Source organism: Acomys minous, assembly GCF_964271855.1.
Source record: "Acomys minous genome assembly, chromosome: 11".
Lineage (NCBI taxonomy): Eukaryota > Metazoa > Chordata > Mammalia > Rodentia > Muridae > Acomys > Acomys minous.
The window spans coordinates 116445345-116579586 of record NC_140492.1 but is presented as its reverse complement, the minus strand read 5'-3'; the positions used below and the strand labels follow the sequence as shown (position 1 = coordinate 116579586).

Genomic DNA, 134242 nt, shown 5'->3' with positions numbered 1-134242 from the left:
AGGTCCTGAGTTCAATTCCCAGCAACCATATGGTGGCTCACAACCATCTATAATGTGATCTGATGCCTTCTTCTGGCCTGCAGGTGTACATGCAGGCAAAACACTGTATACATAATAAATAAATATTTTTTTAAAAAAGAGGAAAAATAAATGCTTTTATTATTGGATTGAACCCTCCCCAGAATTCTGAGTTTATCCCTGTGACTTTAGGAGGCCTTAATGTTTTTCTAATTTTCATCTACAGAATCATTTCAAATAGGGCCAAAACTTCCTTAATAACCTTTTTAAAAAATTAACTGTGAGAACATGCCTACACGTAAATCAACAAGAAAATACAGTTTTATTTAGAATAATCATGAATAAAGGATTTGTGCTCTTGATTAGTATTATACAAGGGTTTAGTTTAAAAATTGGATGGAGATGATGCTCTTAGCATTTAAAGATTTTAATTTTAATATAGGCAGGGGTCCCTTCTCAGTCACTTATTTTTGTTTGGCTATCAGGGAATACATATAAGCTCCTTGTAGCAGAGAGGTTAACTCAGACATCCTTGGGTACCTCCTTACCTGCTACTGAGTAATTTTAGCTCCATGCATGTGGACTTAGGGGTAAGATGAATGAATTTAATTTGTAATTTGCAAACCAGCATTTATTGGGAGGGGGTTATTATGTGACTGATACTGATTTAATAAGTCTTATCATCTTATACAGTCCTCATACCCTGTGGGGTAGACATCCTAATGTGCCCACTTTACAGAAAATATGCCAGGACATTACAGTGACTCAGATCCTTCTGAGGACGGTTACAATGCTGGACTCCCAGGTACTGGGACTCCCAGGTACTGCACAGCAGAAAGAAGCCACACAAAACAATAAGAGTGCCATGTGGGGCTCACCGGAGATCACTACAAAAGCTCCTCCTCTTATTGATTGGTGGCAAAAAAAAAAAAAAAAAAAAAAGAGTGTAGAACGGCTCAAAGAGGATGGAAAATGTGTCCACCATCAGAAGAGGACCTGCCGCTAAGTAGGACAAAGACACGTTTCCTCTAACTCATCTTAGATGGTGTTCCCCAGGAACACTTCATAAAGCGTTACGTTACATTTACGTTACAGTTCAAAATAATAGAAAAATTACAGTTATGAAATAGCAGCAAAAGGATTTTATAGTTGGGGGTCACCACAACATGAGGAACTGTGGTTCGGTTTATTTTTTGTTTGTTTGCTTGTTTGGGAGGAGTTTGTTTTTCTTTTGTTTGGTTTTCCAAGGCAGGGTTTCTCCCAGTAGTCGAGGCCATCCTGGAACTCAGAGGTAGGTCGGCCTCTGCCTCCTGTGTGCTGGGATCAAGGGCGTGCGGCACCACCTGCTGGTGGCAGGAGGAACTGTATCAAAGGGTTGAACACTTGAAGAAAGTTGAGAACCACTGTTCTAGGTTCTAGCACAGTTCTGGATCCACCTGATCTTCAAGCCATAGTGGTATTAATTATCAATAGACTCACCTTTCCTTGAGTCATCATTATAGTGACAATAATGGAGACTAATTTTTTTTTTCAAAACTGACTTCAGGGAACTAGAGAGAGCACCTTGCAAGTCCAGCTAATGAGAAAAATGTCATAATTATGAAGGAGGAAAAATTTGCAAGGCACATACCCAACAAAAGACACGTACTAGAAAATATGAAAAGCTGACAGAACCCAACTATTTAAAAAATCCAGTTAGGGAATGGACATATCACACTTATAAAACAAAACAAAACAAAAAGATCTGCATGAATAGATAATTCACCGATGCAAATATACAGAGAGCATTTAAGCTCATGAAAAGTTGTCATCATAATTAACCACTAGTTACTGAAAACTAAAAGTGACGTCTCATTACCCACTTACCAAAAAGCTAAAAGGAGAAAACTTCCACCTATATTTCAGAGGAAGGCTGTGTGCGGCAGGGTCTGTATGTGAGCAGAACGTGAGAGGGTGATTTTGAAGCTGCAAGTGTGAAACCAATATAACAGAGATGCCAGGAAGTTGGAGATGCCAAAAATGTAGAATATTTAATAAGAAAAGCAGCAGGAAAGAAGCACAGTCAACACCCCTCAACCCCCCCCCCCAAATAATGCACTGCTCGAAAGATGGCTGAGTGGTTAAGGGTACTTGCTATGCACTCAGAAGAACAGAAGGATGGAAGGAATTCCTCTGACTGCAGCGCTGTGAGTGTGGAGGGTGGTGGGGCTAGCTGCTGGCCTGAACAAAAACTGTGAGCTCTAGGTTCAGGGAGAGATACTGCGTTAAAGAAACGAGGCGGAAAATGATGGGGTACTCAGTGCCTTCCCCTGGCCTCTACACACACACACACACACACACACACACACACACACACTACCTCCCATATACAAAAGACTGGGTAGGCTAGAGGGACGAGACTGCCCAAGCACTTTAGCGCTTAGATCATGCCGGAGACGGCCCCATGAGACTCAGTACTAACCCTTCAGCGTCTGTTTTTACTGTGGTCCCATTTTCTATTCTACAGCTCTATACTTTTTTGAGTGGGAACATTTACTCTGGATTAATGCGATGCTTATTTTACAAGGAGATTCGGCTAAAGTTTCATCTTGCGTCTTTAAATTTGGGCTTCTGAACAATGTTGGAACTGATGAGGCTCGGGGCTCTTGGAAGTGAGTTTAAAACATTTTGCATTCATAGGGAATGCGCTTCTGCGGTGGGGACAGGAATGCGATTGGATGATTTTAGTTATCGGCCCCCCCACCCCCTCCACACACACAGCGGAATGAAGCCTTGGTCCCCAGCTGGAGGGAACTATTTTGGAAGAGAGTGGAACTTAGAATATGGCTCAGCTACAGGAACTGGGCCATTTGAGGACAGATTTTGGGGATGTCATCTTGCTCTTGCTCCTTCCTATAACCCCTCTTTTGCTTCCTGGTTGACATAAGCTGACCAGATTTTTTGTTTTGTTTTGTTTGTTTGCTTTTTTGAGATAGGGTTAGGGTTAGGCTGTGTAGCCCTGGCTGTCCTGTACTCACTCTGTAGACCAGGCTGGCCTTGAACTCACAACGATCCCCCTGCCTCTGCCTCCCGAGTGCTGGGATTACAGGCGTGGGCCACCACCGCCCAGCTCTTGACCAGCTCTTCTTTGCCATCGTTCCTCCATGATATCTCTGACTTGCTATGGATGTTAACTCAATGAAGCCGGCAGGCCGTGAACTCGGACAACTCAGAAACTGAGGCAAAGTAAACCTTTCCTCCTTTAAATTGTTTCTCAGGTGATTTGTCACTGTGATTCTATTGTGCTTTTTCCCTAACACAAACAAACTGTGCTTTTTCTTGCTGCATTATTCGCAGCTAAATCAATTTACCACAGCAACTTGAATGCCACTATCCATGAATGGAGGCATCATTAAGGAAGAGAAGAATCAGCGGGTGCATTTGCTCCCTCGGGTCTCATCTGTGTAAATTGTCTTTCTTTCCTGGTCTCTTGGGCCCGCTGTGGAATGTAACGTCAGCCAGTCAACACCAGCGACTTCGGGATCAGGGGAGAGTCAAGAACGCTGCCTGAGATCGCTTCAGGAGCACTGATTTAATGCCGATCTCTTTTCTTACCAGTATTGCAAACTCCATGAGATTAAAAGTCTGTTTATTCGCCTGTTATTCACTCAGCAGATATTGCTGCACGGCTGCTTGGGGCGAGACATAATCCCAGGAACTAATCACATGCATATGAGATTGAGAAGGCGTGATCGATAGGTGTGAGACCTCTGAGAACGAGGCTGGGAGACCTATTTGATGTTGGTTATAGAAATCCATATAGAACAGTATGGTGGCTACCAAGGCAATAGTAGTTCACTGGTGGGGAGAAGGGCAAATTCAGGGGATTCTCAATGAGGAACTGCCGGATTGTGCCTTATGCGCTACTGAGAGGTCATAGATGAGGATAACTTCCAAGATTCTGGATTGGTGCCCCAGCCAAAACTGGAATATCAGAAGGGCGTAGGTTCAGGAACATGGGGACTTTTTATCCCGTTTGGACATTGCATTTGACACCAGAAATGTCCAAGCAGAATTGTTCAGTGAGCAGTTAAATGTAAGTGTTAGGGCTTGGAGGGCCACTGTGCGGGTTGGGGACTTGATGGCTACAGTCGCAAGAACAAATGAGATTACCCGACACGATGAAGGCAGGAGAAGAAAGGACATCAAATTTAAGGGCTGGGTCTTTGTATTTATCTATTTTATGTATGAATGCTCTATCTGCATGTATGCCTGCATGACAGAAGAGGGTGTCAGATCCCAGTATAGATGGTTGTGAGCCACCATGTTGGTTGCGGGAATTGAACTCAGGACCTCTAGGAAGAATTGACAGCGCTCTTATCTGTTGCGCCATCTCTCCAGCCCCAAGTTTTGCTTTCCTTGTTTACATAGAAGGTAATGAGAAGGTTAAAGAAAAGGGCTCCAAGAGTGTCAGTTGTTGCAGAGATGTCAAGTGACAGGGTTATAGAGTCCATGAATGTGACGCTTGCCCATGACAGAACACTCCAGTGCCTACATTGGAGGTTTTTTTTTTTTTACCTGAATTCATTAAGCAATGGAATAAGAAACTACCTTTGATAATCTGTTGCACACACAATTTTACTATGTTTAAATTTGCATATTGAGAGAACTTAACAGCAACAGTTATGACTAACCTTTATGTACTTATATACCACTTACGTTTCAAGTAGATACTTTGCATGGATTACATCTCTCACTTAATAGTCAAAATGACCCTATAAAATAGGTACTATAGCCCATATATATTTTCCCACATATATTTGATATGTGTGTGTGTGTGTGTGTGTGTCAGATTTAAGAGCTTAGTGAAGCTATTAAATTATACATTCCATCTATTTGCTTATATATGTATATACATATGGAATGAGTGTAATTGAGTATGAAATGTTTCTTTATGGGCTCGTGTGTTTGAATACTTGGTCCTCAGCTGGTGCCTAGCTGGTGGACATTGGCTCCTAGGGGTGACCTAGAGGGTTATGTCCAGCCCCACTTCCGGTCCAAGTACTCTTGCCTGGTCGCTGAGTTCTGTGTCTCCCTCTGCCACACGATCCACGGCCTTGAACACTGCTATACCTTCCCTGCCATGGTGGGTTGTCCTCTCTCTGAACAGGAACCCGAATATATGTTCTTCCTCTTCTAAATTGCTTCTGCCAGGTACTTAGTCACCATGATGAGGAAATTAAATAAACACTGTGGCTTGGGGATATTAACTCGCTCAGAATCCGTAGTTAGCGAAGGTTCCTGCTCTAGGTAGAAACTACAAGCTTAAATAATACACAGGGTCTCCAGAATAAACAGATCACACTGACACAAACATCTTGGTCTCACTGAGGTGAATTTCTTACTATAATTTAGTAAGGAGGCAGCTCAGTGATATTCTAGTGGGAGGCAGAATAATAGAGATTTGTGAGTAATTTGGTTGCAAGTAGTTGTTAGTATTAGGAACTATATATAGAAAATGTGGATAGGGGTTTTTGTTTGTTTGTTTTTTGAGACAGGGTCTCTCTGTGTTAGCCTTGGCTGTCCTGGACTCGTTTTGTAGACCAGGTTAGCCTCGAACTCAAAGCAATCCACCTGCCTCTGACTCTCGAGTGCTGGGATGAAACGCGTGTGCCACAACACCTGGCTCCTGGTTTCTTTTGTTGTTGTTTTGTTCTTCTTTTTTTGTTTTTTGTTTCTTTGTTTGTTTGTTTTTTGAGACAGGGGTTTCTCTGTGTAGGCTTGACTATCGTGGACTTGTTTTGTAGACCAGGCTGGCCTCGAACTCACAGTGATCCACTTGCCTCTGACTCCTGAGTGCTGGGATTAAAGGCATGCACCACCATGCCCAGGCCTACATGGGTTTATTTAATATCGATTAAATAAGTGGAGAGGATACCGTATAAACAAACAAACAGAGGGGATGGAGAGATAGCTCAGAGGTTAAGACCACTGTCTGCTCTTCTGTAGGTCCTGAGTTCAATTCCCAGCAACCACATAGTGGCTCACAACCATCTATAATGTGATCTGACGTCGCCCTCTTCTGGCGTGCAGGTGTACATGCAAACAGAGCACTCATATACATATAGATAAATAAATAAAATAAAATAAAGCCAGACATGAGTATGTTGGCTGAAGCCAAATGAAGCATTAGGAATTCACCAGGGAAAAGTGTGAACACTGAAGGAGTAAAAGGTTAGAAGAAGGTGACAAGCCATAGATTAAAAGAACAGGCGGCTGGGCACAATCAGAAGGGAGGGAGAAAAAGCGAACACTGAGAATGAGTATGGTCTCCCCGGCCTCAGTAAGGAAGGAGATGGCTGCTAAGACTGAGCATCAGAGACTTACCAATCAGGGAGCTCGGAGAGGGGCAGCGGCTGCTCTGGGAGGGGAAGCTGACTGCAGAGGGATGTGCCTCCTGCTGGGCGCTGGGGATTTATAGAGAGGAAGCGACTGCAGAGGGATGCGCCTCCTGCTGGGCGCTGGGGATTTATAGAGAGGAAGCGACTGCAGAGGGATGCGCCTCCTGCTGGGCGCTGGGGATTTATAGAGAGCGCTCTCCAAACCGTGCCCTGACCGCCTGACAGGAACTAAAGAGCCTACTGTGCGAATGCAGTTGCTTTATGCAGCGAAGGCAGAAAGGCATGAAAAACTGTTCACAGTTGAAGCTAGACCAGGAAGGGTCGAGGCTAGACCAAGAAGGATTGAGGCTAGACCAAGAAGGGTTGAGGAAGAAAGGCAGGTGATAGATGGAAAAATGGGGAGCCCAAGTCAGAAATAAAGGGGTAGTCAGAGCCTGAGCTATAAGAGTAGAACATTTTAGAGGGCATTCTGAGTGAATAATTACAATATTCAATATTCTAATTACACAGGTCAACTAATTGGACTGAGTGCTTGCTGGCCAGGAGGAAGTAATGGAACAGCTGGAAGTACTCATCAATCAGATGATAAAGAGTCCAGGTTTTTGCATCAAAGGAAGAGAAGTATCAATGTTTAATACATAAATGTTAACTATGAGGTATGTTCTGTTCCCATTATCTCTCTGGCTCAGTCTACTATTCACTTATCTTTTTGTTGACAGGGTCAAAATCAGTGTATTCTATTTAAAAAAATTATTTTAAATGTCAGGGCTGGAGCACTGGTTAAAAGCACTGGTTGCTCTTCCACAGGACCCAGGTTCAATACCCAGCACCCACATGACAGCTCACAACCTTCTGTAACTCTGGCTCCAGGGGATCCGACACCCAGAGGACCCAGGTTCAATACCCAGCACCCACATGACAGCTCACAACCTTCTGTAACTCTGGCTCCAGGGGATCCGACGCCCTCACATAGACATACATGCAGGCAAAACACCAATGCACATAGGATTTAAAAAACAAACCTTTAAAGAAATGTGTATGGGTGTTTTGCCTGCGCATCTGTGTACCACTTGCGTGCCAAGTGCTGGCAGAGGCCCTAAGCAGGCTTGGATCCCCAGGAGTTGGAGTTACAGACTGTGAGCCACCATGTGGATGCGGGGAACTGAGCCTTGGTCCTCTGGGCAACTGGTTCTCTTAAGTGCTGAGACATATATCAAGCCCCTGTTCTTCTGTCTTAACTACTATAATATGCTCCCACATTTTCTTAGTTTTAAGAACTATCTGTTAGCTGGGCATGGTGGCCCACGCCTTTAATCCCAGCACTTGGGAGGCACTGTGAGTTCGAGGCCAGCCTGGTCTACAAAGTGAGTCCAAGACAGCCAAGGCTACACAGAGAGACCCTGTCTTGAAAAACAAACAAACAAACAAACAAACAAAAACCAACCAACCAAACAAACAAACAAAAGTATCTGTTGACTGCATAATGGAACCAGACATTTTTAAAAAGAGTTATTTATTTAATTTATATGTGAGTGCTCTGTCTTTATGCACACCAGAAGACAGAATCAGATTCCATCAGAGGTGATTGTGAGCCACCATGTGGGTACTGGGAACTGAACTCAAGACCTCTGGAATAGCAGTCAGTGCTCTCAACCACTGAGCCATCTCTCTGGCCAGAGCCAGACATTCTTTTAGGTGTTGATAGCTTGTCAACAAGTCAGACAAAAAACACGCCCTCAAGGAACTTACATGTAAGTACAGAAATCAGACAGATGGGTAATGATAATACAGCGTAGACTGAGTGTTCACTGCCCCTTCTGTGCTGTTTATTTCTTTCCACAATGCCAGAATTTATTAAATAGCAGTAAGCCCACAAGCTGCATTGGTTTTGTTGGCTTTGATTTCCCGAAGTATCCCCTTGCTAGCCGGCTGCTGGCCATGGCAATGTTGGAGGAGTTCAGTGCACTTGCTGGAGGAGGCAGGGAGCTTGCAGAGATGCAGAGAGTCGCTGCAATATTTGGATATTAATAAACTCCATTGGAGAGCTACTGACCTGCAGAGGCTGTAGGATTGCAGGGCTGAGCCTAGCTGCTAGGAGCTTCAGAGGCAAGGAAGAGAGCTGTGGAAGCTGTACAGGCAAGCTACTAAGGGAGGAATGGCTGAACGTGAATGGAGGATAATAAACAAAGCGGGGAATGTCCCAGCTGCTCTGGGGAAAGGAAGCTGATTAGGAAACAAAGGGTTTATGGGAGACCTGCTGGCTGCTGCTGGGGCCAAGCAGAGATTAGATGCTGGAGATTAATACAGACAACACCTACACGCATTGAAATTTTAATAGTGTTAGGGAATGGTGCTTTGGTGAGGTGGTTAAGTCGGAAGGGGTCATGAATAATATTAGTGCCCTGACAAAAGAGACAAAAAAGAGACCTTTGCTCCTCCTGCTGCGTGAGATTATTATAGCTGTCCATGACGAAACACACATCCCTTATCAGGCACCAAACAAACCTACCAAACAAATGTGCCTTGACCTTGGACTTCCCAGCCTGCACTACTATGTGACATTCATTTCCAGGGCTTATGAGACACCCAGCTGGTACTTTGCTTTGGCAGTCTGACTAGAGTAAGAGACAGAGTTATAAACATTTAAATAATAGTGAAATTTGGATTTCAAGGGGGAAGAATTCAACCTCAACCTTTTGTGGTTTATTAAGTCTTTATGATGTCTTATTTCATACAAAATGATGGGTTAGGATTTATTTTTCTTATTCCAACCTCAACACTCTCCTGGAGATAAACTTCCACACCAGGACTCACCAAACTTGGAACTAAAGACAAGTATTCATTCAAGTCTCATCTTTTTTTTTTTTTTTTTGTCCTGACCTTAGATCAGTGGTTCTCAACCTTCCTAATGCTGTAACTGGTTTTAATACAGTTCCTCATGTTGCGATGACCCCTGTAGCTGGCCTTAGTTACTTTGTGGGTTCTTCTTTTACCCACCCCCTACCAACCATGCCTCCTGAGGCTCTAGCATTTATATACCCTCTGAAAAGTTCCCAGAATTCCAAATGTCACACAACTGCAGAAACTGTCTGCAGCTGGGAAAACCAGACCTCTGCTGGAGCACGAGGCAAATCGTAGTCAGCTGCTGCAGAGAAACCCTGTTTCAAAAAATAAACAAACAAAACACTAAAAAAAAAAAATACTACTTCATAGTTGTAATTTTGCTACTCTTATGCAAATGTAGGATATCTGGTACATGACTGCAAAGGGGTTTTGACCCACGGTTTGAGAACCACTGCCGTAGATGTATCAGGGCACAATTTCTTTATCTTAAAATAGAAATAGCCGTACCTATTTTATAGTCACTGAAATAGTCAAATGAGGCCATTGTGGTGGTTTGAAGAAGAAAGGCCCCCACAAGCTTCCCAGTCAGTGGCACTGTTTGGGGAGGGTTAGGAGGTGTGGCCTTGTTGGAGGAGGTGTGTCGCTGGGAGCAGCGTTTGAGGTTTCAAAAGCCCACACAATTCTCTCTGCCCACTAATTGAGGATAAGGATATAAGCTCTTATATCGAGACACTAGCCCAAGGGGCATGTCCCATGGAAGTTTTCACTTACCCGGAAAGTGGGTCAGAGGGGAGGACATCCTATTAGGACTTTAGGTGAGAGGAGCATGGGAGAATGGGGAAATAGAAGGATCCAGAGGGTCCTAGAAACCTACAAGAAGAACATTATGACGGGCAGATCTGGGTCCTGGGGTCCTGCTCAAACTATGGCACCAGCCAAGGACAGTATAGGCTGTAAACTTTGAACCCCTACCCATATCTAGCTGATGGACAGAACATTCTCCACCGTTGAGTGGAGAGGGGGGACTCACTTTCACACGAACTCTGGTGCACCATTTTTGACCACGTCCCCTGGATGGGGAGGCCTGGTGGCACTCAGAGGAAGGATAGCAGGCTACCAAGAAGAGACTTGATACCCTATGAGCATATACAGGGGGAGGAAGTCGCCCAGTCACAGTCATAGGGGAGGGGAGTAAGGGGAAAATGGGAGGGAGGGAGGAATAAGAGGATACAAGGGATGGGATAACAATTGAGATGTAATATGAATAAATTAATAAAATGTTAAAAAAAAGAATAACAAACAACAACAAAAGGATATAAGCTGTCAGCTGCTGCTCTGGCAGCATGTCTGCCTACGTGCTGCCATGCTCTGGGCCATGATGGTCGTGGACTCAGCCTCTAAAACTGTAAGCCACAATAAACTCTTCTGTAGGTATCCTTGGCCATGGTGTCTCTTCCTAGCAATAGAAAAGTAATAAGGCATAAATAAATGTCACATTGTTTTGCAAACTTTTAAGTATCACATAGCTGTTGTTTTTTTCCTGTCTCAGGGAATGACTGTACTGCCCAGCCTTTCGTTACTGCAAAAGATACACGAATAAATCAACTTAAGGTAGGTCAGATCTGTTTTGGATTACAGTTCTAACGATGCCAATCTGTGGGCTTTTGGCTCTGTTGTTCCTGCATCACGATGTGGCGGGAAGTATCTGCAAGACACAGCTCTTTATCTCGTGGCCCTTACAAAGCAAAGAGAAAGGGCCCCAGGACAAGGCATGGCCTTCAAAGTCATGCGTCTGTTGGCATACTTTTACACAACTTTTTTTTTGAAAGTAGCAAGGCTTTTGTTATTTTCTACTTAATGCGTCTTAAATTCTTTTAAAAATTTTTACATATACATGTTTTTTTATTAATTTACTCAGATAACATCTCAATTTTTATCCCCTTGTCTCTTCCCATTCCTCTCTCCCTCCCTCTTTTACCCTATTCCCATCCCCTAGGTCTGTGACAGAAGGGGACCTCCTCCCTCACTATATGATCACAGGCTAACAAGTCTCATTTTGGTAGCCTGCTTATCCTTCCTCTGAGTGCCACCAGGCCTCCCCACCACAGGGAAGTAGTCAAATATGGGGCACCAGAGTTCATGTCAGAGTCAGTCCCTGCTCTCCACATGACTGTGGAGAATGTCCTGTCTCTTGGTTAGATCTGAGCAGGGGTTCAATATTTACTGCATGTATTGTCTTTGGTTGGTGCAGCAGTTTGAACAGACCCCCCCTGGGTCCAGATCCGCCCATCATGATGTTCTTTTTGTAGGTTTCTAGGACCCTCTGGATCCTTCTATTTCCCTATTCTCCCATGCTTCTCTCACCTAGAATTCCAACAGGAGGTCCCTGCACCTATCCCAATCTCCTGGTAAGTGAAGGCTTTCAGGGGACATCCCTGTTGGGCTAGTGTCCAATTATAAGTGAGTATATACCATGTGATTCTTTCTGAGTCTGGGTTAACTCACTCAATATGATCATTTCTAGTTCCATCCATTTGCCCACAAATTTCAGGATTTCCTTGTTTTTAATAGCTGAGTAGTGTTCCGTAGTGTAAATGTGCCACAGTTTCTTTATCCATTCTTCGACTGAGGGACATTTAGGTTGTTAAAAAACTATTTTTATTTTGGATTCCTTAAATCTCTTTCTCCCTATTCCACCCCAATCCCTTCCAACACCCCAACACCAGGTAGGGGAGAAGAAGGTTAGTGGGGAGGGGGGCGTAGTTTTCCTTAGCTACTTCCTGCTGGTCAGGGTCGTTGGGTTCCCTAGGGCAAGTCCAATCCTCATTCCCAACTTCTCATCACACTGCAGCCACAGCAACCAGGAGCAGCTGGGGGAAGCACCAGCAGCCTTCCTCTTCCTCAGAGCCCCCAGTCTCTCTTTGGGTCTGGCTTTTATCCCTACTGACAAAGACCACGCCCCCACTGGTGGTAGTTCACGGCTGAAGAACCTCACGTGACCTCTCAGGAAGCAAGTATCAGCTGTGGACAAACCGGAGCGGCCCCCTTATCCCACGCCTGAGATTAAAACAAAAACATGTTTACATATAAACCAAGACTTCCATAACATGCGTCCAAATGATCCACCTCCACCTAGCACGGCCTGCCTCTTAGCAACTCACTCAGTAACAGACTCCTCAGTGGGTTAACCCACTGATGGAGTTAACATACCTCATCACCCGTGCCTTTCTTTTTTTGTTTTTTGTTTTTTTGTTTTTTCAAGACAAGGTTTCTCTGTGTAGCCCTGGCTGTCCTAGACTCATTTTGTAGACCAAGCTGTCCTCAAACTCACAGAGATCCGCCTGCCTCTGCCTCCGGAGTGCTGGGATTAAAGGCGTGTGGCACCACCGCCTGGCTAATTTGTACCTTTCAATATGACACCCGGCTGAAGACCAGGCCTTCAACACATAGGCTTCATCTTTTTTGTTTGTTTGTTTGTTTTTTGTTTTGTTTTGTTTTGTTTTGAGACAGGGTTTCTCTGTGTAGCCTTGGCTGTCCTGGACTTGCTTTGCAGACCAGGCTGGCCTCGAACTCACAGAGATCCTCCTGCTTCTGCCTCCCAAGTGCTGGGATTACAGATGTGCACCACTATGCCTGGCCATAAGCTTCATCTTTAAACTACCACAAAGGATTATGCTTTTATATCCTTATACCCATTATAGAGATTGGGAAACATAATGTCCCTAGCAATCAGTATGGGTCTATAAGTAAGTGTCAGGTTTCTGAGATTTAAACCCCAAAAGGAGTTCTTCCCTTGAACTATTTAGAAACAATTGAGTTAATGCCCTAAGTCACTACACTGTGTCCTCTCCTCAAAAGCCATCACAGGGAGGCTGTAGCAGCTGACGTATCATCTAGTAGTAGAATGCGTGAGCCTTGTGGTTCTTAGAGAATGAACCCTGACCCCTCTGTGGAGAAAAAGATCAACAGGGGAGGAATTTGGCCATCCCTAGGACAAAACAAAAAACCAACAACAACAACAAAACCCCCCCCCCAACTTTGAAAACACTGAATAAAAATGGGGTGGAGGGTGGAAAGTTGTAAAATCCTTGTCTCCAAGTTCAGGATGGTTTCCTGAACCAGCAACTTTGCTTCCTCTACTTTAGAAAAGGCCCATGGAAGAGAAACCACTTACCAAATTACATGGGACTTGTTATACTAATAAGAAGGTGAGGAGGCACTTCTGAATATGCTGGTTATAGTTACACTTATCCCTTGGACTGTGAGACTCCTTGTAGCTTAGTCTCAGAATCATTGTAAGAGCTAATATATATTATTTTGCTAACTTTACTAAGAGACTACGTAAAGATTCAACAAATTAAAAAAAAAGAGTCATAGGTTTATAGATCTTCCTCCTAAGTTCTACCATTAATATTTAGCTATACCTTCCAGGCTTAGCTTTTTAATTAAACATTTCACTTTGAGATAGTCATGGATTCCTCTAGTTGTATGGTTTAAAAGAAAACCTCTGGCCAGGTGGTGGTGGTGCAGGCCCCTGGAGGCAGAGGCAGAGGCAGGCTGACTCTGAGTTCCAGGAGAGCCAAGACTACAGAGAGAAGAGAAACCTGTCTTGGAAAACCAGGGAGAGGGAGAGGGAGAGGGAGAGGGAGAGGGAGAGGGAGAGGGAGAGGGAGAGGGAGAGGGAGAGGGAGAGGGAGAGGGAGAGGGAGGGAGGGAGGGAGGGAGGGAGAGAGAGAGAGAGAGAGAGAGAGAGAGAGAGAGAGAGAGAGAGAGAGAGAGAGAGAGATGGGGGAACACCTCAGGTTTCCTGAAATGATGACTCTGAGAGTGTATTATTTATGAATAAATGCCTAGGCCATAAGCTTTGACTCCTTCCCCAACTGGTTCATAACTTACATTAGCCATTTCTCCTATTCTATGTGTGCTACATGGCTCGTTACCTTTCCTTAGTTTCCCTCTTCCTCTGGTGTCAGTCTCCACCTCTGACTCTATCCTAGGGTTCTCCTCTTTCTCCAGAAACTCCCACCTCCTATTTCCTGCCTCAGCTAATAAGCCATCAGCTATTTATTGACAGGTGATGCTCCTGTACGGTACACAAGATGTTCTCTCTACATTGAGACATAAATAGATAGATAGAAAGATAGATAGATAGACAGACAGACAGACAGATAGACAGACAGAGAGGGGGGCGGGGGGTGGCAAAAAACCTTCCCACTTGTTTCCTGCCTTCTCTCATTGTTAGCATCCTACAAAGTTACAGGGCAGTTTCACAGCTCAAGTATTGTCTGTCATTGGTACAGTGAACTTTCAGGACATCTTTGTCACCACAGGGACCCCTCGGTTACTGGTTTATAGTCACATCTACTTTTTCATACTCACCCTCTCTTTATACCCTGGTAACCACGAATCTGTTCTGGATTTCCATAATTTTGTATTTTTAAAGATGTATAAATGAAGTCCCTTTGAGATTGGTTTTCTTTCAGCACAATTGAAATTCATCCAAGTTGTACATGCTGTTTCTTCCTTTTCTTTGTTTAGTAATATTTCGTGTAAGTTGTATACAACAGTCTCCAAGCTAACAGCCCATTTATCCATTCACTATTCACCAGGAACATCTAGATTAAATCACTACCAACTTTCATGTTTAGGGTTTTTTATTTTATTTTATTTTACTTATTACATACACAGTGCATATAACTCCTGCAGGCCAGAAGAGGGCACCAGATCTCATTATAGATGGTTGTAAGCCATCATGTGGTTGCTGGGAATTGAACTCAGGACCTTTGGAAGAGCAGCCAGTGCTCTTAACCTTTGAGCCATCTCTCCAGCCCCACATTTAGGTTTTGATGAGAGAATAATTTTTTTTGAATAAACACTCAGAGGTATAATAAATGCTAGGCTGTATGGAACTGTATGTTCAGTCCTTACCCACCCTTTGAATATATATACCTACCCTTGGGGGGGAAATATATATATATTCAAAGGAAGGTAGGGCACTCAAAGCTTAAGTAGCATGTGAGCTAAGGCAGAAAATGCACCCAACTAAAGGTCATGTTATAGGGCTGATAAAGTTTCCAAGGTAACAAACAGTGTCTCTTCAGAAGGTCACGTTCATCAGTCTGTGTTTGGGCCCGCGGCAGATCCCCAGTTCCTTCCTCCTATGAAAAGGTCTGTGCTTGGTAGATGGTGCTCAGGAACAGCCTGCGTGCACCTGTCCTTTACTCTGACTACAGACTCAAATCACCCCCAGAGGGTAGCTTTTCCGTTACTCTCTGCCTGCAGTCTCCCTGAAGAGCAATCTTTAAATACGTTAAGGAAGTATTTTGGGGTGGCTTACCGCGAGCTCCCCCGCCCCCGCGGTACAGCAGCGCTAGGATGCTAATGGAGTTTCTAGCCCTTATTGTTCTCCCAGGCCCCTGAAAATACCATGTATCTTTCTATTGATAAAGCTTTTTGTAATTAGCACTTACCACACAAGTATGCAGAATTAGTGTTTTGTTTTAAGAGGACCAGCCATGCTATGTTGATCTGGCTGGTCTCCAAACTCCTGGGCTCCTCAGCCTCCCCAGGAGCTGATGTCACCAGTTTAAGTGAAGTTTGTAGATGCTCACAGTAATCCCCAGTGCAGGTGCATTTACTTAAATAGACCAAACTGTCAGGTGGACATCCTGCTGGCTATTTGGTGCCAGTTTTCTTCCAATTAATTATTGATTAGCATCAGTTTACTTAGCTCATTAATGTATTTGTTTCCTGAGGTCAAATACTATTGGTTGCCATCCTAAGGCTGAATTAATCTCAGCATCTTGCCTCCTTTGGCAAGTGCATTACATCTGGGCTACACTCCCAGCCCTAATGATAGTTCTTTTTAATCCTGCCAAGTGCGTGATTGTTAGATATCACCAACTAAGATTCTTATCTCATTTTCTATTAGCCAAGAATAATAATCAGTGTCTTTAAAACTTTTGTTTTGTGAGCCGGGCGTGGTGGCGCACGCCTTTAGTCCCAGCACTCGGGAGGCAGAGGCAGGTGGATCACTGTGAGTTCGAGGCCAGCCTGGTCTACAAAACTTTTGTTTTGTTTTGTTTTTTTTGCTGGCTGGTTCTGTACTCATTATGTAGCCCAAGCTAACTTTGAATTCAGGGCTGAATTCTGTTTGCCTCAGCCTCCCAGGTGTTGGGGTTACAGGTATCAATGTTGCCTGCCCAGTAGCCACTATATTCATAAAAGGGAGGCTTGAATGATGAAAATAAACTAGCTATTTTCTGGCCTGACTTTAATTAGATGCCAGGTTTTGGCAACAAGTCATCTTTGGAATTCAGTAAACAACAACAACGACAACAAAACCCTTAGAAAGGGTCTTACGTATTCCAGACTGGCCTTAGAGTTCCCAGCGCTGCTCAGCTTATATCTTTTATCATCAGCCTACATCTTCTCAGGGTTAGTTCACGCTTTCATTTTCGAGTACTAGGTACTGCTTTCGCTCCCAGGCTTTAAAGATGATAGTAATGGTATATTACAGTTGCTGAATCGGATCAATTTCCTAGAAGATAATGTCATCTTTAAGACTTTGTTGGCCTAAAAGTCTCCTAAATTTCACAGGATTTAAATTGTTACAATGATAACAAATGCTGATGTGGATGTGCAGATGGGGAAACCTTATATACTACTGATGGAAGTGTAAACTAGTATAGCCACTTTGAAAATTAGTCTGGAGATTCCTCCAAAAAAAAAAAAAAAAAAAAAAAGAAAAGAAATATGACCCAGTTATAGCACTCTGGGCATATATCTTTTGTTTTTTTGTTTTTCAAGACAGGGTTTCTGTGTGTAGCCTTGGCTGTCCTGGACTCACTTTGTAGACCAGACTGACCTTGAAACCACAGCGACCCGCCTGCCTCTGCCTCCCAAGTGCTGGGATTGCTGGGATTAAAGGCGTGCACCACCACCCCTGCCCGGCAACTCTGGCCATATATCTTCTATCTGGGCCTTTGAATTGAAATGGTCTCCATGTGCTCATGTATTTGAATGCCTGGTTGTTGGGAGTGGCACTACTTGAGAGGGATTAGGAGGTGTGGCCTTGTTGGAGGAAGTGTGTTACTGGGAGTAAGCTTTGGCAGCTCAAAAGGTCAAACCAGGGCCAGCGTCTGGCTCTTCCTGCTGCCTGATGACCAGGAATGTAGAGCTCTCAGCTACCCCTCCAGTGCCATGTCTGCCTGCACCATGATAACAGACTAAACCACTGAAATGGTTTCTTTCAGGCCCCAATTAAATGCTTTCTTTTATAAAGGTTTGTACGCTCAGTTTCCTTATAAATCATCCTTCATTATGAACTTATTAAGTGAGTGTACCCCCTTACAACCCAACTATCCTAAACAGGAGGGAAGGGAGATGAAGGAAAACAAGAATGAAACCTCCTGGGTGTCAGTTCTTGGGAACGATTCCTCTGGCGTAGTCAGCAGGATCTCAGCAGACCAGCAGCTCCACCAAAGTTGCTGCTGAGGAACCCGGAGCCTCAGCCAAAGCCTCAGCCAAAGCCTTGAAGCCTTCCTTAGAGCGGTTCTCTCTAGGAGCCTGTTGAAATGGAGTGATGAACAGCCAAACAATACCAAGTCCCCAAAATGCCCAGCCTCTTGTTTTGGGTGTATGTATGTATGTATGTATGTATGTATGTATGTATGTATGTATGTTTGTATGTATATCCTCTCAGAGTCTGTATTAGGATGTTTTTCAGGGGCAACAACTAACACTCCCCCCCCCCCCCAGCCCCACATGAAGTGGCTCTACTTCTAAGTGGATACACATTGCCTGCTCTCTCACAAGTCTGTTCCCCATCCCACACTTGGGATCAAAACAAAAACATGTTTATCTCCCCCACAAAGGTTGCTGTGGTCATTGGTTCTTTTCACAGCACTAGAACACTAGGGAAAACAATAAGGAATCTATATCCCCCTTGCAGGTCCACGTTCACTGCTGAAGTATACATAGTAGCTAGGAAGTGGAATCAGCCTAGGTGTCCCTCAGCCAATGAATGGATAGTGTGGTGCATGTGCAAAACGCAATGCTATTCAACTCTTAAGGAAAGGAAATTATGGAATTTGTAGCTGAACGGGTAAAACTGGTGATATTCTACTGAGCAAGATAACCTCAAGTCGTTAGTTTTGTATGTTTAGCTCGAAATACCTCAGGAAACTTTTTAAAAACAGGCCAATGGGGTGGGGAGTTCCCACACAGAAGAAAGGATGATAGAGCGATTCTGTAAATTGAAGGTGGGGAAGTGTTGCTTGTGGAACAGTCCCAAGACAGGGACAGGGGGACAGAGGAAGGAAAAGGGGAGGGAGTATTAATCCACACGAAGGGACGGGGCATTAAAACAACACACCTAAGAAAGCAAGCAGTTGAACAACATGAAGAGAGTGCAAAGGCCTTGCTGATTGTGGAAGAGCCCTTCCCTACCACCCTCAGCCACCGTCCCCAGCACAAAAGAGCTCTAACTCTTTATGCACTTGCCTTACTGTACCCACAGTGTCTCTGCCTGTTGACTTACAATTATTATTTTAAAACACGGGGGCTAGTCCTTTCCTGCCTTCTAGGTCTTGGAAGTCGCCAAGCCCAGGGGCCCTTTCTGCTGTATAAATACAAGACAAACAAACAAACAAACAAAAACCCTACAACACCACTACCAATTTTACACTGCCATCTTTTTTCGATTCAGCGTTTTGTGAGTTTAATCAGAATGCACCTTGCAGAGCAAGTGAGAGACCCTAACCACACACCACTAACTAGGTCATTATGCTCTGAATTTCCTTAAGCAGGAGAGTTGACAGGAACATCTGCTACTGGTGCACTCCACACGCTGCCTGTGTTAACAGTAACACAGGGTTTCCTCTTGGCTGGATTCGCCGCTGGGAGCCAGATACGCAGATGTGTGTTCATTTTCAGGCCTTGACTTAGTTCGTGAGGAATTTAAACCCCACCTCCTGTCCAGAGTGGAAAAACAACGCCCCCATTCCCGCCCTCGGCTTCCTCCCGCTGCTTAGGTCCTCTCCAGTTACAGAAGTTCGGATTTTCCCCTTTTTTCCTAGAGAGCTAGGCGGGAAGTCCGGCACCAAGAGTGGAGTCAAAAGCATCCGTTTATTTGTTCTGCTGGGACCCGGGTGAGGAAATCACACTTTGTGACTTAAAGGTCTCCAGGGAGAAGAGGAATGGATTTCCAAAAACTTGAGTTGCCGTGCTTGGCAACTGTGGTTTGACTGACAGAGACCGATTGAGCAAGAGGGCGGAGCTGAGGGCCTGGGGCCGGGGTCCTGTGGCCACGGGGGGGACTGAGGACCCTTTGTCGGGGGACCAGGTGCTGCACTCTAAGAGTGCATTTGGTGGAGTTTCTTTCTCCTCTGCAGAGAGGGTTTGGCAATCCGGGGAAGCGGGCTTGGCTGGAGGCGGGGGAGGGAGAGGGGAGGACGGGGGAACCCCGAAAGGGGGCGCGGGTCCGGGTGGGTGGGGGTGAAGCGCGGTGTCACGTGGTCGCCGCCGCCGCGGCCGCCGCCTCAGGTTTGGGGCTGTTCTTCCGGGTTGGAGGCACATCGCCGGGGCCCGTTCCCGGGTCTGCCAACGCGGCGTGGCGTTCGCTTGCAGCCCCGGGGTCGCCGGCTTGTCCCGCCTGCCGGCCCAGGTGAGCCAACCGCTCGCCACCTCCCTGTGGCGCCTCGGGTGGGGGAGCATGCTGGAAAAGGCGGGGCAGCCAGCGCTGAACCCCTAGTTCCTTGGCGAAGGGGACCCCATCAGAATGCAGCGGGCGGGGGGGGGCAGGGGCGGGGTCGGCGGTGCCCAGCAAGTGGGGTGCAGAGGCTCCAGCTGGAGAATGAATGCGCTGTCTCGGGGACGGGTGCGGGGGCCCTTTTGTGTGTGTCTGTGTGTGTTCGATCGGGGTGGCGTGCAAGGGAGTGTGGAGCGTGGATGTGGGGAACGGGGGTCCAAGGAATGAAGTGACAGCTGTGTAGGTGCAGATCTCGGATCCTGGGGCGGGGGCTTGGGGGAAAGGGCTGCAAAAGTTATCTATAGACATTTTGGCCCTAAAGAGGAATTGGAAGAGAGGTCATAGAGGACTTTCTGTGAGTGGTGTACCAATGGCAGCTGGCCTCCCCTAAGCTGTACTTGAACCTTGAGAGTGTTCAGGCAAGGGTGCCTGGTTGGGTGTATCGGGAAAGACGTGAGTGTAGGTCAGGGCTGACTGGTGGTAAGGGGGTGCCAGTTTCTAAAGAGTGAGAGAGGGGGGTTTTGGATTGGTGAGTCAGGACAGTGGGATGGGGGTGTAGGCCTGGGCAGAGCTGGTTCAAACTTGACAGGCACAATGACTACTACTAGCCAGAGCCAATGGGCTTCCACGGGAGGTTATAAATAGCAGTCCAGGTGCACGTGCCCGCGGCTGGCAGTTTAGTTGCTGAGGGAGGGGGCAGCACCTGTGACAGGGGCCATGGCACCAGTGGCTTTGGGCGAGGTCATGCTGCCTGCCGGGATAGGGTATTGTGTCCTTGTCGGGTCTGCCTAGCTTTTAGAAGCATGACTTTGTTTATACTTGCAGGTGTCCTTCGTTCGTCCTGTGCTGTGCTAGGAAACTTTGTCTGGAGGGATGGGGCTTCCTTGCCCACTGGACCCTCTTTTTTGGGCAAATATTGGCTATTTTTGCTTTCTTATTTTATTAATATCCTTATACTTTTCTATTTTGAGACGAAGAAGGTCTCGGTCTTTAACACTGACTGGCTTGAAACTCTACGCGTAGCCCAGAGCGGCCTTGAACTTGAGTTGTTCCTCTTGCCTTAACCTCTGCTATGCTGGCATTTTTAACTGTGAATTATTTTCTTTTCTGTCTCTTTTTGTTTACTGCAGGGGGCAGTTGATTAGGATTATTCTAGTGTCAGCAAACAGCTTATCTTTGCCGATTGGATCAGTTTTCTACAAGGCTAACACATTTTTGTTTTTACAAAGGAAAGGCTCTGAAACTCTTGTTTTAGAGACCAGTTGCAGAACGGCATCAGGATACCCAGCCCTAGTCATTTAAGCATTCAGTGAAAAAAAAAATTAATTGACTTACCTCTGTTTAGTGCAAAGCACTGGCCAAGAATAATAACGAAGTGAATGGAGCCGCTCGCCAGGGTCACGTGTACTTTAATCCTCTCTACAATTTAGGGCATTTTGCTACTTTAATGCCCGCAGCTCTGTGAGGTAGGTTCTTAACGGTCTTACTATAATGCTCACCTTAAGGATGAGGAAATCAGGTACAGAGAAGCTAGGTGATTTGAGGAGGTCACGCCTATCATAAATGGCAGCAGGGGCTTCCAACCCAGAGTTCGTAGTCGGAGCCTCTATGCTGTCTTCTCACCCTTCCTAATGCTACGGCCCAGCTCCTCATGTCGTGGCCACTCGCGGCCGTAAGATTATTTTTGTCGGTACTTCATAACTGTAATTTTGCTACTGTTATGAATCTGTAATGTAAACACCTGACATGCAGGGCATCTGAAAAGATAGACCCTTGTGAAGGGGTCACCCACCCTCAGAGGGGTTGCCGTCCGCAGGTTGCCATTTGGGGAAGGCCGAGGCTGTAGCTCAGTGGCGATGTGCTCTGCCAGTAAGTGTACAGATCTGGGTCCTGTCCTTGGCAGGACACACATCAGTCTCAGGGGAGGTACTTCTTCTCCCCCCCACCCCCCACCCCCCAAAACTGGTTTCTCTGTATAGCCCTGGCTGTCCTGGAACTTACTTTGTAGACCAGGCTGGCCTAGAACTCAGAGATTCATTTGCCTCTGCTGCCTCCCAAGAATGCTGGGATTAAAGGCGTGCGCCACCACTGCCCCGCTGAAGTACTTATTCTTATAAATTGTGTAAGCACCTTCACAAATACCATGCTAAGACAGTCATTTTTGTCCTTTTAAACTTTGACTTGTAGGATTACCCATTATTGATTCAAGGTTTGAGACGTCTATGGCAGATCAGATAATGGAGAATTCTGAAACAAATAAAAGGTGGAAAATGTGACTCGTGTGGAGTTAACATGGGCTAGCCAATGGTTTACATATTTTCTGAATACTTTTCAGAACCATTTATATTTAAGTTAGGGCAAGTATAGTGGATTTTTCTTGGCAATAAATAAAGTCCTGACCTTTGATTTATGTGTTTAAAGCCTGAATAAAGTATTTATGTTTTTGTTTTTAGATTGGAATCATATATAGTACCCCGATTAGGGATCTGTTCAACATCAAACTATTATTTTCCAAGTAGGCAGGGCAGTGAAGGGTTTTCTAGAGTGTAGAATGTCCTGAGTAAGCTGCTGTTTGCTGCCACCTTTATAGGTTAGTGGATTGAGGCACGAAGTATTTCAGGTTAAAGAATAAGGAAGTGGCAGACTTGGGCAATGCACTGTTCCATTAGCGCCAGTTTCATTTATTTGCTGACTAGGTCTGGGGAATCTTTGCTGACTCACTAAGAGCTGTGGTTTTAGGGAGTTGGGATAACCCATGAAGAGAAAGGGCCTCTGAGATTCTGTCCTTGGGCTACATTTGCTGAATTAATTAATTAACTAATTAATTAATCTAATTAATAAGCAACTGCAGCAGACAGGAGAGCAATGTGTTTTCTATGACCCAGTGCCTGACAGTGTTTTATAAACAACTTAAGGGAAATTCACATGATCATTTCTGTCACCAGTGTTCCTTCTCAGTGTTTTAAAGAAGTTTATTTAGGAAATTGTGGTAACATCTCTGAGATTTAAAACTAGCTAAATGCATCTCTGGATGAGTGGATGTAGCGTCTGCTTGCGTATGATGCTTAGCTAAGAGAGAGTCCCTCTCATGGGTCAGGACCTAAGGGCATAGTGGGTAGTTAGTCAGGTTTGACCCGTAGACTTCAGACTCTCTGCTTCTTCTCATGCCCGAAGCAAAGAGAAATACAGAGGGAAAAATGGGGAAACGAAGGAGTGCTTGCTGTGCTTCCCTGGGCATCTGCCAAAGACGGCAAAGGTAGCTGAAGAAACAGCAGAGCGCTGTAACCTTGTCCTGTTATAGTCAGTAACACAGGGCCACATTAGGGGTAAATAAACATTATTATAAAACACTTTCAAGTAATACTGGCCACTGTTGAGAACCACTTCTGGAAGAGTTCAGTTATACCCGTATCTGTCTGTACACAGTAAAGTAGTAAAGATCTTTCTTTCTCCCTCCCTGCTCCCTCCTTCCCCATTTTCTTTCTTTCTGTTATTCCGTGCATATTTATTTCCTTGAGAGGCAAACATGGATCTCATGTTCATTTAGGTGTGTGCGGCCACTGCCCTGGCTTTTCTCGGGGAGGGGGTGGAGGCGAATTTCAAATTTTAAAGGCTGAATTGAAGAGCTGGCTGGCAGAGCTAAGCCTTTTACTGCATCAGAAAAGATAGCAATGTGCTTTGTGTCATCTAGTGCCTGACAGTGTTTTTTATATATCAAAGGAAATTCAAGTATTATATGTACCCTTTTGGCAAATATGTTAACTTAAAAGATAACTGTAGTGTAAGGTGTGGCTTAACTGTACAGGTGTATATATATAAACTCTCCAGGTACACACACACACACACACACACACACACACACACACACACACACACACACACGTATGACTCAGGCCTAGAAATGAATAGTGAGTTTTTAATTTCACTTTTAGGTAGAAAATGAATTTCAGGTTTTTTTGTTTGTTTGTTTGTTGTTGTTGTTTGTTTTGTTTTGTTTTGTTTTTTTGAGACAGGGTTTCTATGTGTAGCCCCTGCTGTCCTGGACTCACTTTGTGGACCAGGCTGTCCTTGAACTCAGAGATCCACCTGCCTCTGCCTCCTGAGTGCTGGGATTAAAGGTGTGTGCAACCATCACCCTGGCTCTTTTCAGTGGCGTCGGGAGAGGAGCTTCAAGTCTTAAATGCTGAACAAGTACAGGACTTGACAACTAAATTTTCTGTAGGTGGCAGCATAGAAATATATTCCAGATGCAGATCCTGTGGATGAACAGTTAATATGGTTTCTCATGCTCAAATGACAAGGTGATCTTTTTTTCTCCCCTTGGCACCTAAACATATTCTTTTCCTCCTTTTTAGCAATTCACCTTCAAGGAATTGGTGGTTCGGAAAGTTAGGAGTGTGGAGCGACATGGCACATCTACTGAAAACGGTGGCGGCTGGCTGTTCATGTCCTTTCCTCAGCAACTTGGGGTCCTGTAAGGCTCTACCTGGGAAGAAAGCCTTTTTACGGACATTTCATACGCGTCAGGCACTGTGGTGTAAATCCCCTGCAAAGCCAGGTAACACTGCCCTTCACCGTGTGTGCCTCTAGTCTGTGATGATACCTCATTCAGTTTTATGGCCTGCTGCTTGTGAGTGGTTAACAAACAAACAAACAAACAAACAAACAAACAGTCAAAAATCACAAGTGAATGTCCCCCCATATTTTCCTCTTAACAGAAATTTCAGATTGCCATTGCTAACAGAGAAGATAAAAATAATGGGAAAAGAGAAAGATTAACTGGCTGCATTGTGTTTGGGAGTCTTTTGCTTCACAGTCACCATTTCTCCTCGATGCCTTCCTTTGTTCCTAGAAGGTATTGGAGGATTGTACCGTGTACAGGTCACCTCTGGTTATGGATTCGGAAGGAAGTATATTAACCAATTTATAATAATGTTCCTAGATTCAGTAAAAAGCAGACTCATTGCAGTTCAGGTCAGAAATGTTAGTCATCTTACATGCTAGCTGCTGTTCAGCTTGGTTTTGTTTGTATCTATCTGTCTGTCTATCTATCTATTTATCTGTCTTTGTGTCTCTGTGTACGTGCACCACATGTGGGCAAGTGCTCTCTGAAACGGAAGAGGGTGTTGGGTCCCCTGGAGCTGGAGTTACAGGCTGTTGTTAGTGTCCTGCTATGGATGCTGGGAACTCAGTGTGAATCCTTAGGGAGAGCAGTACTGAGCCATCTCACTAGCCCCGCCATTACCACTTCTATTGCCTTGGTTCAAACCATCACCTTCTGCCACTGACGTGATGTATTAGTTTCCTAAATAGTCTCTGTGCTCTCAGCCTCTGCCCTTCTCCTCCTGTCTGTCTGTCCTGCAGATGACAGTGTGAATACACTTTTGAGACTGTGAGAGCGTGCCTGTCCTTCCTTCAAAATCAGTACAGCAAGAGTGATGTTTTCTAGTGGCCTATCAGGCCTCTTTGGATAGGACTCTCACTCGCTTCTGTTGTAGGTACAGGGCAGGACAGGAGGCTCCAGGGGTCACCTTCTAAGCTCGGTCACCTGTCTCTTAGTAGTCTTTCCAAAGACTGTCCCAGGACTCAATCCATCTGTCCTTCACTGGCCAGACCTTAAGCATGTGAACATTTGTCAGGAAGACTCAAGACATTTAGTTTTATTTACAGATGGCAATATGCCCGGCTAAGAATGGCACTCAGCTCCTGAGATGAAAGAACAACATGGGCGTTCCTTCTCCCTCTTAAGGTCTGTTTTCTAGTCACCAAGGAGCTGTGACCTTGAATAGATCTCTAGCCTCTTTTGGTGTTCTCAGGTGACAGTTCACTTTTGGCAGCACACCTTTTTTTCTTTATCGCTCCCAAGTTTATCTTGAGAAACTTTTCTTTTAACCTGTCAGGTTACCTAGTGATAAAAATTGATAAGACGGGACGGCACTTGTGAATAAACCTATGAACATCAAGACCTTTGCAGTAACAAGTAAATCTTCCTTGTTTAACTTTTGATTTTTATTTTCTCAACTACTTCAAAAAAGCTTCAACAGATAAGGACACTTTCTCTATAATAAAATATTAATTTAATCACCACATTGAAATGCATAATTTAGCCAGTATTTTCTCAGTTGCTTCTTTTTTATTTTACCCTCTAATCCACTCCTCCTCTTTTTTTTTTTTTTTTTTTTTGAGACAGGATTACTCTATGTATTTCTGCCTGTCACGGAACTCACTATGTAGACAAGGTTGGCCTCGAACTCACAGAAATTCACTTGCTTCTGCCTCCCTAGTGCTTGGATTTAAGGTGTGTGTGCCACCATTCCCAGATTCTTACTTTAGTTTTACAGGAGGCTTATTCAAAAAGTTCATGCACTGCATTTGCTTGCTGTGTCTCTTATGATATTAGTTAGGGTTTTCATTGCTGTGAAGAGACACTGTGACCATGGCAACTCTTATAAAGGAAAGCATTTAATTGGGGCTGGCTCATAGTTTCAGAGGTTTAGTCCATTATCATCATGGTGGGAAACATGGCAGTGTGCAGGCAGACATGGTGCTGGAGAAGGAGCTGAGAGTTCTACATCTTGATCCACAGGCAGTAGAAGGAGACTGTGTGCCATGGTAGGCATAGCTTGAGCATAGGAGACCTCAAAGCTAGCCCCCTACAGTGACACACTTCCTCCAATGAGGCCACACCCACTCCAACGAGGCCACACCCACTCCAACGAGGCCACACCTCCTAATAGTGTCGCCCTATGGGCTAAGCATTCAAACACATGAGTCTTTCAAGTCCTTCAGACACATTCCTATTCAAACCACCACAGATCTCTAAGATACTTGGTTTCTTTTTTTCTTTACTGGGAATCAGGCCTAGGGCTTCAAACTCGCTGGCCAGGTGTTTTACCACTTGGTTACATCCTCTGCGGCTCCTCCCTACTTTTCTCCCTTGTTGGAGAGTGCAGGTGTTGCTCAGTAGACTTCCCAGTATTGTGAGTTTGACTGAGTGAGTTCCCTTGATTGGTTCTGCTGAATCAGTTTCTTTTCCTCAAATCTTTTGCAACATTTAGCTAGACCTGAGGCTCCCTTAGCTTAAGGATACATTTCTGGCAAGAATGCCTCACTGGTAGTGTTGGACTGAATTAAACCATCAGGATGACCACTTGGCCAGTGTAGGCACAGTCCTTGTGGTCTCTGAAGTGAAGTTCTCATCAGCTTTTCCCACTCAGGTTCTTTTGGCCATCTGATTGATGACCATTGACTAAATTCATGATTTAATTAGGGCTTTCGATTTCTCTCCTCCCTCCCTGTCTCTCTCTCTCTCTCTCTCTCTCTCTCTCTCTCTCTCTCTCTCTCTCGCTTTGGTTTTTTGAGACAGGGTTTCTCTGTGTAGCCTTAGCTATCCTGAACTCACTCTGAAGACCAGGCTGGCCTTGAACTCACAGAGGAAGGCCTGCCTCTGTCTTCCTGAGTGCTAGGATTACAGGTGTGCACCGCCGCACCAGGCTTATTAGGCTTCCGACATGGTGAAACTCCATCATTCTTTCTTCCCACGTCAGCTAGAATTTTTCTATAAAGAAAGACATTTTTCTCTGTAGTTTAGTTGCTTCAAAATGGAACTGGAAAGGTGGGATAAATGCTCTTTCCCACCAGTTATTAGTTTTGCTGGATAATCAGTTGGTCCCCTTACGTGTTAATTTCCTATTCCTGAGGTAATAAATAACCGCAAGCCTGCTGGCTTTTTACCTGCTCACTGGAAGTCAAAGTCCAAAGGAGTTGTCTCTGGGCCCCCATCCAAGTGTTGGCAGTTCTGTGCTTGTCCCGGGAACTAGGGGGTGGGGTGGGGGGCGGGGGACTGTTTCCCAAAGCTTTCCAGCTGCTGGAAAGCTCCTCTGCTTACCAGGATGTGGTCCTTTTCTGCCTGACCGTATCAGAGCAGCACCTTCACACTGATCCTTGACTAGGATGCTTTGGCTTCCCTCCTCTGGGGTTATATCACAGCTCCCCCGAAAACCCAGGATATTTTTCCACTGTAGGCCGAGGGAGTAGCAACCTTAATTCTGTCTGCTGTCGTACGTCCGCTGCACTGTGCGTAATGTATGCAGAGGTGGTAGGGATTAGGACGTGGTCGTCCTCGGGAAGCTATTATTCTGCCCTGTCACATTGCATGCTGTAATTTAGAATGTTTAGTGTTTTCTCTGACAATCAACATGAGTTTGTGGGTTACATGCTCCGCTATTCTTTCTAAAGTCCTCGTCTCATTTTATGGCTGGGTTTGCCTACGTGCATGTCTGTGCACGTGCATGGATATTCCTGGTGCTCATGGAGGCCAGAAGAGAGCTTCTAGAACTGGAGTTTTAGATAGTCATGATCCGCCATGTAGCTGCTGGGAATTGAACCCAGGTCTTCTGGGAGAGCAGCCAGTCCATCTTTCCCCCATTTGTTACTTTTTTATAAAGATTTATTTATTTATTAAATATACAGTTCTCTGCCTGCCTGTAGACCTGCACGCCAGAAGAGGGCACCAGATCTCATTATGGATGGTTGTGAGCCGCCACGTGGGTGCTGGGAATGGAACTCAGGACTTTTGGAAGAGCAGCCAGTGAGTGCTCTTAACCTCTGAGCCATCTCTCCGTTCCCCACCCTCCCCACCCCACATTTATTCTTTTTGATACTCAAATTACCATATTTGGCTAGTGGAAGCCATTTCAAGTTGGCTTGTAAATAATTTTTTGTTCATTTTTGTTTTGTTTCGAGACAGGGTCTCACTATGCAGCCCTAGCTGGCCTGGAACTTTCTATGTAGACCAGGTTGGCCTTGACCTCAGACAGAGCCTTATATAGAACTCTTACTTCTGCCTTCTCAGTACTGGTATTAAAGTGTGCACCCCTACTTCTGGCTCTCCTAAATACTTTTGACTCAACTCTATCATCTTTAGCCTTGGCTTTTCAAAATTTGGATTTGGATCTTAGGCTCTCAGATGAGTAGTAAAGTCCAGAGAAGCAACTATGTGATGTAATTTTGCACATGCCAACTCCCTATTTTTCTCACTATTCGGGTAGAAAATAAGCATTTGTCTGCCTCTAGTGTACTGTAAACTATTAGTGTATAAGCAGCATGGTGATAAAAGACTGTGTTCAAATGTGGGTGTTTTCATGTTGCCTTCATCTGTCTAAAGCCTCCATAAGTTACTCTGTATTTATAATTTTATTCAGTTTTAAAAAACTCAGTGGCAAGAATTGAAAATTGAAACTAAAGCCTATATAGAAACATACTGTTTAAAAATGTTAATAGCACCGGGCAGTGGCGCACGCCTTTAATCCCAGCATTTAGGAGGCAGAGGCAGGTGGATCCCTGTGAGTTCGAGGCCAGCCTGGTCTACAGTGCGAGTCCAGGACAGCCGAGACTACATAGAGAAACCCTGTCTCGAAAATCCAAAAAAAAAAAAAAAGTTCATAGCTAGGGATGAGGTGGTGGTGGTGTAGGTGCACACCCTTAATCCCAGTACTCCGAAGGCAGAGGCAGGCAGATCTTTTTGAATTCAAGGCCAGCCTGGCCTACAGAGCAAGTTCCAGGACAGCCGAGACTACACAGAAAAACCCTGTCTCACCGGGCGTGGTGGCGCACATCTTTAATCCCAGCACTCAGGAGGCAGAGGCAGGAGGATCTCTGTGAGTTCAAAGCCAGCCTGGTCTACAAAGTGAATCCAAGACAGCCAAGGCTACACAGAGAAACCCTGTCTCAAAAAACCAAAAACCAAAAACCAAAACAAAATAAGAAAAACCTTGTCTCAAGAAACAAACAAAAAGCTAATGGCTTCATGTTGATTAAAACACCAGCAGAAACTGATGTCCTGTAGGTAAAGCTAGCCTGAACTCTGCCTAAAGATGTGTGTGTTGCATGCTTTCTTTTGGATTGTAAGCAATAGACTCACAATCAGCTTATATTTTGTGCTGAGGGTTTATTGTATGGATTCTCATGGAAAGAGGAACCCCAGGTACCCCTTATTACCTTGGAGAAGTGGAATGCATTCTGAGTTTCCTAGTTATGGCTCGTCTTTCCTGCTGTGTCTGTCAGTGCTACTCTGACGTCTCTTGGACGACTGTCTCGTGGCTGCGCTTACAAATTGCCCATAACGTCCATTCTGTGGCGTCTCCACTAAAGCCTCCTAGGAGAGAACATGACTGGGTAGCTGTTCTAGTTATTTCTCTTTTGCTGTGATAAAACATGATGACCAAAAGCAATGTGGGGGAGGGAAAGGTTTATTTTTGGCTCACCACTTTAAGGTCACATTCCATCATTGAAAGAAGTCAGGGTGAGGATGCAAGGTAAGAATCTGAAGGCAGGAACTGACACAGAGGTCATAGAGGTCACAGAGGAGCCCTGTTTATTGGCCATTCCTCATGACTTGCTCAGCCTGCTTTATTGTACTTTGCAGGATGATGTGCCCAAGGATGGTACTGCCCTCAGTAAGATGGGCCTGCCTATGTCAATCACCAGTCAAGAAAGTGCACTACAGACTTGTCTACAGGCAAATCTCATGGAGGCATTTTCTTTCTTTCTTTCTTTCTTTCTTTCTTTCATTCATTCGAAACAGGGTTCCTCCATGTACCCTTGGCTGTCCTGGACTCACTTTGTAGACCAGGCTGGCCTTAAACTCACAGAGATCCACCTGCCGCTGCCTCCCGAGTGCTGGGGTTAAAGGCGTGCGCCGCCGCCACCACCACTGCCTGGCTTGGAGGCATTTTCTTAATTGAGAATCCCTCTTCCCAAATGTTCTAGCTTGTGTCAAGCTGGCATAAAACTAGTCAACATAGCAGGTTAGGGTTAGGGTTAGGGTTAGGGTTAGGCAACATGGGCTGTCCTGGATCCACGGTGCCTATGTAAAGGCATGTCATAGGAGGTGGCTGCTGGCTTCGCTCGTGTCTGGCTGGTAGGTGATTATCTTTGGCCTGGTTTCTGGCCTCTTGTCTAATCAGTTGCTGGTAGAGTCTCAGGTTTCAGCTCTTGGAAATGTATGAGAAATTTCCTTTGGCCAAATTGACAGGGAAGGGACTTCAGATACGGCCACCCTGGAAGTATCTATTGTAGAGCTATTCTTTAGTGATATGTTTCTGTCTTTACTAAGGCCAGGCCAGGAAGATTTACACCAGAGTGTGAAGGAGGGGAGGTAGCATGCTGTGTGATTTCTCAACTCAGGTATTTTGCTCCTAAGAGTAGACTAAGCTTATCATGCGCCTTAAAGAGAGACATTCAACCAAATAAAATATTTAGTGCACTCAGGACTGTGTGTAAAAAAGAAAAAAATTATAAAAAGGATGGTGATTGCTAGTCATTGTTTTTCAGTAGCAGCGTGTGCACAGTAAGTTCTGAGGAGCAGACGGCCCAGTTCCCTTCCCTGTGGTCTGCTCGGAAACACGCTGTTTAGCTTTGCCTAAACTCGGGTTCTGTTTGCTTTTAGGAGTTCCATATAAGCAGTTGACAGTTGGAGTCCCCAAGGAGATTTTCCAGAATGAGAAGCGAGTGGCGCTGTCTCCTGCTGGTGTCCAGGCCCTGGTCAAGCAGGGCTTTAACGTCGTCGTGGAAGCAGGTGCAGGCGAGGCTTCCAAATTCCCAGATGATCTCTACAGAGCAGCAGGGGCCCAGATCCAAGGGACCAAGGAAGTTCTGGCTTCGGATCTGGTGGTCAAGGTAATTTCTCTTTTCTCTCTTTCATTTGTAGTTTGTTTTCTTCCTTCCTTCCTCCCTCCCTCCTTTCCTTCCTTTTTTTCTCTTCTTGAAACAGGGTCTCACTGTGTAGCTCTGGCTGGCCTGGAACCCACAGAGACCCACCTACCTTTGCCTCTCCAGTTCTGGGATCCAAGCCACCATAGCCAACCCATCCAATTTTCTTAGTGCTCTTCTTTTTGTTTTTTAACTGACACACATAATAACTGTCCATATTCACGCAGTGCGATGTGTATAGACAATGTACAGTGATCAAATTGGAGCAGTTTGCATGTCTGTCATCTTAAACACTACCCACTTCAGCCTTAACTATCTTAAAAGTCGTACTCTCCTTTTCTCAATGAAATGACTATACATTGTGACTATTTTTCATGTCCCAGGAAATGTGACCTGTTTTTAACAGTGGAAGGGACATGGAGATCTTTTTTTTTTTTTTTTTTTTTTGGCTGGGTAGAAGTCTCTTTTAATTGACTAGGCAAATTTTTCACTACATGGCCCATTTATATACAGACTTCCTGATGATGGGGATGCACTGCTAGCTATGGAAAGAAGATACTGAGCCCAGCCCAGGATGCTGTGTGTAGTGTCTGATGACCGAAGGTAGTTATCTACGCTGACATGATGCAGTTCTAGAAACAGCATGGCCATCCTGGAGAAGGTAGCACTGGGCTGAGGGACCGGTAGGCGAGCTGGCTTTAAGAGGTCTTTAGGTACCATACAGCAGAAATGTGTATGTTAAGGAACATTATAACTAAAATATGATGTAAAAAACCATAAAAGGCTGTACCAAGAGTTTAGCGTAGATAATAGCTAGAATAGAGCATTAAATTTAAATCATTAAATATTTTGCAACTAACGCAAGCAGAGAGGTAGGGATGAAAAAGGTGTGGTTACTAGACTAAAGCAAACTTGGTTTCTTTATAGAAAGACAAGCTTTTTTTCTTTATTAATTCACAAGAAGAGCCATTCACACAGTGGTATTCCTCCCCCCGCCCCCCATAACTCTACTGAGTAACATACTGGCATTATTTTTCCCGAGGCTGGGATTGAACCCACGTCCTCAAGCACTAAGTGACATCCCCAGTCCCAACCAGCATCATACATAGATGGCAATTTTTGAGAAGATACAAAATCAGTTTTTGCTATAGAAATGTACTTGCAAAATTTATGATGTAAACATGAACCACAATTCAGCTAACGCTTTAAAAAAAGTTTTAGGTTTACGTATACTTGGTGATAGACCTTGATATGTAGGAAAATTAAAAAAAAATTAAGTACAACCCATGCAGACTATATTTTAGGGCATGCGTGGCGTGTGTGCCAGGTAAGTACTCTACCTCCGAACCGCACCTCCTGTCCAAAGAGTTAAAAGTTCTCAGCCTAGGTTCACATGAGTCACCAGCTCAATACCTGGCAAAGGTGCTTTGGTAAATTAAGAAAAAATGTCATGAGCCAGACTTGGTTATGCAGGCCTATAATCCCAGCACTCAGAGGCAGAGGCAGGTGGATCACTGGTGAGTTCGAGGCCAGCCTAGTTTCTAACTTAAATAGTGCCATACTTTACATAAATTGTCCTGTGTGTGTGTGTGTGTGTGTGTGTGTGTGTGTGTGTGTGTGGTTACTTACAAAGCACACAACACTATTGATAGCGTTAATCTGTGATTTGACTTTGTTTCAGGTGAGAGCCCCGATGGTGAATCCGACGTTAGGCGCTCACGAAGCTGACTTTTTAAAGCCCTCAGGAACTCTCATCAGCTTCATTTACCCAGCCCAAAACCCAGACTTGCTAAATAAACTTTCTGAGAGGAAAACTACGGTGCTGGCAATGGACCAGGTTCCAAGAGTCACAATTGCTCAGGGGTACGATGCGCTCAGCTCCATGGCCAACATTTCTGGGTAGGTATACCATTTCCCATTTCGGTTGAACAAAAACATGCAGGGAGGCGTCACAGGCGTCACATTGCAGGTCTTCACCTTGTCATGATTGCAGGGGATGGAGCTTTTTACCCTCCAGTTAGTCTTTGTGATTCATTTTATTTTATTTTTTCCACAGTAGTCACAGTAATAAAGTTACGTGTCTTATCTTTATAGTTAAAAGCAGTATTTACATCTACTGAAGGAAATAGCTATCTGAGCATTTGCATGAGCAAGTAGTATAATTTATGTTGTGTATGCACACACTGGATTTTTATCGTAGGTCATAAATAGCTGGGACACTGGCAGTTCCATGTGTTTTAATGTGATACTGGTTGAGAACCCCTGAAAATTTGGGATCAGAAATGTTTTCAGACTTCAGGCTTTTTCAGATTTTGGAAAATTCACATCATGAGGTGCTTTGGACATGAGAGCCAAGTGTACACATGGAATTTATTTATGTTTCATACGCTTCATACACATAGCCTGAAGGTAGTTTCAGAAGTATGTTTTGGTAGTTTTGTTTATGAAGTGGTGCATTTCAGAAGGTCTCTTTTTCCCTCTGGCATGCTTCTGGTACTGGGCTGGGCTTCCGCACTTGCATTGTGACCCTTGGATGTTTCCTGTGAGCCCAGGAATGGGACTGTCCGCTTGCAGTGATGTCAGTGCCCACTGTGGAACAGTTTTGACTTTGGATCTCTACATTAGGAGTGCTTAGCATGCTATATTATTAATGGATTGATTAATTGATTTTTTAAAATAGTCTTAACTATGTAGTCCAGGCTGGCCTAGAACTCGCTATGTAGTTCAGGCCTCAATGTTGTGATCCCCCTGTCCCGGCCTTCTGAGGGCTGAGGTTATACGCGCATAGCATTGTGCTTATGTTGATCATCTTGCTTAGGGTTTCCTTATCGTATCATGAAAACTTCATATTAGAGTGGCGTTTTGTCTTGTGTCAAGGTCTGTATCTCATACTAGAGCTTGTCCTCTTTCTTCTGAGGCCACAATGATAATGGATTTCTTTTTTTTTTTTTTAAATAATTTATTTATTTTTATTTTATGTGCATTGGTATTTTGCCTGCATGTATGTCTGTGTGAGGGTGTCAGATATTGGAGTTACAGACAGTTGTGTGCTGTCATGTGGGTGCTGGGAATCGAACCCGGGTCCTCTGGAAGAGCAGCCAGTGCTCTTAACCACTGAGCCATCTCTCCAGCCCGAGAATGGGTTTCATTTGCCTGTCAGCACTGCTATCTTCTCTGTTTCTCTCTCTATTTTAGAACTCTATTTTTATTTTTTTAATATAGTATATTAAAAAAAATTCTTTGAGACTTCCAGACTTCCATGAAAATAGTGTATTCTGCTTTTTTAAAAATAATGCCCTGAGTCCTTTCTGTGCTGAGTGTATACTCATGGGTGTAGGGTCTTCTCCTGGGGCATGGCTGACCTACCAGGAGCTACACTACTAAAGAAAAAAACCCTGAGTCTACCTCCTCCAGAAGGCACACTCTCCCTCTCTCACAGGTCGGGGTTGGGGAACCCCTTATCCGCCATGCTGGGGTGTTGGTTGCCTTGGTCGTGTGCAGGCGACCACAGCTGCTGTGAGTCCCTGAGTTCAGTGGTCCTTTCTTCTTCAGAAGACACTGGTTTGCTCTGGCCCTCCCTGAGACCTTGGAGGGAGGAGGTGTGTAAAGGTGTCCTTGTTTGTGGCTGACGGACACTCGCTCTTTGCACTGTGACCAGTAGAAAGTTTGCATTAATTCCTGTCCGCTGTACTTCCCTGATGTGGTCTAAGGGCTGACATGAATTTAGAGGGCAGTTTGACACTCTGTCCATTTAGTAAAATAAAAGCAGTAGGTCCACCCCCTGGGGCTTGTGAGCTCCCCAACCATGGGTTCTTAGCCAGATTTAAAGTACCCAGGTTAAAAACAAAAAACAAAAAACAAACAAACAAAACCAAACCAAAAACCCAAAACAGTTGTTACCACCATAACATTTGTACCACTATCATATTTTTAGCCCAAGACTGAGCTTTTTTTCTTTTGTTTCAACTCACGGCTTCTGGGAGGAGCACTGTCCCCGTGTGTAGAATAACTTCAGTTAAACTCCTGTATATGCTTATGTGAGTAGCATAAGTTGTATGTTTCCATATGACTTTTCCAAACATCCTTAACAATTAAAAACATTGTTGGAGGCATCACCATTCTTGATTTTTAAATTAGACCACAGATCCAAAGTAAAACAACATGGTACTGGCACAAAAACAGACATATTGAGCAATAGACTGGAATCAAGAATCCAGAGTCTGTATTCCCACAGTCAACTGGTTTTTCACAAAGATGAGAAACTACGTGTTGGAGAAACCGTAGCACCTTTGACAAGTGCTGCTGGGAAAACTGGGTACCCACTTGTAGAAGAAACTTGATCTTTTCTTTGCATCCTCAATTCCAGTCAGTTCCAAGTAGACCAAAGGCCTCAGTGTGAGAGATCTGAATCCCTAAGTCTTCTCGAAGAAAGATTAGGGAGTACACACAGGGTCCAGGCTCAGTAAGGACTTTCTGAGTGGGACCTCAGGGTTGTCACTTAGGAAACAGGGCCAGCAACCAACACGTCGTGGGACGTCATGACACGGAAAAGCTCCTGTATTGCGAAGGAAATTGTTTATCAAAGGAAGAGGCAGCTTACAGAATCGGAAAGAGTCCAGTGTTACACAGAAAAGCTTCCTGCTACCTTCTCTGCTTGCAGGAGTATGGCTGTAGTCATGCCTGCCTTGTCACGAGGGACAGGGATGACCACTGACCGCCTGAGGAGGTGGGAACAATCTGGAGATAGAGTGACGCTTACGAAGTCAGCTTCTCAAAGAAACTAAGTGAATTAAACTTTAGGCTAATGTGAATGACACACCAACCAAAGTATTAAAAGGAAAATAGTACATGGGGGAAAAAGCAATATGAATATAGCCTTCACAGAATCTTGCATGAACTGGAAGGTTCTAAGGTCTTTATTTTTTTAAGTCTATCATTGTCTATGTGTATGAGTGAGTATGGACAAGTGCATATGGTGATCAGATGACAGCTTTCAGGAATAGGTTCTTCTGTCTTATTGGGAAGGGTCTCTCTTTTGTACTCAGCGATGTATTTCATGCCAGCTGGCTTCCGTCATTTTCCAGGTGATTCTCCTGTCTTCACGCCCCATCCCATCCCTGCCAGAGCAGTGCTAGCTAGGATCACAGATTGGTGCTACCGTTCAGTTTTTGAAATGTGGGTTCCTGGGATCAAACTCAGCCTGTCAGGTTTGCACGACAAACACTTTTACCTACGGAGTCATTTTACCGGCCCAAGTTTTATGTCTGAGATGTAACATTTAAAACATGCCATGGATCAAATATGCCACAGAGTCTACTTTGTGTTTCAGCTGTTCATCCCATTCATATTGGTTGCCATGTATTGAAATCAATCAAATTAGCACATTTTGGGAGCGGCAGTGATAACTCAATAAAGTTGCTTGGTGCAAAAGCTTAATGACCAGGTTCGGTCCCTAATGCCCATGTAAAAGCCCAGATGAGGTGGCACAAGTGTGTAGTCCCAGTGCTGGCCAGATGCATCCCTGGGACACATCAGACAGCCGCCCAGTCTAATTATCAAGCTCAAGGTCCCAGTGAGAGATTCCATCTTAAAATAAAAGGTTCAAGGCTCCCAAGGAACAACACCTAGGTTGGCTTCTGATTGGCACACACTCTGTCCCCTGACATGTGTGCTCCTCCACAAACACATATACTAGCACCCATACAAGTAATAAATTATTAGAAATACAATTTGTTGTTCCTAACATAAGGTAGCAAATGATCCACTAAAAATATGGTTTGTGGTACAAAAGCTATGCCAGGGGCCAAAAGAAATTGTTGCCATGTTTAGTGGTTGGAGGAGTGATTGTTATGCAATGTGGGGCTTAAAATGCACCATTCAGAGTTTTAAGGGTGCTGTTGGTTCTGCCATGTAAGATGCATCAAAATCTGGTCTGGAACAGTTGTTTTTAGTCACAGAACCTTTAGAGCAAACAAAATGTTATGAGACATTATATAGGGGCCCAATTAGCACCACAGACTGCAGGTTGCATTTGGATGAAGCAGAGTGTTAAGAGACACTTATTTTTGGGCTGGAGAGATGGCTCATAGGTTAAGAGCACTGCCTGCTCTTCTAGAGGTCCTGAGTTCAATTCCCAGCAACCACATGGTGGCTCACAACCATCTATAATGTGACCTGATGCCCTCTTCTGGCCTGAGGGTGTACGTGCAGACAGAGCACTGTATTCATTATAATAAATAAATCTTTTTAAAAAAGAAACAGTTATTTTCTCTCTTGAAAATATTTCCCCTCACTCCACTATACAACATTGATGACAACATGTTTTTGTAGTAATTGTTTTATCAAGTATTACAAACTATGAGGGAGAGGTTTTGCTGCCAGTCAGGATGTGAGTCTTAGTATTAGTTGTGTTTAAGTAAAGATGATATGGAAACAAGATTAGTATTGTATGCCCCAGACATGCTACTAAAGAAAAAATGTGTGGCTCACTGTCAGTTTTTACTGGATAACTTGTTTCTGCAGTTAAATCATATTACTGAAAGCCCCTGTCACGTGACAAGAACCATACAGAATGTTTCACCTGCATAACCTCTTTAGTCCTCTCGACAGGTCTCAGAGATCAGTGCATTTCTTGACTCTGTTTTATAGATGAGGAAACCTAAGGTTTAACTAACTCAGGGTCCTGGATTTGACCGATTGGTCTGTCTCAGGCACCCAGGCTTTCACCTGCTAGATACCAAGGGGAGTGCTTTCCCTCCTCTGACACTGAAATGCTATTATGTACAAGCGTCTCAGCTGATCTAGGCATCCCCTTTGTGTTATGTAAGTGCTACATAGCCATCAAAGAAAACTTGAACAACAGGATGAAATTAAAAAGGGGGGCTTGACCATGGGGCACCTTGACACCTGAAGAAAAGTGCTATCGGCATTTTTTTGTGTCTTATCTTTTCTAGTCTGCTGTAATCTTAGCAAGTGGCTTGGTGGCTCCTTGGGTGAGAGTCTACCTCCACAGACATGCTGCCCAGGTCAGGTTTCTCCTCTTCCACCTCCTTCCCCTCCTTTTCTTCCTCCCCCTCCTCCTCCTCAGCTCTGCCACCCAGCTTGGTGCCCTGGGGCAAGTGTTTTCACCTTGTGTCTGTGTTTATGATGCAAATGTAGTAATTGTACCTGTTCAGAGGCTGATTGTGAAGGTCTGAAGGGTAAGTGTGTCAATGATGCTCAGAGGGGTAAGTGTGTCAACAGTACTCAGAGGGATAAGTGTGTCAACAATGCTCAGAGGGGTAAGTGTGTCAACAGTACTCAGAGGGATAAGTGTGCCAACAGTGCTCAGAGGGGTAAGTGTGCCAACAGTGCTCAGAGGGGTAAGTGTGTCAACAATGCTCAGGGGGATAAGTGTGCCAACAGTGCTCAGAGGGGTAAGTGTGTCAACAATGCTCAGGGGGATAAGTGTGCCAACAGTGCTCAGAGGGGTAAGTGTGTCAACAGTGCTCAGGGGGATAAGTGTGCCAACAGTGCTCAGAGGGGTAAGTGTGTCAACAATGCTCAGGGGGATAAGTGTGTCAACAGTGCTCAGAGGGGTAAGTGTGTCAACAGTGCTCAGAGGGGTAAGTGTGTCAACAATGCTCAGGGGGATAAGTGTGTCAACAGTGCTCAGAGGGGTAAGTGTGCCAACAGTGCTCAGAGGGGTAAGTGTGTCAACAATGCTCAGGGGGATAAGTGTGCCAACAGTGCTCAGAGGGGTAAGTGTGTCAACAGTGCTCAGGGGGATAAGTGTGCCAACAGTGCTCAGAGGGGTAAGTGTGTCAACAATGCTCAGGGGGATAAGTGTGCCAACAGTGCTCAGAGGGGTAAGTGTGTCAACAGTGCTCAGAGGGGTAAGTGTGTCAACAATGCTCAGGGGGATAAGTGTGTCAACAGTGCTCAGAGGGGTAAGTGTGCCAACAGTGCTCAGAGGGGTAAGTGTGTCAACAATGCTCAGGGGGATAAGTGTGCCAACAGTGCTCAGAGGGGTAAGTGTGTCAACAGTGCTCAGGGGGATAAGTGTGCCAACAGTGCTCAGAGGGGTAAGTGTGTCAACAATGCTCAGGGGGATAAGTGTGCCAACAGTGCTCAGAGGGGTAAGTGTGTCAACAGTGCTCAGGGGGATAAGTGTGCCAACAGTGCTCAGAGGGGTAAGTGTGTCAACAATGCTCAGGGGGATAAGTGTGCCAACAGTGCTCAGAGGGGTAAGTGTGTCAACAGTGCTCAGAGGGGTAAGTGTGTCAACAATGCTCAGGGGGATAAGTGTGTCAACAGTGCTCAGGGGGATAAGTGTGTCAACAGTGCTCAGAGGGGTAAGTGTGTCAACAGTGCTCAGAGGGGTAAGTGTGCCAACAGTGCTCAGAGGGGTAAGTGTGTCAACAATGCTCAGGGGGATAAGTGTGTCAACAGTGCTCAGAGGGGTAAGTGTGTCAAAAATGCTCAGAAAGAATCTCACCGTGGCCAAGTGATAATAATGTCTGGGCCTCCCACATTTACTTTATGGAGCTGTCTGTTTATTTTTTTCAGATATAAGGCTGTCGTTTTAGCAGCGAATCATTTCGGAAGATTTTTTACTGGTCAGATCACAGCTGCTGGAAAAGTCCCCCCAGCTAAGGTATGTACAACTCCCAGTGTTTATTAAGGAGACAAATTGAAGGTATCATTAAAATAAAGTTATTTGGGTTGGAGAGATGGCTCAGAGGTTAAGAGCACTGGCTGCTCATCCAGAAGTTCTGAGTTTAATTCTCAGCAACCACATGGTTGCTCACAACCATCTATAATGAGATCTGATACCCTCTTCTGGCCTGCAGGCATACATGCAGGCAAAACATTGTATACATAATAAATAAATAAATCTTTAAAAAATAGTTATTTTTAAAAGTGTTTTATTTTATTTTATTTTATTTTTTTTGGGTTAGTCTCACAGATGCTATTGTACTTAGATATTTAAAGTAAAGCTTTAGTGTTGAACATTTAATATTGCTTGAAAAAAAGAATTTTTGCGTTTTGTTTGTTTTGAAAGTTCTAGTCTTTTTTCTTTTGATTTTTCAGTTTTTGACTTATTTGAAGTCTGTCCTGGAACTCACTCTGTAGACCAAGCTGGCCTCAGATTTAGAGATCCACCTGTCATTGCCTCCAGAGCACAGGAATTAAAGGCATGCAACCACCACTGCCTGGCAGAGTTTTTTGAATTCCTAAATGGATTTTGGCTGGGTCGATCTGTGTGCCAATTAATTATTACTTTAAAAAAAAACTTCAGATACTATTAAGTAGACCTGCATTTCCTGATTACTGCAATATTGTAGTTTGCAGAAAACACTTCTTTGATTTCTTCACTCTTGTCAGTTGGGGTGGGGAGGGGCAGCCAGAGGACAGGAAATAATAATGGGAGGTGGGGTCACCAAGGCTCAGGGGAAGGTGCTGCTTCTTGAATCTAGACTGGGAACAGAGAGAGAAGGAAAGCAGCCAATGACAAGCAGTGAGGATGGGAGGGAGCAAGCGAGGGAGATTACGCTGTGACCCTTCAATACAGAGTCCACTAAATATAAACCCTGAGTCGAGGCATAGGAAACAGGGCATGTAAATGTTGTATCCGTTTGCCTGCTTTCTGTTCTTAAATACTTATTTTACAAACTCAGAATTGTCCTATTAATAAATCTACTGGGGAGGGGTGGGGGGATAAAAAAAGCAGCCTTGAGAAGAAAAAAAACTGTGGTAAGGAAAGCGAGTTCTTTAAACGAAGGGCAGGGTGTCTATAAGAATACACATGTGGAAGCCGGGTGTGGTGGTGCACACTTGCAGTCCCAGCACTCGGGAGGCAGAGGCAGGCCAATCTCTGTGAGTTCAAGGCCAGCCTGGTCTACAAAGTGAGTTCAGGACAGCCAAGGCTATATAGAGAAACCTTGACTCGAAAAACTGAAAAAAAAAAAGTATATGTGAATGCCATAAAGATATGGTACACAAGACACAAAGCTTCCTCTATCTGAAACATGAAACTTATTGCATAAGCCTGTGAGGAAATGCCTGGCATTCAGACTGGCCATAAACTTGATGATGTTTTTAAGCTGGCTGAATGCATTGATATGAGAGCCAACAACTTAGTTTTGCTTAGGACCTTTTTAGAAAGGTGTGGAAAACTGGGGGAGCTGGAGGGGTCAAGGACACCAGAAGAAGACCTGCTGAGTAAACTAACCTGGGCCCATGGGGGCTCACAGAGACCGAACCACCAAGCAAAGAGCTTGCATTGGCTGGATCTAAGTCCCCTACACATATGTAGCTGATGTGCAGCTTGGCCAGTATGTGGGTCCCCCTAATAATGGAGCCTCAGTGGGAGAGGATGTGCTTAGTCCTGCTGCTTCTTGGGGGTGCCAGGGTGGGTTGGTACCCGCTGTGGGCCTGAGAAGAATAAGGGGGAGCAGGGAGTGAGGGTGGACCTGGGAGGAGAGGAGGGAGGGGGCTGGGATCAGGTTGTAAAGTGATTATATAAATATATAAATAAATATATAAATAAATGGAAAACCCTAAATTTAAAGAGCAGAAAAAAAGAAAGAAGGAAATTAAGAAAGATGTGCAAGGTGAGAGGAAACTTGTAATATGCAATTAAAGAGTGATAGAAAACCCAAGAGGCTTAGCAGGAGAGCTAAGTGAGTTACTAAAATGTGGAAAGGTGACAGTGTCCACTAGTGTGTAAAGTCAGTGGCCGAGGGATTAAAAACTTGTGCCTTCAAACCTGATGACCCGAGTTCAGTCCCTGGGACTCACTGGTAGAAGGAAAAAACCAGCTCCTATGAGTTGTCCTCTGACCTGCACATGTGTGCCGTGGCGTGTTTTCCCCTCCCTGACGCCTTGAGCACAAAGAAAGAAAATGCTGTTAATCCCAGCACTTGGGAGGCAGAGGCAGGCAGATATCTGTGGATTCGAGGCCAGCCTGGTCTGCTAAGTGAGTCTAGGACAGCCAAGGCTACACAGAGAAACCCTGTCTCTAAATAAATAAATAAATAAATAAATAAATAAATAAATTCAGCTTAAGTAACTTTGGCTTGATGTAAGAAGTAATTTTCTGAAATGGAAGAATTAGATACAGTTGGGCTTATCATGTATCATATTTTAAATCTATTTTTAAACAGAATTAAAAAGAAACGTGTCTAAAATGAACTAAAAGCGGTTTAATGCAAAAAATGTGTTGGGTACTCAGGAGCGAGGGAGAAGCTTGGACAAGATGAACACCATCCCTGCTGCATGAGAATTACATTTCAGTGCGGGTCACCACGAGGGTGGAAAGACCCAGATAAACCCGTGATATAAGTGTAGCTATAAGAAAGGAACCAGATGATAGGGCGATGAGTAACGAGGCGGGGCTAGGGGAAGGGACGGGCTCCCCTGGCTGCTGAGCAGAGACGGGAAGGGTGGAAAAAGAAACCCGGGGCTTAGGACGTTAGCAAAAGGGAGCAGTGCGCACAAGACACCGGCATGAAAACCGTTAGTGTCTCCTAGGCAGAGAAGGCTCCTGCCCTGCGGTGTGATGATGAGCAAGGTGATCCAAGCTGATGTGGGAAACAAAGGTCTGGCTGGATGACGCAGGGCCGCCCCACAGGTTATGTCAGCGCAACTCAGACCAAGAAAGATGTGCCGTCCTGTGCCTGTTTTTTTTGAAATGCATAAAAAAAAATTTATTTATTAAGAAGATTTATTTATTAAGTATACAGTGTTTTGCCTGCATGTACATCTACACGCCAGAAGAGGGCGCCAAATCTCATAGATGGTTGTGAGCCTACCATGTGGCTGCTGGGGATTGAACTCAGGACCTTTGAAAGAGCAGGCAGTGCCCTTAACCTCTGAGCCATCTCTCCTCAGCCCCTGTGCCTGCTTTTTTTTTTTTTTTAACAGGGGGTTGGGGATCTGAACTCAGGTCCTTGTGTTTGTACAGCAAGCACTTTACTTACTGGGCTGTCTCCCTAGCCTATCAGTTATCTTGCTCTGTCTATTGGGTGTTGTTTCTCTTAACTGTAACCATGTGTCCTTTTCAATCTTTTTCTTTTTTACTTTTGTGACATTGTCTTTCTCTGTAGCTCAGGTTGGCATTCAACTCCTTATTCTCCTTGCTTTGGAATATGATTAGAGTGATTTCATGCATCTGTGCTAGTTCTTGGATGATTAGCCTGGTTCTGTATGTTGTTTCCCCTCCCCCTCCCCTCCCTTCCCTCCCCTCCCCCTCCCCTCCCTTTCCCTCCCTTCCCCCCCTCCTCTTCTTCTTCTTTTCTTTTTAGAGTTATTGGAACTTCTGTGTAGAACAGGGTTGGTGCTTTTTGGTCTAGACTCCACTGATGCTTTGCTGAGGTCCCTTTCTGACCCAATTTCTGTGGACTTTCTCCCCTCCTGAACCACCACCATCAACATCTGTTGCCATGGTTTCTTGGGCACTCCCTAGGGGTCACTGGAGCACACAGTTTTGACAACCTAGTCTCCTTAAAAATGCAGAAGGAGTGCAGGCTCGATAGGTGGGTGAGAATTTACAGACTTCCTTGTTTCTGTGGGTGACATTTGTTTGTTCCTGCAGGAACAAGGAGCTGTCTTCATCTGGCCATTTATGGGATGCACAACACGCCTTGTTTCCTCGGGAAGGCTGTCTTGAGGCTAGGAGCAACACTGTCTCCAGTGTGTTCCTGTTCGGGCCTGGGAGGCTGGAGTTTCTGTGGGATTCCTGGGCTCTCTTGGGTCTGATCCTTCTGTGGTTAAGCGGACTCACTTCCATTGCATCCGACTTCAGATACGGATCATTCAAGATGGTTTTCAGTTCTGTACTTGGTTACCAGATCTTCAGAAGCATTTGAGCTCAAAACAGCAGTTGGCTTGGATGTTTTGTCAAAGTTGTGCCCATCTTTGCCATGTCTTCCCCCCCCCCCCCCCCCCCCCCCCCCCCGCCAACCCGTGTTCTATGAACCCAAGGAAGCCTTGGCTTTGGAGAGGGAGGGCTAGTTGAAGTACCATTTGGTGGTAGTTTCTGTACAGTGGGGAGGACCGGGTTAATCTTTAACATGTGTGGTATTGATGGTGCTTGCATGGCCTCTGCTCTGAGCTGCTGACTGCCAGGGTAGTATTTTTAGGGAAAGCTCTCGGCCCCGGGAAGAGGCTGTTTCTTTGATCAATTTTTAAAAATACTGTTGGTTCAGCTGAAAGACAGACCCTTTGCTGCACTCACGTGTCTGATCTGTACCACCGTTCGTACCACTGACTGAGTGCTATGTTCCGGGCACCGGAAGTCGCCAGCCAGTGCTTTTTTGACACCACTTAGTGTCAAACTTTAAAACATCCCTTTTTTGTTTTTTTTCTCAGATCCTGATAGTTGGTGGTGGCGTTGCTGGGCTCGCTTCTGCAGGTGCAGCGAAGTCGATGGGTGCAGTTGTCCGAGGGTTTGATACAAGGTGAGTACTTAACTAGGGATTAATATTTAACTAGACACACTTGTTTCAAATGGGGCCAATTACATTAGAGATTAGGCTAGCTCACTGAAGCTTTTCTCTATGCATTTTCCAATAAAAATGCTTTTTTCCCTCTGCAGTTTAAAGGTTGAACCAATACAATTTTTATTATTTACTGGGGGAAAGAAAGCAGAAATAATAAAGTAATTGGAAATTGATAGGCCGCAGTTCTTTGTGTCCATTGGCAACACGGCCAGAGTTGTCTCTGGTGGGCTGGTAGCATGTTGCTTTACTGTGTTCTTTTAGTCTTTAGAATGCTTTGGGCAGTAGGCAGGGCATGGGCAAAGCTAAGGGTACATTGGGAGGAGACTATGCCTATCATTGAGTGGATGGAAGCAGATAGAACTGATGGGACAGTCTGCAAATACTAATTACTCGGTGAGACTGGGGATAACACCCAGTCCTCGTGCACGCTACTCGAGTGCTCCGTCACCAACCTATAGACGCAGCCTGGTTTTCAAGACAGGGATTCTCATGTAGCCTTGGATGACCTGGACTCAGTGCATAGACCAGGCTGGCCTCAAACTCACAGAGATCCATCTGCCTCTGCCTCCCTGAGTGCTGGGACTACAGGTGTGCGCCACCACGCCTGGTTTTCAAATCACTTTTTACCTGGGAGTAGCAACACATGAACTGTAATTGTAGTATTTTTTGCAAGGCATCTATATACTTTGCATATAAGGGGAGAACTGACTGTTTTTCTCTGAAGATTACAGAACACGTAGAAGAAACTGCTTTCTGGGTACATTATATTTCTTTAAGCCAGTCATGAAACATTTTCGTAGGTTGTTTGCAAAGAGACGCTTGATTAAATTTTTTCCTCATGACGGGAGATGCCAGCATTTATTAAGTGCAGTGATTAGTTTGTTCTTCTGTTTCTTTTTTGGGTTCATAACACATACGTTGTTTACTATAAGTGAGGGCACTAGAGTAATAACACTGCTGCCAATCTTGTTTATTTTTCAGTGGTGGGGATTGAATCTAGGGCCTTGTGTATGCTCAGCACATGCTTTGCCAACTGATCGGTCTCCTTGCACTGCCAATCATGAATACAGACATAAAAAAAAAAAAAATCAAAGATGGAAAGAGTGTGGCTTCTCAGAATAAATGGTCACAGAACACGATCAGCAGTTCCTCCTGCCTGCCTGCTGCCATGCTCTCAGCCGTGGTGGTCCTCCTGAACACTAACCCTATGCAACTGTAGCTCCAAATTAGATGCTTTCTTTTATAAGTTGCCTTGGTCATGGTATCTTATCACAGCAACTGAAAAGTAACTAAGATTCTACTTTTATTTACAGTTTATCTACTTAATATAAAAACCACCACAATGTAACGAATTACATTGTCACGGGTGTGTGTGTGGAGGGGGAAATCATGCAGTTAGATTAATGTAGCCACCCAAGCAAACACTTGCCCAGTCCTGAACTCCTTCCACCTTTTTGAATTTCTATACAAGTAAAATGGCCGTTCTGAAGCTATTTTATTACCAATTACATTTTTGTGCATCAAAAACAAACAAACAAAGAAACCATAGCTGGGCATGGTGGCACATGCCTATAATCCCAGCAGTTGGGAGGCAGAGGCAGGCGGATCTCTGTGAGTTTGACGCCAGCCTGGTCTACAAAGGGAGTCCATGACAGCCAAGGCTACACAGAGAAACTTTGTCTCGAAAAACAAAACAAAACAAAAAAGCAAAACATGACAGAGTTAAGACTAGAAAATTACATATATATCCTTTTTTATGACCCACCCTTCATCATCACCTAATATTTCTCATCCTTGTTCTCCTTTCTAAATGTTTTTAAAGAAAATATTTTATTTAGTTTTTAATCTATGTGCATTGGTGTGAAAGTATCAGATCTTGGAGTTACAGACAGTTGTGAGCTGCCGTGTGGGTGCTGGGAATTGAACTCGGGTCGTTTGGAAGAGCAGGCAGTGCTCTTAACCGCTGAGCCATCTCTCCAGCCCCTCCTTTCTAAATGTTATTCATACCCATGTGTACATTTGTTTGCATATATTCATATGCATGTATACATTATAGGCTAGGGTATAAATGTGATGGAGAACATACATTTTTATTTTCTTTCTGTGATTGGATATTGACTTTAATATTGAACATCGCAAGTCCCATCAATTTTCCTGTAGGTTTTATTTTTTTAATTGAAAATAATTTTTTCCCATACAATACATTCTGATCACGGTTACCCTCTCTCATCTCTCCTGGGACCCTCTTCACCTCTCCACCCTTCCAAATCCTTGCCTTGTTACCCTCTCCCAGGAAAACAAACAGGCAAATGAAAATGACAAATAAGTGAGAACAAAACAAAATGAGCAAATGCACACACATGCCTAAAAAAAGAAAATTAAAAAAGGGAACAGAGAAACAGCATGAAAAATGCATACATACTCTCACATGCACAGGTGCACATATGCATATGCACACAGGCATACGCACAGGCGCACACGCACAGGCACATACACAAGCAAAGACTAATAAGGTAGAAAATGGCCAAACAAAGCAATGTGAGCCAAAACATCTCAAAAATACCTTTGAGCTCATGCTATTTTGGCCCTCTACTGCTGGGCATGGGTCTGCCCTTAAGCGTGGTCTGTAAGCCCGCTAAGATGCCATTGGAGGAGCCAGTTTTTCCTTTGTGAGAGTTTGTAAATTAGAGTTAGCTTCTTGGTTGAGCGTCAGAGCTCCTGTCTACTTCTCCATCTTTGCTGGGACCCTGGTCTGGTTTGGACCTGATGTGGGCCGTGGCCATGCTGCCACTGTCTCTGTGAGCTCATTGTGCCTCAGCCATGTTCTGTGTGCATATCACTAGTTCTGACGTGTTGCCTGATAAACGCACCAGGCCAAAGCAACTTGTGAAAGAGCTTATAATAGTTAGAGTCTGTTAAAACAGAATGGTGGCATGGTGCCTGGAGCAGGAAGCTGAGCGCTATGGGGACATCCTCCTTAAAACCAACACACCTGGTCAATATCTTTATATAAGATATTTTTTAATGGCTATATTTGCAATCATACTAGGGGCCACCTGTGATGTGAGTGATAGCAAACATTAATGTTTATCAGGTATCATTATCAATACTGGGATTAATACTGTTTAGGATGTTTGAGGTTTACTGTAGTGGCAGAGAAATCTCTACTGGCTCTCATTTTTTTTTTTAAAATACATTTTTATTAATTTATACATATTACATCTCAGTTGTTAGCCCATCCCATGTATCCTCCCATTCCTCCCTTCCTCCCACTTCCCCCCTACTCCCCTCCCCTCCCCTAAGTCTGTGTCTGAGGGGGACCTCCTCCCCCTGAATATGCTCATACGGTATCAAGTCTCTCCTTGGTGACCTATTATCTTTCCTCTGAGTGCCACCAGGCATCTCCGTCCAAGGGACATGTTCAAATATGGGGCACCAGAGTTTGTGTGAAAGTTAGATCTCCTTCTCCACTCAACAGTGGAGAATGTCCATCGGCTAGTCCGGGTAGGGGTTCAAGGTTTTTACTGCCTATTTTTTCCTTGGCTGTTGCCACAGTTTGCGGAGGACCCCAGGGCCCAGACTCGCCTGTAGTTTTCCAGGACCCACTGGATCCTTCCATTTCCTCTTTCTCCCAGGCTTCTCACACCTAAAGTTTCAATAGGATGTCCTCCCCTCTTACCCACTATTCTGGTAGGTACAGTTTTTCATGGGGACGTACACCTTGGACTAGTGTCTCGATATAAGTGAGTATATACCATTTAGCTCTTTTTGCTTCTGTGTGAACTCACTCATTATGACAATTTCTAGTTCAATCCATTTGTCCACAAATTTTGGAAATTCCTTGTTTTTAATAGCTGAGTAGTATTCCATAGTGTAAATGTACCACAGTTTCTTTATCCATTCTTCTATAGAGGGACACGTAGGTTGTTTCCAAGTTCTGGCTATTATGAATAAGGCAGCTATGAACATGGTTGAGCATATGTCCCTGTTGTGTAGTAGTACATCCTCTGGGTATATTCCAAGGAGTGGAATAGCTGGGTCTTGAGGAAGCCCTATTCCCATTTTTCTGAGAAAGCACCAGATAGCTTTCCAAAGTGGTTGTACTAGTTTGCATTCCCACCAGCAATGCAGGAGTGTTCCTCTTTCTCCACACCCTCGCCAGCATGAGGTGTCAGTTGAGTTATTGATCTTACTGGCTCTCATTTTCTAACCACAGTATAGTGATTGGGCGGCTTTTATTTATTTTAAATGGGATATGTTTTGCATAATCTAAATATGTTGACTCATCACAGTTTACCATTTATTCACTGCAATTTTCTTTTGGGACACCATCTCATGTAAGCTAGACTTTCTCTGAGACACTAATCTCCTATGGGGTCCAGGCATATTCTGGGGTTACAGGCACGTGCTGCTGCTACATCTGTTTGTTCCTTAAAATCAGCCTTTGAGTTTGTGAGGACTGAAGCTCCGCCCCCTAAATTACTTTATTTAAATTTTAAAGCATTTCTACTAAAAGTCACTTGTATGGGGAAGTCTCACAATGAGGACGCACTGAGGACAATTGTAAATGAAAAGCCTCAACTTGTGTGAGGTGCGTTATAGCAAATCCTAATGTAAATGTCTATCAGATATTATTGTCAGTGTTGGGATCAAAAGGAACCATAACCAGGATTGGAAATAGTGACATTCTTTCAGTTTAAATGCAAATTGGGATTCTTCTTTTTTTCCCCCTAAGGGGGGAAAATGTGAGGATTGCCTATGTCTAAAAAGTCATTGAAACAGTCAGCCAGAGACAGCAAAGTAAATTCTTGACTTTGGATTACATGGGGTTTACTTAAAGCAACGGCTCTCAACCTGTAGGCCATGACCTCTTTGGCAAACCCTTATCTCGAATAATATATTATGATTCACAACGGTGGCAAAATTACAGTATGAAGTAGCAATGAAAATAATTTTATGGTTGGAGGGGGGGTCACCACCAAATGTGGGTGACTGTATTTAAAGGGGTCGCAGCATCAGGAAGGGCTGAGAATGGCTGATTTAAAGTGTGTGCGTAAAATGGGGCTTTTGAGGTGTGTGTCCCCTGGTTACGCATGCATCTCTGATTATTTAAATAACTACTGCTTCCCTTTCAACAACTCCAGAGCTGCAGCTTTGGAGCAGTTCAAATCTCTAGGTGCTGAACCCTTGGAGGTGGACCTGAAAGAGTCTGGCGAGGGCCAGGGAGGATATGCGAAGGAGATGTCCAAAGAGTTCATTGAAGCCGAAATGAAGCTCTTTGCTCAGCAATGCAAGGAGGTGGACATCCTTATCAGCACAGCGCTGATCCCAGGTACGCCACTTGGTTATCTTTTTTCTTTTTCTTTTCTTTTCTTTTTTGTGAGGCAGGGTTTCTCTGTGTAGCCTTGGCTGTCCTGGCCTCACTTTGTAGACCAGGCTGGCCTCGAACGCACAGAGATCCTCCTGCCTCTGCCTCCGGAGCGCTGGGATTACAGGTGTGCACACCACCGCCCAGCAGTAAATGGTTCTCTTTAAGGCATGAGTGATATCTTGAAATTTTAATGAGGGTTGCTTTACTTAGGGTTGCTATTGCTCAGATAAAATGCCATTATCCAAAGCGGCTTGAGAAGGAAAGGGTTTCCTTCAGCTTAGAACTCTCAGGTGACGCTCACTGATGCAATTCGGGGCAGGAGTTCAATCAAGGACGGAACCTGGAGGCAGGAACCGCAGCCGAGGCCATGGAGGAGTGCTGCTTCCTGGCTTGCTGCTCACGATTGCTCAGCTGGCTTCATTATGCAACACGGGACCACCTGCCCCGGGGGTGGCACCACCCACAATCAGCTGGGCCCTCCCACACCAAGCTGGCTTCATTATGCAACACGGGACCACCTGCCCCGCGGGTGGCACCACCCACAATCAGCTGGGCCCTCCCACACCAATCACTACTTAAAAAATGTTCCAGGTTCGAAAACCACCAGCTCAATGGGGTCTGTGTCACGGGCAACCACCACAGCCGAGCCTTCCGTTCTCGACCAAGGTCACCACTAGAACAGCACCACGTTGCTTGAGTGTTTGGGCTGCTACAGTGACAAAAAGGCAGTTATGTCAAGCTGCCACTCAGGGTTAAAAAGCTCGATTTTACTCTACAGTGATTTCAGGTGAAGAATTTCACACATCATTGCCCATGTTTGAATTTCTTTTAAGTGAATGTTTTTTGTGGTAGAAGTACTAGAAAAATGAAAAACTACACAATAACAGCAACAATAACAACAACAACAAAAACAACAACAAAAATCACTGTAGTCCCTGGCTACAGAAGTCATTAATAATATCAGATGAGTTCTTTCATGTAACTATGTTTACATTAATGTTTATATTATAGGTTATTTTTTATGTACAACATTCTGTTTATATGTGGTGTTGTTACTAGGTTTTCGATAAAGTCCTAATTTGTTTCTGTCCTTACTAGGTTTTTGATAAAGTGCTAATTTGTTTCTTTAAGACACTATGTTTTCATTGTAGAAGAGTACTGAAAAAAATATAAAGAATTAAAAATAAGTCAGAAATTCCATCAGAGATCACGACTAATATTTTTGTGATAGTGTCCATATGAAAAGGTGTTTATGTGTATATGTATGTATTTATGGGATTTCCAGGGAATGCTTTTATTTAAGAACATGGCACTTTTTCTTGTTTTTGTTTTGACATTGTGGGAAAGATTTATTTTATGTTTAATTACATGTATATAAATTAAATGCGTGTGCCTGTGTGTGTGTATCCCATGTGAGTACAGTGCCATGCAAGCCAGAGGAAGCCATTAAATTCCCTGGAGCTGGAGTCAGGGGCTATTGTGCTGGTACTCTGCCAAGAACAGTAAACACTGTTAACTACTGAGCCGTTTCCCCAGCCGTGGGGTGTTTGTTTTGCTCAACCAGATCACAAGGTCTAAGACTGCAGGGATATTTTTAAATCTTAATATTTTATACAATGTTTGTGCTGAATGCATACCATCAAACCAATAAGCATTTATTGATCAGTAAAGAGTGGTTTGGTTTGGATAGATTATAGAGTGAAGACATTTTCCCATCATGTATTACCTCTTCCCTCATCCTTTGCTTATTCTGTTGAACAATGAATACCGTGTTGCCTTTACTTTTTTTCTGCTTCCTGAGAGAAACCGAGTGAGACAGTGAGAACTTAAAGGGCCCACAGTTGCTAACGCTTGATTCTACTCAGGGAGCCTCCTCGTCTCTATATTAGAACTTATAATTTTCTCCTCATGACTATTTTGCCTGAGAAATTTTTATGTGAACCCAGGTATATAGCTGTACAAATCGAACATTTAGTATATGTGTAATTTGAGCATTTATTTTTTGAGCATATATTAAGATGAAAGAAAGCAAGTTGAAATACTAATGAAATGGATATGTTTGCTTGTTTTATACACAAAAGGATATTTGGACTGAATATTAGATACTACAGAATGCAGAACATTTTCTTTTCTTTTTTTTTCTTAAACAGCCTTTTGGAGATATTCTCTCACAGGTCTTTATTGTCAATTTTCACAAATACCCAACAGTACGAAATCAGTTCTAATAACAGCTTTGACAGAATTTAATAAGGCACAAGAAAACATGTAATTTGCACAGGCTAATTTACACATATGTACAGCTGAGAAGTGAATCTGGGGGATGCTACTTCCATCTGTAGCACTCAGAGAAAAATGGGGAAGATCAGTTACTAGCCATCAATAAACAATTCTAAACAGATTTTTCACATTCTCATCTTAAAATAAGCTTGCAGTGCCCTAAATATATTTTACGAGTTTGCAGAACATTTTCAATAGGTTTCCGAGTTGGTTGATATTTTCATTTTATATCACCAATTCTGAGAATACTGCTTTGCGTACATAGTACGTTGTAGAAAATGACAAAAGTTTGTTTAGGGTCATTCAGAAATTCATGTGAGTTCTGCCCTTTTTCCAAGCCAAGATTCATTTAGTTGTCTGTTTTGTTTGCTTGCTTTTTTTCGTTATGACTTCTGGAGTGGGCAGTGCTAGGAGCCGCCATGTAACAAGTGGCCAGTAGAGGGTGCTAAAACATCTACTACTCATGTGAGTGACAAAGCCTGGAAACTTGAACCAACTCAGACTCCTAATAAAGAAATGGTAGTCATTTTGAAGCAGCGCATAGCTTTGTTATTGGTTATAAATCTACGAGTGATATAACTCTAGACCTCTTAGGTAAGAAGACTGCCCTTTTGGGTCTACTCAAATAGCTTGTTCTGAGAGCGGGTCTTGTGTAGCCCGGGGGGGCTTTGAACTTGTGATCCTCCTGTTTCAGCCTCCTAAGTGTTGAGATTACCAGATTACAAATGGCCTTTATTAATAATTAATAAATAATAAATAAATTAATTAATTAATTTCTCCTCAATGTATTTTAGTAGAAGGTCAGTTGTGTGATCATCCTGAAGACGAGCTAGAGAGGTTTTGCTAATCTGTTCCACTGCACTTCCTGTCTTCTGAAGCCATGGCCTTCACGTTATACTTGCAGTTAGCCTGTGGTCAGTACATCATCATCGCAGAGTCTGCTCTCAAATGGCTGGCTTAAGTTCCTGCAAGTTAAAAAAGGGGAGGGGGAGCGGTGAAAACGTAATTAGTGTAGACAGTGCGTGGACTGAAATAGTCGTGGAAGGAGGTGGTTGCTGTGTTCCCTCTCCTGCATGGGGTGAGGAGTTAAAGGTGAGAATTTTGCTTAACCTGAGTAGCTTTGGGATAGGACACTTATGGTCTTAGCGGTGGTGAATGCAGAGGAGAAAGCGACCGAGCGCGCTGTCCCGTGAGATTTGCTGTGGCAGAAACTACCCCTTTTTACGTTGAAAATGTTTCCCGATAGTAACCCAACTAGAAACTGATGACCAGGGCTGGGGAGAATGCTTAGTGGGTGGGATGTCTGCTATGCAGCCTGAGTTTGGATTCCTGGCACTGGTGTGGTGACATTCCGGCACTGGTGTGGTGACATTCCGGCACTGGAGGGGAAGGTCAGAGATATGTGTATCCCGGAGGGTTGCTGGCAAATCAGTCTAGCCAAATGGCAGGATTAGTGAGAGACCGTGTCTCAGGAAAAAAAAAAAGTGGATGTATCCACAGGCACATATGAACAGATACATTTATATAACACATATGTATATGCACATGCATATACTTCACACACAAAATAAAAAAAATAACTATTCATGAAGACTGTGATTATATACCTTTCCTGATCTCCATTTCCTGTTTTAGGTCTTGCTCTTTTCAATGTAATGGTCCATAGTTCCTGAAAGGCCTGCCTTTCTCTCTCTCTCTCTCTCTCTCTCTCTCTCTCTCTCTCTCTCTCTCCCTCCTGTTCCTCCCTCCCTCCTTTCCTTTCCTTTTTTCTGGTCCAAATTTAGCTTTTGTTCCATTTATGTCTCACTAGTATCTACTGTCTGTTGTGCTGACCATGTATCGCCTCAAATGAGCCTAAGACACTTTTATGGCTTCACACATAGCACTTTGTCACCTTGACACACCATCCCTGCTCTTTTCTGCCTTTTGAAGCCCGACTCTGTTTAGTTGCCACTTCTTCTGCCGTGCCTACTGAGTGGCAGATACCAGTTTTCCTGTACTCATCTTCACATCATAGCAGTGCTTGGTCCCGTCCGCCTCCATTGCTCTCACCTCCTGTGAGCACAGGAGAACCGTGTGCTCCAACCTTCTCTGTCATGGCCGTGCTTGGCCTATGTCTTTATGCACAGTAGTGGCTTGGCAAATATCGCTCACCTCCCAAGCCTGGATGTCTTCCTTAGGTCTTGGATGGCGTGGCCACTTTTTATCCTTTCAAGGCTGCCTAAGGAAAGCTGGACAGAACACTCTGTTGGCTCACTTTTTAAAAAGGAACTCTGTAGAAGCTAATTTAAGACTGGAAACGTAATGTTCTTATGTTATTCAAAACTAGACCACATGCCCAGCCTGCAACTTGAGGTAGCTAGCTAGACCTTTCAGGGGCTGGAATCAGGAAGTAGTGGAGGGTGTTCAGGAACCGTCAAGTGTCTTGTCAGGAAGGAAGATCGTCATCAATATTAAATTATAGTGTCTTAGGGCATGCACACTTAGGCTTGCTTTTAGACTTGATCCCAGGTGGTGTGTTTTTGTGCTTGCATCAGGTAGGGTCTAAAAGATAACCTCTCATAGGCACTCAGGTCCTCCGAGACAGGGGAAAGGTTGGGAAGGAGATTTTTTCCTCTGATGGGGTTCCTCCCGAGATGTTGTCGCCTCTTGGAAGGTCCACATTGACTCAGCGTGTGAAGCTGCCTGTTTTTTCTCGAATACATCTTCCACAGACTAGAATAAACAGTCTGGGAAGACGACGTTTCATACCTGTGTTTTTAGGCAGGAGAATAAGGCAGTCTTAACTGACACTTGCTGGTGGAATTCCACTGAGGGGATTCTTGCTTTGAGAACTGCGTGGTGCTCTTCAAAAGCTAGAAGAGTTTATCATGAAGGGCCGCTCTTTCTCCTCAGTGCACATGATTTTCGGAGTCAAGACTCCATTGTGGAGGTCAGCGACTCCCAACATTTTGGAGCTTGTATTACTTTTTTTTTTTTGCTGACTGTCTGATGCATCCTTCCCTTCCATGTAGCTCATGACTCTATGGAACTTAAAAATACTGCTTGCAGGGCTGAAGAGACGGCTCAGTGTTTAAGAGCACTGTCTTCTCTTCCAGAGGTCTTGAGTTCAACTCCCAGCAACCACATGGTAACTCTTAGCCATCTATAATGAGATCTGGTGCCCTCTTCTGGTGTGCAGGCCCATATGTAGGTAGAAAGCTGTATATGTTATAAATAATAATAATAATAATAATAAAAGACTTTGGTTGCACACTACCACTTGTTATGAGAATTTTGAAAGACAGAGAAATACTGCTGTTACAACATCAGGGATTGGTAACCGCAGGCTGTCTACATACCTCTTGGTAGCTTTCAACACAGATAGGGCCACTTGTCATCAGAGACAGGATGCCAGAATTCTGGAGTTTTCTTTTGCCATTTGTCAGCCTTGACTTCTTAGGGTGTGTCTGACACACTTCGTGGATTGCTGAGCCATGGTTAACAAATGTTCTGTTAGAAAAGTTTATACCACAGAGTTACGTTCTGGTTTGGTCTGTTATTTCTCCGAAAGTATGTCGCAAGATGGAGGAATATTTTGCCTTTCACCTTGCCAGTCCCTGGGTTGAACGGGCAGAAGCTCTGGGGAAGAGCTACCATTAACGTCTTATCCTCACAACAGAGCGGTTCTGAATTACGTGTCCCTTCCCTGCCATCCAGTTCCCTTTTTTTCTTGTGAGGGCGGTCTGGCTCTAAATCCGCAGTCTTTGCTATCACACGTTAATCCCAGAGTGTGAAACTGTTGGTTGTTGTAGAAATCTACTTTCTGCCCACGTGGCAGCTCTCATTCCCACCACATGAGGGTTCAGAGTAAGTGTTGCTTACACCATGCTGCGGCCGTGAAGGTCCCTCCGGGCACTGTTGCTGTCTGAGGAGTGTGCGTGGGAGGCCTGCAAGTGTCACACAGCACTCTGCTTCCTGCTTCTTTTGCTGAGACAAGTCACATGGTCAGAGCCATCTGTGAAGGAAGCTACAGGTTTTTGCCTTGCTGTGCTCCCAGGTATATGACAACATTGGATTGGTTTGTTGAGCCTTCCATAGTAAAAATACAAACGACTGGGTAGCCCAGCCAGCAGAGGCTCATCTTTCCACTGCTTGTAGGTCTGGAAGTTTATGATCAAGTTGTTGGCAGGGTTGGTCTCTCCTGAGACTTTACTCCTTGGTTGAAGATGGCCACCTTCCTTAGGCCTCTGCTCTCTCTCCTCTGTGTGTGTGCATCCCTGGTGTCACTTTCTACACTTAACTTGTTCTTTAAGGACACCAGTAAAGTTAGGCTGAGGCTCTAGGTTAATTTAACATCTTTAACAGCTTTATGTCCAAATCTAGTCAGTGTCATAGGTATTCCTGTGGCTCAGGATATTAACACCTGCTCCCCCCGAATGTGTTAGAGTACTGTAGAGTGCAGTGGAACAGGAAAAAGGGGAGGAGGAAGAGAAGCGAGGGAAGTGAGACTGGGAAAATGCTGTCTCTGTGCACTTGTCCTCAGTGACCCGTTTTCTCTGAGAAGTCCACCTGTCTCCTATTTTCTCCCGTTCTCCCATGAGTCTACCAAGGGATTAATCTATCTGTTAGGTTGGTGCCCTCTGGATCCAGTCATTTCCCAAAATCCCATTAGCAATTAAACTCCAAATATGCAAGGCTATGGGGGATAGTTCATAACAGTGCTAAACTCTTGTTATGATGGATCTGTTCTCCTCCTCTGGCCAGGTCTCATGATTCAGGCTGGCCTTGCTTGACCTTTCTCTGTAGTTGGTGATTGGGTTGAGTTCCTGATCCTCCTGCCTTCCTCCCTCAGGTGCTAGGAGTACAGGCATATGCCACCACGCCCAGTTCATACCGAAATTTCTTAATATGTCAAACACCCATTGATGTTTGTACTGTTTTCCCTGCTGATTTTCAGTTTTCAGTGTTGGTAACACAGAGTATTGTATTGCATGTAATATTGTCCTTTGTAGTGCCTGTTGGTGATAAGTCTGGTTTGGTCTTAGGTGAACAGATTCTATAATTTATATTATGCATCTGTGAGTATGGAGTTAAATTTATCATGCTGTGTCAAGGCGGAAAGCTTTGGGAGCCTCTGCTCTGATGCTTCACAGGCCAGGAAGTTCGGAATTTCCCCATGATTGCACGCCATTGAGTAATTCCAGTAAATAGTTCTCTGTGCTCTTTGGGATCATTAGAAAAGCTTGGGGTTAATTTATTTCATGTTGGCGTCTTTTGTTCTTAGTAATTTTTGTGGCTTCTCTTTAATTCCTCTTCTCCCTTCTCCCCTCCCCCTCCCTTCCCTCTTCCCTCCCCTCTCTCCTTCACCCCCCCTTCCTTTCTTCTCTGCCTTTTCCCTCCCCACTTCTTGATCAAAGTTGCCTGTGCAGATTGGACTCTTTCCCTAATACGATAGACTCTGAGAATTTATTGATTTCAGATGATCGTGTTTGCCTTGGTTTATTCAGAGACCTACATTACAGAATCTTGCAGTAAGTAGTTAGTCTCTGTCATCTAGTTTAACCGAAGTGACTCTTTGAATTCAGCATTGGAGAGAAACCACAGGTATATCCTTTTGCTGTGTGTCCGTAAGTTGTTGAAGCTGTTTCTAGTTTCAGAATTTAGTGACTTTTCTGGTAGCTTCTAATTTGAATGCTTTCAAACTACATCCCAGTGTAAATGTATTGAGGAAATCATGATTATGAAAAGATTCTATACGTTCATCAACATTTCAAAATAAATTTAAGATGAGCAAATACTGGCCTCTGTCCGTGACCCCAGCACTTAGGGAAACACAGGCAGGAGAACCGGGTACCAGTTCAGTGCCATCTTTGGCTGCATAGCAAGTTTGAGTTCAGCCTGTGAGACTCTTGACCCAAACACTGTTTATATGAGTGACATCCATGTGTGCTTACATCAAAGACAAGTTGTCTGTAGAACGCACAGTCACATCTGTGGTACAACTAAGGGATTTGAGGAGGTCTTACATTAACCGGAAACACTCCTGTTCATCCCACACAATAGTTAGTTGAACAGAAAATGGCGTAATTAAAATATTCATGTGGCTTGTTTATTTATTTGGACCGTGAGGATTGAGGATTGAACCGAGAGCCTCTTGCACGCTAGGCAAGTGCTCTACCACTCAGCTACAGCCCTCGCCAGATGAAAGCGTTTAGCACTTTATTGCTTTTCTCACAAAGGACCCCCCACCCCCAATCTCTCAGTGCTCTTCTCAGTTAGCTCTGAACCCATGACAAATTAAAAAATAACTTAAAAACATCTTCTCTTTCGCGTTGCATCCCCTGCCACCACTCTCTCAGCTTCCCCTCCTCTCCCGCCATCTCTCCCAGATCCACTCTTCCTCCATTTCCCTTCTGATAAGAGCAGGCTTCCCCAGGATGTCAACCAAGTACAGCGTGGCAAGTCACGGCCAGACTAGGCCCAGACAAGGCTGGGGGAGGCAGCCCAGTGCAAGGTGCTTCTTCGGGGTTCCCTGGCTCCACCTCGTGTTTGGCTATGGGTCTCTGATCTGCTGCAGTCAGTTGTCGGGTGATAACTCTTTGAGGATAAGTGGGTAGGCACTGACCTGTGAGCAGAGCAGACTAGAGCAGGCAACAGAGTCAGAGACACCCCACTCCCACTGTGAGGACGCCCATAAGAACACCAAGCTATACAGCGATAACACCTGTAGAGGACCCAGCTCAGATCCGTACAGGGACCTTCCTTAATTGCCACTCTGGCCTCTGTGAATTCCCACGAGCCCTGCTTAGTTGGTTCTCTGGGCTGTGCTCTCATGTGTCCTTGACCTCGCTGGATCCTACAGTCCTTTGGGGGTTCCCATGGCGCCGCCTCATGTTTGGGTGTAGGTCTCTGTAGCTGCTCCCATCAGTTGCTGGACGTGGCCCCTCTGATGACAATTGGGCTAGGCACTGACCTATGAGCAAAGCAGAGTATTGTTAGGCGTCATTTCACTGACCTTTAAAATACTTATTTTTGCCCCCTCAGTTTGAAAAAGCAGTCTTAATTTAAAATAAAAAAAAAAAAAAGAGAGCTGTGAATGACTTTCCTTTCAGATTTGGCCTGTGTGTGGGGTCAGGCACTAGGAGGTTGCTGGCTGCAGCAGTGAATGGGTGGACATCTGAGTGATGACTGAATGCTGACGTCCTGTCTTGGCAGAGGAATGGAAACAGCTCCCCAGTGGGGAGGAACCGAGGAGCTTCACTAGAGGAACTCAATGTCCGTGAACCAGAAAGGACCAAGAAACATTTTGTGAAGATAGTGTCCAATATTTCATTCAGTTCAGATCTTGCCAGGAAATGATTTCTCTCCCCTTGTTAATTTTTAAAAATATGTTTGGAAACATAACAGTTCTGGCATGTTTTGTAAGTCCTATCGGTTTTTATAGATAAGTGATTAAATTTATAAAGCTGTGCTTCAGAATGGGGAAACCCAAGTGTACCCGGGAAAACAAGAAACCCCTGTAACCCTCCTCCAGACCTCCTACCCGAGCTTTCGGTGCCTTTCCACTTTCTTCTGCACTTACGTTTTAGAAAATACCAAATCCTTATTTTGTCTTATCCTTGTGTTTGAGAGATTTATCAGTTGACATTGGACTTTACTGTTATATAGTGTGAGACGTATGTATAAATTTTCTTATTCTCCGTCTTTGTCTCTGTCCTCTTGTGTCAGGTTGTCCTAAGCACAGCTCTGTCTCCTGTAGTAGAAAGATAGGTCAATTCACATAGAGCCTTCTTGGCTGGTAAGTAAGTAGGTCAGTCCATGGGGTCCCCCCCCTAAGTTATTCTAACTTTTCTGGTAATAAATATCAAACCATGTTTTGTAACTTAAAGCAAGATGTGATTATTCGAGAATACTTTTTTTTTTAAAAACAAAAACAGCAGGTGGGTCTGTAGAAGATGACACAAGCAAGCGTGAAGACCAGAGTTCAGATTCCCAGCATTCATGTAAAGAGAAAGCCTGGTGGCATGTGCATCTATCACCCCAGTGCTGATGGTGACGAGACAGGGGGATTCCCGGAGCTTGCTGGCCAGCCAGCCTACGCAGACAGTGAGTTCCAGGTCCAGTGAGCGGCCTCATGTTAAAACAACAACAACAACAACAACAACAACAACAACAACAACAACTAGTGTGGAGAGCGAAGGCATCAAACATTGACCTCTGACTTCTGCATGCAAGCATGCGCAGCACCCTACCTCCATGTGTACACAAGCACATACACACATGCATAGATTACATGTGCATGTGCACACACACACATACACACACACACACACACACACACACACACAAAGGGTCATATGACATTTGTTAGAGATGAGATAAAGCACATAACAGAAAATTAAGATAGCCTGTGATCGCTTAGTTTGGCTAGAAATCCTGTTAACATTTGTATCTTTTTATTTTCCAGCCTTTGTTCAATGCAGTTGTACAGTGTTGGCATTGAGAGGTTGCGTGTTTTTTCCCTCACCACTCAGTATTATATAGGTATTTGATGTGACCAGATGACCTTGAAGAACTCTGTCCACATGTCTTAGTGGCTTTATAGAATGTTCTTTTTCAAATTCTTAGGATGCTTAGCTTTTTATTCAACGTTGGGATTTTTAGCTTACATCCTTTTTTTTGTCAGTTAACAAAACAATGCTCTGACAACATTTTCTGCATAATTTCTACGTCTGCATCTTCATTTTCTTCTCCAGAATAAGAAGGTTTTTAAGACTAAAACTAATGTAGGGGGATGAATTCTGGTGCTTCTTCCTGCCAGTTTACAAACACCCAACTAACTAGTTTCTTGAAAGATTTTGCTGTTCATAATCTCATCAAGAGATTGTCCAGGTAGTTCTTTCATTTCAGTAAGAAGTATAATAATTTTTATTTATTAGCATATGTAAACTGTGCATATTTCTATATGTGCATATATGTATTTTGACCATATTTACCTCTTCGTTACCGACTCTTAGCTCTCTGCTGTCTGCTTCCCCACCTGCATGTCTATTCTAGCCAAAACATTCCCCACTTTCTGTACTTATATTTTTCTAATTCTTCTGAGTGATAGGCATTTGCTTCTTTTCTTTTTTTGCTTTTTTTGATCATTTGTTTATATTCTTAGTAGTCTATTAAGTTCTTTTAAAAATGATTCAAAACAATTTTCTTTTAATTTTCAAGTTAGTTCTCTCTCTCTCTCTCTCTCTCTCTCTCTCTCTCTCTCTCTCTCTCTCTCTGTGTGTGTGTGTGTGTGTATGTGTGTGTGTGTGTGTTTGTGCCTGTGCAGGAGATGGCCACTGGCCCCCTTGAAGTTGGAGTTCAGGCAGTTGTGAGCTGTGGGTGTCAAACTCGGGCTCTTTGCAAGAACAGTATGTGCTCTTAACCACTGAACCACCTCTCCAGCCCTCTCTTAAGATGTTAATATTTTTATTCTAATTTATGTGAAATAGAATATTTTTCACTTGTTTTCTTTTTGCGTCCTCCCAAAATTTATTTATTTGAGACAGGATCTCAGTGGCTATACCTTGCTGACCTGAAACAACTCTCTATGTGAACTAGTCTAGCCTTTAAAAAGTGTGTGTGTGCATGTGGGCGTGAGCGTGCACGTGTGCATGCCTGTGTCTCTCTCTCTCTCTCTCTCTGTGTAGGCATCCAGATGCTCACAGTGGCTAGAAGAGGGAGCTGGATTCCCTGGAATCGGAGTTATTTAAGTCGGCTGGTACTCTTTTTGTACTTTTCCTCATTACTTTAAATCCAGGAAATCCTTTTTTAAGCCCACAGACCTGAAAGAAATTCTAAAATGTTTGGCTTCCCTCTTTCTCTTTCTGTGTCAGCACTCACACAATTACCTTGTAGGCTCCTGCCTTTCCCAAACCTACTTTATTTGAGGTTCTTTAATGCTTATACCTCCCTTCCAACCCACCTACCCTAGATAGGAGAGAAAAGAGGTTAATGGGAGCAGGAGAAGCAGAGCTTTTTGGATTCAGTTCCTGGGAGTGATTGCCCTGGCGTAGTCGACAGGATTTCAGCAGACCAGCAATTCAACCAAAATTGCTGCTGGAACCAGGAACAGCACCTGGAAGCCAGAGACCCAAAGCGTTCTCTGGAGCAGTTTTCCTAGGAATGTCTCAGAGTGGAGCAATGAGCAGCCAAACAATACCAAGATGCAAAAAGCCCACCCTCCTGTTTTGGGTACATATATATATATATATATATATATATATATATATATGTATATATGTATATATGTATATATGTATATATATATCTTCTCTCAGAGTCTGTACTAAGATGTGTTTCAGCTGACAAAACCAAGCCCCCACATGAGGTGGTTTATCTTCTAGTGGATAAACATCACCTGATCTCTCACAAATCTGTTCCCCCTCCCACACTTGGGATCAAAACAAAAATGTGTACATCCACTACATATACCCCTTTCTATTAAAAAATAATAAACTATATACAATAAAACAATTATGAGAATTATCCAGTAAAAGTTACATTTACAAGGACCAGTTCATTTGTATTTGACAATCTTGGAGAAATTATTCCACTATCTGTCCTATCCTACTGAGTCTTATCATAGTGTCCAAAGTTTTCCTAAATCATTTTATTATAATTTACATTTATCAACTTCTAAACATGTTTTTAGCCTTTAAACTAACACTTATAGTAACACTATGGTTATCTAATCTTCAACCCCATCTTCTAGTCTTCAACCCAATACTTCCAAGTACTATCTTTATGAAGGAAATGTAGGCAGGCAACTTCCAAAAGTATAGACAGGACACAGAGAGTTGACTGTTTGGATAGTCACAGGTTTTTCTCTATCGTTGGGACATCCAGTCTTCAGCCTGCCAGCCCAAAATATCTGACAGACTTTTCTGTGAAGCAGGAATTTTGAAGGACTGGCCCACCTAGTCTCTGCAAAGCTAGACAGCCAACTTCTCGGTTTCCTGCTTGGTCACAGTTTGGACAGTCAGTCTGCTCTCACTTGGGAAGAAGTGGATTAACTGCTCAAGGCTTTATTGTGCATCCCAGTATTACAGATGGGGATTTATCTCAGTAGAGATGAGAACAGTTAGTGGCTCTTCTGCCACACTTGTTTCTTTGATGCCCATCATCTCCATTGAAGTAGATTGGCCGTGCTGCCAGGAGCAGATATTTCTCTCAGTCAGAAAAGCCCTTTATTATTAAATACCATATTTTGTAGATTTCTGAAGTGTTTGAATACTATCTATTTACTATAATGTATATTCATATCTATTTTTCTATATATGTATGTATCTATGTTTGACTTATCTCAGTATATCTAAACAGTGCATAGCTAAAAACAAGCAATGATTGTCTGTCTGCTTAATCTTGAAAACATATACAAGAAACTAAATAAAGCTTCTTCTGTAATTAACTAAACTAGTATCAAACAAGACTACAAATAAGATTTATAGGTGACTACCTACTAACTTGTATCTCCAACCATCCCGAACAGTTTGTATATGGCTTCTATATGGTGAGCCTCCAGCTGCTCTTGTACCAGTTGTTGAAGTGCCTGCAATTTTTCTTTTGTTATGGGCCACTGCTCTTGCCACACAGGTCTCTTTGATATCCATTTTAGGGGCAAGGCTGTTGGTATGTCAGCAGTGGCCCTTTTTATATAATTGGAAACTCAATACCTGTGAAGTTCTGTGTTTGGGCAATGGGCACAGCTTGTGATTGCCCTTGATTACACATATCAATACATTCCTCAGAAGCACCTACCATTTCACCCCTAGTTTCATCATTGTCTGTCTCTGTGATTGCAGGAATATTAATTTGAGTACCCCATTGCTGTTAAAGATCCCTACCCCATAAATTTATGGGTATGTCAGCCACATAGGGTCTCAGCTTCCTTGTTTGCCCTTCTGGTCCCACACACTTAATCCACCATACACTTTGTCTTATTTGAGATAATTTACCAATTCCTGTAAATTGTGTATAAACCTTCTGAAGTGGGCAATCTTGGCTTCCAAGGATCGTGACATCTGCTCCTCTGTCCATCAAACCTTTTAGTTCAACACCGTTCATTTGTACCATTAATTTAGGTCTCTGATCATTAACCATTGTTTCCCAAAGCACACATCTTCCAGTACTCCCAATGCACTTGTTCTTTCTACTGGAGTGGCTTTGCCCTTGATGTAAGGAAACAGTAACAGCTGAGCAAGTCTATCACCTACATTGATTTGCATGTCCTTCTTTACATATGCCATGATTTTAATTTCTTCCTTAAAATCCCCATCTGTAATACTGGGATGCACAATAAAGCCTTGAGAAGTTAATCCACTTCTTCCCAAGATTATTCCTACTGTCCCTGAAGGTAAAGGATGGTAGACACCAGTGGTTATTTTGTAACATTCAACCTTTGGGGATGATGTAAGATATTTATCTGAGGCCAGATCCAAAGCTGGGCTACCTTCAGTAGCATGAATTAAACCATCCATACCTAGTCTTTGTTTTCCTGCAAGTTTGTTACCTCCTGGCTGACTAAAGAAAGATTGCTCATACTGTTGGCTGGGGGGCCTCGAGCTAACAGGCCTCTCCTTTCGTTTTCTGATGGTAAGAGATTACCTCATACGACTCTCTTGGATTACAATCCCTAGACCAATGTTTTTCCTTGCCATAATGGCTACAATATTATGGAAGTTTTGGCATATCATTACCATCATGGCCTTGTGCTCTTCTACAAGTGCCATTTACTCTAAAGTGAGTGCACTTGTTATTTTGAGGTCTGGAACTTTTAACCTTACAGTTTCTTTGCAAATGGTCCAATTTACCACAATTAAAGCACTGGGTGTTTTGATATCTGAGACCTCTAGCTATAGCTTGCCCTGTGATACTGTTTTGATGCTCCTGAGAGCTAATGTTAACTGTCTCTCTTAACCATTCAGCTAATGGGGCTCCTCATGCTTTTAATGATCTACTTGCTCTCTTACATTATTCAGTATTTGCATTCTCTTTTTTATTTTATTTTATTTTTTATTTTTTTCCTCCTTTATTAATTTATTCTTGTTACATCTCAATGGTTATCCCATCCCTTGTATCCTCCCATTCTTCCCTCCCTCCCAATTTCCCCTTATTCCCCTCCCCTATGACTGTTCCTGAGGGGGATTACCTCCCCCTCTATATGATCATAGGGTATCAAGTCTCTTCTTGGTAACCTGCTATCCTTCCTCTGAGTGCCACCAGGTCTCCCCGTCCAGGGGACATGGTCAAAGGTGAGGCACCAGAGTATGTGAGAAAGTAATATCCCACTCTCCACTCTACTGTGGAGAGTGTTCTGTCCATTGGCTAGATCTGGGTAGGGGCTTAAGGTTTACCGCCTGTATTGTCCTTGGCTGGTGCCTTAGTTTGAGCGGGACCCCTGTGCCCAAATCTGCCTATCATAATGTTCTACTTGTAGGCTTCTAGGACCCTCTGGGTCCTTCTACTTTGCCTTTCTCCCATGATTCTCTCATCTAGAGTCCCACTAGAATGTCCTCTCCTCTGTCGCAGTTTCCTGGTAAGTGAAGGCTTTCGTGGGACATGCCCATTGGGCTAATATGCAGATATAAGTGAGTATATACCATTTGAGTCTTTCTGCTTCTGGGTTAACTCACTCATTATGATCATTTCTAGCTCAATCCATTTATCCACAAATTTCGGGAATTCCTTGTTTTTAATAGCTGAATAGTATTCCATAGTGTATATGTACCACAGTTTCTTTATCCATTCTTCTATTGAGGGACACTTAGGCTGTTTCCATGTTCTGGCTATTATGAATAAGGCTGCTATCTCTTCAGTATTTGCATTCTCATACACCATGATCCGTGTCAAGGCCTGTCTGGTCTCAGGGTCTGATGTGGATCTAATCGAGAGCTGAACCCAATCTCTGTAAGAATTCTGTGGAGGCTTCTCCAGGGCCTTGAAATACCTTAGTAAATGAAGCAGACCAGCAATTTAACCAAAGTTTCTGCTGGAACCTGGAACAGCAGCTGGAACCTGGAGCCCCGAAGTGTTCTCTGGAGCTGTTCTCCTAGGAGCGTCTTGAAGCAGAGAGATGAACAACCAAACAATACCAAGTCCCAAAAAGCCCCGTCTCCTGTTCTAGGCTCAGAATCTCTACTAAAATGTGTTTCAGCTGGCAAAACCAAAGCCTCTGCACAAGGCGGTTCCTCTTCTAGTGGATAGACATCACCTGACCTTGCACAAGTTGGTTCCCTATCCTAGCACCTCGGATCAAAACAAAAACATGTGTACATCCACTATATTACTTATTGTCTACCTGATCTTTAGTTAAAATATGATGTTCAGTTTGAGTAGAAAACTTACCCCAAACCCAACTAGACCATCTGTTGCTCCTTTTTTCCTTTATTTTTTGATACTGTGTTTATCATGCAGTTAAATTTTGGTCATATTAGGCTGTTACAATAAGATGCTATGTTGAAATCGCCTTCCCAGTCTTTCTTCCTCTTGACCTATTCTTTTGAGGATCTGCTCATTTGGACTTCTCTTCACTATATCTGCTTCTCTTTTGGCTACATTTCCCCCCCTTCTGCTTTCAATTTTCATTTTTGCAGTTTCCAGAATGAAAAAAAAAATAATCCACATGTGAGTGCTTGCAGGCAGTGGCACTGTTCTTTCCTCCATTGTATTCCCTGTCGCCCTTATTGAGATTTCTTAATTTTAAAAGTAGGACACTTGGGAGATAAGCAAAATTAAAGAGAAGAAAATAAATTAGCCTTACCACTTAAATAGGCTCTGATTTTGGCAAATGCTACACAATGGAATTTATTACAAGTTGTGGTATGGGATATCTTACATATGCATTTTATACCTACATATTCTGTTATGTGCTTCAAAATTGCATTTTAACTCTTTTAAGTGTATGTGTGTATGGGGGTAAGGGGTATTTGAGTACTTAGGTGTACAAGTGTTCTTCTTCTGTCGTATGAGTCCCAGGGATCAAACTCGGGTCATCAGATTTGATGGCAAGTGCTCTTACCCACTGAGCCATCTCACCAAGTCTGCTGTGTGCTCCCCCCACCGCCCAAGACAGGGTTTCTCTGTGTAGCCTTGGCTCTCTTGGACTCTCTTTCTCTCTTTATAGACCAGGTTGGCCTCAAACTCACAGAGATCCGCCTGCCTCTGCCTCCCAGTGCTGGGATTAAAGGCGTGCTCCACATGTGTACTTTTTGCCTTGTGAGCATTTCTGGTCTTTTTGTTTGTTTGTTTGGCATTGGAGGTTGAATCCATGGCCTCAGGCACACTAAACAATTGGCCGACCTCCGTATCTATAGTTCTAGGCCAAATGTTGTATTTTTAAATATTCTGCTGTGGCTATAAGTGTGTTCAAGACATAAGTTATATTTTTGGGGGAGGAAGGTGTGATTTTTGTTGTTGTTGTTTTTCAAGACAGGGTTTCTCTGTGTAGCCTTGGCTGTCCTGGACTTGCTTTGGCCTTGAATTCACAGCGATCTGCCTGCCTCTGCCTCATGGAAAGTGTGATTTAAGAGAGGGTCTCTAATAGCCCAGGCTGATCTTGAACTCACCCCTACTATACGAGTAGCTGGATTATAGGTAGGCAATGTGTCCCCATACCTGGCTGGGTTTTCAGATGGTTCGGGTGGTACCCTATGGTCTTTACCCTAAGTAAGTACTTGGTGTGAAATAATATGCCATTGTCTCAAAAGTGAATTTCAGGATAATAAAAACCGAAGCGCCTAAATTATATCATGGTACCAGTGTGCACAGGTGATTTTTATAAGGCTGTGCCAGCAGTTGCCAAATGTAAAGGGTGAATAACAAAATTAGAGAAGACAGATTACACACTCTCTGTGTTTTATAAGGAGCCTGAGAGCTTAGGCCACATGAAGCCTTTCACTGTGGTAGCTTTCAAGTTCCTTGAAGATAGAAAAGAATGTGGCATTACCGTAGCAGAACAAATTAGTTGGATGCTGAATAAAGATTTAGACTTCAGTAGCCGAGGTTGCTATTTAGCCAGAAGCCAGAGAGAGTCATCCTATACCTCAAGCAGTTGTGTTAGGTCTGTGGGCCCAAGTCTGGAGGGCGCAAATAAGGCGGGAGTACAGGCAGTAATAAGAAGGTGGCCGATTTCAGCAGTGGCCCTGGATAGAAGAACGGAAGGTGATGACAGCACACATCTGGAGAGTGCAGGCGAGCACTTCAGATCTGCTCCGTGCTGAAGCAGCCGCTCTGAGTCACAGTTACCAGCCTCTGAGAAGTACGAAATTCCTCATGGGAGAGGCCCTGGATATTTGTACACTTTGCCTTAGGCTCAGGGAAGTGTTCAGGTGCCTCTGTTTACTATTTGAGGAGAGAAGGGGGGAAGGAATACAATCAAATTGTTTGGAAAACTGCTGGAGCTAGCCAGAACTTTGGGGGGGGGGGAGGGTGGGGGATGGGGGGGGATGCCTCTTGATTCTTGTTTGTTTATGGAGACTCAGAAGAGAAAGCCCTATCATTTAAGGAAGCCTCTGGCAGCTAGTCCAGTGTTGGTGAGGTGGATGGCCAGAGGGGAAGCCAAGAGCAGGAGTGTTAGAAAGAACTGTTCACCCAGGGGGAGCAAGCCTTCAGAAAGGAGGATTTGGACTTTATCTTGCTTGAAGTCTGTACCAAAAAGACTGATGCAATCCCCCAAACACCCACATATATCTTTATAGTTGTTTTCATATGTACTACAAATAGATATTATTTGTCCTTTTGGAATGTATGTCAGTCAAGCGTTTTGATAATGAGATGATTTTAATAGAAATGTAATGTTTAATTGCTGTCAGTGTGTATAAGTAGTATTTTACTAAAAGCCTGTAAATATAAAGTTGAAGTTAAGAAGGGACGAGCGTGAGGTTGTTGGTGCCTTTCTTTTGTTCCACAACCTTACAAGCACATCTCCTTTCTCTTCCGGTTCAGATCCTTGTTGGGGAACTGACTGGCAGCGGCTCTTGATGTTCCTCCTAATGCTGTGACCATTTAATATAGTCCCTCATGTTGTGCTGGCCCCAAGCATAAAATAATAATAATAATTATGTAAATATAAATAAATAAATAGTTATTTTTTTTTGAGACAAGGCTTGTTTGTGTAGCCTTGGCTGTCCTGGATTCCCTCTGTAGACCAGGCTGGCCTCAAACTCACAGAGACCTGCCTGCCTCTGCCTCCCTGAGTGCTGGGATCACAGGCGTGCAGCACCACGCCTGGCTTCCATAAAATTATTCTTGTGGCTACATCATAACTGTGATTTTGCTACTGTTATGAATCATAATGTGGATATCCGATATGCAGGGTGTCTGGCATGTGACCCATGTGTAAAGGTCATTTGCCCGCCCCCCAAAGGGGTCACGACCCACAGCTTGAGAACTGCTGCTGTGTAAGACCTAGCAAGCCCCCTAAAACACATTGTGAAATTAAACAGTGAAATGGGCATGAGCAGACTGCATCCCATGATAACCGGGAACGTGGCTGTTTATCGACCTCTGCACTCCCAGCACCAGGTATAGATAGGATTGACTTGACAGGCCGAGGATCAATAGTTGGGGATAAAAGTACGGGAGTGCGTGCCACGCAGTGCTACAGTGTTTACTGTAGACGTCGCTTTATGGTCTCTTCTCGTTGCTATCCTGCATTAGGTGAAGGTGGGCAATGAGTTGGAAAGCCTGGTGACATTTGCTAAGAGGAATGGAAATATTCTGTTTTATAATTCATAAATTAGTACCGAACGTACTCCCGATAATGTGTGACCTTTGTGATTTGTTGGGTTTGGGTGAACATAGTTTCCATAATGGCTTATTTTATGTATTCTTTTTTTTTTTTTTAAACAAGTAAAATCTCCCAGTACGTGATCCTGGGTGTAAGCCAGCTGCAGAGAACATGGCTGAGATGGTTCAGGCCGAGCATGTGGTGAGGCCTGCCCGCCAGCTCAGCGGTGCCCTCTTCACAGCCCACATATACATCTTTTCTGGAGGAGGAGGAGGGGGGGGGAGGAGGAGGAAGAGGAGGAAGGCTGGGCTCTCTTGTGCTCTAGCCTGAGGACTAAATTGTAAAGAACGGAATTCTCATGGAATCTAGCCTTGAATGCCCAGAGACTACTGTTGCAGTTAGAAAAAAAAAATATATATATATGTATGTATGTATGTATATATATATATATATATATATATATATATATATATATATATACACCGATTTATACCGTTGTCTTTGATTTCATCAGGTAAGAAAGCTCCTGTTTTATTTAGTAAGGAAATGATCGAGTCAATGAAGGAAGGCTCCGTCGTTGTGGATTTGGCTGCCGAGGCTGGTGGAAACTTCGAAACCACTAAGCCGGGAGAACTGTATGTTCATAAGGTACAGCAAGAAAGCATTTTATCACTTGACATTCTGATAGCTAGTTTCTAATCCTTTGAGAATTTAGTGCACACATACAATGTATTTAGGTCAGATTGAGTCTACATTCCTTCCCCTAGCACTTCCTGGGTCTTGTCCACCCCTCAGTTGAGGGTTTTTTCCCCCTCTCCCTTTTAAAATTTCTTTTATAGTGTTGGGAGTCCCACCCAGGGCCTCATGCATGATATGCAAGTATTCTGTACAGAATTATACCCCAAGTCCTCTGTAAGGGGCGTATTTCTTTAAGTATTTGGGGAGATTGAAGTCTGAAAGTTTAAAACTTAAAAAAATAACATAAAAAATAAATGAAAACCCCCATGAAATCTTGGAAAAAGATTTACAAAATGGGCATAATTGAAACTCATTTTGAAATGTGTATTTTTGCTTGTAAATATATACGCATATATAGCTACAAAGATACGTACTTTTTAAACCATGAGCATTGTTCAAGAGACAGTGGTAAGTGCAGGGCATCAACCTTTGTGACAGGATGCTTTCTCGTTTAGGGAGTTACTCACATTGGCTACACAGACCTTCCCAGCCGGATGGCTACCCAGGCCAGCACTCTGTACTCTAACAACATCACCAAACTCCTGAAGGCCATCAGCCCCGACAAGGACAATTTTTATTTTGAAGTGAAGGATGATTTTGACTTTGGTACCATGAGTCATGTTATTCGAGGAACCGTGGTGATGAAGGTAGGAGGCCCCTTTCTTCCTGCATTCATTCGTTTATATATTTATTGTATGTGCATTGTGTCTTGCCTGCATGCATGTCTGTGTGAGGGTATTGGGGCTACAAGTTACAGACAGCTGTGAGCTGCCATGTGGGTGCTGGCAGCTGAACCCACGTCCTCTGGAAGAACATTTTCCTCTCAGCCCTGTCCCTGCAGTCTTAATGTAACTTGGATTCAGGATTTCTGCTCATGGGAAGGGTTCCATTTTGGAGTAGAGACATCTTTAATAGAGTGTTGGGCATGCCAATGGAAGTTGTGTAAGAGTAGAGAATGATTTGAGAAAAGCATTTCAAGGACTCAGATATGCATGAGTCGCTGAAAACACGTATCACTTTTGGAAAACAGAAACATGTTTCCCAAACGGTAAAAGTGAATTGTTTTCCTCACAGACTTCCTTTTGAGGGTGTGAGCAGCCTTCTTTTATATATATCCCAGACACGTAAAGATGATATATGCATAACACGAACACTATGCAGTTGCATACCCATTTTGTAAATTATATGAATTTATATGCATTAAAGTCATTTTTACACAGAACAGGTTTTTTTTCCCCCAATATGAGCTGTCTTCTGTAAGTCATTTTGAAACGCCAATTTGCCTTTAAAAATACTATTTTCTAATATTGGTTAGGATGGCAATGTGATTTTCCCAGCTCCTACACCCAAAAATATTCCTGAAGAAGCCCCGGTAAAACAGAAGACTGTGGCTGAACTGGACGCAGAGAAAGCAGGCACCGTCTCCATGTACACAAAGACGCTGACGACGGCATCCATGTATGCGGCAGGTGAGGAGCCCATCTGTTAAGACGCGGCACTGAGTTTTGTATGTAGTGTGTTAGTTGTCATGACTGGTAAATGGGACACTGTTGCTACTCTGTGGATTCTGTGGTACTGGGCCCGACAGGTCTGGATTCACCACATGTTACCACACGTGGACTTGGAGACCACACTGATTACCCAAAATAACACAGGCACTGTGTTAAGTCCTGGAGTGAAATAACATAGAGGGTATTGATAAAGTTTTACAGAAAACGTCTTCACTATAGTCATCAATATCACACATACCAAAGCTGTAGAGTAACGGTGAGGGTCAGGGTGTGCTAGTGAACCTCTGTGCTTTGTAAAGCGTTAGCTGAGGCAATCTGTTTAACGAGAAAGACTGAGGAAGCAAGCGCTTGTCTGAATTATAAATAGTATGAGGTCGCAATAGTCTTGCATATTAGACTAATATTCTAGTCACCTCCTAAGCATCTCGGGTAGCCAAGGCTACACAGAGAAACCCTGTCTCGAAAAACAAAACAAGAAGAAAGCAAAAAAAAAACCCCGAAGCTTTCACATTTTAATTTTGATTTCTTTCTTTATAACTGATCACTAGCTCTTTTCTTTTTTTTCTTTTTTTCCCTTTTCTTTCTTTCTTTTCTTTTCTTTTTTTTTTTTAACATTCACCTTTGTGAAACTAGAGAATTGCTGTAAAACAGCGAGACGTATTCGAGGGGCTGAGATGTGGGCAACTGCCTTCTTCCTCATAGAAGGAATTAAACACGCTTAGATCTGCTTAGCGTCAAAGCAAAAACCAAACAAGAACAAACTCTAATGAATAAAGGGAGCAGCACCAGGCGCTCAGGATTCTTGTGGGCTCAGCATCCCCTAAATCCCCATGTGAGCCCAGATGTTTTAACGCTAAATGTGTAACTCTCCTTGAGCAAAGAGCGAGGCTCAGCAGGATGCCTGAGGAGCGTCTGCTGGTGCACGCTGTGAGTCCATGGGGCAGTGTCCCTATTTGCACTCACTTCTTTAAAAAAAAAAAAGCAGGACAGCAGACTTCCATTTCTCTCTAAGACGCAGAAGACAGTGGAGTAGGGCATATGTGACGATCTATTTTCCTGGGCTTCCGTCGTATTGACCATGTGAGGAGTTTCTGCAAAATGGTTAAAGAGTTGGTAAGAAAGCCTCCCTACATGTTATACAAACTGTGTCTTGGCTAAGAAAGCCTCCCTACATGATACACTCTGTGTCTTGGCCCAGCACGAGGCACTGTGGGTTTTGCTGAGTTATCACTTTCTGACTGTTAGTTTCAGAATAGGGGCTAGCATGTAACGGGCACCAGGCATTCTAACACGGTTTCTACACCTTAGCTCATTTATGCCTTGTTAAAAGCTCAGTAGTGTGGGTACGCTATCACACCTTTTTATAAGGTAAGGACACAGAGGGTTAGTGGCATTATGGATGAGGGTGTTGAAACACAGAGAGGTACATAACATGCCTACGATCAGGCTACTAGTGAGCAGCAGACTAAGGATTTTGCTGATGCAATCTGACTTAAGAAAATATGACTAGCCATAACCCTATATAATAGAGTGTCTTCTCATTAACTAGAAGGACAAAATATTTATCTGACTCTGTCCCCGGAGGTTTAACAAGCCACGTGTCAGAACTTTTGGAATACTGACTATGAGCATGACAGTCTACATTAAGAGTAGTTCAACTTGGCGACTGGTGGTGGCTCACATCTTTAATCACTGGAGGCAGAGGCAGGCGGATCTCTGAGTCTGACCAGCCTGGTCTACAGAGTGAGTTCCAGGACAGTCCAGGGCTACACAGAGAAACCCTGTCTTGAAAAAAAAAAGTCAACATAAAAGCAAAATTAATGCCATGCCACTGATAAAGCATTAGTTGCTGCTGAGAAATCAAGTCCACTTATTCAGGAAAGGGCACCTCCAGCTCCCCCCATAGCCCGGTGTCTCCGGTTTTACTGACCACTAAGTAACCCTTTTTTTTTTCTGTTGCAGAACAGCCATGCACATGTTTGTTATTAAGGAAGGCGATAATTAAAGATGTATGTTCAGAGCGGACTGTTTGTATTCTGCACATTCTTAATTTAATTTGTAGGGGTTTTTTTTCTTCTTTTCTTTTCTTTGTAAAACTCTGTTTGCTGACTTGGTGTTGAGGCTGGAAGCTGCCTGTCCTGGGCCAGCAGTCCAGACCAGATTCAGGAGCAATTGCAAAATTTCTGTCCTGGGTGGGTGGAAGCCATATGTTTCGGGGAGGTGCTGGACTGAATGAAATCCTTCCTGGTCTTTGAAAAACCTCTCTTGCTCAGCCACAACCGAGAGTGACACAGAGCTGGCCTCGTAAAAGCTCTTTCTTGTAAAGGTTGTTTTGCCTGAATAGGAAGTGTTTTGTAGGTCTTCTGTAGGCCTATAGTTCTGGTTTAAAAATGCTTGTATAAACACACGTGACATGGTGAAACACATGTAAACAGTGAAACAGAGGAGGACATAAGGCGGCACAGGGGAATGTGTACATTGTTATGAAGGTAACTCATAAATATTGCTAGATCTTTGCATTTCACTCTGCAGGAGTGGTCAGAAAGGTAGCAAATTTTTGCCTATAATGTCCCTTGCATCTTACTGGCCAAATGTCTGAAAAATCTGCTCATTATGGGCAGAGGAACAGAATTTTAAGAGATTGATTCTTGTGTGTGTGTGTGTGTGTGTGTGTGTGTGTGTGTGCGCGCGCGCGCCCACGCGCGCGTAAGCGCATGTACTTTTATTTTTACTGAGGTCATTGCAGGCCATCTCACACAGTTTCCCTCTCCCTCTAGGTCTCACAGGAATGCTGGGTTTGGGCATTGTGTCCCCCAATCTGGCCTTCTCTCAGATGGTGACCACTTTTGGCCTGGCCGGCATCATTGGTTACCACACCGTCTGGGGAGTGACCCCCGCTCTCCACTCGCCGCTGATGTCTGTGACTAATGCGATCTCAGGTTTGGTCTTTGCTTCTCTTCTCCTCTTAGGCTGTCGTAGGTCTTTCTGCTTTAGGAGTAGTGTTTAGTGAACTCTGTCAAGCTCATTTTCAAACCGTGACTCCTGCTGTCTGTGGCAGTTCTTGGAGTGACTTGGGGATTCCCACGGTTGAGTGGGCTTGTCAGGTAGGATGCCAGAGTATGTGTCAGCCCTTCCTGCGTTCCCAGCAGTGCAGGCTCATTAGTGTTTCTCCCAGTTACCCTGCACTTTAAGAAAAGGAGCCTACTGATAGAATTTAAAAACCAGAGAGTGTTTCACAGAATTGGTTGCAATACCCTCTAGGGTTTCTCCTTAGAGTCAACTAAACATTCAATCTAGCAAGGCTATAGTAGGCTGTATATGGCTTTGGTTGACCACGATGGTTAAGGAGCGGGGAACCAGCTTGCCAGGGAATGGTACCAGGCACCTTTCTTTGGTGAGAGGTTCTGCAAGGAGCTGTTCTCTTTGACCTGCACCAGTGGCTTAGATGTGAGGGGATGAGGCCGGTCTGGTTATCTAACATGACTGTGAGTGTGGTTATCTCCTGGAGTGTCGCAGGCATGTAGTTCCTGGGATTACTGCAGGAAGCACGTCAAGTCTCAAAGAGTGCTGTATACAGGAAAGCTCAAATTGGTCGCAACTTCATCGATATCTATAGATCAAGATTAGCTCCTTCCAGTTTGGTTGCAAGGTATCTATCCATGGTCACATTTTCCTATAAGCAGTGCCCTAGTGACACTGCTGACTTGCCCCGATGACAACACAGGTAGGAAGTTGAAGGTCAGATCCTTATACCAAAAGAAGCAAAGTGTGCTGACTTCTGCCCACAATCGTACTTCAAGTAAGGAAGACATGCGGGCATGTCGCCCATGGTTTTGGTCAGGAAGATGGCTGGCTCCTACCATTTTAATGAAGACATAAGAAGGCTGCCTTGTTGTTTTACATTGGCTGTCTGCATTGGGTTTTGAGAGGTTCCTGTACGTATTCACCATGGTGATGTTTCCTTTCTAGGTCTGACTGCGGTCGGTGGGTTGGCGTTGATGGGAGGGCATTTTTATCCTTCCACAACGTCCCAGAGTCTTGCTGCTCTTGCTACGTTTATATCGTCAGTCAACATTGCAGGTAGGAGGAAGAGCAAAGAGTTCAGACCACTGTTTTTTGGCAAACAGGCAGCAAATACCAAGTTGTGTAAAGTGAACTTTCTGAGTTTAAGCACTTAACTGTTCCTTTAAAAATGACTTCTTTCAGGCAAGTGTTTCTTTTTGAAGGAGAGTCAAGTATTTTGCCTATGCATAATGGCTAGAAGCTGTACTGTTTCCAGTTGATAGCAGTCCCTCCATACCCCCAGCCACTTAACGGTGAGGTCTTTGCTAGAAGCTAACTGGGAAGTCGTGGCTTGCGTAGCTTTGGCTCACATTGACCTCTGCTCTCACCGTGACGTCTGTAAATGAGGATAACTGCGGACAGGATTTTAGTCTTTCGCCTTATCACAACTGTTGTTTGTTCCTGCTAACTGAAAGGCTAGCATATCACTTGTGACACTCACTTGATGCTATTTTATAGCTAAACATTCCTTAATGTGTCCAAGAAACCTGGTATCTATTGCTACAGTGTTTTTTTTTTCTTTATCGTTTGTTACAGAGTTTGACAGAGTAACCTATCAGAGAAAAATACTGACTTTTGATCCTTTGTATTTTCAAGCTTTTAAATGGCCATTTACTTTTAGTCATGCAGAAACAGTTGGCCCTGCATTCCGATAGTTTTCTTCCTAAATGTATTTAGGGTTCCCCATATTTCATCCACCCTAAGGGAGCTGGCTTTAACCATAGAATCACTTTTGCTTTTGAGGCTCAAAAATATTACTTGAAATAATAGTTGTCATTTTGTGACACTTGGTGATAAAGGTATACTTAAAGCAAAGATATTGTAGCATATGAAAAAAAGTCACGCTGTCCGATGTGAACTTCTTGCTGTTTTGTGTTTCTCTTGCTATGGTAAGGTGGCTTTCTGGTGACTCAGAGAATGTTGGACATGTTCAAGCGACCCACGGATCCTCCAGAGTACAACTACCTGTATCTGCTCCCTGGTGGTGCCTTTGTGGGTGGATATTTAGCTGCCCTGTACAGTGGCTATAACATCGAAGAAGTAAGAGGCCTTTGGAAGTTTCTCTCCCCACTGCTGCGCCTTTCTCCCTTTTAGAATTATCGTCACAAGCAGAATTCAAACTATTGAGAGAATATGCAACTTTACCATCAAATACGGTAACAGCCTGAAAATGACCTGTTGAAACAGAGCATCCTGAGGTCTTAAGGAGGAGGAGCTATGTGGGCTGACTTGTTAGTTTTTAAGTTTTTCAGGAGTAGGATGAGCAGAGAAGGCTTTAGAACCTCCCTTGTGTGCCTGCCTGGATTGTTGCAAGGAGACAGTAGAGCAGCCAGTAATCAATTTGAAAATGTTTACACTTTTCCTCTCTACAAACATAGTGCAGTCACCTCCTGTTAACAAGAGATACTATGCGGTGCACTTCATGAGAACATAGAATGAAACTTTTCACGTTGTAGGGCAGTGGTTCTCCACCTTGCAAATGCTGCAACCCTTTAATACAGTTCTGCTTGTTGAGGTGACTCCCAAACATAAAATTATTTTTTGTTGTTACTTTGTAACTATAAACTTCCCACTGTTATGTACCTTACAAGATGAGCTCCAGGAAAGCGAGAAACCTTTTTTCAAAGCACAAGGTGGAGCAGCACCCAATAAGGGATGCATGAGGTTGTTCCCCCAACCTCCCACGTAAACGAACATGTGAGCGTGCACAGTTGTATGCTGGGTAATAAGAATTTGGATTTGAACTTAGGTAGTTCCTAGGTGAAACAGAAAAGGAGCTGGGGTGTTGCATGCTTCACATTTCGGTCTAGCGACTGGCGCTGGATCTCGCCTTCTCTGACAGCAGAGAAACCGGGTCTATCTTGGTTTCTTCTGGGTTCCCAGCATGCAGGATTAACGGGGTGACGAGACCTTTTTTTTTTTTTTTTTGAGAAGAGCCGAAGCAGTGAGTCAAGAGACTCCAGACGTCCTCCTTACTGCTCTCGCCTTGGGGAAGCCATGTGCCTTCTCTTCTCACGTGGCTTTCCTGAGACTGATGCAGCAGCCTAAGTAAGGCATAGACACAATTCATGGTACCAATGACGAGGACTGGCTATCTCATAGCATTTAGACACATTTTATATTGTCTTAAAATCTAACGATAATCCCGTTTAAATCTAGCTACTGTTATATGTTTGTGTATGCTATCAAATCCAGAAGAAAGCCAATTTGTGTGAGTGGCGTGAGTACAATTTAAAGTATGCAATGTGTTTACATTCCTAAGGGATAGGAAAATATTTTGAAATGCTAACAGTAGAGTTCAAGCCTATTTGTTGACTGTCTGAATTTAAATTGCCCTTAGAGAATCGTGTTCCTCTCCAGGAAGAGAGGTCTCCCCTGAGCCAACAGACGGAAGGTTTTAATAATCTCCTCCTCTTCTTTCCTTTGAAAAGATCATGTACCTAGCGTCAGGCCTGTGCTGCGTTGGTGCCCTTGGCGGCCTTTCCACTCAGGGAACAGCCCGGCTCGGCAACGCCCTGGGCATGATTGGGGTTGCAGGAGGCCTGGCAGCCACACTCGGAGGCCTGAAACCAGATCCACAGTTGTTGGCTCAGATGTCCGGAGCGATGGCTATGGGTGGCACCATTGGTAAGCACTTGTGGGCTTCAGTTCAGCCTTCATACGAGCTCACCGCCCCTCACACGTCTGAAGTGAGTCAGGCTTGGAGACTAAAGATTAAAGAGTGCTTAAAGCCCGAGGCTTTATTTTGAGGGGCGCATTGTTAGGAAGAGTCCTCTGTGTGTAAACACCACAGACTTTATTCTTACTCAGATACCAACGTTTCAAAACACGGGGAAGTGTCAACGCAGTTAACGAGTGGGGTTAAAAAAATATCCCATATGGCATGAAGTTGTTATTTCTTTCATTGACCGTGTTCAGCTTTACTATCGTAGGATGGGGATTGGGATACTGATATGAAGGTCATTTTTCTGCCTCGCTGATTATAAACAGCAGTAGCAGGCTCCATTCCTAAGTGTTAAACATTCAAACAACACGTGACTGAGCAGAAAAACCGCTGTTTTAATTGTTCCCAGTGTTACACTGGAGCTCTTGTCAAGCTTTCAGGAATTTTGTGGGCTGGTTTTAAAACTGAACCATTGCTAAAAATTAAGAAAACTAGGTGGTGGTGGTGCACGCCTTTAACCCTAGCACTCGGGAGGTAGAGGCAGGCAGATCTCTGTGAGTTCGAAGGCAGCCTGGTCTACAGAGTGAGTTCCAGGATGGCCAGGACTCTAAATTGAAACACTCTCTCAAATAAACAAAACAAAAACCCCAACCCCAAACAAACAAACAAACAAACAAAAAAGAAAAAAAGACTAAATAAACTTAAATCAGAAACAAAGTTAATGCTAACAACATATACCCCCTGTAATGAATTACTTTGAAATTAATGTACTAGACTTTTTAATATGCCCTTGAAGTTATTTATATCCCTGTATGCTTATGGTAGAAGTACTATGTAATAGCAGGATGTTAGAATTTATTCCCCATTCTCCATTCAATGATATAACATTGGCAAGTTGATTTTTTTTTTTTTTGCGGAAGTACTGACAAATTATAGATCTTCTGTTTCTTTTCTAGACCTAAGAAAGTGATGGGAAAGATTTAATATAGCTTCAGCTTAAAATATGACTATGGTGGCTACACTGTGATGAGCACAAAAATAATCATATTCTTCCTGTGTTTGAAAACTGTTACCCAAGTTAGTGAGGAAGTCCCCTACCTGGTTGTTACGGGAGCCAAGTTTACACGTGAATGTCGTGGTCCACAGCCCAAATGTAGCTTTTCTTTCATTATACCTATAAATGCAAATAAAATATTTAGTAATGTTTGTGTGGGAGGTCTGGTTAGCAGTTGAAAGTTCTAGGTTTGCTGCAGGTACAAGAACTTAGGAAAAATGAACAAAGTCATGCCATGAAAAGTCAGTAAGCTTTTTGGAACTTGGAATAAAGAGTACTGCGTGTTGGGGCTGGAGAGCTGGTGCAGAGCTTGCCCTGCTGTTTGGAGGACCCGAGCTCAGTTCCCAGCACCCACATTAGGCAGCCACAACTGCCTGCAACTCAGGCCCGGGGACCTGATGCTCTCTCCTGGCCCCCGTAAGTCTCCACTCTCACCACTATCATGTATTTTATTGATTGGAAGTTATACCACTCACTTTTATATAAATCATACATGTACCCTCCCCTTCAGTGATCTGGTTGCAGAGTCTTTCCCAGCAGAGCATTTGCTTCAGGCTGCCTTTCATATTGCCCAGGAAAGCCTCGAGTCCTTTAGTAACAATTCTAAGACACTTGACAGGAAAACTGTTGCGCTGTCGTTTCCTGGTGGGAAACTGCTTACGCACAATCTTATACAAGTTCAAATCCCCGCTCCTTCTACCTCTGTGGAAAATCCTTCAGAATTAGAGAATTTATTACCCAGAAGTTTTCCTTAGTTTTGGCCTTAGCTCTACTTGTCTGAAACCCTAGGCTTAATTTTGTTTTTTTCAAAGTTCCATCTGTTAAGTGTATGCGTAGCTGTAAGCACTGGTTATAGAGAAGAGAACCTTCGCTTTTCACTCGGGGGTGGGGGGCGGGGGGGGGGGACTACTCATAAAGAGACCTAACAGGAGCTTTAAGTAACCTTTATAAGCTTGTCTTGGGGTGTGTTTGGAGTTTGGGAGAGGAGGCGCACATTGTTGCTGTACACTGTTATTTGATGTCGCTTAGATAAGGTGAAAAAACAAGCTGTTTTGGCATATGTCTATAGACTATTTTTTCCTTCTATGCTCTCCTTGTAGGGAACCAGGTAATTGTTCACTGTTTTTATAGTTGTTCTCTAGAGGCCTGTCAGGGTTGGTTTCTCTTTGACCTTTGTTTCCCCGACAGGATTGGCGATTGCGAAGCGCATCCAGATTTCTGACTTGCCTCAGCTGGTCGCTGCTTTCCACAGTTTAGTGGGCTTGGCAGCTGTGCTGACCTGCACGGCCGAGTACATTGTAGAATATCCACATTTTGCAATGGACGCAACATCAAATCTCACCAAGATTGTGGCCTACCTCGGCACTTACATTGGCGGGGTCACCTTTAGTGGGTCCCTTGTTGCCTATGGAAAGTTACAAGGTAACTGATTTGCTATCGCGTACAAGTAAATGCCTGTTGTTCAGGGTACTCGTGTGTCTGACTCATTTTTAGAAAAGGGTTTGTATAGCAGTCAGACACGTGAAGATTTCCCCACAAAAAATTTTTTTAATTTTAATTTTTGGAGGTTCTGAGCTTTGTGACACTTTGTTCTGCAGGCAAGTAATGATAGAAATCCATACACAGACCTCTGTAGACATTAATGGACACTTGATAAGGTGTATGAATGAAGTAGCAACTCCATGGTCTTTGTTTAGAGATGTCTATATATTATCTGAGACATGACCTCATGCTTCCTAGAGTAGAGACACACTTCCTGGATGAGTTTGGTTAACGAGCTCATTCTGAAAACCAGCGCGTGTTTTAGCGTTCTGCCACGGCAAGTTTTACCACTGTGACGTGGAATCGTGGAAATGGGGTCTGAGGGGAGAATCCAGAGAGCCTTTGGCAGTGTGGTTCACAAATGAGTCCCCAGAGAAACTCATTTGTGATGTAAAATTATGGTTTTTTTCCCTCTGAATAATGAAGTTATTAAATGGGGGAAATGTCCATGTAAGTTAAGGAAAAAAAATCACAAACGAACTTCGAGTCTAAAACATTCCTGTCTGGGGCTTTTTCTTTAGAAATAGCTAATGAGAGTTCTTCTCCCTGGGGCTCAGCTGATTGAATCGGAAATGCTGACGTCCCAGAACTCTGAAATGAAGTTGAAAATAAACAAAACCACACTTAACAGCTTCTGTGTTGGTCATACCAGAAAAAAAAATCAATTTTTAAGATTCCATGACCGAGCACATGGACAAATTAAAGAACCGTATTTTCCTGTCTTTGCTAATGTGTGTCACATGTAGGACTCTTGACTTTATGTCTCATACCTGAAGTGCTACACTACTATTCTGATACTGAATTTTGGTAATCCAGGATTAAGCGACATTCGGGGGTTTTCCCACGGCACAGTCCAGGTTCTGAGTACCATCTGCTTTTGGCCCAGGTATCCTGAAGTCAGCCCCTCTGCTGCTACCTGGAAGGCATGCGCTCAATGCAGGCTTGCTGGCTGCTAGCGTGGGTGGGATCATCCCGTTTATGGCCGACCCCAGCTTCACCACTGGCATTACCTGTCTGGGCTCCGTGTCTGCACTCTCCACTCTCATGGTAAGGAGCTGGGCCCGGAGAAGCATACTCTTAGAGAGGAGCTGGGGAGTTCTTGCGAGACCGCAATCTGATCGTGTTTCTGTCTCCTCAAGATCCCCAGCCAAGGGCATACAAGTGCCTAACAGTTTGTCACACGCTCACCATCTTAGAATATGGAAAGTTTAAAAAGGGTGAGAAGGACTGGAGGGATGGCTCAGTGGTCAAGAGTGCCACCTGCCTCTGCTTCCCGCGTGCTGGGATTAGAGGCGTGCACCACCACGCCTGGCTCGGGTCTAGCGGTTTCTTTTTGAATACTGACTCTTAGGTTACACACACAAGGTCTGTAGTGCATGAACGGGACTTGTTCATGAGTGATGTCAGGTCACGGCTTCAGCACAGAGGCTTTAGAGTACTGAAGAGTGACTTGACACTTTGTCATTGTGTGCTTTATAGCGCAGTTTTCTTCTGTCTTATCTGGTGAGGAATTTTTTGTAATTTTAAATAAAGGAAAATAATTTTTGTGTTTTCAGTCTAATCAAGAAGTTTTAAAAGGTCCCTATAATCAAACCTATACTATAGAAATGTATAAATGTAAAAACCTATAATATAGAATGTATTTAAAAGGAACTTACAGTCAGTTTGAAAATATCCCCATAACACAAAGGATATTTTTAAATTACTTTTGGCTTATATACTCACATAGAAACGAAGCTCAAAAATGGACGAGTCTCTAGAGTGAATAACAAATGTATCCCCCATCCTTTCTACTTTCTTGTATTCAATAACTTTGCATTGCATCATGGATGCTGTTAATGATTTTTGTTTTAGACACACTGGATTCTGTTGTATTCATCTAGAATATTGATAACCACTTATAATCTAATTTAAAAATTTCATATTATTTTCATTTTGGGGCAGCTGACTTGGTTAGACTGGTGTTTCAAATTCCCGCTCTTACGGTACAGCAACTGAAACCTGCTGTTGTTTTATCCTTAACAGAATTGCTTGGCGTCTGACACACAGTTTACTTGGGTAGTGTTTGTACATAGCATTTGGGACTCCTTCAAATGACAATTGCCCACTCATTTGTAGGATTTTTCTTTTTCACTTTCCAGCTGTCTATGTCACCAAAGCCATGTCCTCTGGGTCATCAAACAGATAAGTCTGTGGACCAATGACCTTAGTTTTATCTGCTCCACTTGCTACCAGCAGGGGCCTGACTTCGGTCTACACCCACCAAGAGCTGGGACACCCACTTGGTGTCATTTCATCTTCCCAAGCATAGACTCTTTTCCAGTTTCTGCCAATTTCCATCCCTTTAATTGAGGGACTTTTTTGGGGGGGGGTAGGGAGGTGGTGGTGACTAAATGTTATAGTTGTCACGTCTCTGAGAGAGTTGGCCATAGGGGAGACTTGCTCACCACCCAAACCGGAACTTCTGTGGCGATAATTAATTAGAAAGTTGGGATGCCGAAGAACCAAGACACTGAATGTCAGGGGTCGGATCGTGTATACGCTCACCTCTCGTTCTCCTTCGGTTTTCCCCGCCAGGGCGTGACTTTGACAGCTGCTATCGGGGGTGCCGACATGCCTGTCGTCATCACCGTGCTCAACAGCTACTCGGGCTGGGCTCTGTGTGCCGAGGGCTTCCTGCTCAACAACAACCTGCTGACCATTGTGGGCGCGCTCATCGGCTCCTCCGGTGCTATCCTGTCCTACATCATGTGTGTGGTAAGAAGTGCGCATGTGGAGGAGGAAGGGAGCGGTCTCCCGCAGACACGGGTGTGCCCGTCACTCCTTCTGCTTGCTGTGAAAGTAAATCAGTTGTTTAAAAAGCAAAACTCTTCTAATGCTTTTCTCCATCTGGAGGGGCCCGTACTATGTAGTTTAGGCCATTATTTTTCAAACCATTTTTTTTTGTATACTGTGTATTCACTTGACTGACCTTATTGTACTTTTCAATTCAGAACCCTTTTTCCCCATCTCTGTAGTGTGAGAAGGATTCTGTTGCCAGTATCCCTGCCTAGCCTTGAATTTGGGAGATTGGTACCCAATCCATAATCCCTGCCTCAGTCTCCCACGTGCTAGGATTATAGGAATGCAGAGTAATATGCTGTGCCTAGCTTCACTTTAAGGTTTAAAATATCACATGCAATAGTCTTGTCTTTTTTTTTAAATCATGAAAGACTCTGCTTTTAAAATCTTATTTAAGACTTCACATTAAGTGTTTGTACAGATACACCAAGTTCTTTTAATTTTCCTCAGTACTTCACAGTTACTTGATTTTTTAAAAAAAATTATCTTTGTGCAAAGTACATCCGTGACACTCTTTATATGTTTTATTTCATTGTTTGAAAGTGTCATCTATCTATCCACATGTGTTTTGATTGAATCTACACTCCCCTCGGTGGCACAGGCCTTTAATGCAACCACTTGTGAGGAGGCAGAGGCTAAGGCATGCTTCCTTTTTGTTCCTAACTAATTCCCTTCTTGAAGACAAAAAGTATATTGCAAGTAACTATGAATCTGCTGAGAACTTTGCTTGAATTATAGTTATTATTCTCTACAGAATATTTTTGGGTTATTGTTGAAGCCCACTTGCACAGCTTTATAACAGACAAGTTAAAAAAAAACTGAAAAAATATTCAATGTCCATATCTTTACCGAGACTATATAAGATATAACTCTGAACATTTGAAGTAGAAAATAGTCATAAAGGCACCTGAGGTGTATAGATAACTCTGAACATTTGAAGTAGAAAATAGTCATAAAGGCACCTGAGGTGTATAGATAGTATGTGTTATATCTCTTAATAATATGTTTAGGACAGCTGTGCACCCCCGTTCTTGTAGTTTTGTTTTTTTCCCCTCTGACACAGGGTTTCTCTGTGTAGCCTTGGCTGTCCTGGAACTCTCTCTGTAGACCAAGCTGGTCTCGAAATCGGAGATCCGCTGGCCTTTCCTTTCCTCCAGAGTGCTGGGATTAAAAGCGTGCCCCACCACTGCCTGGCTGAGGTGTAAGGGCATTTGTGTGCATGTATGTCTGTACACCACTTGCATGCCTGGTGCCTGCAGAGGCCAGCAGAGGGCTGGAATCTTAGTGATGGATGGTTATAAGCTACCATGAGGGTATCGGGGCTCAAATCTGAGTCCTCTGGAAGAGCAACCAGTGCTCTTAACTGCTGAGCCATCTCTCCAGCCTCCTCATTTTTCTTTTTCTCCCCCCCTCAATGTAGCATTTTTGAGAACTTTATACATGAACACTGTATTTATGTCACGCTCACCTTTCGTCCCCCTCTCCAACATCTCCCAGCCCCCCCCCCCCCGCCCCCACCGCCAATTCAAGACCCTTTCCTCTGCAATGTATGTACACATATGTACAGACAACATACTGAGTCCATTCAGTGTTGACTGTAGTAGGTGCGTCCAGGGCTGACCACATGGATTGTCCCTTTCTCAGTAGCCATTGGCTACCTCCATCTTGGTTGGGGGTGGCGGTGGAGTGGGGCCTTGTGGAACTTATCCACGTCGACACTCAACTGGTGTTGTCATCCTGGTCTTGTTCAGGAAGCCATATTGCTGAGACTTTGTGGGTGCGTCCCCTTGTCATGTCTAGGGGACACTGTCTAGCAGCAGGCACCATCTCCAGGGTCTCCCAGTGTTTCTGTCTCCCTTTCCCGTTCTCCCTGGGTAAGACACTAAGGGTGTAGGGCTTGGGGTAGGGCACCCCACGGCCACTTACTCGCTGTCGTTTGGTCAGTCGTGGATCTCTGCAAAAGTCTCCATCTATTGTAAAAAAAAAAAGCTTTTTTGATGAAGGGTGAGAGTTATACTTACCCAGCTTCTTTGGTTACCTCAGGTTTCATAAAACCTTCATTTTTGCATCCTACTGTTTTACTTGCCTTAATTGAGAAATGGCATGTCAATTAAAGCACTGGCATTATCTTTTTGTTTGTAATGAAAGTGTTCTTTCTTTCTTTCTCTCTCTTTCTTTCTCTCTCTTTCTTTCTCTCTCTTTCTTTCTTTCTTTCTTTCTTTCTTTCTTCCTTTCTTTCTTTCTTTCTTTCTTTCTTTTTTTCTCATCTTGTAAATCACAGGGCTTGACAACCTAAGTTTAAAACTAACCTGATGATCATGTTACCTAAGTAGTTGGAAATATTTGGAATTTGAAAATTTTATATTTTGTTCGAAAACCTCAAGGGCTCTGCAGTGTTTAAATTACAAATGACCTTAAAGAGAAATTGTATTTAGTTCTTTATAAAAAAATACAACTTTCTTCAAAAATGAACTTTTAAAGAATTTTACTTTGTTTCATCTGGAGAATTTGAATGGCCAGCAGGGGGCAGTAGATTTTCATTGTTTATTTAAAGGTGATTTGCCAGGGAGGAAAAAAAAAAAAAAAAAAAGAGCTTTAAAATCGAATTGCAGGGGGAGTGCAGCGATTTCCCCAGACCAGAAGTCTTCCAAGCTGCATTCTTGGGCCTAGAACTGCCAACAGTCCGACAGTGCAGAGCCGGGACCTGTTCTGGTCAAGGATGGCCCCCTCCCCCGCCATCACCAGGAGAAATATGGGATAAAGGTCACATGGAGATGCAGAAGGCACCTGTTTGCCTACTTTAAGGAGAGAGGGAAGCTGGGCAGAAGCCAGTTCCTTGTGAAACTCTGACTGGATTTCACGCCTTTGGTTCATCCCAACGCTGCTTATGGTTAGGTTTCTAAAGTCACTTCCGACTAAAGGCCTAGAGTTGGGATTCAGTCACTAGATTAGCTTTTTAAGCCACCTTGCAACAGGAACAGTTGGGTTCAGTGTCATGAAGTGTTGGTGTTTAACCCCCCCTCCATATCAGCTGTTTAAACCTCTGAAGTAGCTTGCACTGCTTACAATGTTTGCAAACAAGTGGCTGCCCTGTGTTTTTAGGGGGGGAAAAATCAAACTGCAAGACTTGAGTTATGTTATTTGTTTGTTGGTTTTTGGTTTTAGGTAGGATCTCACTCCGTAGCCCAGGCTGGCCTCAGGCGATGGGCCCACCTGCTGCAGACTCAGATTGCTGGAAGTACAGGCACACACACCACGCCTGGCAAAATATTTGAAACCTATCAATGCTAGTGGCATTGATAATGGGGCTATGCGGAAGGATTCGTGTGTTGTTCTTGGGACGTCATCACGAGCACCTTTCCCATCCCACCCTTGTTTCTTTAGATTTGTAATTTAAATTTTTTTTAATTTAGCAGCTTATGTTCCAAGGTTCTAATCTGTGCGTCTTACTTCTTGCCTTTTCCTTCCTATCCAGTTTCCATGTTGCTGTAGCCACAGCAGCACAGCAGCACCCACAGTTCCTTTTTTTTTTTTTTTAAATAACAGTAGCTAGGATGAATTGCCCAGTAAAAGGTGCCTGTTGGCACACTCTCTTCTGTGCGTTCTTGTAAAATGATCTCATCTTCTCCCTTTGCTCTGTCCTTTGACGTGTCAGGGTGTTTTCCTAGTCTTTGTGTGACGTGTGTCAGGGTGTTTTCCTAGTCTTTGTGTCTTCTCTATTTCCACTGACCCAAGCACGTCCTTCCCACGTTTTATAGTTAATGTTTGTAAAACATTTAATGTTTTAAAGTTTTTGAGTTGTTGTACTAATCCATCCTTATAGTTGTCTGGGACTGTAAGTATATTAGATCAGATTAAGTCTCTGTTTTTACTCATCTGGACCTAAGGACAGTGAGAGCCTCAATGAGGGAAACTACTGCATGGCCAGATGTGGTAGTGTATGACTTTGATCTCAGCGCTTGGGAGGCCAAGACGGAGGCCGGCTGATCTCTGAGTTTGAGGCCAACCTGGTCTACATAGTGAGTACTAAGTAAGCCAAGGAAAAACAAACAAACAAACAAACAAACAAACATCCAAGCAGCAACACCGACAAAACCAACAAAGAAAACCTACTACGAGCCAAGCTTAGCAGCACACACTTGATTTCAGCATTTGGGAAACTGAAGGAGGAAGAGGGTTAATTTTGAGGGCAGCTGGGATTACATAGAGGCATCAAGACCAGATCGTACCTCAGAAGGTCCTATTTCGGAAGGAAAGCTCAGTCATAAAAGCACGAGATGTTTAATGTAGGGAATTTGGGTGAATAGAAAAGGATAAGGGAAAATAAAATGACATAATGCCCATTTATCATGCAAAAGTTAACATTTGATGTCCTAGTTCTGGATTTTTTTCTTTAAAAAAAAGATTTATTTATTTATTATGTATACAATTCTCTGCCTGCATGTACGCCCATTTATCATGCAAAAGTTAACATTTGATGTCCTAGTTGTGGATTTTTTTCTTTAAAAAAAAAAGATTTATTTATTTATTATGTATACAATTCTCTGCCTGCATGTACACCTGCACATCAGAAGAGGGCATTCTGTCACATTACAGATGGTTGTGAGCCGCCATGTGGTTTCTGGGAATTGAACTCAGGACCTCTGGAAGAGCAGCCAGTGTTTTTAACCTCTGAGCCATCTCTCCAGTCCTCCAATTCTGGATTTTTGTGTTTGTGTTCATCCTCTTTATAATGTATTATGTTATTCTAATATTTAATCTTCTGACTAATATATTTTTAACATCTACACCCTAGTATAACATACAGCTATACCATAATATTTCCAAATCCATAGTGTGAGTTGTTTTGAACTCTGCTGTGGTTGCAGTGTTCCTGCTGTAAGTTTTCACCAGTACAAGGAAATGGCCTGAGGCTGCGGGTTCTTTTGTTGGCTGACGGTGCTGAGGAACAGATCTCAGAGGCCCACACAGTCCGAGCTCTGACCGACGGTGTGCATCTTCTGTCGTTCCCACACTCCCGCACAAAGGAGTGAGAAACCAGTAAACAACAAGCCCGCCACTTAAAGTAGAAGCTTTTGTTCTTCCTATATTTCTATTATAGTTGATCATTGATTTGTTGCATGCACTGGTGTATTAGAAGAAACTCTTTAAAAAATAATTTATGCTTAATAGCTCAAGGTTATTTAGAAGGAAACAATTGGTGAAATACTGGCTGCTCAAAGTTACTTCAGTACTGCAAGTCTTTTTTTTTCTTCTTCTTTTTTTTTTCTTCCCCAAGACAGGGTCTCTCTGTGTAGCCCTGGCTATCCTGGACTCACTTTGTAGACCAGACTGGCCTCGAACTCACAGAGATCCGCCTGCCTCTGCCTCCCAAGTGCTGGGATTAAAGGCGTGCGCCACCACTCCTGGCAATACTGCAAGTCTTATACTGAGCAATTTACAAACATTAGCTTAACGTTTGTAAGTAATGCCCACGGTAGTTTCGGAGCTAGGAAATAGTCTCATTTTGTAGAGGATGTGTTTCAAGTTTCGCACCTTTGCGTCTGTGAAGCCAAGTCTAGCGCTTAGCACAGTCAAATGAACACACTGTTTGGTAAGTGAAACTTGTGTGTTCATTTTGTTAGTTAACTTACTATTCTGGAGTCCTCTGTGGATAGGTGATGGTGGCAGTGCTGTTCGCGTCCATATGGTACCAGCATATTGGTCTTCTTCAGTGTTTCCTGAGGCAAAGATGGAAGCTCAGATTAAGCAGGGTGGCTTCGTTATGTGGGAAGAAAGGGAGTGCTCCCCAAGCGACTAACCAGCAACCTCGAAAATCAAATTTTTGTTCAGGCAGTGACTTCTACTGGGGAACCCGCTGAGCCCTGTGCTGGGGTTGCACTACAAGCCATATAATAAAACCTGAAAAAATGCAGACAGTGTCCCAAACAGCAAACACATATCCGTAATTTGTTTTATGCTAAGCTGTAATCGTCAACCTCCTTGTCTTCTGCAGTCCCTCTGCTTGTCCTATTGCCTGGGAGAGAGAGCTCAGACAAGACTGGGAGAGCATTTTCCAGACAAAGGAAAACCTCTCATCTTTGTTTTCAAATGGAATTAGAGCAGGGTGGAGTAAGTCAAAAGCCAAGGCAAGCAGAGTTTCTATCTTTTCTTTGTGGTTGATCAGTCAACAATGCCTTGAGACAAGAGACAGTGCTAAATGGTATATATACTGTTGCTTTAGTTTTGGGTATTTTATGACCTTTCTTTTGTCTTTAGACTAATTTCCTTCAGTGTAGCTGGAATTATGTGAGTTAATGATCTCTTTAATGTAGAACATAACTTTCATTATAGGACCTATTAGCTCAAAAGGAGCCAGCTTGAACAGTGTGGCTTTTTTTAAAAAAAGGGAACCCCTCAACTGTGGATAAGTGGTCACAAGATGGTCTCATGAATCACATAAGGAAGCAAATAAAATAAGGAAAAAAAAATAAAGAGGCACAAAGCTGTAAACCCTAAACATTTGTTCTGAACACAATGTTGCAGTGGTAAATTAAGAGATGAAAAGTAACGTAATTTTTAGGAGACCACATGGAATTAGTGTAATGGTGATATATTTTTGCTTATGTGTTTAACAAGTAGACCTTGATGGTAAAGTCACCATTTTTCTTTTCTCCCTAAGTTCCATCCCAAGTGAGTGAACTTTAATTAAATGTCCTCAGAAATTCTCTCCTCCTCGCCCTGTTCAGCTTTATAGGACAAATAGTGCTTTTTCTTAAGCCAAGATAGAATAACAATGCTTCTGTTCTCACACGTCTGACTCCATCACGGGCTTCTGTGATCTCTTGCTTCTGCCGTCAAGATGTGGACTCTCCGTCCATTGGAGAGAAGTTCTCTGTAACAGGAACCTCAGCGTCTAAATAGTTTTGTGGATGCATGTATGATATATGCACATGTGTGTGTGTACGGGGAGCATGGGCCTATATGTATGGAAGACATAAAGGGCATTGAGTATCTTTCTCTCTCATTCTTTGCCTTGATCCTTTGAAGTAGGGTCTCACGCTGAGTCTGGGACTCAGTTCTCTGAGGTTGCAGTGTGTGGGACCATGGCTAACTCTGGTGGGCGTGGGGTGCTGGTGGCTAACCAGGATCTAAACTCCTGTCCTCATACTTGCTCAGCAATCACTCAACCACAGAGGCATCTCTCTAACCCCCAAATAGGCTTTTAAAATTTTATTTATGTAGTTTTTAAATGTAGGGGTGTTCTGCCTTTATGTATACTTCAATGCCAGAAAAGGGCATGGGATCCCTTTGTAGCTGATTGTGAGCCACCACGTGGGTGCTGGGAATTGAACTCAGGTCCTCTGGAAGAGCAGCCAGTGCTCTTAACTGCTGAACCATCTCACCAGCCTTAAGATTATGGCAAAAGTTTAGTAGACCATATTTTTTTTTGAGTGTTAAATCTCAGAATCTTATAACAAAACTAGAAAAAGTTATAGACATCAAAAATTGAATGATTAGGAAGTCCCAGTTATGACTGTTCCAGTTTTTTTTTCAGGGGTTTATAAATTTCCTGCCAGGCTGGAATTAGGATGTTAATTCAAAACATCAAAATTTCTCTTATCCCCCATCCGTCATCTTTGAAATTTATGTTATTTATTAAAGTGTGGCTATTTATCACATTCCTTCTCCCCTCTTTCTTATTGCTGGACCCCCCCAGCTGTCTAAATGTCCCTACAAGGTTGTCACTGGCCTAGTTATTATCATATGGATGACCCTGTTGTGTGTGCATTTTTTAAAATTGGATGTGGTGCTATTGAAGATTTCTGAATGCTTTTAAAAAAACTTTTAAAACAAACTATTGCTGTTGAAAAAAGATAATTATAAGCCTTTAAGTGATAGAGTGGATTGCAACCATTGAAAATAGGTTTTAAACATTTTTTTGAGTCTTCCCACATGAAGTACTCATCATGGAAAGTGCTTTAATTTATGAACAGTAGTTTTATGTCAACTTGATACAAGCAAGAGTCATTTTGAAAGAGGGAACCTCAATTGAGAAAATGCGCCCCACAGACTAGTCTGTGGTCAAACCTGTGGTGTAATTTTCTTGATTGATCGTTAATGTGGGTAATGTCCAGATCACTGTGGGTCGTGCTATCCCTGGGCTGGTTGTCCTGGGTGGCTATAAAAAGCAGACTGGGCAAGCTATAAGGAGCAAGCCAGTAAGCAACACTCTTCCATGGCCTCTGCATCAGTTCCTGCCTTGAGCTTCCTTGGTGATGTGCCATGATGTGGAAGTGTAAGCAGGAATAACCCCTTTCCTCTCCAACTTTGCTTCTGGCCGTGGTGTTTTATCACTGCAGTAGAAACCCTAAATAAAGCAGTAAGTAATGTGAATTCTTAAAACATCTAGTGTTCTCCCTTTACCACATCCCCTCTAGTTATTCCTTACAGAACTAGAACCCTCACTGTCTTATAGTCTAATTGGGGCATTCGTAAGGTTCAGCCTTGGGTGATTATATGTGAGTATGCCAAGAGTGAGAGATGCCTTTCTCTGAATTTTCTCTCAGGATTATTTTACAGTTGGAAAGGGTGAGCACAAACCGAAAGAGTACATCACGCTGTCCATCGGCCTCCTTGAAGGTGGGACACTCTAGGATCCTAAGGATGACTCTATCTACCTCTATGGTACTTAGGCTGCAAGGCATTTGCAAAGTGACAATGTCTGGACTGATATTTTTATTTTTTTCTTGGATGCAAAGAGATGTGGAGTTGTGAACGAAATGTGTGATTATCATTTGGATTCCTTCCGGTTGTCTTCGGACAGCTTGGATGCAGTAGCAGAATCTACTGGGGAGATGCATAAGGCCACATTGTGAAAAACGTTCTTTTTGTAAAAATCTCTTGTTCTCGTTTGTTATAGTGAAGTTCATCTAAATACGGAGAGAGAAGCTGGTTATGCAGTATCAACAGGATGATAGAACACCCAAAATCTCATTAATTTCTCCATCTTACATACAGTTTGCATTTGAGTATTTGTTTTTTTTTTTTTTCTGAAAATATATTAGTGTGCATTTGACCTTCTTGGAAAATTGTTAAGGTTCTTAGGTATCTCTCTTATTAAGTTTTGAAATGATTGTAGAAGCTACTGGTGGCTAAAATTCTTTAAATAGCTAAATAGGTCCTTTAAAATGATGTTGCATTTCATGTACATAAAGTTCACGCTATTTTTCAAAGAATTCCACAGATTGAACTCTCATAGGTGACGATTTTGCTCTTTAGGCAATGAATCGCTCCCTGGCTAACGTGATTCTTGGAGGCTACGGCACAACTTCAACAGCCGGCGGAAAGCCCATGGAAATTTCTGGCACACACACAGAAATCAACCTTGACAACGCAGTTGAGATGATACGGGAAGCTAACAGCATTGTTATTACTCCAGGTAAAAAAAAAAAAAGTAAAATCTATAAAACACCAAAACAATGTACAATTGCTGTCATAATTGATTACATTTGAGTAAAAGGAAAAAGGTAAATGGAAACCTCTTCATTCAGAGTTTCTATTAGTTCGTTGAGAATTTCATACAGGTTTTGATCATATCAAGCCCTTCTCAGATCCACTTCCCTTCTGTACTCACCCACGTGTGTGTGTTGTGTGTGTGTGTGTGTGTGTGTGTGTGTGTGTGTGTGTGTGTGTTAACTCATCAAGACCAATTTGTGCCACCTAAACACTGGTGGGTGTGCAGTCTTCCCCTAGAGCATTTTCCAGGGGTCCCCTCCCCAACAGCTGACTGTTGCCTTAACTCCATTGTTAGGAGTGGGATTTCGTGCTGGCCTCCTGTCTCCTTGTTAGGGCTCGCATTGGCTTTGAGCGTTGCTATTGACAACCACTGTGTCCTCGCATGTGCATCTGCCCTGCTGTGCCCAGGAGACAATGTTTCTTGTAGTCATCTATCCTTTCTGATTCTCACTGACACTTTACTGCTCCTTCAGGGATGAATCCCTGAGCCCCAGGAGGCGTGGCTGCAGGACACAGCGCCCCATTTGACCGAGAGCTCTTCTGTCTCTTCTCTGTACCTTGAACAGTTGTGAGTCACTGTGTCAGTCACAGTGCAAGCAGAAGGTTCCCGGATGAGGGCTGAGAGCATCATTACTCCACGAGACTCTTGAGGAGGAGTCAGTTTAATGCTTTGTCCACTTAGCAGCATAACCGTAGTAGGTTTCCCCTGGGGCCTGCGACTTTCCTAGCCATGGGGTTCTCCTTATTTTTGGAAACATGATGGGAACAGTAGTGGTCCCTGGGTGAGGGCTCACTGGGCGAGGCCACCGAGAGCTCTCAGTTTAGGTTACTATTGTACAATAACATAAATGTCCTGTCAATTGATGCAGTGCGATCTGCTGCCAAGTGAGGACTACGGTTTGCTGTGGGTTTAATGACAATGTCTAGATTGTTGTTAGGGGTTATACTGTCTTAATAAATGGCTTCTGAGCAGGTTAGACAGCGTGATGTAGCAGAAAGAGCTCATCTTGTAGCCATGGCTGAGCAGTAATTTAAGTGATGGACTGAAAAGAACTTGTCACCCAGCATGTCACTTTTGCTCTTACTTTTCGCCTCTGACAGCCTGTGTGATGCAGACCAAGTCATGGACTGTCTCTTGGTCTCATAATGCATATGACTTAGTTCAGTTTTTCGTGATTGCCACAGAATGTCAGATTAAGATTTTAACTCTGTCATGCCATTATAGGAGTTTTCCATGAAGGAAGACTGCTGACTTGACAGGTGGGCAGTTTACTGGTTGAGCACGTCGTAGGATAAAAATAACAAATGTTAGGTGAATTTGATGTTTCAGTATGAACCTCAGTGCAAGGCAGTGTTATGCTTTAAGACATTTGAATGGAGGATTTTGGTTGTTACAGGGCTGAGATGACTGTTGCTAGTCAGTGTGTAGAAATACACTGTAATGTAGGGGACACACCTGCTTAGTGAACTGTCCTAGCCAAAAGACATCTGTAAAAAGTCTAGTAAAAAGCTACATAGCCTGGTGGTGGTGCACACCTTTAGTCCCAGCACTTGAGGAGGCAGAAACAGGTGGATATCTGTGAGGACAGCCTGTCTATGGAGTGACCCAGTAGTAAGGGGTACACAGAGAAGCCCTGTCTCCAAAGAGAGAGAGAGAGAGAGAGAGAGAGAGAGAGAGAGAGAGAGAGAGAGAGAGAGAGAGAGATATGCTACATTTGTGTGTAAAGGTATGCAGATACAGAGCAGATGGTCTCTTTCCTTCAAACATTGTTTATCCCGGCTTAGAAGTCAGATAGGGAGATAAATAAGGCCAAGTGTGCTATGACAGTGGCTCACCTGAACTGTGTAGATGCTTTTTCCTTCATGAGGAACCCAAGAAGGGTTGACAGGAAGTTAGCACTTGTTTTGAGCCTTAGAGGATGGGTGGAGTTGTGGGTGGCAGAAGGCAGAGGTGACGGCCGGAGCCAGGAGTTGGCATTTGGAAAAAAAGGGCCAGAAAAGAATGAACAGACGTGAGTCACTGTACAGGTAATGTGGACATATTCTTAGAGTTCTCGAAGAGGTGACTTACATCCTTGGCTGTACTTAGGCACACTTCAAGTAGAAAGGACCATTTTTTAATTTATCTGACTATGGGAGTAGAGTCAGAGGAGAGTCTTCCTCTGAAGACACGAGGTTTGGAGCATGACCACCATGCTGTGCTAGAGCTCAGACCACAGGTCGAGCCAGCAGGGCTCAGCACGGAGGATGAAGGCCTGGGGCAAAGCAAACTAAGAGTTATGGAGAACCACGGGACAAACTGAATGCTCCGAGGAAGATTCGGCTGTTTAAGGAGAACAGAAGAAGAAAAGCTATTCAGAATATTGCAGGAAGAATAGTGGCAAAGCCAGGAGCGATCCTACAATGGTGACCTTGTAGAGGTGATGTGTGTCACCAAAGACACATACCCAGAATTTAAAAACACGTGAGAGCGGGCATAGACTAGTGTGTGTATGGAGCGTGGCAAGAACATGCTATAGATGAGATTTAGTGGGACGTTGAGGAGGGGGCCATTAGATTTTGAGTTTCAAAGTCAAGGTAATATTTTTATTTTAAAAGTCCAGATTATAAATATGCCTTCATTTGGTCCGGTTAACTGCCTAAGCTGACGTAGAAATGTTTTAATCAAGAGGGTGGTTGTGTTCCGTACGATTTCAAAAATAAAAGCACTTTCTTTTGTTTTTACTGTCCCCTCACAGGATATGGTCTGTGTGCAGCCAAAGCTCAGTACCCCATTGCTGACTTGGTGAAGATGCTCACCGAGCAAGGCAAAAGAGTCAGGTAGGTGCATTGTGTGCAAGTGTCTGGGTGCGAAGAGAAGGGAACAGGTGAGTCCCTAAGAAGGTGCCCGCTCCTCAAAGTGACGCTTAGACAAGACAAGTGATCCCAGGGGAAGAGATGGAGCTCTCAGAAACCCTCTAATCTTCTCTCTGCCTAGTTTGTACTGCTTCTGTCTCATAGACTTCTTTGAGAAAGAGGAATTTTATTGTTATTATTGTTCTAAATCCCAGGATATTTATGAATGGTAATAGCCAGAAAGCGTGTTTCTCTGTGCTTTGATTTGGGTCAAGGTTGTGCCAAGAGTGTGAATTGCACTAGGCTGGGTTCTTTTTGTTTGGGGCCTCCAACCAGGTGGGGCTTTTTTTTTTTTTTTTTGAAAAGAGAGCCTGTAGGCTGCTCACAGCGGACCTCACTTTGAAGCTCTGAGAATGGGAAGGAGAGCTGGGAGGCTCTTCTGAAGTCACACACTTCTGAACCAGCGCTGCTGCTCTTCCTGCTGCTTGCCTTTTGAGCACTGCATGCCCTTGGGAGGGTGTTGCCCAGAGGAGTGAGGGACTATGCGCGCCTAGATCATCTCCTACTGGTCTAATGGAGCATGGAAACAGGGCTTTTGGTTGAAGGACTCAGCTGTAGCAGTGCCCAGCTAATGTTCCTCTCTAAGGCCCCGTTAAGGGACATTGTTTCTTTGTATCTACAAAAGACAGTGAGCACCTGAGGTCTTCACTCAGAGGAGCACTGCTGTTCATTTTCGGGGCTCACTAGCAGTTGCACTGACTTGGTGCCAGACATATGAGACATAAGAACTCTGTCTCGAAAAACCATACCAAACCAAACCAAACCAAACCAAACCAAACCAAACCAAACCAAACTAAACCAAACCAAACCAAAAACAAAACAAAGAAGAGATTTGCAAGACAGTTCATTGGATGAAGTTGGTTCATTAGGATGCTAATGTCTGCTCACCAGACTGTTAATGTCTGTTAGTGATAATTCCTTTTAAGTGTCATCCTTACATTTTTGTCTTGGGGCAAATGATAAGAAAATAAACCCGACAGTGGACCTAGAACTTGTCTGAATATCTGTGCCAAACTAGAGGTAGAATCAGTCTTGCTCTTTGAATGTCCCAGTCCATTTAAGATTATAAAAGAGGCATAGATAATGAGGTCAGAGGTTACGTACATGGGCTCAGCAGCATCTGAATCTTATTTCTTCCCATCCTTCCTCTATCACTCCTGCCCCATCCATTCCTAAAAGCTATAGTTTGTGCTTTTATATACATAAAGAGTCGAGATGCTGTTTTATGGTGGGAGGGACCAGCATTGTTCTCATAGGGAGGATTTTTATATTTGGTGATGATCTTAAATAAATTGAAGATGAGAAAAAGTCACTGATTTTAGTTTTTCATCAACGGAAAAAAAAAAGAAGAAGAAAGAAAGACTCGTTTTTGGTTACTTACTTTTATTTCCATGCCAGTTATCAAGCTGTTCTTTCTTTTTAGCCATTGTTTGCCATTTAAAAGCACTTGCGAGCCTACAGGTAAAAAGGATGTGTTGAGGAGCCTCGAATGATTTTTCTAAAAAGGAAATTACTTTCTTTGTTCAATCCCCACTCGAAAAAGTCTTAATATATTAGCAATGCCTCCCATCACTATGCGAATGCTGAGGGGGTGAGTGGCAATCATAACCAAGCAGACAGAGCGTGAGAGATGCCTTTTACGTGTTGGGTATCCTCACGAAGGGGCAGAGCTTACTTTGGCAATACCTCTCTTGTTACTCACAGACAAGCCTAGGCTAACAAGACCGCTTAGAAGATCAGCCCCGAGGTAGGAGAGTGGGTGTGGAGGTGGGACTTATCATCGGAAGGCCAAGGAGGTAGCTCAGTAGGCAAAGTGTTTGCTGCACAAACATGAGAATCCAAGTGTGTAAAAAGGTGGGCATGGTTGGGTGTGCCTGACAGCTCAGCGCTGAGGAGATAGAGACTGGGCAGGCAGCTTAGCCTAAGTGGCATGCCCCATTACAACGGGGCAGGCAGTTTCTTGACTGCACACACACACACACACACACACACACACACACACACATACACACACACACACTCACATACTAATCATGATTGTTGGCACCTTGAAAGAAGTCAGAGCCTGAAAGGCAGTGTATATGAGAGATGAAAAGGTAATCAAGCAACTGAACTTTTAGTTTCTGATCTGATTAAAATGAGAATTTTATTCATGGTGCTATAGCTGAACTACTGCTGTATGGAATGGTTTCTGCATAGAAAGAGTAATTATTTAAGGCTTATGAGAGATTTATTTATATATTCGCAAGGGGATTCTCAGCCATAAGTTTTATTTAATTGAAGGAATTTTTGTGAACATAACAGGAACCTCCTCATAAAAATACCTCATGGTTTTGCATGACTGTTGAAAACACTGGTTAAATACAAATTATCAAATGTAATTTACAATGTAGAATCAGAATAAAATTATTGCTCAGTCTGATTTCTCTACTTGTGAATTATAAAAGATACTAGTTTGTGTTCACCTGCCTTTTGTATTAAAGATGAAGTTACATATGATGCATTATACCTTTTACTGTTATGTGCTGACTTTTCAGCATGGGCCTTGTGACAAGGCACTTTGAATTTGCAGTTGAGTGAACTGGAAGGGAACTGTTCTTTGAAACATGATTACAGTGCTCTGTCAGACTCATCCAGCTTAGTTTCTGTGTGGATTTTCTTTAAAGGGAATCAGGTAAACTTTTGATTTTGCTTAATGTGTGTGTCATCATCTTTTTATGAGAGAAATAAAAATTTTATTGACAAAGTATACACACACACACACATACATATATGCTGTAGCTTTTTTTCCTTTCATAAAGAGGCACATGTCTGTTTGAGTGAGAGGTGGCTGCAGCAGTTACCTCGTGTTTTAATGAAATAAATCTGTATTTACAGTTTGTGGTGATTCAGTCCTTTCATCACTCCCTGCAGCTCCCACGGTGTGCATTGAGTGCAGCTGCTGGGCCTCTGGTTTTAGTAGGTCTCTGTGCCTCAGGACCCCGACATGCCTAGCATCCAGATGTGGTGACATATTCACACACATCCCCTGTGGAAGCGTGCCAATGTGGACATACGATTGTCATCAATTAGTTACGCGCAAGTGGTGCCGAAAGGAATTGCATCTGTCATACAGCCTGTCTGGCTTCATGGCCCACGATTGATTTAGAGACACTACTGTTTTCCTCTGCTCTGGCCACAGTCATAACATGTTCACCAGGCTTGAGATTATAACGAAGCACTTGACATTTCATGACAAGAACTCATTTTGGGTCTCCAGTGTCATGAACATTTAGTACTTAGGGTATCACTTGAGTCTCATTTGTTCCGTCAGCTTATGAAACTCATGATGGTTTTTGAACGTTTTGAAGAGCACAGATATTTCTTTCCTCTTCACTTCTCAAACTTTGGGTTGATTATGTGTTAGCCTTTTCAATGTAAGACAGGAATAACATTTTCTAATGAGTAAATCTTAGAAAGTTGGTTTTTTTCCTCATTTGTAATTAATAACTACTTGATTTTCTTTTTCTAAAGTGTTACCACTTGCATTATTGCAGAAGTCCTTTTGAATTTGTGGAAACACTTTTCAACTTCTTCAATTGACTAATTGATGCTATATGTTACTTTTAGATTTAATTAAATTTAATTCTTTTGTATGTGTTTTGCCTGCATGTATATTTAATACTGTATGCACATCTAGTGCCTGTGAAGGTCAGAAGAGGAAATCAGCTATCCTTGAAATGCAGTTACAGATGGTTGGGAATCAAACCCTGGTCCTCTGGAAGAGCAGCAACTGCTCTTAACTGCTAAGATTTCTCTCCATCTTTTTTTTCCATTTTAACATTTATGTTAATATTCAGCTGTATATATTAACAGCTTATCACTAGCTTTTTATTTGCTAGGTATTGATAATGCAAAGCTGTAAAGCTCAGTTCCCAGTCTCATAGTTATGAAGGAAAAAAGATCTGTAAATAAATGAGTGAATTTCATTTACTATGTCATAGTAAGGTGAGTAGAGCCAGGAGTATAAAGCAGGATACTACTGCTCAGAGAACATTTTCAGTAATATGTACTAATAATATGAAGTGTTTTCAGGCTTATGATAAGTGTGTGTGTGTGTGTGTGTGTGTGTGTGTGTGTGTGTGTGTGTGTGTATACTACTTAATTTGCAGCTTAATAGTGTTTTATAGTCTTGCATAGTATGGTTATAGGTTTAAGTATATGTTATTTTTCTAAGAAATCAGTTCCTCAACACATTTAAAGATGAAATATGTTGCATCTCTAACTAGATTCAAATAGGCAGAGTTCTGCTTTTTATGATGTGCTGTGTTGAGGGTACAGAAGGAACCATCACATGCAGATTTATGATGTTATAGAAGTGCAGGCTTCTAAAGGGAACGGCACATCAGCCAGGTGAGCGACTGAGCATTATCTGGCAGTTTCATGATATTTCTTTTGTGTTCTTTTCTTAAGGACACGACTGTTCATATTAATTGTCCATCACTGAACAAATGATTATGTAGTTATTTACATAGAACATACATGGAACAAATAATTGCCCCAGGTACTAGTCTGTGTCCTGGGGACAGACCAGTAAATAAGACATCTGATTTCTTATGTTAGTTACTGATCTGTTGCTGTGAAGAAACACCGTGGGGGATTGTTTCAGAGGGTTAGCTCAGGTTAGCCCATGATCATAACGGCAGCAAGCAGACAGGCATGGCAGTAGAGCAGTAGCTTAGAGCCTTGTGTACTGATCCATAGGCATTAGGCTGAGAGGGAGGGAGGGAGGGAGGGAGAGAGGGAGGGAGGGAGGGAGGGAAGGAGAGACAGACAGAGAGAGACACAGAGAGAGACAGAGACAGAGAGACAGAGACAGAGGAGGACAAATGGGGACAGAGGGGAGAGAGAGACAGACAGAGACACACACACAGAGAAAGAGATGGGGACAGAGAGAGACAGAGAGGGAGGAAGGGAGAAAGGGGAGAGAGAGAGAGAGAGACAGACAGAGAGACAGAAAGGGAGAGATTGAGGGGCCTGGTATGGGCTTTTGAAAGCATCAAAGACCACCCTCAGTGACACACCTCCTCCAAGAAGGCCACACCTACTCCAGAAAGGCCACACCTCCTAACCTTCCCACACAGTTCCCCTAACAGGGGACTAAGCATATGGGGCCCATTCTCTTTTTTTTTTCTATTTTTTCCCCTCCTTTATTAATTTATTCTTGTTACATCTCAATGGTTATCCCATCCCTTGTATCCTCCCATTCTTCCCTCCCTCCCAATTTCCCCTTATTCCCCTCCCCTATGACTGTTCCTGAGGGGGATTAACTCCTCCTCTATGTGCTCATAGGGTATCAAGTCTCTTCTTGGTAACCTGCTGTCCTTCCTCTGAGTGCCACCAGGTCTCCCCGTCCAGGGGACATGGTCAAAGGTGAGGCACCAGAGTATGTGAGAAAGTAATATCCCACTCTCCACTCTACTGTGGAGAGTGTTCTGTTGGGGCCCATTCTCATTAAAACCACCACAGTGCTGCAGGGCTTCTATTCATTTGAGAGGTTAGGGAGTAGGATTCCAGAATTCAGTTCTGAATCGGGGGTTGGGGGTACATTTTTAACCAGCAAATGCAGATGCTGACTGAAAGAGGAAGAAGAGTGGTGCCATAGGTTACTGGGCGAGTTCTAGTTACAGCTGGTAATGATAAATTACTAGTGTTTCCGCTACCTCACACTTGGCTTGCCTGCCTGAAAAACACAGTAGGAGCAGGGTGGGGAGGATGTTATTTATGTAGTTGTGCAAACCAGTAAACCTTTGATGGCAGAGAGGAGAAGCCGAGCAAGCCTGTGCAATCCCCCAGAGCAAAGGTATCAGTGAAGAGTCTGAAAGAAGCAGCTTTTCCCCCAGGTTGTTTGGTGTTTTACTGTCCTCCATCCTCTCCAGGACAGTGTAGCAAAGACTGTGCTAACAGTGGAATGTCAGGTACCTTGTGATGTCTTCTCTAGGGCTCACTCCTTAGAACGGTCACACCACCCGACTCCACCCCAAGGAATGCCAGCATTTTAAGGAAGATGATGTTGGTGTTTCTGACCATCAGGGTGATTTTTAACTTCTATCTCAATATTAGTTGTAGTAAATTCTTCCATGAGATTCATGCGGACAGAACAGTGTAAATACAAGTCCTCTTCTTATTCCATCTTCAGATTCTTCTGTATCTTGGCTGTGATTTTCATTTTATGGTTCTCCTTAGCTATTGCATTCCAAGAACATTCAACAGGATTATTATCCAGGCAAATAGATGAAATTATGTATAATTTTAACTAAATCTCTACAACATGCCAGAATATAATAGTGTAGAACATTAGTCAGAAACATAAGTTTAGTTTCCACTCTGATGTCATCATTCACCGTCTTGTTAATTATTCTGGAAACAGAAAGAGCATCAGTAATCATGAGGTTTCTACTCTGGGTTAGATAAGTGGGCTCAGTTTGGTTACAGAAATGCTGTATCACATGTGTTGTTGGTGTGAGAAGGACAGAGTTGCTGCAGAGGATGTCTGCAGCACTATTGTGTTGACATTCAAATTGGACCATTGCGCCTAATCCACCCGGGAGACCCGGTGCCTCTTTGAGCAGGCTAATGTTGTGTGCTGCCTAGGCCAGATGCCACCCATGGCTGTAGGCTGCCGTGCATTTCTACAGTCACATCCGCAGAACAAGGCCCGTTATTGTTCGTTAGCAGAGCTGTGCCGCAGAGACACTTTCATAAGCTCTTTGACTTGCATAACATGTTCTCCCCCCTCCTGAGCACCAGATTTCAGAACCAAGTAGCAGTTCGGCCCCTAATTGTCTTCAAACAAAGAAAAGAAGGTGCAAAGCATAGTCCAGATGCTGGGAAGCCACAGGAAATTGAGTGAAGCGTTTCTTTTCATCTGGAACTGTATGAGTGACTTTGTCTGAACTTGTAATAACACCCAGCCTCTTGGAAAGGCACTATCTGTGTTTAGCTTAAGGAACCTTGCCGGAGAGAGTGATTGAGTTTTATGGACAGCAGCTGCCTCCTCATGAAGATTACTATCTCCCGATTTCCACGATTCTCTTCCGATGAAAAGACTAGATCTACCAAAGATGATTTGGGTGACATTTACTATGCTGACCTCATATTTTAGAAGTGTGTGTGTGTGTGTGTGTGTGTGTGTGTGTGTGTGTGTGAGAGAGAGAGAGAGAGAGAGAGAGAGACAGACAGACAGACAGACAGACAGACAGACAGACAGACAAGGTTTCTCTGTGTAGCCTTGGCTGTCCTGGACTCACTTTGTAGAACAGGCTGGCCTCGAACTCACAGAGATCCATCTGCCTCTGCTTCCCAGAGTGCTGGGATTACAGGTGTGTGCCGCTGCGCCTGGCTGAGGTTTCTATTTCAAAACGATTTACTAAAATTATTACTAGAAAATCCCTTTTCTTATATTTTTAAGGGACTTATGACTGTCAGTCAAAATTTCCGACAAGTATTTGATAGACCAAAAGACCGTCTCTTTTTAGTCTGCAATATTTTCCACGGAAGAACTGTATAGCCAAAATAGAAAACTCTAGTAACAGATTCTTCCATTTCTTCCAGGGACCCTCCTCTGAATAGATTATTGTCATTTGCAAATATAGAATATATAGGTCCTCAGAGGACCATTTATCGTGTTTTCACTGAGTAGGGTTCCTAACACATTTGGTGACAGAACACCACATACAAGCAACTGATGTGACGCTAAATAATTGTTTCCTCTCCTAGGCTGGCTTTAAGGTCGTAGGAGGATCTTTAACATCTACTTTTACTGCTAAGGTGTGATACTCCTCTAATTTGGATTTAGAGTCTCTGTTAGAAGGGGGCTTTTAAGTCTAGCCCTGTCCTGGTGAGATCCCTAATGGGTGGCAGGGGCAGCTCACAGTGCCTTTCACTAGACATTGTTTTCCTGATGGATGCCCTAACGCCTGAATGGCCAGTCTGTGATCTTGTTCATAACAGGTTGATGCCCTTGTTTCTCTAGATTGACATACACTCCGTAAAATCCTATAATGACAACCAGTCCCTGGGAGAGGCCTGCTAGGAAGAGGGTGCGTTGGCCAGACAGAGGAGGAACCCCCCCCCCCACACACACACACAAACTGTGTGACACCAGTTACAAATCACAGAGAGGAGGTAGATCAAGGCCAACTGGGAAGATTAGGAGGGAAACTGTTGTGCTCAGTCTGCAGCCGAAGAGACAAAAGAGATAGGTGTGTGGAACTCGGTCTTTAATGGGTCCAAGCCCGTGAGCAACTTCTGTGTGAGAAGTTCTGTTTTGTGAGTTCAGAGAAAGCAGGTCGGAATCTAAGGTGCGACTGCAGTAGAGCTCACTTATGTAGGAATGAACCTGGGTGAGCCTCAGGGAGGAGGAGGCGGAAATCTTAAAGGATGTCAGTGTCAAGCAGGGCTAAGCTTTGTTTCTTGAATGCGACAGTTAGTCCAGTCCTGTCTTCCAAATGGATGCTGAGGCAGCATAAAATTATGAGTATTCATGCCAACAGTTTCTTAAAAAAATAATATTTTTCTTCTCTCATATCCATCCTGACTATAGTTTTGCCCCCCTCCACCTCTTCCAGGCCCTCTCTACCACCTCCACTTTCCCCAAGATCCTCTTCTCTTCCATTTCCGTTCAGAAAAGAACAGGGCTCGCGGGATGTAAACCCAACATGACATTTCAATTTAGTGTAAACCAAGGCACCGCCCCCGTCATATCAACACTGGATGAGGCAACTCAGTAGGAGGAAAAGGGTCCCAGCAACTGGCAAAAGAGTCAGACTCCCCTAATATCCCCCTACTGTTAGGAGTCATGACAACTGTTTTAATAATTTAGAAATAATTATGGTTTTTAAAATAGAAGTAGATTTCCAGCAAATGAATCCTCTTTTTACTTTTCTCTTTGCCTTTTTCTAATTTACCAGTCCCCAAAATACTTAAGAAAAATTTGAGGTGGTGGATTTGGGAAGGCAGAATTCCAAGATACTGTCAATACTGCATTGCCTCCATTATATAGTCTGTTTTAAAAATGAAAATCACCGTTAAGTAAGGGAAGTTAACCCTTTAAATATATGAAATATGGAAATAATTTTGCACACAGACAAAAAAAACCCTTCAAACCAAGTAGTTGAAGGTTATAGAATATGCTTTTAAAATATGTCTAGGGAGCCTTTCAGCTTTTGAAAATTCGGAGTCTAAAGACTGGAGAAAATACTAGAAGCTTTAGGGAGGGGCCCCACTGTGCTTAGTTTGTCTAATTGTTGAATTAGTATGTTCAATTCAATAAACCATTCCTCATGATTCATAGCCGACCTAGATAGACATCTCCATAAAGACCAAAGGAAAAATAGGGTTCATTTGGACATTTGTGGTAGGACCCATGTGGGGGAATGTTTTATAATCTTTAATAGTCCCACATGCCCAAGAACAACGGCTACAGCGAGCCCTGGTTGGGACACACTGTCTTTAAAGTCTGTGATCATGGGAACCCATGTCGTTGTGTCTCCTTTAAAACATAGGGCGTTTAAAATCTAATGTGAGGCTGCAAAAAGCTGCAAGACAGAGCTTATGCCATCGTGGATTATAAAAGGAGCTTTTAAAATAACGGTCCTTTTGAATTGCTCTCTTCCCAGATTTTGTCCAGCCACTTGATATTCATGAGTAATTCCATGTACATTCTTACTTGTTGTTATTCTTCCGTGGTTAATTAAAAAGGCCCAGCAGATTGGGTTGTTTCATTAGAGTACATTGCTCCATTTTTCTCCCCAAAGGGCTTGAGTATATTTTTAATTGGTAACTGAGGGCTAAGCTTCTTTGTTATATAAGTTTCCATCAAAGACTATAATTTTCGTAGTTGAAAGACAAAAATGAGAAAAGTGCAGCGGTTACTCTGACTGGGGAGATGATGTTTATGTGCCCGTCAAGTAAAGCAATAATACTGCTTTGCGTACTGGTATCTGTTGACTTTTGCCATTTGACTCCATCAACACAAACATGCGCCTGAATATCAGTTATGAATACATTCCCAGTGAGTCTGCTGTTCATAATGATTGACTTTTAGTCTGTATTGACTGCTTCATTTCTCTAGTTTTTCTTTTGTTTTCTTTTCTTTTCTATCACTGCCAAGTACAAAGAACTAACTGTGTTTGGGGGACTATATCAGTATTGTTGTCATTCTGTTTTTTTGTTTCTTTGTTTTTTGTTTTTTTTTTGGTTTTTTTTTGAGACAAGGGTTCTGTGAAGGCCTTGGCTGTGCTGGTCTTGCTTTGTAGACCAGGCTGGCCTCAAACTCACAGAGATCCACCTGCCTCTGCCTCCTGAGTGCTGGGATCACCATGTGTGTATCACTGTGTCCGGCTTGTATCAGTATTTGGTATATACTGTATTCGCATTTCAAAGTAAAAATTAAAAAAGCAACCTAGAGTGTTGCCAAAAAGAAATCCCAATATTTGCTGTAAGGTAAAAATATGTGTTGGTTTGAAATACATGAAATTAGGAAATATACACTGACTTCATGAGTGCAATGAGCATTATATTGCCAAGGCATGTCTGAACAGAATACTCTAATGGCCTTGCTCAGTTACTGTCTTAGCCCGTGTTCTGTTGCTGTGAAGAGTCACCCTGACCACAGCAAATCTTAAGAAAGAAAACATTTACATGGGGCTTGCTTACAGTTTCAGAAGTTTTAAATGTCCATTTTCTTTTCATTAAAAAAATTTAAAAACACATACATTTATATTACTACACATATATATAATAAACTGCCTCCAACAAGAAGAACACAACACAATCAGGAATTATATAAATGGCTACATTCTTAGTGTTTTGGCTATTTGAATTTGGCAGCCTTGAAGAAGACATCTTTCCTATCTTGGCGCATCTAAAATTCTGACTGCAAATCAATCTCCATCACATCTCCTCATCATCAACTTAAAACATCTATCTTAGACTTAAAAGCATCTTAACCTCTAAACAACTAAGCTTCATTGTAAAACCAAGCTACCTGGTCTTCAACTCCATCAGAGACGTGAGAAGGAATAAACTTGATTACCTGAGCATAGTGGCAACTCAGGCAGCTATGGTGCTGAAGTAGTAAAGGGTTGTACGTCCAGTTCCCTAGGCAGCAGGAAGAGGGAGGGAGGGAGGAAGGGAAGGAGAAAGAGAGAGAGAGAGAGAGAGAGAGAGAGAGAGAGAGAGAGAGACAGACAGACAGACAGACAGACAGACAGACAGAGAGACAGACAGACAGACAGACAGACAGGCAGGCAGGCAGACAGACAGACAGGCAGACAGACAGACAGACAGACACAGACAGATAGACAGACAGACAGACAGACAGACACAGACAGATAGACAGACAGACAGACATTGGCCCTGGCTTGGGCTTTTGAAATCTACTCCCACTGACACACTACCTCTAACAAGGCCACACCTTCTAGTCCCTCTGTCACTCCCTGATGACTAAGCCTTCAAATGTGTGAGCCTACGGAGGCTGTTCTTACTCAAACCACCCCAGGCATGAAGGCCTTCACTTGCTTGGTGCTGGTGTAAAGCACTTTGGAGGAAGAGTGCTATGTTAACTCCGTTACCTAAATCCCACAATCCTCCACCTAGGCCTTTCAGTTTTCTCATCCACGCGAAGAAACCAGGGTGTAGAAGTCATCTGTCCAAACGCTGGTGCAAATGAGAATGCCTCACTGCTACTGGGATCCTAAATTTGTTCTTTAGAACGAAACTTAGGGGTCTATCAACCAGTGTGTCTTCTTGGGATGTGCTGTCTAAAATTCTTCTTTTAACCGAAGGCCTGGAGGAGAATGCAGGGACTGTCTGGCCTGACTAGTAAGGCTCAGGCTCCTGTGCGCGAGGCAGGATTACAGCAATGGTGCAGGAAGAGGAGGGAGCCTGGATGGTCTCGCTCTGACTCCATGTGAGCAGCTATTTTCCTTTTGTAGGATCCTGTTGTGGTCGGAGATCACTGACTCAGCTTTTAAAATATGTGCATAATAAAGGGTTGTCTCCATGGTCTGAAGGGAAGAAGGAAAAGGCTGGTAGTTTTTCTGCGTTCGAATCTGGATGTCCTTCATGTGATGATGGCTCATTGATGAGCTTTGGCCAGTCAGTTCGTGGAAATCGCCGGCCATAGCCAACCTGCGTCTAATACAATTAATTTTAATACGTACTTTGGAGATTAGCCAGCCACACGGGCCAGGATCGCTATTAAGCTTATGCGGGCTCGTCAGCATGCACTTATATACTTCTACAAATTTGAGTGCACTCTGTTATTTCTCTCAAAGCATTGGCATTCTCTCTCTCGTTTTTAAAATAATCTTACATGTAGCACGTTCCAAGCGTAGAGCCCCAAAGCTTAGGGTAATAAATTATTATGCAAACAGATATATAAAATGATTCCCCCTTTGGGATAGTCGTAACATGATGGTTAGCTTGGTGATTATTTACCCTTCACAACTAGCCAAACAGAAACATTGTCTTTATGCAGTCTGTAGCTAATCAAGATGTGAGAACAAGAGCTAATATATTCCGAGAGGCTCAGTGTTTCTTTTTTTTTTTTTTTAAACTTGATCCAAGACGTTGCTGTTAAAGCATAAATATAGTAGACAGAGAAATTCAAGGATGACAAAGGCATTATTAAAAACAAAAAGTAAATTAAAATTAGATAAGAATTTGGAACGAAAGAAAAATAAAGTGTATGTTGGGCTGTCAGCTAAAACAGAAACCCTAGTTCGTGGACTTTTAATATTACTATGGCGGACTAAACATTACATTCACTCCCCACAACCATGTCCCAATCCTAAAAGCCTTAGATGCCATCTTACGACTATTCTGGGTTATATGTTTTGGTTCAAGGCAAACAGGTCCTGTGGGAGTATGTACACGTGAGTGCAGTGTGCACATAGGCCAGAAGAGAGAGCTGTGCCTCCAGTCCTTGGGAAGAGCAGCAAGTGCTGTTAAGGGCACCGCCATCTCTCTAGACCCCCTTCTTCCTTTTTGATTAAGTGAGATTACACGGCGGCTCTGGTAGTCACTTGGAAAGGATTTTAATCTGGTCAGATGTGTGGATGACGAGGGTTGCAGACAGGGGTGCTACTGCACATCTTTTGCTGTGAGAAGGGGTTCCTGTGAGATTTCTAAAAAACTGTAGGTTTGTGGTTGGGAAAAGAGTAAGGCCTTGTATTCTCAATGAATAAATTAAAACATTAGGGGAAGAGAATATATATATGTATGTATATATGTATATGTTTATATACATATATATATATAAATTTTCCCCACCAACATCCTGTCCCACCTAACTCCCCATACAACTTCATGTTCTTTATTCTCTTCAAACAACAACAGCAGCAGCAGCAGCAGCAGCAACACTACTAAAGGACCTCGTGAACTTTGGTTTGTTGGCCAACTACCGCTAAGCATGAGGCCTGCCCTGGAATGTGGTTGATATACTCAAAGTCATCCCATTAAAGGAACCTGACTTCCTCTCTCCGAGCAGCTGTCAATTGCACAAGCTTCCCTGAGAGGCCTGGGATTCTTTTTTTTTTTTTCCTGCCTTGAACACACACAGCTCTTGTGCGTGCTGTACTGGGCTCTGAGTTCTGTATGTGTGCCTGTCCTGTGTGCCTGGAAGATGGCCGTTTCTTTGAAGTCATCCCCTACCTCTGGCTCTTAACAGTTGTTCTTTCCCACGTGTATCTCTGAGACCTGAGGTGAGCGCTGTGATACAGACATTCCATTTAGGGCTGAGTACTCCAGAGTCACTGTGTGCTGTTGAGCTGTGGGTCCCTGTATTAATTTCTACTGCAAGAAGAAGCTTGTGCAATGCGGGTTGATGTATATTCTTAGGTCTTAAGGGTGATTCATTGCTGGTTTAAACGTTCTGATTAGCAGCGTCTGTGTGTAAAAGGAGCACTGTCTCTACATGGGTAGCCTTCGCACCGAAGGCTGGTTGTGCTGGAGTTCTCGACTCTGAGCTGGGGAGGGGGCTTGCGCTCCCTTCTCATGTCCTCTCTCCTGCCTTTCTCTCCTCTCTCAATTGTGTTAAAGCTGAGGTTGGATGAATACCTACTAAGAGACTCTACATATGGCATTTCTTCTCTGAATTCATCCATTTTTCACTTTTTCAGAACTCTTTCCTATGTACCCGGGGAGGGGGGGGGGTGCCTGGTGTTGAAAGGCGAATACAGTGGCCAAGAACTAGGATTAATGTACAAAGGAAAGTGTGTCTGGCTGAAAGAAGCACTTGGTGCTCCATCCAGTCTCTTTGCTCTAAGTACAGAACTCTGTGCGTTATGTATTCTGTCTGTTAATTGCGCCAGTGTCACTTTTCTTTTGTGATGTTTAATATCAGTCTCTGAGAAACTCTGGATCTTCAACACCACGTGTATAGTATTTTCTTTTTTCTCCACCTTTTGCCATAGAGGCTAAAGTTGACTAGGAAGGCAACATTTGCTGGGATAATGTTAACTCTTAAATCGGAAACAATTCCAGACTGACATACTGTGTTAAGGGGTTAGGACTTACCAGAAAGTATAATGAGAGAATATAATACCTTTCAATTCAAGGGGGGATATATTATTTATTCATATTGTTGAAAGTTCATGGTACTAAAGACAGGTGTGGAAGAGTAAGGTTCCAAAGTTACAGTGTTATTTTTACGAAGGAAGTTATAGTTTGCAAGCCCTAGGTCACTGGGTTTTCCAAATTCAGCATTTGTAGAATGTCCATATATCTCGCCGAGTTCCACTCCTGCTTGCAGAGATCAGATAGAACTAGGAGAAAGCAGAGGTGCCAAGAACAGGGCGTGCAGATCTGGAGCAGACGCTGGAACCTCTGTACACTCGGCCTATCAAATAAGGCCAGCTGCTCATTTGTTTCCTGTCCAGGTTTGGAATCCACCCAGTTGCAGGCCGAATGCCTGGTCAGCTCAACGTCCTCCTGGCTGAGGCAGGAGTGCCCTATGATGTTGTGCTAGAAATGGATGAGATCAACAGTGATTTCCCAGGTAGGTGGTGGAGCCGGCGCACTTTAAACACCGTTTAAATATTGTGCACGAGGTGGTACTACGCTTAGAGTATTGTTGTGTGACTGGTGAAGACTGACAAGTTTGATGAAGAGCGATGTGAACACAGTAGGTATGTGGCCACGACTAAGTAAGTGAAGGATATTATCCGGTGAGCCATAGCAGATGTGTCAGAGGCACAGTTAGGTTGTATTCTTCTGTGAGGCGTGAGGGCTGCTGGGAGTCTGGGGCCACGGTGCATAGGTGAGTCCGAAACCTGCGCAGATCTGGCCTTGACTCCAGTCTCCACTCTCAGCAGCTTGTAGCCTTGAGCTACGTACCTGCCTGTTTTTCCCCACTGTGCCAAGTTAAGATCGGTCCAGTAGCTCGTGTGTGCTTTCTCTCCGTCTCTTGCCTTCCCTCTCCCACTTTGTTTATAAGTACCAGGGCTTCATAAGATAAGGTGCTGTCCTCTGTAGCTGTCATTGTGTAGATGTGGAACAACACTTGGCCCAAGATCATGTTTGTTAAAGTTAGAATCATTCCCTCTGGCAAGTATCCACTGTAAACTTAAAAAAAAAAAAAACCCCAACCAAAAAACCCACATTGTTTATTAGGGGTGAAAAGCAACAATGAAATTGTGTGTATGTCTAGATGCACGTGGCATTTTTGGCAGCATCCTTAGGTAATTTGAATTATAGTTCTTAAAGAGGGAATTTAGGCCATTTTAATTTTACGCTCCTTTTTAAATTTAACCGTTGTTAAATAATGTGTAAAACCAGCCAGTTCCAGGAATTATGGACACAGCCTTAACATGGTACAGGCTTTTAGACTTAGGTTTTTGATATTAGATTGCATCTTAATTGGGCATTTTAAACGTTGAAAATGGATTCAGATCTTATAAAAATCATGTGAATAGCAAGATGATTTGGGGACAATAAAAGAATTATAAAGCCGATCAGGCAGATCCACTGGGAGGGTAAGCGTCATAAAGCAGGCTTTAGCTAGGATGGTAAAGCTCTGTGCAGGTCCCCTGCTGGCTTCTAGCTCTGTGACATTTTAGTAGCACGTAACACAAGGTAGCCTCTTATAGGAATTTGGTGTTGTTATTGTTACTAAATCACTGTAATCTGCCTAAAAAGAAGTGTGAGTAACCCATTGTGTTTTATATTTTTCTGCCCCCCCCCTCTGTTTTCAAATATAGACACCGATTTGGTTCTTGTCATTGGAGCTAACGACACTGTCAATTCAGCAGCTCAAGAGGATCCCAACTCTATCATTGCAGGCATGCCAGTCCTTGAGGTCTGGAAGTCCAAACAGGTACGCATTTAGACTTACCATTCCTTCTCATGGTCAAAGGTCACTGGAAGTACATACACAGAGAAGAACTTTCTCTGGTCACTTAATGAGAGTTGGTGATGCCTTTCAAGGGGCTTCAGGGGCCTCAGGAGTGTTAGCCTAGCTTAGGGTCAGGCCCAGCTTCCTTCTGGTCCCTCCTGGCCACCAAAGAACCCGAGTGGACATGGCGCTGCGAGTAGAACCAGATGAAATTATGTGGCTAGATTAGCAAAATCTGTATGCACAGCTGGAAAAAAGGGCTGTAAGCAATTAGAACGTGTCTGGCCAGATTCCAGGTTGAGTCCCGTGAAGCAGATGGCTTCCCTCTGGGACAGTGAGTCAGTATCATCGCCTTCATAGGCCAGGACGAGTGCATTTTTTCCCAATTTATTTCTTTTATGGGATATTTGTATGTTGTTATGGACTGTCTAAAATACATGTAAATACATGAGTTTAAAATGTACTGTTTGAGATGAGTTGAGTAGATACAAAATGTCCTTGCTCGTGTATATGCGGCTGCTATCTTACTTGTAGTCAGTATTTGAAAGTCTTCAGAGTTGCATTATTGTACTAATGTCATATAACGCATGGACTTTTAACTTTTTAGGAACTAACGACATTTTCAGGATAACAAAACTTGTAACAAATGTCAGTAGGCATGTCTATGTCAAGCCAGTGTTTCTTGGCCAACCAACCTCTGTCATTGTCCTTGGTTGATTCATTGTTAGTTTTTAGCTCCATCCTTGAGAGAAGCTACTTTGTTCTTGACATGCCTTTGTCCTACAACTTTCTGATTTAGTTTACTCTGAATCATACCATCCCCCCCCCGCAATCCCCTGCTCAGTTATATTTATGTCAGAATTGGCAAGTGGGAATGTAGGCACAAAGTTTGTTTTCTTTAGCTTATTCATAGAAAAGAGGATGAGCTCACAGCATTATTTTTTTGATTAGAAAATGTTACTCACAGACTTTGTAGAGACGAGTGCAAGGAATAAAAAAAAGTCACTGAAATGTTATTACTTAAAGATAGACTGTTAACATGAGCTTTACTCTAATAAGAGTATGACTAAAAATAAGCATTAATATAATGCAAACACACATTTGAAAATACCCCGTGTGTATTTTAACATCTCAGCCTTGGTACGGGCCTTGTTCCCACTTGGGGAAGAAATCCTGTGTCTTCTTGCTCAGAGAAGCTCTATGGGCATTGCCCTCAGTACTCCACAAGCTGGAAAGACATGGCTCTAGTCATCCTAAATACGTGACAAACATCAGAGGAGATAGACACATTTTACCTGACTAATACCCACATGTATTGAGATATCACCTGTATGCTATAACTATGCATTTATGGTTTCATATATCATATAAATAAATAAAAGTAAGAAAGCGATGCACAAGTTAAAACAGCGACAAAACCAGGGAAAGGCCATGCTGTGTGCCTAACAGGTCCTGTTGCATATAACTTTTCCTATCTTTGGTTCTTAGGTCATTGTCATGAAGAGGTCCCTGGGTGTTGGCTATGCTGCTGTGGACAATCCAATCTTCTATAAACCTAACACAGCCATGCTTCTGGGTGATGCCAAGAAGACATGTGACGCTCTGCAGGCCAAAGTTCGGGAGTCCTATCAGAAGTGAACGCCGGAGATCCAGCTGGTGCCTTAAGTTGCAGGAACAGAGAAATAAGACATTGGGAGATGAGCAGAGCTCCCAAGGCCTGAACAAAGCCTAGAAAACAACAGAGATCTTTAAGATCAGCAACCCTTGAGCCTCAAAAAACATTGGAAGTTTTTGTCTACCTATTTATACTTACCGTTGCCAACAAGCAAAAGTATTTTGTAAGCACTGGAAGAACATTCTTATTTTAGATACAACCCTATTGGATTTTAAAAGTCCCTTTCAGTAGCTAGACATGAGTTCACAAATTGAATGTTCAGGGTTTCAGGATGTTCTTCGGTCTGAAAAGTATTACACAGTGTGATCATCATAGGCACCTGCATTTAGTTTTTTTTTTTTTTCCTTCACCAAATGTGACTAATGCAAAGCTTTTATCAGCTCCTACCTGTCCTCCTGCGTTTTAGCCATAGTCCGGATTGATTGAGCCAAATCTGTTTCAGGTTAGCAGGCTTTACTTTTAGATTCTAGATTTCAGAGATATATTTTCTCACTTCTATTTTAATATGTAAAAGGACTAGATTGCCTTTCAGAGATGCCAGAAGCAATCTTCTTGATACGTTCAGTAAAACGTAACTTAAAAGTAATTAGTTGTATTTTTTTGAAAGCCCCATTGCCATTTGGAGGTCTCTTTAATTTCAACCAATTAAGTGCTCTTGAGTGGACTGTAGCGAGTGCTGTATTAACTGCTCTCAGAGGGAATGCAACCATTTGAGTAATAAATGAGTACATCATGTTTTCAAAGCGACGTAGACTTGTTTTGGAAGACAAAGACCTAAACTCATTAACATTGAAGGAAGAACTACTACTTTGTAATAGGTAGAATTAATCTCTCTTCATTGTTTAGAAGACTGAATTGTTTTTCAAAACTATAGTGATTTTTGAAGTCAAATGTAATTTGATGATACTCAAAAGTGGTATCAGTACTTTAGCCACATCTGTAAGGACCAGTAAAAAAAAAATCCTTTGTAGAAGTCTAGATTTTCTTTGTGACTTTATCTTTATTTCAAAAGCTCACAAGTAGAGAGCAGTGTGGTACATTATAAGGATTCTGTGTCTCTGTTCACTCAGGTACCAAGTCACTTAAAACAGTTATTTTGTATTTCCCTACAAGGCCTGGGGATATGGCTTAATTAGTTGAGCGCTTGCCTTGTGTGCATGGGGTCCTGAGTTCAATCCCCAGTACTGAAATCAAAACAAGCAGAAAAATCCACTCAAACAAAGCTATCTCTAAATCTCAGGACTACCGGTGAAAACGTTGCTCCTCTTCACTAAGTTTTTTAACGAACAAGTTCTGTTTTGCTGTACCTGAGACAAAGGATGGAGAAGAAGGAAGGAAGGGATAGGAAGGGGGGCAGGGGGAGGGGCAGGGGGAGGGGGAGGGGGAGGGGGAGGGGGCGGACAATATTAGACCTGCAGAGATTCCTTTTAAATGTCTAAGAAATAAATGCAGTTCACTAATGGATCTGAGCTCACAAGTAACTTCAGGGTTGGAGTTTATCCAGCTCTAGGTGTTTCTAGAAAAGTAGTGAGTTAATTTTCGAAAAGTAGTTCCAAAGTCCAGTTTAAATTTGAAAGGAACCGAGTGGTATTTTGCTTCTTTTCCCACATGCCATTCGATGGTATCTAGAGGCAGCTTTGGTCATCAGAACTGGTAGAAGATCGGGTGGATGACCGTGCTGTAATCACAGGACCAGTCCCCCTGCTGGGTAGTACACAGTAGGCTCTCCTCCCCAAATGTCAATAGTGTCAAGATGGAACAACCTTGGCCTTCTCTAATCTGATGTTTTTCTTGGTGGTTTTAATACTAATTATAATATCTAAAGCATAGCAGTTTTGGTTTATGGCACATAGTATTTATATGAGGAGGAGAAAAAAAAAAGGTATTTGCCAAATTGAAGGCTGAGGCTTTTTTGTATTTGCAAAGCTGGGGCAAATGAGAAACTGCAGCTCAGCAGTGAGCACTTGGTTTTCATCCACATCTATCAATGGTTAGTGGTAGACCTCTGTTTTCCTCGAGGGGAATTATTAGAGGCAGAAGAAAAGACTTTGCGACTGTACATAACTTAAGGTTTCTTTAGAGACCCACGGCGCACACACCTGGAGCTGTCTCTGTGTTATTACTGGCTATTGGTTTCCAGGAGGGAGGGCTGAGTCACCGGGGTGACTCACACTAGGGCTGGTGTTCTTCGGGCAAAGCCCCTATAGTTGTGGGAAAGGAAAAGGGAGGCATAGTTGCAGGAGCCAACACGAAGGCAGTGTCTGGCATTCATTATAAAGACAAGCCTGGGACCCTAAGACTGGCCTCTGTTGCTGTGATGGCTTTTAGGAGCCTTCCAATGACAGAACAAGTGACGGCAAATCAGTAGCAGTCTGAATGCTCATGCCTGTGACAGCAGCAATGAGGAGACTGTGCAGCAGGATTACAAGTTCCAGGATATATAGTAAATAGTCTCAAAAAGTGATAAAAGCACTCGCGTGCGCGCGCGTGCGCGCACACACACACACACACACACACACACACACAGACACACACACAGACACACACACACACATGCACACACGCACGCACGCACACACACACACACACACAGAGACACACACAGACACACACACACACACACACACAGACACACACACACACACACACAGAGACACACACAGACACACACACACAGACACACAGACACACAGACACACACACACACACACACACAGACACACACACACACAGAGACACACACAGACACACACACACACACCCCTGCCAATCCTTAGCCATACAGTTCATGGTCCAGTTGGCTAACAGAAGATAGTTAAAAGATTCATTTAAAAGATTTTCAAGCCTATAATTCCTTAAGTTAATCATGTAAAAGAAGTGGTGCCTCGTGCCTGCGATTTTATTACTGGGAAAGCGGAGGCAAGAGGGTCAGGCCCGAAGGCCAGGCTCAGCCATCTAGCAGGTTTGACATGAGCCCGGACTACATAAGGCTGTATTTCAAGACCCAATCCAAAGCAAGTCCCCAATAGAAAACAAAATTACTTCCAAAAGTTTGATGATCTAAGATTATTATTGGTGGCAAGATCTAAAAACCACAAAAAAGTAAAAAACAAAAAACAAAAAACAAAAAAAACCCAAAAACAAAAAACCCAAAAAACCCAAGACTTTAATAAAAATCTCATTTCATTTCTTCTTTCCTGATGAGTCATAGAACTGATAGATGTGAGTCATTCCATATTATTATTTTATGTATTTTTATATTGAATTCTCTTAGATCTGTTTTTTTTTTTAACTTTAGCTCAATACTTAGGAATGAATGCTTTATAAAGAACGAAAGTTAGTTGGCTCAATACTGGTGGCCAGAAACTTGGAAGAGTTTGCCCTGGCATCCAATGGTAGAGAAGTGCCATGACTGGCCTGAGGCAGAAGAGGTGCAGATGGGCGGTAGGAAGCTAGCCAAAGGGAAGGAGTCAGGTTTATGCTCTTTATAAAATCTGGTCTTGAGTAAATGAATCTAACCTTAGGAGACTTGATATACTTCCCAGAACAACAGCAACCCACTCCTTAGGGTGGACGTAATTACTGCCACTAGGTATCCATCCACAGTGACATCTCGTGTGTGTGTGTGTGTGTGTGTGTGTGTGTGTGTGTGTGTACATGTACATATGATGTATTGCCCGCTGTGACCTACCATCTGTTCTACTCTCTAAATAACTGAAATGCTACCATTTATTTCTTTGTCTTGTGGACCATCTTTAATTTCTCTCTCATCTGTTTTCATTTGGCAGTTTTTTTTTTTTAAGTTACTCATCTAAGTAGAGATTGCACAAGCCTCTGCACACATACATGCTCGTGTCTCTGCACATCTAGGCAGGTCCTATACATAGATATTCATTGTCATTCAGTAGGATTTGTTTTTTTCTTCTGGGGATTAAAATAGAGGGGACAGGTAGCTTTGGTTCCTTTACGAGGCAGGCGGCAGAGCTTCCTCAAGCCCCGATAATGACTAGAAAATGAGTCTTTGCTTATTCCACGTGTCATGACCCTGCGTTTTATATCTCAGTGTGTTCTCATCCAACACGAATGTGGAATATATTATGTATCAGTCAGCTTTAGGGTTTTGTTCCATTTCTCTGATCCCAGAGCTTTATTCTGTAATTAATAACTCATATGCTCATCTAACTTAGAGGCAAATTTTGTAGTCCCCCGAGGCATAAGCTGTACGGGCTGAAGCGTTTCAGTGTTGGAAGCTGGACAGCTCTTTAGTATAGCTAAGGAGAGTAGCTCAAGTGCCTAGTTTGCAGCTCTTGCAAGCTTTTGAGTGCTTTGCCAGCAAATGTTGGGTCAGAATATAAGGAATCATCCAGAACACATGTACCCTGTCCACACACAGTAATCCCAAACCAAAGTCCTTGACTCCAGGAGTAACAGCGTGCACAGCCCAAGCTGCTCATTAGATTCTCAAAAAAAAAAAAAGAAAGGAAAAAAAAAAAAAAAAAAAAAAAGAAAAAAGAATCAGAAGGCTCCCCTAAGCAAAGGTTTAAAAAACACTGGATCAACAGAGCAGGGGGGGAAAAAGTCTCAAGTGAATGTCAGAGCACTCAAAATTCTTGTTTTTAAACTTTTATCTTTTAGAAATAATGTCTTGAGCCAAAGACCCGTTCCCCCCCCCCCCCAACTAAACCAGTTTAGACATCATGATGTACAAGACAGTAAAGGAAACAGCTAATATTTGAAGCGTTGAAGTATAAGGTGGTTGAAGGAAACAGGTACGAGAGGGGCTGACTGCGATGGTTAGGGTGGAGGTAGGAGAATAAACACGGGGGAGCAGTCAGCGTTATGTAGAAGAACAGAACTAGCCAAATGGATCTATGTTTGAAAAGGGGGTTGGTTTATGTCACGCAGGCCGTGAGTGCAAAATGGCTGTCTGCATGCTTAGAGCGGCAGAAAACTAGGTAGCTGCTCAGTCCATGAGCCTAGGTGACTTAGGGCTCGGTTCCAGCCTGGTCCTGAAAGCCTAGAGGTTCTCCTCAGTGCACATGAAAGGCTGGAGAAGCTGGCACAGGGTGGCAGACCCGCATGGTATTTTTTGTTATACATACATATATATATATATATGTGTGTGTGTGTGTGTGTGTGTGTGTGTAAAATGAATCACTTTTGGCCATGTTTTCATGCCCAGTGTTAACCTCTTGATACAGTCAGCATGAGGTGATTTATATATAAGCGTGTGCACATATAAACAGGTTTTAGCTATCTAAGACCACACAAAGGAGAAACAGGTTCTCTCAGTTAGCTTTAGTTATGACTTGATAGATGACTAGGGCCATCTGAGAGGAGAGCCTCACTGGGGAATTGGCCTGTGAGCACAGCTGTGGGAGTTGTCTTGACTACTAATTGATGGAGGAGGGCCGGCCCACGGCTCGAGGCTGCACCACCCATAGGCAGGTGGTGCTGGGTTGTATAAGAACCCTGGCTGAGTAAGAGCCTGTGAGGGAGCTAGGAGCCAGCCAGCTCCTCCATGGCTACTGCCCAACAAAACCTTTCTTCTCCTAAGCTGCTCTTGGTCAGAGCATCTTATCTCAGCCCCAGAAAGGAAACCGAACCTTAGAAGTAAGAAGACACTTACTCCTCTGTGTCGTAGCCACTTCTATTCAGGACCTGCTATCTGAAGGCTTGTCTTACTTTTCTTTTTTGATTCTGGATTGAAAGTCTCTGCTTATCGCCGGGCTGTGGTGGCGCATGCCTTTAATCCCAGCACTCAGGAGGCAGAGGCAGGCCAGTCGCTGTGAGTTCAAGTCCAGCCTGGTCTACAAAGGGAGTCCAGGACAGCCAGGGCTACACAGAGAAACCCTGTCTCAAAAAACCAAAAAAAAAAAAAAAAAAAAAAAAAAAAAAAAAAAGAAAGAAAGTCTTTGCTTATCTTTTTATCTTATCAAGTAGATAGCAGTACGAATAGGTGCGGGTTAAAGAATACCTCCGTAGTGCTGGCTGGCATCTTTTCCACCACCTTTTGGGTATCAATGCATACTGTCACCAAAAATGGCCACAGGACTTCAAACTAGATCTGGCGAGTAGAATAGTTCATCTAACCACTCAGCTGACTTCTGCTGAACAAAAATAAATCAAAGAAAGGATGGTATTCAGGGAAAGGAAGAACCGTGCCACACAAAACTATGTGTTTTTGTTGTTTCTTTGAGATAGGTTCTCTCTGTGTAGCCCTGGCTGTCCTGGACTCGCTTTGTAGACCAGACTGGCCTCGAACTCACAGCGATCCACCTGCCTCTTACTCCCGAGGGCTAGGATTACAGGTGTGCACCACTGCACTGGGCTCACAAAACTATTTAAAAATATACTTTAAACTCTAGTTATATTTTCAGCAAAAGTCGTCATCTACCCTCACCGTGATGAGAAAACACCTGTTTTTCTGTGACTCGAGGAAGGTTATTGGCAATAAGGTAATTACATTTGTGGTCTCATCCATTCTTTGGTCAAGAAGATAAAACTATTATTTTAAAATTAAAAAAAAAAAACTCGTAAAGGCATAGTGGTACATGCTTTTAACCTCAGCACTTGGGAGGCAGACACTGGTGAATTTCTGTGAGTTCGAGGGCAGCCAGATCTATGTAGTGAGTTCCAGGTCAGGCAAAGCTACATACATAGTGAAACCCAAAGCAAACCCAAACCCAAACTCAGTAAAACATAGAAAACCTTTTTTTTATTGTTTTAAATACTGTGTGTGTGTGTGTGTGTGTGTGTGTGTGTGTGTAGGTCGTGACAACGTACAGGAGGTGCTTTCTTCACGGGATTCAACTCAAGACATCAGGCTTGGTGGCATGTGCCTTCCCTCACTGATCCATCCCACCTCCCCCAGCCACTACCCCCATACACAAAAAACCCTGAACCCTGAGAACATTTCACCTTTAAGAGCAGATTGTCCACCTCTCTGGGTTTCGTAGTGCATGATCTTCCCCGTGAAGGCTTGACCTGTGTGCTTCCTGGATCATCTATTCCAGCCCAGCCTTTCACTGAAGATTTTTGCCTCCTACAGCCCACAAACTCAGATATGCCAAAACATGGCTTTCTTCTCATAGAACTGAACTTTAACTTCCTCTTTTGAGTCATGAATTTTCCCTAAAGATAGAAACTTGACTTTAAATTAGGGTGTTTTTCCCCCCTTGTCCCTGTTTTTCTTCTGGGGACATATTGGAAGCAAGTGGGATGGAAAAGCCAGTGACATAGCATCACTGTTAAGGTTAGACACTGTTAAAGAGTCCAGTTTGAGACGTAGTTCACCCTTTTTCATTTTCTGACTTCTTCCCTCTGTTATTCTTTGGTTTAAATAAAGGGGTTATAGCAATGATGAAATCAGTTTGGATTCAACTGGAGAAAATACACAAGGCAGAGGGTATAAGAAGCTTGAAATATGCTGAAAAACTTCTACTACTTCAATTTATATTTAGGGTGAAAAATTTAATGACCTTCATATGAGGCTATTACTAGTGCTATTTCCACAAGGAAACTACTAGCACTCCAGATAGTTTGTCCTGAAGGTCATCCAAGTGTTTTTAAGCAAAGAAATCTTCAGGAAGACCTACTTAATTCATCTGCTGAGTTGAGCAGAATTGCTTCAGAAATTTGTATTTTAGGAAATTAGCAAGGCATTGAACTGGTTTGGGGAGGGTTTTTCCTTTGTCCGATGAGGATTAAAAAGTGCCCTATCATCTAATTTCAAGTAATTTATCAGCAATGCTTTGGTATTACATCCGCAGCCAAAATTTGAGAAGAATCATTAATTTGCAGTTGGAGCACACCCGAAACAAAGACGGAAAGGTCAAAACACAACTCTATTGATAATTATTCTTGTTTTAAGAACACAAGTTAGCATTTCTAGGCCATCCAACTTTTCTGTACTGGTGTATTACTCATGAAATAGTTTTAAAGAGCAATTCCTCTGTATGCTACTAAGTGCAGTTTTCACTGGAGAAACTAGGGCAAAATATACCATAAACTTCCTGTACTTACCATGCGGCAGATAGAACAGCAAACATCTTATCCCTCCCTTAAGTGATAAGTGCTTGATCACTTCTGCAAGTGCCATGGCTCCAACATTGCGCACAGACCTTTTGCTCCTCTGTGATAATATCCCGCCTCCCTCCAGAAATAAAGGGGCTGAGTAAAATGAAACAAAGATAAACACATTTACAGTCGTCATGATTTAACCTTTTCACATCATGAGATTGTGGTACTAGAACATACTTCGAGGAAGATACAGGGATGCAGTGTGGTTAAGTGTTTTGCAAGGGTTTGACCCAGTTGGATGAGGGGGTCTTGTCATTGAACTCAGGTTGGGGAGAATAAGGTGGCCATTGGCAAACATAAAGGACCTTTCACATTCCATGAGACAGGGTGGAGGAAAATAAGAGGAGAAACTAAGGGGACATCTGTGAGACACAACCCAGCATAGTTATTTTAGATTAAAAATGAGGATGGTGATGTCAAAGGGACCCCAGAGGCTGTGGCTAGCGGTCCAGCTTGGCTGGTAGGATGCTTACCTAGCACGGAGGAATATAGCGCTGAGTAGGACTGTTGCTCTCTTTTCTACCCAGCAGCCTGCACAGCACCTCCCTGCACTGTGCACGTCAGGCGGCAGGGAAAGAGATTCTTGGCCGTTTTGTGATTGATCTTTGGTGTCCTGAAATAAAAATGTGTGGTGTGTTCAGCAATAGGATCTCGTCAAGTAGTTAATGATGACCACCCAAGAGTAACGGCAATAGCCACGCTGTTTTGGGACTGCCTTGAACAACAACTCAAAGGGAGCTATCTCATTTCTGGCAATTAGGTTTTTGTTGCATAACATGTCTTCTGGGAGCAATATTGCCCGCCCATGCAAAGTACCAAGATCAAATGTGTGTGTGTGTGTGTGTGTGTGTATGTGTGTGTGTGTGTGTGTGTGTGTGTGTGTGTGTGTACCTGGGTACCTGTGAGTGTAGGTGTTCTTAGAGTCCAGCACAGAGCACTGGGCTCCCACTAGTTGGATTCCAGGTGGTTGTGAGCCATCTGAGATGGGCAGTGGGACCCAAATTCAGATCTTGTACAACAACAAAAACTGTGTTCATGCACAACTGCCAAGCCTTCTTTCTAGCCCCAAGATATTATGTTTCAAAATTGTTTTATAAACTAGTAGATGTCCATAAGGCCTCTTGAGTTTTCCTTCCTTCCCTCCCTCCTTCCCTCCCTCCCTCCTTCCTTCCCTCCCTCCTTCCTTCCCTCCTTCCTTCCTTCCTTCCTTCCCTCCCTCCCTCCTTCCTTCCCTCCCTCCTTCCTTCCTTCCTTCCCTCCTTCCTTCCCTCCCTCCCTCCTTCCTTCCCTCCCTCCTTCCTTCCCTCCTTCCTTCCTTCCTTCCTTCCCTCCCTCCCTCCTTCCTTCCCTCCCTCCTCCTTCCTTCCTTCCCTCCTTCCTTCCCTCCCTCCCTCCTTCCTTCCCTCCCTCCTTCCTTCCTTCCTTCCTTCCCTCCCTCCCTCCTTCCTTCCTTCCCTCCCTCCTTCCTTCCCTCCTCCTTCCTTCCTTCCTTCCCTCCCTTCTTCCTTCCTTCCTTCCATCTTTCTTTCTATTTATTTGAGTGCTTGTGTGTGACTGTGTATGCTACAGTGCATGTGTGAATGACAGAGGACAGCCCAGGAGAGCTGGTTCTTTCCTTTTCACCACGGTGTCAAGGGATCATGCCCACGTTGTCAAGCTTTGAAGGCCTTTTCCTGTTGAGGTGTCTTACAGGCCCTCATCTGTTGATTTTGACGTTGACTAACATCCCGTTTTAAAACTGTTTTCAGGCAAAAAATAAAAAACAAAACAAAACAAAAACCATCCAACCCAGTATTTCTCTAAATCTTTTCTTTACCCAGCCTTTGTCAGAGTGAAGGAAGAACATCATGTTCTTTGCCTTACAGCCTGCTCAATTTACCAAGAAAACACTGAGTCAATTGAAACCAGGCATCAGCAATTCAGTTGTACCAGCTTGTGTGTCTTCTGGGGTCTTGTTTGCCTGCTAGTGTTGACCTCAGAAGATCAGCCTATTGGGCAATAGGCAGCCTCGTTTCTGATTACCAGTGGGTCTAGTTATGTAGTTCGGGGGCAGTTTAGTCAGAATTTCCTCCCTCGTTCAATTTTAGCTCAGTCTCAACAGAAATTATATGAGATTTGGAGCATGAGGTGGAGCAGTTACTGTTTTGCCTTGAAGGTTTGCTCAAGTCCTGGGCATGCCTACAGCTCTGTGGGCGGTGCGACTCATGTCAAGGCTCTCGGGTGGCCTGGTACGGGCATAGCACCTGGGGCCACAGCTTCACACACTCCTGCTGGATGTCTCTGCTTAGATTTCTTCCCCTCACAACAAAGACTACTGACAGCTGCCTGTGGAAGGATGGCAGGCCCCCTCTGTGTCTGTCCCAGGAAGACACAGAGATGGACAAGGGTTCCGGTTTGTCCTTGTTTCTCTTGATTAATGTCCGGCTGACAGTCTTGTCCCATGGTGGTCACGACAGAGCCACCACCAGAAACAGCTGGGAAATTCTCATAGACACTGCCACCAACACTCACAATTGTGTGAGGTCTCATTCTTAGTAAATATTTTCATTCTCATACTTACAGTTCTTGGATTGAACCTTATTTGACACAGTTCCCTTACAACAGATTAAGAGTGAGAATTTGAAACTTTGTCTCAAAAAAAAAAAAAAAGAGTGGTAATTCACCCAATTTGTGCTTATTGATATGAAAGACATGGAGATGCCATGTCATTAAAATTATGAATAATCAAAACATTTAATAATTTCAACCATTTCTAACAAGGTAGTCTGATATTTTTCAACATCATGAGCACTTTAACGCTTACAGCATCTACTCTCTCTCTCTTTCTCTCTCTCTCTCACAGAGCACAGGAGTGCATATTTATAGATATGAGGAAAGGAGACCAAATGTTTTTAATGACATTTTAGTGACAGTGTATGTATATGTATCTTAAGAACCCTTCTTTTCAGGAATGTCGATTCACTGTTTTTGATTCTGGCCTTGAATATATGGCTTAAGTTGGCTCATGAGACATTGGCACGTGACATAAAAAAGGAGACTTTCTTAGTATTTGTGTATTGAGAGTATGTCTTTATGAGAGTCCATTCTTGGGAAGAAATTGTGTTATGTTGGTATGTTGTGTTGTCACATCATGCTGTGTTGTCTTGTGCTATGTTAATGTTATGCTTCATTGAGTCTCAAGAGGCAACATAAAGCTTTGGGTAGCAGCCTTGGCGTTGGGTGTAGCTGCTGAAAGTAGCTGCATGAGCCCACCGCACATGAGAAGAGCCTGGTCAGAACTCCTGAAAAACAACATTATATTCTGAATAATTTATTACATATCAGTGAAGGATAAGCTATGGCAAAATCTTAGCAATAAACTTAGTTCTTCAAGACAAAACAACAAAAAACTCGAACAAAATTGTCCATTACTTTAGATGTGACAATTCTCCTATCTCGATCTCTAATTTTAAAAATTTCTTCCTATTGTCTCCATTTTATCTTCCCATGGAAGAATGGATGGTTGATCTGGGGTAGGATGGGGTAGAGAGGCACTGGCAAGCCCTCTTTACTACAGAATTTTTTTTTTATAGCTTGTACTACTTGCAAATGTCTACATTATACAAACATAACTTTTCCCTCTCTGCCTAAGAATATCTAGGTTAAAGAATGAACATGAAAATATCCCTGGGTGCAGAACACTAGTCTTTGTCAGCCATTATTGGGCTACAATTAGTTGGTCACTTAATTTTCCCAGGAAACAGTTGAGAGCAGTCACCTACCCAGGACACCATTAATAAGCATTGTCTGTATATTGACTTCTGCCAGGCTCTTCTGTTTTTTTTTTCCTAGTTTTTTTTTGTTTTGTTGTTAGCTCTTCTTTCAATTTTAATAATAGTGTGTAAGGGAGACAGACAGAGAGACAGAGGCAGAGGGTGGGCAGGACTGGTACGTTGCTTTTTGAGGCTGATGTTTAATTCCTGAACTCAAAACAATACTTCAGCTTCCCAAGTAGCTAGAACTACACAAATGCTCCACTGGGTTTGGCTTTCTGTCCTATCAACTCCATTAACATTTCCTTATAGAAACGGTCCCTGACTTTCATGATGCCTGAGTCAAGTTTTCCTGTATAGATGCTCATGTATTCCACCTTCAGAGCCCTAACTGCTCTTGATCAGCCATCTTTAATATGTGTTTATCTGTGAAACAGTAAAAGCTCCAAGGGGACAGAGCTCTTGCCTGCTTTGCTCACTGTGCTTTCTAAGCCACACCTATCTGTAGAGAATGCATTCTAAGACCCCAGTGGATGTCGGAGACCATAAGACCAACCCACTCACAGAGACACAGACACAGACACAGACACAGACACACACACACACACACACACACACACACACACACACACACACACATACACACACACAAACATATACATGGTAAAATTAAATTTATAAATTAGGCCCAGTAAGATATTAACAAAAACTAATAATAAAATGTGATAATTAAAAATATGCTATAATAAAAGTTATGTGCACATGGTCTCCCTCCCCCTCCCCTTTCCTCCCTCTCTCTCATCAGGACAGACCTGACTTGGTGGTGTATGCCTGTTCATGCTGCCCTTGGGTAGCACAGGCAGGAAGATGGGAGATTAAAGGCCACCTGGGGCTTGGTAGCCAGTTTGAGACAAAGTTAGGCTATTGGACAAGACACCGTCTCACATGAACCTCCAAGAAGTAGCAACAAAAGAAGAAGAAGAATCAGGAAAAAATATTTATTAATAACTTTGGACTGTGCCCAAGCGTGTGTGACTGAAACCATGTGGGGAATGGGACACTAAGGACACCTGCTGCATTGAGGTCGGGCACGCTGACTGTGGAATGCGTTCAGAATTAGAAGGGCGAAGGAAGGCTTGAACAAAATAGTGTAGGCAATTAAGTCTCCCCCTTTTGCCTTCCTATTTTAGAAATCATTTTCTGTTAATAAATCTTGTTCTTTCCCAATTTCATACATGTGTGCACGTATTTCAGAAATTCTTACACTGAACTTGATGTTTTATTGGGGGTAAGAAGGCTCGATGTTCTAAAGCTCCATGATTTTTTTTTTTAATTTAAAAAAAAATTTATTTCATGGACATTGGAGTGAGGGTGTCAGATCCCTTGGAATTTGAATTACAGACAGTTGTGAGCTGTCATGTGGGTGCTGGGAATTGAACCCAGGTCTCTTGGAAGTACAGGACAGTGCTCTTACCCACTGAGCCATCTCTCCAGCCCCAGTCTGTGATGCTTTAAGGAGGGAAATTAAAGCTAAAGGTACCAAAGCAAAGACTCGGTGGGATAGGGAGGGCTCTTCAACAGTGCCCCATCCATTTAGATGGTAGCCCACGAACAGCGCCTCCCAGCGGCAGAGGCAGGCAGGGTTAGCATGCATTGTCCTGGCACGCGCTGTGAAAACACCACCGGCACAGCGTAAATATTACTCCCGTGTTTTTCCATGCAATAATAGTTAAAAGCTTCCCTTTCTTTTACAATTAAGCAATTTCAGCTTTGTTAAGGAAGAACTAAAGAGCTTTAATACACTTTGCGGTTCTCAAATTAATCTTCATTAAAAATCAGTAGTAAATCCACTTAAATGTAAAATTATTTATGCTGGGTTTACTAATGTGAGGCGAGAAAAGGGGGCGACGGAGCGTTAGGTTTTATTTGAACGTTGTATCCTGGCTTTGAATGGGCCGAGTAAGGATGATAATCATGGCTTAGCCAACATTAAAATTGCGATTCTCTGAGCGTCGCAAGTCAAAAGCCTCTGCTTTTTATTTGGTTAGGGATGGCTTCTGTTTGTTGTTCAGTTGAGACTATCTGGGAAGTAACTGCACTACAGAAGCCTTTCCCAAAGTGTAATATTAATAGCAGGTAAGGACCAAAAAATGGCTCCTATGGGTCACATCAGTTTTGAAAATGTTACACTAAAGTGGTATGCTTTTCTTCTTAAAGTCAGTTGATTAATAATTGCACTGTGAATCATCAAGAAGGAAAGACAAGGAAAGATTTATCGACTGAACTGAATTTCCTACTGTCATCTGATCATGGAGCTTTAAAACTTAATAAAGTGGTTTTTCATTGTTGTAGGTTCCCCCCCCCCCCCACTATTTTGGTTTGGTTTACTGAATTCTTTGGCATCCATTTGGTTCTGAAGTAAGTCCGACCGTCTTCCTCTAGTTCATATGGACAGGTTTGTATGTGAGCTGATCCCTGGTGCTGATGTTGTATTGCTCTGTTCCTCCCCGTCACCACAGACCTGTGACTTTCCTCTAGGAATCACTTCCCACTTTCCAGGCAGGGTGCATATAATCACAACAGTTTATGAAGCATTCAACTTTAAGCACTGGCCATGGTTTGGAAGAGCTTCCACGTTGTATAGCTCACTAGCCACAGGTGGACAATCTTTCTGCAGGTGGTCCGTTTTCAGGTATGGGCCCAGTTAATTAAGCAGACGATGGAGTCGGGATTTGAACCTGGGCCATCTGGCTGCATTTGAAACCGTAACACTGCAGCGTCAGAGCAGGTTTTCTATGGAAACACCTTCTTGCTAAGGTGGGGACTGCATGCAACTTCTGAAGTCTTTAGAGTCCTAGACAAGGGAGCAAAGGACAGCTCAGGGTACCCATTTGACACTTGCTTAACTTTATGCACGCACTTGGATGAACCAGTTCCCCCCAAAAGATTTTTAAAAAAACTTGCAGGGAATAAAGAACCTTCCTGTTTGCTGTCAGAAAGACCGCAGGCTTCATTCCTAGGATCAGAGCTACCCGATTTGAAGTGCAGGTGCCTCTTGGGTTTTTGAGTTTCTCTCTCTTCCCTTTTTTCCTCCCTCCAACTTTCCCATTTCCCTTCATGCTAACCCTTCACCTCATTATATACAAAACCCACAAACCAGCTGGTTGTGTTTGCGCTAACTGCTGAGCTTACTAGGAAACTAAAGAGCCTACGTTTCATCCGGCTTGCGGGAGATCTCTCTCTTCCCCGTCCTTCCTCTTCTTCTCTGGGCTATCCACCGTTCTTCCGTCATCTCCTCTGTCCTGCACAGTTCCCTGCTTCTTACACAGGATGCTTCTTTAAAACAGAAATGATTGAGGGTTGGTTTTTTGTTTTGTTTTTTGTTTTTAGCACTGTGGGTCTGACAGGCTGTTACATGAAGTAAGTGTAAAGCAAAAACAAACTCCAAAAATTCTTGACTGTCGGAAGCAGAGCATAGTGGAAGATGGATGACAGTCTTGGGGTAGTAAGCATGTACTGTTGGGGTTTAGTTATAGATTTCCCCCTCGGATTGACAGTGTTCTCAGTGCTCAAATTACGAGAACTTAACATTAATCTCATTCTGGTTTCTATTATGCGCTCAAAATTCTTTTTTTTTTTTAAAGAAAAGATTTATTTTAAATTTATGTGTCCACATGTACATGTGTGTGCGTGCACGTGTGCATGCGTGTGTGTGTGTGTGCACACACGCCCACCTGTGGAAGCCAGAAGAGGACAGTGGAGTACCTTGGAACTGGAGTTATAGGGCGCTGTGAGTTACCCGACCCACATGGTGAGAGCAGAGTGAGGGTCAACAAGAGCTTGTAACTGCTGAGCCATCTTTCCGGCCCCAGATTTTATTTTGTTTATAAATCAAAGGTCCAAAGGGGTGATTTACTTTTTTGCTAATGTTCTCTTAAGGCCTTGAACACTTTTGCTGTTGGTTTTCACTTTAATTATTAATTAATGGGGGCTCACTCTTGAAAGTCACATGACCCTTTTTTCTCCCCACTAAATATAAAATGTAAGAATGTTTTATTTTTGGACATTCCCGTAAGCGTTACGAGTGACTAGACTGGAAAACATCTCCTTGTTAGGAATAACTTATCAGTGTGGTCTGTAGGCACACTGACTCTTGATATTTCTTTTTTTCATATTCAGCTTAACTAAAACCCTAAGACTGTTTTGCGCAGGTGTTGCTGACACCCCGTCTTTTTCCATTTATGTTTCTGTAATTTTCAAAGTCTTGACTGTTTGGGCGAGTTTTCTAATATTTGAGGTGAGGTTCCTGAGCTTGGTATCCACTGGGTTGACTATTGCTCTGGCTTTGTTTCCTCCGCACGTATGACATCAGCCATCTCACTGCATTCCTTGAGGCCACAAAGACTCCCTCATTACGGAGATATTAGGGCATTGAGCTGTTGAGACAATTACATAGAAACAGTAATAAATGCAGTATATCAAACTCTCATGTCTTCACATTTTTCAGGTTGATATCTCTTAAAACACGATACTTTGAAAAATCATTATATATTAACTGTAAATAACAATAGGTTCCGTTATGACATTTTTATACGCGTACACACGCACATTGATCATAGCCAATGACCCTTACTTACTACCTCTTGTCTCTCCTCTTCCCGACCAGACAGCTTAAGAAACTTTGTCAAGAGTCTTCTAAAAAAATGCAGATATAGAAAACTAAACCCAAATGACTTAATCTTGCTAGTGTTTGTGGACAAACTCTGATCACATCTCATGGCCTGAACTTTTAATAGTATGCTGCGAAAGGGAGCTAAGCGTGATCAGCACAGCTTGTGATCTCTCTTCTTTGATGTTTTGGATATGTTTCCCTGTCTCCAAATTTTTAGCAACTCTCTTGTTCCTTTTTTCTCTTTTTTAAAAAACACTTTATTTATTTATTAATTTATACAGTATTCTGCTGGCATGTACGCCTGCAGGCCAGAAGAGGGCACCAGATCTCAGTATAGATGGTTGTGAGCCACCACGTGGTTGGCTGGGAATTGAACTCAGGACCTCTGGAAGAGCAGACAGTGCTTTTAACCGCTGAGCCATCTCTCCAGCCCAATTCTCTTGTTCTTCCTAATGCCTCAGTGATGGATGATTACAGACTCAAGGTGTTTTGAGCACATTTTTGAGGTGAGCAGGTCTTTTTCAAAACCCTCTGTTTTATATTTTTCCTTCTAAACTCTCCTATTTTAGAGTAATTTCTAAAATAATGTTTTACAGTAAACAAATGAATATGGGATTTGGAAACAGTTTTCTACTTTCTTCTTGTTTTTATGGCATTGTCTCCAGAGATGAACACCTCCCATGCCTTAATTTTTCTCTAAATACAAACTAAAGAACTAAGTTTACCTTTTTTATTTTTACATAATGTTGAACTCGTTTTGTGTGTTTCCTTTTTTTTTTTCAAGATTGATATATCTCTATGTCGCTTTAACCCCAGCACTCGGGAGGCAGAGGAAAGCAGATTGCTGTGAGTCGAAACTGGTCTACAAAGCGAGTTCAGGACAGCCAAGGCTACACAAAGAAACCTTGTCTCAAAAAACCAAACCAAACCAATCCAACCAAACCAAACCAAACCAACCAAACCAAACCAAACCAAAAATATCATGTCACTTTAAATATTAAGGTCTTAGAAATGCTATCGGTAGTCTCCTTTTGCATAAAATGTATTTGAATCAGCTAAAGTTTTCAGGCACTTTTATAAATTACAGCAAAGCTCAAGATTCTTCAATTTAGTTTGAATACAGAATACTTTTTGATTTTAAAAAATTTTATAGTTGTTTAATTTCTGCCTGACTTAACACCAATTCTTAAGCATATTTGCACAATTAATATTATGTAAATATAGATATGGCATGGTTGTATTTAGGGGAAAAATCCAAATGACTCCTTCTTTTAATTTTGACCTTTGCAGTACTGGTGGTTGAATGCAGAGCTTTTTATATGCTATTTTTTGCATGCTGGGAAAGTGCTCTATCATTGAAGCATATGCCCTTAGCTCCAGCTCTTCGGCTATCTCTTGCTAGGTGTACAAATCAGCTAATAGTGAGAGCGATTCATGGCTATTCAGATTAGTCCAATATTCCTGAGCATTCGATGTAGTTAACACAAAACTGTATATTTTACAAATGCAGTGGACACACATCATCAGTGATTGTGTGAAGGTGGCTGGGGAGAGATTTAGCTAAGAGAGCGCCAACTCTAGAATAAGATATTTTCATCAACTTTCATCGAAATTACAAAAGAGCATCCAATTTCATTTGTGCCTCCCGACCACAAATGGTTAATCTCCCTCTGTACCCTACCATAACACTTGAAATAATTTATTTCCCCCCCCTAAGTCTAAATCTACTGGAACAAGGGCTTTGAGGGCGATCTTTTTTTCTCACACATGTTATAGCTTTTATTGTACCTGTTTTTTATTAATTTATTCATATTACATCTCGATTGTTAGCCCTTCCCCTGTTTGCTCCCATTCCTTCCTCCCTCCCACTTCCCTCCTTCTCCCCTCCCCTATTTCTGTGATTAAGGGAGACCTCCTCCCCCTGTATATGCTCTTAGAATATCGAGTCTCTTCTTGGTAACTTGCTATCCCTCCTCTGAGTGCCACCAGGCCGCCCCATCCAGGGGACGTGGTCAGAAAAGGGCACCAGAGTTTGTGTGAGAGTCAGAGCTCACTCTCCACTCAATGGTGGAGAATATCCTGTTTGTCGGCTAGGTCTTGGTAGGGGTTCGAAGTTTACTGTCTATATTCTCATTGGCTGGTGCCTTAGTTTGAGGAGGACCCCAGGACCCAGATCTGCCTATCATAAAGTTCTTCTTGTAGGTTTCCAGGACCCTGTGGGTCCTACTATTTCCCCATTCTTCCATGCTACTCTCGCCTAAAGTCTCAATAGGATGTCCTCTCCTCTGACCC

The 134242-nt window shown here is 43.2% G+C and overlaps 1 protein-coding gene across 3 annotated transcripts; it reads left to right on the top strand.

Annotated features, from left to right (window-relative positions):
• The first annotated feature begins 19235 nt into the window (after positions 1 to 19235).
• On the top strand, positions 19236 to 116422 carry NNT (nicotinamide nucleotide transhydrogenase). Of its 3 annotated transcripts, none has more exons than XM_084801395.1 (22): positions 19236 to 19393; positions 24348 to 24550; positions 31442 to 31671; positions 33386 to 33603; positions 40252 to 40339; positions 45058 to 45146; positions 50333 to 50520; positions 71100 to 71233; positions 71779 to 71970; positions 72639 to 72792; positions 75612 to 75773; positions 76804 to 76914; positions 77792 to 77937; positions 79329 to 79524; positions 81804 to 82037; positions 83044 to 83204; positions 84735 to 84914; positions 94260 to 94419; positions 97235 to 97316; positions 112316 to 112434; positions 113636 to 113751; positions 115258 to 116422. In XM_084801395.1, the coding sequence occupies exons 2-22, from the start codon at positions 24400 to 24402 to the stop codon at positions 115405 to 115407; spliced, it is 3261 nt and encodes a 1086-aa protein (XP_084657521.1). In that variant the 5' UTR covers positions 19236 to 19393; positions 24348 to 24399; the 3' UTR covers positions 115408 to 116422. The 3 variants fall into 3 exon arrangements, with proteins under 3 accessions (XP_084657521.1, XP_084657519.1, XP_084657520.1); XM_084801393.1 differs by lacking the exon at positions 19236 to 19393 and adding an exon at positions 19752 to 19908; XM_084801394.1 differs by lacking the exon at positions 19236 to 19393 and adding an exon at positions 21236 to 21458.
• Positions 116423 to 134242: the final 17820 nt, after the last annotated feature.

Bases quoted from the DNA above. Each gene is read 5' to 3' on its own strand.
- NNT (XM_084801395.1), top strand. From the start codon at position 24,400: ATGGCACATCTACTGAAAACGGTGGCGGCTGGCTGTTCATGTCCTTTC. The intron at 77,938-79,328 runs GTAAGAGGCCTT...TCCTTTGAAAAG, and splicing joins GTGGCTATAACATCGAAGAA to ATCATGTACCTAGCGTCAGG. The intron at 84,915-94,259 runs GTAAGAAGTGCG...TTTGCTCTTTAG, and splicing joins TGTCCTACATCATGTGTGTG to GCAATGAATCGCTCCCTGGC.